At 63.5% G+C, this 121,896-nt stretch overlaps 9 protein-coding genes across 16 annotated transcripts in view; 5 read left to right on the forward strand and 4 right to left on the reverse strand.

Moving 5' to 3' along the window:
- Window positions 1–15,821, reverse strand: part of SIGLEC1 (sialic acid binding Ig like lectin 1) — a 20,469-nt gene extending 4,648 nt beyond the window's left edge. Inside the window, 15 exon segments of the mRNA XM_049830794.1 lie at window positions 1–172; window positions 1,397–1,651; window positions 2,281–2,583; window positions 3,256–3,510; window positions 4,239–4,538; window positions 5,275–5,529; window positions 6,226–6,528; window positions 7,305–7,559; window positions 8,374–8,673; window positions 9,233–9,487; window positions 10,286–10,549; window positions 11,000–11,293; window positions 11,384–11,740; window positions 12,556–12,715; window positions 15,729–15,821. The exon segment at window positions 1–172 is cut by the window's left edge and continues 134 nt beyond it. Of these exon segments, the coding sequence (XP_049686751.1) occupies window positions 1–172; window positions 1,397–1,651; window positions 2,281–2,583; window positions 3,256–3,510; window positions 4,239–4,538; window positions 5,275–5,529; window positions 6,226–6,528; window positions 7,305–7,559; window positions 8,374–8,673; window positions 9,233–9,487; window positions 10,286–10,549; window positions 11,000–11,293; window positions 11,384–11,740; window positions 12,556–12,715; window positions 15,729–15,776 (3,776 nt within the window). The 5' untranslated portion in view covers window positions 15,777–15,821.
- A 13,258-nt stretch (window positions 15,822–29,079) lies between these two features.
- Window positions 29,080–43,849, forward strand: HSPA12B (heat shock protein family A (Hsp70) member 12B). The gene is made up of 13 exons (XM_049830809.1): window positions 29,080–29,293; window positions 31,972–32,033; window positions 35,163–35,263; window positions 36,542–36,666; window positions 37,111–37,297; window positions 37,768–37,872; window positions 38,055–38,171; window positions 38,710–38,881; window positions 40,487–40,573; window positions 41,172–41,276; window positions 42,063–42,321; window positions 42,504–42,607; window positions 42,812–43,849. The coding sequence occupies exons 2-13, from the start codon at window positions 31,991–31,993 to the stop codon at window positions 43,453–43,455; spliced, it is 2,049 nt and encodes a 682-aa protein (XP_049686766.1). The 5' UTR covers window positions 29,080–29,293; window positions 31,972–31,990; the 3' UTR covers window positions 43,456–43,849.
- A 177-nt stretch (window positions 43,850–44,026) lies between these two features.
- On the reverse strand, window positions 44,027–57,701 carry ADISSP (adipose secreted signaling protein). Its single transcript, XM_049830971.1, has 6 exons — window positions 57,631–57,701; window positions 55,797–55,909; window positions 52,536–52,678; window positions 49,786–49,924; window positions 46,217–46,339; window positions 44,027–45,277 (listed from the first exon to the last, which is right to left on the reverse strand). The coding sequence occupies exons 2-6, from the start codon at window positions 55,813–55,815 to the stop codon at window positions 45,177–45,179; spliced, it is 525 nt and encodes a 174-aa protein (XP_049686928.1). The 5' UTR covers window positions 55,816–55,909; window positions 57,631–57,701; the 3' UTR covers window positions 44,027–45,176.
- Window positions 57,702–59,054: 1,353 nt separating this feature from the next.
- Window positions 59,055–62,930, reverse strand: SPEF1 (sperm flagellar 1). The gene is made up of 7 exons (XM_049830942.1): window positions 62,822–62,930; window positions 62,550–62,661; window positions 62,208–62,364; window positions 61,361–61,418; window positions 61,051–61,114; window positions 60,670–60,781; window positions 59,055–59,465 (listed from the first exon to the last, which is right to left on the reverse strand). Exons 1-7 carry the CDS (start codon window positions 62,928–62,930, stop codon window positions 59,358–59,360), a joined length of 720 nt encoding a protein of 239 aa, XP_049686899.1. The 3' UTR covers window positions 59,055–59,357.
- Window positions 62,931–68,938: 6,008 nt separating this feature from the next.
- On the forward strand, window positions 68,939–76,379 carry CDC25B (cell division cycle 25B). 4 transcript variants are annotated; one of them, XM_049830865.1, is made up of 16 exons: window positions 68,939–69,175; window positions 69,313–69,440; window positions 70,122–70,173; window positions 71,413–71,454; window positions 71,733–71,769; window positions 71,908–72,015; window positions 72,093–72,212; window positions 72,520–72,654; window positions 72,793–72,867; window positions 73,093–73,269; window positions 73,387–73,482; window positions 73,871–73,933; window positions 74,033–74,131; window positions 74,432–74,565; window positions 74,693–74,804; window positions 75,091–76,379. In XM_049830865.1, exons 1-16 carry the CDS (start codon window positions 69,093–69,095, stop codon window positions 75,229–75,231), a joined length of 1,602 nt encoding a protein of 533 aa, XP_049686822.1. In that variant the 5' UTR covers window positions 68,939–69,092; the 3' UTR covers window positions 75,232–76,379. The 4 variants fall into 4 exon arrangements, with proteins under 4 accessions (XP_049686822.1, XP_049686831.1, XP_049686813.1 ...); XM_049830874.1 differs by having other exon boundaries at window positions 75,109–76,379; XM_049830856.1 differs by having other exon boundaries at window positions 74,693–75,196.
- Window positions 76,380–77,228: 849 nt separating this feature from the next.
- Window positions 77,229–78,438, forward strand: AP5S1 (adaptor related protein complex 5 subunit sigma 1). Its single transcript, XM_049796000.1, has 2 exons — window positions 77,229–77,520; window positions 77,880–78,438. Exons 1-2 carry the CDS (start codon window positions 77,336–77,338, stop codon window positions 78,304–78,306), a joined length of 612 nt encoding a protein of 203 aa, XP_049651957.1. The 5' UTR covers window positions 77,229–77,335; the 3' UTR covers window positions 78,307–78,438.
- A 1,196-nt stretch (window positions 78,439–79,634) lies between these two features.
- Window positions 79,635–81,855, reverse strand: LOC126036336 (C-type lectin domain family 4 member F-like). 2 transcript variants are annotated; one of them, XM_049795987.1, is made up of 7 exons: window positions 81,666–81,855; window positions 81,406–81,522; window positions 81,191–81,271; window positions 80,902–80,958; window positions 80,646–80,797; window positions 80,124–80,236; window positions 79,635–80,039 (listed from the first exon to the last, which is right to left on the reverse strand). In XM_049795987.1, the coding sequence occupies exons 1-7, from the start codon at window positions 81,730–81,732 to the stop codon at window positions 79,883–79,885; spliced, it is 744 nt and encodes a 247-aa protein (XP_049651944.1). In that variant the 5' UTR covers window positions 81,733–81,855; the 3' UTR covers window positions 79,635–79,882. The 2 variants fall into 2 exon arrangements, with proteins under 2 accessions (XP_049651944.1, XP_049651934.1); XM_049795977.1 differs by having other exon boundaries at window positions 80,646–80,958.
- A 12,342-nt stretch (window positions 81,856–94,197) lies between these two features.
- Window positions 94,198–99,368, forward strand: LOC126035630 (RING finger protein 145-like). 2 transcript variants are annotated; one of them, XM_049794331.1, is made up of 10 exons: window positions 94,198–94,637; window positions 95,623–95,731; window positions 95,812–95,903; window positions 96,370–96,605; window positions 96,776–96,951; window positions 97,097–97,237; window positions 97,461–97,643; window positions 97,905–98,052; window positions 98,241–98,597; window positions 98,706–99,368. In XM_049794331.1, the coding sequence occupies exons 1-10, from the start codon at window positions 94,469–94,471 to the stop codon at window positions 99,225–99,227; spliced, it is 2,133 nt and encodes a 710-aa protein (XP_049650288.1). In that variant the 5' UTR covers window positions 94,198–94,468; the 3' UTR covers window positions 99,228–99,368. The 2 variants fall into 2 exon arrangements, with proteins under 2 accessions (XP_049650288.1, XP_049650297.1); XM_049794340.1 differs by having other exon boundaries at window positions 97,551–97,643.
- Window positions 99,369–102,214: 2,846 nt separating this feature from the next.
- On the forward strand, window positions 102,215–121,648 carry EBF4 (EBF family member 4). Of its 3 annotated transcripts, XM_049831217.1 has the most exons (18): window positions 102,215–102,488; window positions 103,339–103,454; window positions 108,513–108,669; window positions 108,926–108,989; window positions 109,057–109,112; window positions 109,721–109,794; window positions 110,628–110,696; window positions 115,010–115,091; window positions 116,220–116,337; window positions 117,302–117,435; window positions 117,524–117,650; window positions 118,559–118,647; window positions 119,216–119,281; window positions 119,820–119,997; window positions 120,075–120,257; window positions 120,820–121,023; window positions 121,334–121,409; window positions 121,532–121,648. In XM_049831217.1, exons 1-17 carry the CDS (start codon window positions 102,228–102,230, stop codon window positions 121,402–121,404), a joined length of 2,049 nt encoding a protein of 682 aa, XP_049687174.1. In that variant the 5' UTR covers window positions 102,215–102,227; the 3' UTR covers window positions 121,405–121,409; window positions 121,532–121,648. The 3 variants fall into 3 exon arrangements, with proteins under 3 accessions (XP_049687174.1, XP_049687191.1, XP_049687182.1); XM_049831234.1 differs by lacking the exons at window positions 102,215–102,488; window positions 121,532–121,648 and having other exon boundaries at window positions 103,242–103,454; window positions 117,554–117,650; window positions 121,334–121,523; XM_049831225.1 differs by lacking the exons at window positions 102,215–102,488; window positions 121,532–121,648 and having other exon boundaries at window positions 103,243–103,454; window positions 117,305–117,435; window positions 121,334–121,523.
- Window positions 121,649–121,896: the final 248 nt, after the last annotated feature.

Below are 121,896 nucleotides of genomic sequence, written 5' to 3' on the forward strand. Positions count from 1 at the left end.
CCGCTCTGCCCAGGGTGGTCACCTCCCGCGGGGGGGCTGGAGGCCACCGGCTGCCCCCCCTTGAGCAGGGTGATCTCGGAGAGGGGATTGCTCTCCACGGCACAGAGGAGGATGACTGCCATCCCCTCGCCGCTCTCCACGAAGGCCTTCATCTGCAGGTTCCTGGGGGGGTCTGCGGGAAGGAAAGGCGGGGGGGGGGGGGTGAGGCGAACTGTGGGATAAGCAGCATCTCAGCAAGTCGGAGCATCCCCAGCCTGCGCTGCTCAGGTGGGGCCGGCTGCTCTCACGGTCTGGGCTGTGAGCTGGGGGGGTGATGCTCTGCCGCCAGACACCGCTGCCTGCAACACAGAACCGGTTCAGGCAGCTGCCTGCAATGCAGGACCTGCTCAGGCAGCGCTGCCTCAGCGTCCACGGTCCCCTTGAACCAAACCGACACTCAAAACATGGCGCAGGGTCGTTTGCTGAGCTCTTTTCTAACCTGAAGCTCCAGCCACGCCGGCTGGGTGCGGGAGCGTGGCACAGCACGTGGCACAGCACGTGGCGTGGCACTTGGCCTGGCCCGGCTCGGTGTTCCGCTCACAACCTGGCCTCAATAAAAAAATACCCTTTGCACGTCAGCGCATGGCAAATCCAACAGCGAGGCTTGTGCAAAGGCAGCACAACTGTGGGTGCAGCTCTAGCCCATAGTGCCAAGATAGTTTTAGTAGCATCCATCTAGCATTCGCCGTCCAAAATCAGGAGGAGGAAGAGAAGCAATGGATTTGTTGCTGGGGTGTCAGGCGCTCTGAAGGACCTTTCCAGGAGTGCTTCTCCACACTCACTCCTCACAGCAGATTTATAGGTTAAGGCTGTCTTTTTCTAATAAAAAGGAAAAACCCCTTACATTCTGACTTGCAACTACTTTTTTTTTTTTTTTTTTTGCATGTCTTTTTTTAAACAAAGTCTGGTTTTCATTTTCCAAATCAGGAAAAAAATAATAATCCTGCAGTGTTTCCCGAAAGCCAAAGATTTTTCTGTTTCAGTTCGGTACAAAGCATAAGGACAAACTTGGGGCGCTTGGAGAAGCTTCACTGAAATCTTCTGCAGATGACATGGGGCTGGTTGGCCAGGTCTGCTTGCCGGCGGTCTAACATAGGACTGGGGTATAAAGCTTGGCTTAGTCATCACCTGGGACAAAGGCTAAATTTTACTGAGCCCCCCCCCAAACTAAGCCAGGCCTTGCTACCACCCACCCCCTCCAGACCATGCCTCCAGGAGGGTTCCCAGCCGAGGGGACCGGCCAAGGGACAAGTGACACCCCAAGGGACCACCATGCAGCGCGGCCAGGTCCCCGTCCCGGGTGGGTGCCAGGGACATCCTCCCCCCCCCATGAAGCCCCCTGCCCACAGGGACTCACAGAGGACGTTGAGGGTGGTGGGGTCAGAGCTGCGGGTCCGTGCCGGGGTCTGCACCGCGCAGTGGTAGGAGGCGGCGTCGGTGGCAGCCACGCTGGGGAAGGTGAGGACTGGGGCCGAGCCGCTGCTGAACCAAACCTTGTTCTTGTACCAGGTGTAGCTCAGCGCTTCCCCGCCGCCGCTCTCGACCGCGCAGGTCAGGTTGACGGCGTTGCCTTCTTGGATGTCCGGGGAGGGGGAGATCCAGACCCTGGCAGCTGCGGTGGGAGGGGAAGGAGGTGATGGTCGGGGTGGGCTGGGGGCGGATGGAGGGGCGGCTGGGCAGGAGGGCGGTGGGCTGCTTGGTGGGAGAGCTGGTCCCATCTGGGATTTTTGTCTGAGACTCTTTTCCTGTCACTCCAGACAAGAGGCGATGAAGACGCTGCAGCCCCCTCCCTGCTTCCCAACCCTCCCCACCTCTGCAGCGGTCGTAGGACAGCCCAGGGTGACGCTGGTTCTGCGAGCACAGCCGGGACGGCGTCGTGGATGGATACGGCAGGGCCAGCCCTTTGCATCCCCTCCCAGAGGAGCTGCAGTTCCTTCACTGTGTGCGGGGGGATACACGCAGCTCTCCGGGAACACCTCTGGTGTAGCCCTCCGTCCCCATAAACACGCATCTTCCTCCGCTTCCTCTCGGTTTCTGTGCTGTCTGTCCTATTCCAGCTCCTCTCTGCCTCCCTTCCCCACGAGCATCCTCCAGTAGCGCTTGCCTTCGCCTCTTCACCATAACCCACCATCTCCATCGCTCCCCAGTTCCAGCGCAGCCAGTTTCGGTGGCTCCATCCCACCCCCATCCCCTTGCCCGCATTCTGCCCGTCCCCAGAGGCAACCCCAGCCCCGCGCTCACTGCCTGCTGTGAAGTTCACCGCGGTGCTGGCGTTGCCGTAGGCGTTGCTGGCGGAGCACACGTACTCCCCCTCGTCCTCCAGCAGCACGGGGCCGATGCTGACCCGCAGCGTGTTGAAGGCCAAGGCGACGCTGAGCCGTGGCAGGGCGGCGGGCTGCGGCAGCGCCGTGGAGGCCACCAGCACCTGGTCCTTGAAGAGAGCCAGCTCTGCCTGTGGGATGCTGTCCACCGTGCACTGCAGGACACCCCGCTGCCCCTCGGGAGTCTCCAAGAAGGATGTCAGCACCGGCTCCCGTGGAGGATCTGCCCAGGACAGACGTTAGACGGAGGGTGAGCAAACACTCAGTCTGCACCCAGAGCCCCCCGAGGTCGGGATGCCTGGCTCCAGCTCCAGCCCGGGACGGCTCCCGTACGCCCGCCCCGGTCCTGGGTGGCATCGCCGTCCCCAGGCTCCTCGGACACCCCGAGGTGTTTGCAGTGGCTCCTGGCACCTCTCAGCCAGCGACAGGGCAGCAGCAGCAGCCCACGCTTGCAGAAAAGCTTAAGCCAGACTTTTCCTCTCCATGATTTTTCCCTCCATTCCTCCGGAAAGAGATTTCTCCTAAATTGAAGTCTTGAAAAATTTGGGTAATTTCAGGTCGATTGAAACATGGTGTTTCAACAGAACCCAAATATTTCTTATTGCTTATTCCCCTTTTTATGCCACACGCCAGGCAGGTGACACATGGGGTGGCCACACCGCTTCTCATCGGAAAGTTCTGCTTACAAGGGGACACGCAGCGTTTGGGGACAGTGCCAGCAGCGAGAGCCATGCAAGGTGCCTGCCGTGTGCCAGCCATAGCCCTGTGTGACCAAGTGGCCTTGCTCAGCATCTCACCTCTGGCACCATCCCCGGCACCATCCCATCCCTGGCACCATCCCATCCCCAGCATCCTGCTCCCCCCCTGCCTTGATTCCCAGGAGGGTCCCACTCACAGGAGATGTGCAGGGCGACAGCCGGGGAGATGCTGGTCCCCGAGGGGCTGCGGGCTCGGCAGTGGTAGGAGCCGGCGGCAGCACTGGCAATGCGGGGCAGCGTGAGGAGGTTTTCGGGGCTCTCCTGGAGCCATTTGCTGTTCTTGTACCAGGCATAGACCGTGTCGTCCTGTGGCTCTCCTGCCACTTGGCACGTCAGGGAGACGTCATCTCCTTCCCGCACCTCCGCAGACGGCGAGATGAGGACTCGGGCAGCTGGAGCACGGAGAGATGACTATGCCAGCTCAGAGGGCATCGCAGCGGAGCTTGGCACCACCGGTCCCTGAGCGGCCCCGACACGGCACAGGACGGAAACGAAACCCTCATCACTTCCATAGCGTGCGTCATAGCACTGCAAGTTTCGGTGCTCTTGTTCTGACCGGGGAGGCCGCGGACCCTTGCAGCCCTGGGGCTGGCACTGGACATTTATTTTTAGGAAAACACATTGGTCCCTGTCCCCATCAGCTGACCCCCCTGGACTCCATCAGTTGTGGTGCCCAGGGCCGAGGTGTTTGAATACAGGTGCTTGGTGCGGGGCGGGGGGTGAGCCAGTGCCTCCGGACCGGCAGCCGGAGCCCGGATGGGATCCAGCGGCAGTGGGTGGGAGTGCAGACACCGGCTCCCCTATGGACACCTCCACAGGGACAGATTGGGATGGATCAGTCTAAGGACCAGATCCCAACCCAAGAAATGAATTCAGCCCAGGATTCCTGCTAACCCACCGGGTAACTGGGTATGGATGTGGAGGAGAGATGGTCTGGGTGCTGGTTAGGCACCGATGCCCACCCACAGCCAGAAAACCCCCCAGTGCAGACCACCGGGTCCCAGCTCATCACACCCAAGCCCCTGCACAGGGACCCCCCCCAGCAGGCACCATCCCACCTGCAGGTGCGGGTCTAACCATGATGCCGCACGGCATCAGCCGGCCGGCGCACGGTACTCACTCTGCACGCGGAAATACAGGCGGCGGGCCGCGGTGCCGTGCGCGTTGGTGGCGGTGCAGCGGTAGCCGCCTTCGTCCGCCGGCGTCACCTCCCGGACCTCCACCCTGAGGGAGTTGGGGGCTGCCGAGGTGCTGACCCGCGGGCTGGGGCTGGTCCCCTCGTCGCTGGTGGCCACCAGCTCGTCGCCCCGGTGAAGGGCCAGCCGGGAGGGAGGGTTGCTCGCCACCGAGCACTGGAAGATGGCCAGGCGGCCTCTCTCCGTCTCCAGGAATGCCGTCAGGTGGGGGTCCCGGGGGGGGTCTGTGCGGGGCAGAGAACGGCGGCTGAGCAGCTATCGCTCCCCGACGTGAGATCTCCAGGGGCGTCCCGGAAAGAGAGGGAAAAGCTGCATGGGAAGGGAAGGGAAGGGAAGGGAAGGGAAGGGAAGGGAAGGGAAGGGAAGGGAAGGGAAGGGAAGGGAAGGGAAGGGAAGGGAAGGGAAGGGAAGGGAAGGGAAGGGAAGGGAAGGGAAGGGAAGGGAAGGGAAGGGAAGGGAAGGGAAGGGAAGGGAAGGGAAGGGAAGGGAAGGGAAGGGAAGGGAAGGGAAGGGAAGGGAAGGGAAGGGAAGGGAAGGGAAGGGAAGGGAAGGGAAGGGAAGGTCTCTACCAGACCCGTGGGGACCACACCATCCCCAGGGTGACCACACCATCCCCACCCACAGCAGCCACCCTTTTTGGGTGGCCTATACCACGCAGTGGCCCTCAAATGCATACGAGCTTTACACCCGCAGGATCTCATGCCCGTGCACACATTAAGTGCATGCTTGCTCAATACGAAAGAGAAGACACTGCAGACGGTGGCACGGAGGGACGGACGCCCACGGGAGGAAGCCCCAGGACATACATATGTAGTCTGAGATCCATATGTGCACACCAGCTCTGCCCAGGCCCTGGGCACAGCCACACGTGTGCGATCAGCACTGGGCGTGCTTGCATAGACATAAGCTACAAATCCGATATACCAATAAACGGAGCGTCCCCCAGCAGCCCATACATACACAGCACATCCAGGGAGACGGCGGGGGAGCTCCGGCTGCTGCCGTCGGTGGTGGCTGTGCAGCGGTAGAGACCCGCGTCCGTGCTGGCCACTTGCCGAAACACCAGGGAGGCGGCCGAGCCCTCGGCGAGCCGCTGCCCGTTTCGGTACCAGGTGAAGTTGGGCAGAGCCGGGGAGTCACTGCTCAGGCGGCAGGTCAGGTTGGCGGCGTGGCCTTCCAGCACGTGGGAGGACGGAGCCACGGCGATGCTGGCAGCTACGGGCAGGGGCAGAGGCAGGAGGCAAATAGGCTCCAGCGTGAACTCAGCCAGGACAGCAAGCACCACCTCGGCAGCGTTAGGGTGAACAGCCCCCTCCGAGGCCGGCCAGCTAGCAAGTGACTTTGCGGCTATTCCAGGAGAAGGCAAATGCCGGCTAATCCTGCAACGCTGTGGTGGGGACAGCTCTGAGCTGGAGCAGCACCCTGCCTTACCAGCCCAGGGATGATGTACCAGCAGGAGGGAGTTCGTGGGAACTCCCTCAGCAGCGTTTTGCTCAGCATCCCTGGTGGCACATAGTCAGGGGTCAGCAGTGAATCCCTGCCAGGAGCTGGAGCCCTCGTCGTGGCCATAGGGGAGCCCTCCAAACCCACCAGGAGAGGCTGGAGGGGCTGCCACAGCCCCCTCTTGTAGCAGCCCCCACTTTAATCCCACTGACGCTCCACCCTAGCACCAGATGACTGGTGCACAGCAGCTCTTTCAAGACAGATGCTGTTTGATACCCCGGATTTCATGGGCACGTGGCCTATTTCTGCTTGTTCTGTCCTTCTGCCACCATCACCCTTGATCTCCTGAGCTTGTCTCCTTCCCTGGCATTCCCTTCCCACCCTCCCCTCTCCCAGCATTTTCCCAGAGGCTGCGGGGACGTGTGGCACCCGGCTCTATCCTGCCCATCGCCCCTCCATCACACTCACTCTCAGCCCTGAAGTCCACGGCCGCGCTGGCGTTGCCCTGCGGGTTCCCAGCCCAGCACACGTAGGTCCCCTCGTCCTCCATCACCACCTCCTGGATCTCCACCTTCAGGCTGTTGTAGGACAAGGTGGTGTGGACCCTGGGGTTGGGGGTTGGGGGGCAGCCCCATGTGCAGGCTATCGCTTCTTCTCCTCTCCATAGGGTCAGGTTGGCCTCTGGGTCACTCTCAACGGTGCACTGGATGATGCCCAGGCGCCCGCCCTGGGTCTCCACGAAGGAGCTCATCACCGGTTGCCTTGGTGGGACTGCAGGGTTAAAACACCTCTGGTGAGAATATTATGGATTCCTGAGGTTGGGAGAACCCCAAGAACCCGAGGTATTGCTGCATTCCAGTGCCACCTGAGCAGTTCTTGGGCATCCCATGACCCTCCGGCTGCCAGAACCCAGGATCCCACATCTACCGGCTCTCTGCAAGGGACCTGCATGCCCCAGGCACCTCTGATGGCACCTCTGTTGTCACCTGGCTTGAGCTCAGGGTCCAAGTGCAGGTTCCCAGCCCTAGCCCACACCCTGGGGCAGATCTGCAGAGACCCCAGTGTTTCAGGCATCCGGGGGCCAGTTGTGATCCACATTTCCTACCACAGCTACAGAAAAATGCCATTTTGTCAGGACTGAAACTTCCTAATTGTATTTTTTCTGGTTTGGTGTCAGGGAAGATTTTTATTTTACAGCACAGAAAATATTTGGAAGGCAAAATCCAACTGGAATATATTTTTCACAGGGATCATCTCCTGTTCTGAGAAATCAAATTTAATTTCACAGGACATTTTAAAACTCTTTAGGAATTTTGGGATTATCCAAATTTCTCCTCCCCCAAATTCACAGATTTACCTGCAAAAGGGAAATTTCTGCCTTTCCCCCATTTCTGCTCACAAGCTCCTTGGCTGTGCTTCATGGTGATGAGGGAAACCTCGGAGTGGGAACAGCAGAGGGGCTTCCCAGCAGGACCACCCAGCCTGGACCCAGGACCCCCCTTGCTTTCCCGGACATTAGCTGGGGGAGACCCCCCGGCAGCACTCACAGAGCACACGGAGCGGGACAGCTGCCGACGTGTCGCTGCCGTTGCTGCTGCGGATCCTGCACTGGAAAGCGCCTGCATCCTCGCCGCGGACGGAGGGGAAGCGCAGCGTCGGGGTCGAGCTCTCCCGCAGCCACTTGCTGTTCCTATACCAGGTGTAGAGGGTCTCCTCCGCCGTGCCCCAAGCCCCCAAGCAGGTCAGGGTCACGGCTGCCCCTTCCCGCACCTCCGCTGAGGGCTGGATCAGGACCTCTGTAGCTGGAGGAGGGATGGGAGAGGGATGTCAAGGAGGGAAGGGAAACCTCTGCCGCAAACCTTCACCCTTCCCCTGGCCCTGTCCGGCCAAAGCCCCGCACTCGGTTTCCCTCTAAGGCAGGACCCAAACAGCCCCCTCCCTCGCAAGAACCCGTGGCATCGGTGGCTGCGTCTCTGGTGGGTGATGATCCCTGGGGACACTGGACATCAGCAGGGATGTCTCCACCTGAGCTGTTCACCCTGGATCTCTTCCACCAACAAACGGAGCCTTTCCTGAGCCTTCCCCTGCTCTCGCAGAGCACCAGCCACGTGAACTGGTCCCAGGACAGGTTTGGTCCCCTCTGCCAGGTGGTGGGTGATAGGATGGGCTGGACGCATCTTGGCCAACTTGAAACGGACCGCAGCTAACCACTGTGGCACCCCAGCTCTGGTTTATTTTCTCCGGTATTGGACCTTAAGGTCCGTTTTGGTTTCTTTGGACATCCTAAGGGAGGGTCCTCTTGGACATGGTTTTGGGGGGCTTTCCTCTCCTCCTTTCCCATGGCTGCTGCCTCTGTCACCCCAAACCACCAAGGCTGGGGGACCCTCAGGGTGCGGAGGGTTAGGGGATGGGGCAGGAGGAGCTGGTCCCCGCTGTGTGCCCAGATGCCACGCACCGCTGGGGGCTCACGGGCACAGGGAAGAAACAGTTTGGACAAACTTTGCGATGGATTTTGCTGCATCAGCCCCCCAGAACCAGTCCTGGGACTTTGTTGGCACCCAAGTCCCAGAGCCAGGAGCCTGGCAGCCCCCTCACACCGGGACCAGCGGGACTCACCGCGGGCGACAAATTGCTTGGCGGTGCTGGCTTTGCCATAGGCGTTGCTGGCCGTGCAGCGGTACTCCCCGCTGTCCTGGGGCCCCACGCCACGGATCTCCAGCCGCAGAGCGTTACGGGATGCGGTGACGCCGAACCGCTGCTGCGGGGCCGCCTGCGACCCGCTGGCCGCCAGCAAGGTGCCGTCGCGGTAAAGGGCCACGGCGGCCGGCGGGTGGCTGTCCACGGCGCAGCGGACGATGGCCAGCCTGCCGCCCTGCGTCTCCTGGAAGATCGTGATGGTGGGCGTCCGGGGGGCGTCTGCGGGAGGGGAGAGGATGCTGCAGCTCGGGAGGTCCCAGCAGTGCAGCCGCCACCTGAACGGCTGCACGTGGGGCACGTCCAGCCCCGATCCGCACAGCTGCTCCTCCGAGCTGCTTTCCCCTTACGTAAGCGGGTTATATTTACTCACAGAAATGTCAAAGCCAAACCCAGGGCTATTTTATTTTCCCCCTGACTTGCAAAAGCTCCTGAGCTGTTATTATCATAGCTGGCTCCTCGGTTAGTAACCTCCCAGCAGTTTATGGTGTGTAACAGATTAGTGGAGAAGCGGGAGATGCTGCAGTGAACGGATGGGTCCCTGCTGCAGCAAATACGCTTAATGGTACCTTCAAATGCGGCTCATGACCAGAAACTGTTGCGTTTACAGCAACTTCTACCTAGGAGGGCTGAACCCCCCCTGTCAGCTGGACCCAAGGCATTTGGGGCAGAGACTTTGTTTTGACTCGAGGGGGTTTGCACAGCCCCTGGCACAAAGGGACCCTTGTCTGGTGGGGACCCCCTCTCATCCCGTCCCCTGGCAGGAGCCGTGGGTCCTCACATGTCACGCTCAGGGTGATGGCCTGGGATGTGTCGCTGCCCCGGTCGTTGGTCACCTTGCAGGAGTAATAGCCGGCGTCGCTGGCGGCCACGTGGTGGAAGAGCAGGGTGTGCGCCGTGCCCTCCTTGAGCCAGATGCTGTTCTTGTACCAGGTGTAGTTGAGGTCCTGGCCCTCCCTGCCGGGGACGTCGCAGGACAAGGTGGTGGCCGTCCCCTCCCGCACCTCGGCCGCGGGGCTCACCGAGATCTCTGCAGCTGATGGAGATGGAAGCGCATTCAGGATGGCCACGGCGGCAGGAGAGCAGCCCCCCTCCTCGCCGAGCGCCCTGACCCTGTGGCACAGAACAGAGTCCAAGGACAGGCAGGAGCACCTCTACCCCCCAGGGATGGCGGTGGAGGCGGGAGGTGTTTGGGTTCGTTCCCTGCCACAGGCACTTGAACCCAGCTTGGGTTCAAGTTCAGGCTTTAATGCAAAGCCCCAGGGGCAAAACTCATGGCGGGTGCAGCAGCATCCTTCGCCTCTTGTGGTCTGCACGGGGGGGCTCTGGGGGGAGCCAACTGGCCCCACTTGCTCCAGGCTGGGGGGGTGATGCCCCCCGTGGGACTCTGACATGGGCAGGCTCCTGGGTGATGCGGCGGTCTTGGGCTTGTCTCTACTGCAGGATCCGATGGAGGACCTTGGCTTCCCCTCCCTACAAACCACCCTGGCTCCGAATCCCCGAGAGCTCTGACAACCTCCTTCCCCGCAGTGGCAGTGAAGCCTTGCAGCCAGCTTCACTCCCCGGACTTGGCTGGAAATCCCTCCCTGCCCTGTCTTTGGGATTCGCCACAGCCCTGCGCCGTGAAGGATGAAGGATGCAGGCATGGTGTGATGGAGGCATCACAGTCTTCCACCATGCGCTTCCCAGCTCCTGGACCTCCAGCCGGTACCGGCCACCTCGGTGCCAGCCCCTGCTCACCCCAGTCTGGACTGGGTAAACTCGGTCCCGCTCCCATGGCCCCACTCCTCCTCCAGCAATGCCCCAGCCTCAGGCAAGCTCCCCTGGCACTTACAGAAGATGTAGAGCGTCATGGCAGGCGCCACGCCAGCCCCGACGGCGTTCTCGGCTTCGCAGCGGTACTGCCCGTAATCCTCACGGCGAACCCCCCGGAGGGTCAGCATCTGCTCGCTGCCCACCGCCACCCCATCCTTGTACCAGCGGTACGCTGAGATGGGGGGGTAGCTGCTGCTCAGCTCGCAGGTGAGGGAGACAGTGTCACCCACGCGGATGTTCTGCGTGGAGGGGCTGACCGACACGTGGGTGTCCTTAGGGGCGTCTGCAGGGAGGACAGACAGACACGGCAGGCAGCGGTGAGGCTGGGCAGGACCCGCAGGATGCTGTCGTAGCCCGTCCTGCTGTTTATATGTGAGGGTCTGGTGCGGGGAAAAGGGGAGCTGGGAAGGGGGCAAAGCTCCCACACCAACAGCAGAGAGGGGTGGGCACAGCGATGGGTGCCACGACGTGCCAGGGAGCTGGAGCTGGCGCTTCAGCAGTGTTTATGGGACCAGTGCTGGCTCTGGACATGGAGAGCAGTGGGGGAACAGGAGAAAGGGGGAGAAGCAGGAGGACACTTTGCTCTGGCCTTTTGCAAGGAGCCCTGGGGAGGAGGGAAGGGAGGAGGCACGATGGATGGCAGGAGGGGGACCTGGGTGGTCTGGCCGTGGCAGAGATGCCCCCGTCCCCCCACCCCACTCAGCCAGCCCCCGTGCAGAGCTGTCCCACGTACGTCTCACCCGGAGGACAACCTCCCCGGTCGCCTTCCTCGAGCCATAAGAAACTTCGCAGAGCAACTTTTTGGAGTGGTCCTTCCAGGAGAAGGAGGTGGTGAGGGTCAGGTGGTGGCCGACCCCACTGGTGTCCAGCTGGACCCAACTGGAGACTGTCGAGACCTGGGGGTCGTAGCCCTCCCAGCGCAGGGCGACGTCGCCCAGCGGGCAGGCGTAGGGTGTGGAACACTCCAAGGTGGACGTTTGCCCCTCGGTTTGCTCTTCACTGGTGGCAGTGCTCGGGTGCTCGAGCTCTGGGGATGGAGAGCAGAGGGTGGGATGTCCGCGTGGGGCAGACGGGCAGGGGGCTGGGGGCGGAGGGGGGGGTCTCCCCCCCTACCCACCCGAAATGCTCAGCATCACATCCCGCGCCGCCGACCACCGGTCGCCGTTGATGATCTCGAAGCGGAACCTGTAGGGCCCGCCGTCCTCCGGCGTCACCCCCTGCAGCAGCAGGGTGCAGTTGCGAGCGGCGGGGTCCCCCAGGAGCTGGGCACGGCCCTTGAAGCGAGCATCCACCTCCTGGGCTGCCGAGTGGTACACCACCGTCTTCTGGGAGTCGTAATCCTTGTACCAGATGGCCACGATGCCGTCGCTGGCCGTCACGTCGGTGGGGTAGCTCAGGGTGCAGGGAACCATCACGCAGGACCCCCTGACGCCCCGCACGGATTCGGGGTAGGTGACCCCCCACGAGCCGAGGGCTGTGTCGGAGGAGGGGGGGGGGTCATCAGGGTGCCAGCCATGTGGGGGGCCTGCTGCAAGCTGTCCCAGCCGTATAGTCTGCAGATCCCTGCTCCCCTCCTGGGACCCACCAGGGCTGCATCACATCTCCTGAGCTGCCTGAACAGGCAGGAGGTCGTGGTGGGCAGGGAGGGGTTCGGGGGACAGAGGTGGGAGAGGAGGATGGGGTGGATGGGTAAGACAAAACCCCCCAGGAGAAAATTTCAGGGCGGAGAAGGGGGAGATGAAGGGGAAAAGCTGGATCTGTGGGTGCTGCTTTTGGACAGTGCAAGGCAACAGCCGGATTTGAAAAGCAGAGGCCTAAAAAAACTAGTAAAAAAGGAAAATTTGCCCTCCTGGCCCTCCAAAAGCTTGTTTCCTCACCCCCCTCTCTGGCTCCTTGTCCATTCTGTCATGCCCTGGCTGTCCCTCTACCACCCCATGCCCACCCCATCCCGGAGCCGAGCCGCATCCCTGCCCACGGGCACCACGCGCCTGCCCGTCGGGAGCATGGGCAGAGCTGCCACGTGGAAGCGCGGTGCGATGCGACACGTGCCGGAAAATCTCCCCAGAGCATCTGCTGTGCCATGGTCTGCAGGAGAGCCAGGACTAGCCTCAGGGTCCCCAGAGCCTGTCCTGCCCATCCCTCGGGCATCACGCATGGCTCCTGGCAGGACCAGGGCATCAGAGCTCCCACTCCCACCCATCCTGGTGCAAATCCAGGCAACCAGCCCCTGCAGGGGACCGGACCGTGCCGGCGGGACAGAAGGCAGCAGGTCTTTCTGTGGTACCTTACCTGGTGGGACAAGGCTGGCCAGGAGGATGAGCCACCGGGGCAGGGGCATGGCAGCACCCCAGGCACTTCTGAGGGTCCCTGGGGGCAGAGGCAGGGCAGGTTCACGCCACGAGGGTGGGAGGTGGCCGGTCTTCGGGGTCTGTGTTCGGCAGAGGGGACCCTGACAACAAGAAGAGGTGGCCAAAACCCTTGAAACGCGTCGTACATCAGCGCAGCCCAGATTTTCCCACCGTGTGCTCTCATGCTGGGCTGGCAGAGCTCGCCCTGGCACCGGCACCGGCCAAAGGCAATTCCTTCTGCACTGAATGGCAAAACTTCAATCCCAGCTCCTTCATGTCAATTACCCGCCAGCAAAACACGTTATTCATCCACGCAGGATAAATCCTGCTTGCAGCAACACCGACATCGCTCTGGATGCACGGTGATGCCAGCAGCAGCAGCGCGGTCTCCGACGGGCCGGGGCGGGAGAGGGATGGTGCGGGGTGAGGGGGAGCCCCGGCCCTGCTGAACTCTCATGGGAGTTTAAGGAGCTAGTCCGGGTTTTGCAGTGAGGTGACAGGATTTACGGAGCTTATTCATGTGCTCGGTGCATCCGTGTGGCACGGGGAGCAAATGAAGGCTAATACTGACATGGAAAATGTGTGTACGGCGTGGGATGGGGTCGTGCAAATGCCAGTTATGGGAGTCTGAGTTGAAAATAAAAATGAGGGCAAAGGAAAGCAAGCAGATACCTGAAACTAAGAGGTGAGATACTTCTAAAGAAGCACTCTCAGGGAAATCCCTGGGAAGGCAGAAATCCCCGTGACCCGCTCACAGACGCCAGGCGAGCTCTGGAGGGTCTGAGCATCTGGGGGGGCACAATCATGGGGATGGAGGACAGAGGGATGCAGATGGGCTCACGTTAAAGCTATCCTGATATCGCAGCTCCGCTGGGCACACGGCATCCCAGTTGCCAAAACACTCGAGACACAAAGGTGCCGGTGCCCCGGGCTGCAGAGGGCTGAGGATCAGGTCCTGGAAGTGGGACCGAAGGACACAGATTTTTAGACTCTGAAGTTTTGATTTCAATAAGACCATCTGCGGTGAGGAGGAGCGCGGCCGCAGCTCCGAGCCTGGCGCAGCCGCTGCCCTCCCCAGGCTCTGCCTCTGCTTTTTGGTGTTGTACATTCAGGTGGGATGGTTTTAACTAAGGATTTATCAATTTTTAGTAGGTTTAATGGCTTTTTGACGCTCTAGACCTAAGCAAACTGATGAAATTATTTTTAAATTTAAAGAAATTATTCTGTGATAAACCAGAAAATTTTTTTCTGAATTTTTTTCATTGTCATAGAAATAAATTAATTGATTTATTTCAATTTAGATCTTTATCAAACAACTTAGCAATCTTTCCATATTGAATGCAGCAGTGCTTTACTCCCTGAGCCAACCTTTTCTTCCTTCAATGATTTGCTGCTTTGCTAACACCTTTTCTTCCAACATATGCTTTCAATTTGCTTGCCGCTAATTTGGTTTAGGGAGGTATTTTTGACTCCAAAGCACTCGTGAGAGCTTTAGCTTTGCCTGGGATTTTTCCTGGCCAAACTGAAGCACCAAGACCAAACGAAATGGACCCTGGGTGACCGTGCACCGGTACCACCGCCCCGGCCCCGCCGGCACCACGGGGCTGGAGGGTTGCCCAAGGGCCGGGGGGAGCCGGGGACCGTGCGGGGGCCAGAAATAGCCATGGGATCGGCGGTGGACGGGGCAAAGGAGGAAGGAAGCGCCGGTTCAGCGCCGGGGTCCACTCCCCAGCTCCCCGCTTGCGCTGACACCAAGTTTCATTTCTTCTGCCGTGCTTCTCCCAGTTTCGGTTTCTGGGCGGCGCGGCCTCGAGCGGACCTTTGGTGCGGGATGGGGACCCCCAGCTCCCATCCGCCCACCCACCCTGCGCTGCGGCTGGAGAACACGACAGCCCATGGTGGGGGCCTGCTGCTCGTTAGCTCAGCAAAATTAAAACATTTGTAAAGATTTCTCAACAAAAAAATTTGTAATAGCCTCTGCGTGCGTGTGCACGTGCACAACGCAGTGGCGGTCTGGGCCAGAGACATTGCACGCGCCAGAGCAGAACATGTTTTTCATTATCACCTAATACCAACTAGGCAAGAATATTTAGATGTCATGCACTGGAAAATAGGGAGAAAGAGGTGATTACCCAGTGAAGAACCCTGTAACGGTCTCCTCTGCACCCACAGTCACTCTCAGCCTGAGCTGCCACCAGCCCACGAGACAGCCAGCAAAATCCCCACGGGGGCTCCTGTGCGTGCCAGCAAGTGCAAGGGAGATCTCTAACTTCTTCAAGCTTTAGTAAAAATCTCCTGTTGGCGTAGAAATGCAGCAACCGGGGCTGAGCACAAAGAGGGGAAACTTCTAGTTGTGGTCCCATCAGCCTCCACCGTGTCCCAACGCAGAGAGAGCAATGAAGATGGGGACCACGGAGTGGTCGGGCAGCGTTCCCCCGGGATGAGGGGTGGATGCGAAATCCCTGTGCCTGTCGCCACAGTGCTGCCACCCAACACACCGCTCCTGGGGGCTGGGGGAGCCCACCTCCTCGCTGCCTGTCCAGTCCCTCTGCCTGCGAGACCCAGCGAGGGCAGCTCTGGCAGCAGGGAGGGAAGTGGGGTGCAGCTCCGTACCCCAGCCCTGCTCCATCGCTGCCTGCTCCGCAGCCGCCCGGCACTGATCCTGCCCCAGTCCCAAAGCCTGGGACAGCACAGCACCCTCTGCACGGGGTGGGAAGCTGCTCAGTCCCACACCACACTCTCACCACCGCCGTCGCAGCTTTGCCAATCTCCGCCACTCAGGGACTTGCACCAAGCCCTCGCCGAGGGGTGCGGGTCGGTTGCGTCCCTGGCTCCAAACCCAGCCCCAAGCCTGGACCCGAGACCTGAAGGTATCTGGGCAACTTCCCTGGCCCCAGCAGAAGACAGACGGCTCAACCCCGCAGAGATGCCCTCACCGCTGGCTGCCTTCGCCGCCACAGCCAGCCACCCCACGGCAAGGTGCCGTGCCACCCTGCCAGCCCTGCACAGCATCACACAGGGTGCCTCGTCCCAGCCCCACAGGGTGAACCCCAGGGCCAGTCTCTGCCCCGGCTGTCCCCGTCCCGGCACCTGCCCGGCGAGCAGTGGCATTACCTGGCAGTGCCTGTGCTGCCAGCGGTGCGGGCTCCCACGCCGTGGCATCGGGGATGGTGCTTGCCCCTCACCGCTCAGGGACTGCTATTTATCTGGGCAGGGGGTGAAGAGTCCAAAACCACATCACTTCCCTGTTCAGGGGTTTGTCCTTACCGCCGCTTTTGGGAAGTGGCTGACATCATCAGCTATTTCTGGCCTCGTACTGATTCGGGGCTGTTTTGGGGCAGGGGCCGTGGTGGTCCCCACAGGAGGTTTTTGCAGCATCCCAGTGCCCCAGGCTATAAGGGACATTGGGAGGCTGCATTTTCTTTCCCCCGCTGCAGCCCAAGCAGCATCATTCTCCTGGCACCCCAGAGCCCCTCAGAGCACCCTTGGCCCTGTGCTGCGTCAGAGCCAGAGCAGGGCGATACCCCAGCCTTGGGGGCACCCACCCACCCACCCAGCATGCCCAGAGGGTCTCCAGGTTTAGGGCCCTGCTGGGATCCCCCTGCCCAGGGCTGCTGAGCCCGCAGCGGGGAAAACCTGCGGGGATGGCGATGCTGTGCCACCTGCCCAAGTCCTCCCTGGGGCAACCCATCACCCAGAGACTTTACTCTTGCTGTTAATTTGTGGGTTTTCACCACAGCATGCCCAAAGCGAGGAGAGGACTCTGCCAGCCCTCCCGAAGGAGGTTCCCAGCTTGTCATCAAGGCTGTGCCAAGACACGGGGTGATGTAGAGGCTGCTGGGGCCACCTGGCCAAGCCCAAGGGGTTTGCGCTGAGCCCGGGGCACCATCCGCTTGTGTTTTCAGGAGGAAACCCAGGGGGAATCTACACAAGAAGCAACCAAGAGCAAATCATCTCAGCAGTGTGACTCCCCCAAGCCTGGCCCTGCAGCGTGACCTTCAGGCAGGGGCTGAGCTGATCTTTGGCTGGTTTGGGGCAGGATCCAGATCCAGCCTCTGCCGCAGGTGCCTGTATCTAAAGGTGCTGCGGCACGAGCCCGTCTGTCCACTGGGTAACGCTGGCACTCAAATTTGATGGCTCGGGGTCAATGCTCGACCTTGTGTAAGTGGATGGGGAGTGTGGGAAACCGCCCTCGGGGACCTCGTGCTGCTGTGCAGCACCCCACCGTCCCCTCCCCAGCCGCTCCGTACCCGTGCCAGCCTTGACTCAGCTAGGTCGGGTGCTGAGCCAGCAGGGCAGCACCGGCAGCTGCCTGCAGCCCCGGCGAGACCCTCAGGCTGTGCCGCCCGCCGCCAAGCAGCATCGCCGGAAAACCGGTCCCATCGGTGAGCAGGGAGCTGGGTTGCCGGTAAGGGGAGGCTGTGCCAAGCCCGTACTCCCACCCATGTGGTGGGGGCACCACGCGTTGCCGGCTCCGTTTGGGAAGGAGCTGAGCTGCGTTTCCTGACACAGCACCGAGTGAAGAAACCCTGACTTAGGCAAAAGCGGCCATATGGCATCTGGGCTCAGGCTGGCTGGTGCCAGGGCTTCTGCAAAGACCCAGAGCGGCCATCTGGCTCCGAGGCAGGAAAGCCTGAGGCAGCTTGACCCAGCTCCAGCCCTTGTTCTGCATCAGCTTCCTGACCCTCCGCTTCCCTTTCGGTCCCTCTGCACCGCTTTTGCGGCAGCAGACGCCGTCTCCGCTGTGCCCTTGCACGGCACGGTGCTGGGTGCTGCCGTCCCTGCTCGAGATTTGGGTGCTGCCAGGCCTGGATGTCACCCTTTGCTCTCCAAGGACTCTCTTTGCAGCCCTGGTGCAAATGCATCCCCGTGGTGGGCAGCAGTGTGATCCAGAAGGTGCAAAGTCCGGGCTAGAGAAGCGGGCCCAGCTCCAAAGTATGTCAAGCTCTGCCACCTGCCCAAGTCCAGGTGGCCCCAGCAGCCTCTACATCACCCCGTGTCTTGGCACAGCCTTGATGACAAGCTGGGAACCTCCTTCGGGAGGGCTGGCAGAGTCCTCTCCTCGCTTTGGGCATGCTGTGGTGAAAACCCACAAATTAACAGCAAGAGTAAAGTCTCTGGGTGATGGGTTGCCCCAGGGAGGGCTTGGGCAGGTGGCAGAGCTTGACGTGTTGTGGAGCTGGGCCTGCTCCTGCCAGGATGGAATGAGCTTCTCCCCCGGGGTCTTGGGAAAGATGGAGTCAGGTCGGGCTTGGGCTGGGGAGCTCTCCTCAAGCACGGTGGACGGACCCCGCCGAGGCTTGCCAGTGCCTGAGACGATGGGTCCTACCGAGTCGCTTTCAAAGAGCCATTGGAAACCTGCACCCATCTCCAGAACAGCCAGGCTGGGTTAGACCCTGCGGACCCTCATCCCACCCTCCGGGCACGTCCTCAGGGTCAACAGCCCACCTCTCCCCCAGCTTCCCAAGCCCTGCAGAAGCTCAGGAGCTGGGCAGACGTGTCTGAAGCGAGGTGTTGGCTGGCAGCTCCCGTGCCCGCTCAGCATCCCCACCCGCTCACAGCTTGTACCCTCGCTGCCCTCAGCCAGCCAAGCCGCAGGGACCTGCGGGCTTCCCCAAATTGGTGACAGGGGCAGCAGCAGAGCTTGCTGTCCCCGCTGGGTCAGCCGCTCGCGGGGTGCCAGGCACGCAGGGGCTGCCTGCCTCCGTAGCCCTCTGCCCCCAGCCTTCGTGTGGGCAGTGGGCTGCATCCAGGGCAGAGCCCCATCCAGTTCCTCTTTCCAGGTCCCAAGACACATTACCCCAGGGTGGTGGCCATCTGCAAAGGGGAACCTTCTGGGGAAGCCGAAACAAATGAAGAAAATCAGGGAAATCAGTGAAAGTGTGCAATGTGCCAACGAAACCCGTGCCCTGCGCCCGGGGAGGGAGCTGTGGCCATCGCTGCAGCCTGGCACAAGCGTTTTCTGGGGAGAAAAGCTCTCCCCACCTTGCCCCGTGGGGTTCCCCCCCAGCCCATGACGTCCGCTGGCACGGCTCTGGGCACACCATGAGCCTGGCTGCGCTTTCCAGAGCTGGTGGAGGGACAGGGGCCAGGACTCGGCAAAAACCAAGGGAGAAAGGTGGGAGGCAGCTTGCTCCCTGGTCAGGAGGAATGTGGGCTGGCCGGCATACCAGAGTGATAAGGGGCTGCCTGGGGGCATCCCAGGAATTTGAGGTGTGGGCTGTCAGGAGGAAGAGGAGAGGAAAACATCGATGGGAAGAGTGAGCATAAATCAGCCATCCCATCCTGGCTGGTAGGGATGTGCCAGGCACCCACCCCAGGGACCCCCCCCCAACTTGCCGCAGTCCCCGCTGGCTGAGGGGACCCCAAAGCCAGCTCCGCAGCGGGAACAGGGGCAAAACCCCGTTTCCCCCTCCAAAATTTGCCTTTTGGCTTTCTGTCGGCGCTGGAAGCTGGAAGAAGCAGGCAGGAGAGGAGGCAGCGCTGGAGGATGGGGCCAAATCTCCCTGCAGCCCCCCTCCCTCCAAGCCTCACCTTAACCTTTCTGGGGTGAAAGGCTGAAAGAAAAGGACAAATAAAATAAATAGCCGCTCCACTGGGAGACAGGCTATAAAACTGCGGCCAAGCCCCGGCGTCACCGTGCTCAGTGCTGGCACCTGAGTCAACAGAGACTATTTTTCTTTGAGAGGGGAGACTGGGAAGTGCTATCCCGGCCGGGGGCTGCCAGGGGGGCCGAGTACTGACCAGGGCTGCCAGCCTGAAGGGAGAGGGGCTGCTCTGGGGGTTGCTGGGCAGCCCCCGGGCCCCTGTCCACCCCGCTCAGAGTCAGACAGATGTTGGGGACCTCCTGCACGGTGGTCCGGGCTCACCCCCCCACCTCTCCAAGCCCCCCGACATCGCCCCGAGCACAGGCACCCCCAGCAGCGGCACACCCCAGGCATCCGCAGAGCCAGGCACATATGGATCCCCTCTATCTGGAATGCGCTGGGGGATGCCGAGAGGGCTGGCAGGTATTGAACTCTTCCCCTCCATTCCCACGGAGCCAGTTCAGGCTTCCAGCGCGAGCCGGCTTCCCGACGTCCCCCCCACTCCGAGTCCCCAGCGCCGGCGGGCCGCCAAGGGTCACCCAGCCCTGGGAACCCAGCCCGGCTCATTTCAGCGCTGGGTAAATATTTTCTTTGGCAGCGGGGTAGGTGCGAGGCCCCCGGGCTCCCCCCGGGCTCCCCCCGGGCTCTGGCTGCGGGCTGGGCTCTGCAGAGGGAGGGGGGAGACTGCGGCGGGAGGGGGGTGAGCCGGTGAGGGGGTCTGCAGCGTGGCGTCGTTCCCCCCATAGCTGGGGTGTTTTTTCCTCACCCCAACAGTGCGGGAAGAGAGCAGGGAACACGAGGGGGGGTGATGAGCCTTCACCCAGGGGGCTGGTTTAGGGGTCCCTGGGATGGGATGGGATGAGATGGGATGGGATGGGATGGGATGGGATGGGATGGGATGGGATGGGATGAGCTGGGATGGCATGGCATAGGATGAGGTGGCATAGGATAGGATGGCATGGCATGGCATGAGATGGCATGGCATGGGATCAGGTGAGATGGCATGGGATGGGGGCTGCTGGCGGGGGGCAGAGCTGGGGACGAGGGGCTGCGGGGCTCAGGCAGAGGCAGGGGCCAGCAGCCGGAGGGGCAGTGCGGGAAGGGCAGGGGAGACCTGCCGGGGTGAGGGGATGTTGTGGGGCTGAGGACCAGGGTTATGCCACAGGTTCAAACCTTTGCTCATGCCTACGGGCAGAGCATCTCCCGCCCGGTCTCTGTGAAGTTCGGGTGTGCACAAGCATGCAGCTAAAATAAAAAGCCCTGGCTTGGGATGGCCCTGGAAGGTACTGCTGGTTTCTGTGCTTGTGAGAGCAGAAGTTTCAGGCTGAGCTGTTGCTTGACTTGAAGGAAATGTTTTGGGCTGGGTTCAACATCTCCAGGAGATTTTAACATTCACATATGTAGAAGCAAAGTAAGCTTTCAAGTGAAAAATCAATTTCAAATGCACAAATCTGACTTTTAAATTTAGGAAATGCTGGACTGAAGTGTTTTAAGCATTTCGAGTCACTGATCCCAGACGCTTCATTAGTTCAAGAGCCAGACAGGTTTTTCTGCAGTCCCAGATGAGAAAAGCGACTTAAATTATTCCTGTGACACAATGAGCAATAAAGTACAATGTAATGTGATATGACATGGCAATGCTCGTGCTGTGCTGCCAGGGAGCCGCACCGCAGCCGTCGCTTGTCCCCGCTGGTGCCGGGCAGCGGTGGAGCCAGCCCAGGCTTTGCCGGTGAGATGGGCCACGAGCCCTGAGGCCAGGTGAGGGACGCCCTTGGGAATTGCAGGTTATCTCCAGCATTGCTCCCACCCCAGCCACTGCTGCAGCCCACCCGAGTGGGTCCTGACAAGACCGGACCCTAAGCCTAGCTCAGCCTAAACCCGAGGGTTTGCTTTTCCTAAGCACAGTGCTTACCTGCTCCCCTCTCCCTGAGGGACCAAAGACCCCAGACCTGAAGCCGTGACAACCCCGTCCTGGCTGAGGGCGATGCTCCATCCCTGCCGACAGCACGTGTAGCACGGGCAGAGACCGGCTCGGCAGCACTGTCCCACAGGCAGCCGGGCGGATCCGAGGGCATCCTGGCCCAGGAACCTTCCCGGGATGATGCTGGGTCCCACCAGCCCCAGGCAGTGCAGCAGCAGAGCAGCTTCTAAATATCCCACTGGTCCTGTGCTGACCGGCAAAGGGACCTGTGAGCTTCATGCCCTGAGGTGTGGGGTCAGTTGTGGCCTCGCTGTGTCCCCAAGGGCAGGACCTGCCTCCTCTGAGCTTGGGGGGGGCTGGATGGGATGCAGGGGGTGCTGCCTGCGGGCAAAGGAAACACCTCCACCCTCGCCCAGCTCCAGCATGCCAAGGTCCCGACTAGCCCAGAGCCTCCCCATGGCACAGGATTTGTGCACACGTGTGCACACAGGGCTGGTGACAGGGAGAGGACATCCCCCCCCCCCCCCCCAGCAGCCCTTTGCTGAAGCACCAGGCAAAGGGCAGGCTGCAGAGCTCCTCCACGGAGGCAGAAGCCTTCAAGCCCCTGCGGATGCTACTGGGAGACCATCAGCTCCGCAGGGAACAAACCACATTGTGCCGATGCTGCTGCAGCCTCCCACGGCGGCTCAGGTCTCACCTCCCCTCCCTCTCCCCAACCACTCGAGCATCCCCCGTGGCCTGGGGGATGCTCGAGCACGGTGAGATGAGATGAGAGCACATGGATGCTCGAGCATCCCCCAGGACAGTGCAAAGCCTCGGAGGTGCCTGGCCACCCTCACCCCATCCCAACCAGGATCCTGAGGTGGCTTTTACCTTCCTGAGCATGGATGGAGCCAGGCCAGCTCGGTGTCTTGCTGGCAGCCCTGCAAAAGACACAGAGAGAAGCACCGGGCAGAGCCAGCCGTGAGGACAGGGATCAAACCATCGGTCCCCAGCTCCTCCAGCCGCAGGCAGCGGTTCCCACACCCTGGAGCCACCTTCTCATGCCCAGAGGATGCCTGGCACCCCGGCACGAAAAAAATGCCCTCCTCGCTCCCATCTATGGCAATGCTGGGATGTGCTGAAAGCATTTTCCCGGTGGCAGACCCAGGGAGGGTTTCACTGCTGTGAGCCAAAGCCTCGCCTCCCCCCCGCTCAGGGTGGGGACAGTCCCACTAACATGCCTGCGGTCCCCATGTCCTGGGCTAAAATCTTTCTTGTCCACAGCAGACATGGAGACCTGCTCGCTGTCAGCACAGGAGCTGCTGCTCTCCTGAAGGGCTGTAATGCAGTGGGGGACAGACGGCACCGGTCCTGGGGGGGCACAAGGCTGAGGAGGGGGGACACAAATAGGCAGCAGCTGGGAAGGATCAGAAATGACGGAGGGAGGATCAACTCTGCTCCTGCCCTCCTCTCCCAGAGCAGGGAGCAATCCCCGATGGCCGAGGCCACAACTCTCCTTCCTTACATGTCCCTGCACACCTCATCCTACATTACACCCCTTTTTAAGAAGAAAAATACTCTTGCCTCTCCATCTTAGCATTGAGCATCGCTTTTCAGGAGCCATCCCACAACAAGCCGGCCCCGCCACAGCTGTCTGGGGAGCAAGTGGGACCCATCTCCCCCGGGGCTGTGGCCATGTCCCTCCCTCCTGTCCCCTCACCGCCCACCTGGACCCCCAGGAGCTGCTCGGGCTCTGCGGGATGAGCCCCTCGGCACCAGGAGATGCCGGCGTCCGAGGGACAGAGGGGTGCCTGCTGGGAGAGCTGCTGCAGGGCAAGGAGCAGCTTGCCCATTCACGAGAGGTTTTGTGAAGAACAACAGCTTTGGATGGAAATACTCTGATTTTGGGTTTTTCTTCAGTTTTCTGGCAGGGAGAAAGCAGTTTCTGCCAAAACTGCTGGCAGTAAAACATCGGCTTGAAAATCCAAATGTTTGCAGGGAAAGTTAAGAGAAAGCAGCTTCACGAGAAATTTTTAAGGCATCATCCCACGACATGGTTTTCCTGCGCAGGATACTCTCACCCCAATGCTGCCCATCCCCAGGGCTGTCACCACCTGGGAGATGGGGACCCTTCATCCAGGCACCTTCCCCCCAGAAAAGCCCCCTCCAGCCCCAGTGCTTGAAGCTGAACCGGCAGGGCCACGCTCAGCTGCTGTGGGGGTAGGAGATGCTTTCGCCCCGCTCCTGCCACGCACGGGGCAGGACGCAGAGCCCAAAGTGAAGGACATGTTTAAAAGCTCTCAGGGACGGCTGCTGTCAAGGCGATGTCCCCGACACGGCTCTCGCCTGCATCGCATTACTAACAGCGGCCGAGATTGCGGGGAAGAGGCTAAAGATCCTTCCTACACCGCTCAGCTCCCTTGTTCCTGGCTGCAGCCACTTTGCTACATCATTTTGCATTTTGCTCATCTTTTCTTCACCGCTCACGGTTATCAGGACCTGGAACATCAGTCTCGGGAGCTGTAGCTGGAGGCCTGCAGGAGCCCCCCCTTCCCACCGCGCTGCCAGGGATGTGCTGAACAGGGCAGGGTCGCGGGGTCCCCAGGACAAGGGAGGGTAGAAAGATCCATTTTTGTTTCAAATCCTCCATTTCCCTTCCCAGGGAATAGCCAGGGCCGGCCAGCAGGGATATCCCGGGGAAGCTGAGGATGCCGGTTGGGGGGAAGCAGCTGTGCAGGGGCTTCTCCACCCCCGGTCCCAGGCAGCCGGCCGGGAGCTGGGTGTGAGGTCCTGGGGGAATTCGGAGCAGCCCAAATCCCTCTGGCCTCACCCAGCCACGAGTGCGGGGTGCCTGTGGTCTGCCCCAGGCAGAGGGTGGGAAAGGCAGGTGACCACCCTGGGCAGCCTCAGCAGCACCCACGGGTGCTCCAGGATAAGGCCAGGGGTGGGCTGAGCAGCGGCAATAGGAGCAGCCCCTCCGGCCACCGGTCTGCCGGCCCCAGCCGTCAGCTCTGCCCAGGTTTCCAGCCCTGCAGGGTGGGTTAGTGGAGGACAGGGTGTCCCATCGGAGAGCTGGGAAACCCAGGCAGCGGCCAGACGGGCTCTCGGAACGGGTGATGCCGTAGCGGGGTGATGCCGTGGTGGGGTGATCCCATGGCGAGGTGATGCTGCAGTGGGGCGATGCCGTAGCGGGGTGATGCCGTGGCAGGGCTCTGCGTAGGTCCCAGAGACGGGGAGGGAGAAATGTCACACAGACAACTGCGTGACAGGATTTTTCTGGGTTTAAGCCCGCAGTGGCCTGAGGGGTGGCAAAAATCCCAGGGAAACAGCAGCTCCCTGCTGCTGCCCCCCCATCCTGCCTCCTTCACCCCCACATGCCTGCGGCCACCGGCTCTTGGTGCCCACAGAGGAAAAGGGGTCTCGGATGGGGGTCCCTGGGGGCCCAGCACAGAGACCAGGGGACAGGCAGTCCAAACACGCAGTCCGTGATGGTTTTACCAGCAAATTAGGGCCACCTAGATGGGGACTGTCAATAGAGAGCGATGGAGGTGGAGGCAAGGGCACAGCTGGGCACAGCTGGGCACCAGGAGGGGACCCGGGAGTCCTGACCCCCCCAGCTGGGACAGTGCAGAGGTCCCCAAGGGAGAGCTGCTGCACAGGTCCTCCCCCATCCCTGTGCCCCCCATTCAGGCCCTCTCGCTGGGTTTATTTTCCTTTCCCGGAGAACTCCAGCTGACCCAGTTCAGGAAATATTCGCTGACTGGTGGCAGGAGCCATGGGGAGCTGGGGAGGGGAATGCAGCATGCCTGCCTCCGCACCCAGACCAGCACTCACGTCCTCTCTTCGTTAGTGGCTAACGCACCAGCCCGGCTGGCTAATGCTTTCCAGACACCCAGCCGGCACGGGCTCGGGGCTGGGACAGGCGGCGTGCGGGTGTAACGTGCATCCTCATCCTCCTTCTCCTCCATCACGGCAGGGACCCCAGGGCTGCGATGAGTACTCAGGGGTCCGGCCGGGTCGGCAGGACTCCACTGGGCATTTGACCTCAGCCATGCCGGCAGCCCCCCATCATGTCCTTCAGACCAAACACCCGGGGCCTGTGGGGCTCCCGGTGTCCTTGGGGGGGGCAGACAGGACGTCCCCACATTGGGACGAGACCCAGCGGGCAGGGATGGTGACGGCACACTGGCTGACGGCTGTCTGGGCACCCGGGAAAATGCCGGAGCTACAAGCCGGCTCATCCTCACCTGCACCCCAAGCCCCTCTCAGCGGCCCCTACGGCCCCCGGAGGGCACGGAGGGGTGTTTGGGGAGCAGCCGCAGGCAGCTTTGTGGGGCTCAGCTGCTGGGAGCTTGGTCTCTGCACCTCCTGCCCGGCACAGCCCTCCCCGACACCTCTGGCAATGGGGACAGTGGGGAAACCGAGGCACGGGCTGTTTGCTGACAGCTGTTTGCTGACAGCCTGTCCCAAACCGTGTGTAAAACAACCGCAGATGGCCCCGGCGCTTCGGTGCTTTCCATCTACCCGTGGTTTCCGTGGGAATCTGGAGCGGGTGCCACCAACCCGAAAATCCCCCCCCAGGGCAGCACTTGGCCATCTCAGCACAGTACAAGAGTACGGTGAGATGGGGCATGGGCTAGGGCAGAACCTCGGAGGGACCCAGAACAGCCCGAAGGGGGCTGCAGTTCTGCAAGGAACAGTGGGGACGGGTGGGATGGCCAACAATGGGAAAATTCGTAAATTGGCTGGTACCCACCCAGCCATGGCCGTCGTCACCGCGGCCCCTGCAAACACCGGCCCCACCGGCTGCTCTGCCCTTGGCCGGAGCCCTTCGCGCTGGCTGCAAGCGGGGGCTGTGCTGTGAGAAGGAAGCGAGCTGGCCCTTCCCAGGCTGGGTGTGCTCCGTCCTTGCTCCCGGTGTGCCGGCACAGGGAAGGGGTGGAGGGGGGCCGCGGGCGACAGCACCCCCTTCCCCCTGGGATCCCCTTGGCATCAAGGTTGTGCTGATCTTGGTCTGGTTCGTGGCACCTCCCTTCACCACCGTTTGCACCGGCCCCACCGCCCGCCTCTCCATCCCACTCCCCCAGCCCCACGCCAGGATGCCTGGTGATGGGAGGTGATGGTGATGATGATGAAGGTTGACCTCCTCGCGCTGCAGGTCTTGGCACAGCAAGGACCAGCTCTCTGCTTTGCTCGCCCTGGGAGATGCTGCCTGCCTTTGGAGGAGCAAACTGGGTGAACCGGGCAGGAGGGGACAAGGCTGCCTGCGTGCCCGTAGGGCTCTGCCTGGCTGGCGCCTGCCCCAGCTCCCGGGGAAGGGGGCACAGGTGCCGGACCCTGGAGCAGCACGGGATGCCGGCATGGGGGACACACCAGCCTGGCATCCCTTTGTTTTCCCCCCCTGGCAGAGCACAGGCTTTGCGTCCTGGCCAGGGCCTGGTGCTCGCTTCCCAGCTCCGGTTCTCCGTTCTCCTCCCGGGCTTCCTGTCTCACCGAGGCATTTCCATGGGCCTTGCCTCAATTACCGGAAAGCGCTACCTCATCTCTTGACGAGGAGCCAGGGAAGAAAACACAGGCGTAGCCCCCTCCGCCCCTCTCTTCCCCTCCTCTTCCCCTCCCTCCAGAAGCTTCCCCGGCTCCAGCGCAGCGATGCAGGGCAGGGCTCCCGGGGGTCGACTGAGACCTCCCTGCTCCGGCCACCCAGCCCATTGCCTCGACCCCCGCCAGCCCCAGTACAGCCCCAGTATGGCCCCAGTACAGCCCCAGTACAGCTGGGCACCTGCTGCCTTGCATGACCTGGAAAGTGGCTTTTTCTGTCCAGCCGGCGCAGGAAGGAGGATGCAACATGTGCACGCACATATGCGCGTGCCTGTACATGCCCACGCGTGTGTATGTGCACCCATGCATATGTGCACACAGCCTGCTCAGGATCCCACAGCGCCTGGCCCTAGCGCCGTACTTCGCCCAGCTCCTGCCTGACCTGCCTGCAGGAGCTGCCTGCTCAACCCCCTCCCAGCCCACCGCACATCCAGGCACCATCAGGCTCTTCCCAGTTCCCAAACTGGGGTCGGTGACTCAGGCACTGCTACAGAAAGAGGAGGAGGGGAGGGAGCAGGCAGGTAGACAAATGTGTGTGTGTGCGGGCAGGAGGGATGCACAGGTATAGTGAGATGGGAGACGGACAGATGCGCAAGTGCAGTGATAGGTGGGGGGGACGACGGACAGACAACCAGTACATCACAGGCACCCCCGGCACCCCAGCCCTTTTCCACGTCCGTGAGGGGGAGTCCCCTAACACCCTCCCAGGGGATGGTCCAGGGAGGCAAACTTGGAGCCTGGCCCTCAGGCTGCACTCACCCTGCAGAGCCCATCACCGGCGTGTCTGGGCTGCCCAGCCCAAGGAGAAGAGCAAAAGCCCAGCAACTTCACCTCCGCTTCAGAGACCTGACCCCCGGCAGGGACTCGGGCTCCACGTAGAGAGCTCAGCTCCTCGTTGCCACTTCAGCATTCACCCTCCTGCCCCCTTTGGTGTTTCGATGTCCCCGCTGCAGAGCCGGCGCTGGCACAGGACGGTGCTGCCGCGGTGGCCCCTCTGCTCCCACCCGTGCATCCCCTGTCAGTGTCAGCCTGTCACTTGCAGCTGACCATCCGTCCCATCCTGCTCCAGGCCACCGCATCCCTAGCCAATGCCCATTCCCAGCCATGGGGCTTTCCATGCTCGTCCTTTGATCAAATCCTGCTCGCAGGCAGTCCTGCCCGTGGTCCTGTCCCTCAGCTGGGCTCCCGCAGCTTCATGCCCCCGGGGACTGTCCCAGCAACAATACCGAGGTTTCCCCCAGTACAACTCCAGCAGCACGGAGCCTCCACTCCCCATGACAGTTTAGGACTTGCTAGATAATCCCTTTGGGATCCAATTTACATGTACTGTGTTAATTTGGTATACCTCAATTTTATATACCTTTGCAGGTTTTTAGTAAGACCACCCCCCCAGCCTGCAGCGATCCACAGGTTAGGGGCTTCTTGAGCTTGATGCATGATCCCAGTGATCCCAATGATCTCCCTGATAGCAATGATCCTAATGATCTCAGTGATCACAATGATCTCAATGATCTCCATTATCTCAGTGATCCCAATGATCTCAATGATGCCAATGATCTCAATTATCTCAATGATCCCAATGATCTCAATGATCTCAACGATCCCAATGATCCCAATGTCCCCAGTGATCCCAATGATCTCAATGATCTCAACGATCCCAATGATCCCAATGTCCCCAGTGATCCCAATGATCTGCCCATGCTTTTGAGTCCTCCACAGATGGTTTCTTCTTGGCATGGAGACCTTTGGGAGCCGCAGGATGGAGCCCTCGCCTGCCTCCTGCTCTCGGGACACCCCGGCACCGCTTCCCTGGCACAGCCCAAGCCAGGAGCCCCGTCTGGAGAACAGCACGGCTTGGGGGGGCTGCAGGGCTGGGAGAAATGGGGCTCTGAAGTCAGGAGGTGGCTGGATGTCTGGACAGATAGGCAGGACAGACCGATGGGCAGAGAGCCAGTGGTAGGGAAAGACGGGCGCAGAGAGCCATGGGGCTACGTCTGATGTGTCAGCCAGGATGAAGGGAGTGACAAAAACTGGGAGAGAAACATGTGTGGGGACAGAAAAAAGACAAGTTAAGGGGGTGACAGTGCCAGCAGAGGTGGAGGATTGTCGGTGTCTCTCCCTTTTCCCCCCAGCATCCCCATTCCCGGCTGTTTTGGGAGCCTCGTTCCTCTCAGGGGTCCATCCCCCCTCGGCAGCCCACGGTCCCCCGATTTGGGGAGTCTGCGGCGAGCCCGGGGCCGAGCGGGGAGTTTAGGTTTCATTCCCGGCGGCGCTGGCCCTGCCTCCTCCTCCCGCTCCCACATCTGCAGCTGGAATTGCAATTTGAGGCGCTGGCTGGGCTGGGCGCCGGCCGGGAGTGGGAGTGGGAGGAAGGCGCTCGGGGAAGCCAGAGGAAGCCGGAGAGCAAGGGGGGCTACGCGGCGGGGCCGGCTGCGCAGACGGGCCACTGCCGGAGCTGCTGGGCATCGCCGGCCGCCGCGGGCGGGAGGGCATCGCCGGTGGCGGTGGGAGCCGGCACCCGGCCGGCACAGCTGGAGCGAGAAGGTGGTGGCTGGACTGAGGGGTCCCCAGCCTGTCCCCCCCTCCCAGAGGTAAGCGGCCGTGGGGCTTCGTGGGAGCTGGGGACCAGCAGACGCTCCGCCTGAGGTGTGGGGACCCAGCATCGCCCGGCTTTTCCCTTGGCCGGGGCGAGGGTGTCACCATCCTGGCCAGTCGGGATGCCTGGGGTGTCTCCCCAGTTTGGGGGCACTGGTGAGCGAGCACACCGGCACTGGGGCGGGTGAGGGGTGTCAGGATTCCTGAGGCCTCTTCCCAGCAAGGATGCGGGCTGCAGGCACGGGTGGGAGTGGGGATTGCTGCGTTGAGCCCCTCCTGAGTTTTCGTGGGTCCTGTCCCCCACGCACCCTGTCCTGGGGGGGATACTGCTGTGACCGGCGGGGATACCACCGCAAACCACAGAGACAGTGCCGTGACGTGCCAGCACCGTGCAGGGGCTGCAAGTGATGTGTCAGCCCATCCCGGGGCAAGCCGTGCCAGTGACATCCCACCGGCTCCCGTGCCCCAGCCGCGGCCAAGCGATGGCAGTGGGAAGGGGAGGACGCCCACAAACAGTCATGGAAACCCGACAGCTTTGCCCGGAGGATTTGGGGGCTCCCCAGCCCCGCAGATGTGCTCGCTCCCAGCACAAGAGGCTTGTGGGGATGAATGCCTCCTCCCACTCCCCACACATCTGGACCCCAGCCCTACAGCTGCCCCAAGAACCCTCCACCCCGAGCTGGGGCAGCCCCAGCCACAGGGGCACCGTGCCCAGCGAAGCCGGCGTCCCCGCGCCACGCTCGGCGATGCGGTGCCGAGGCCCCGGTGCCCAGCCTGTCCGCCTGCCCTGAAGCCGTCCCAAACTTGTTTCCTTTCCCCGTTTCCGTGAGCCCTTGCAGAGGCGGAAATGGTGGAAAGTCCTCAAAAAAACACTGCTCCTGCACAAGCTGCCAGAGCGAGCACCGGGAACCGCCAGGACCCTCTCCCTGGCAGCATGGCGTGGCCCCCCAGAGCTGGGGGCTTCAGCCCATGTCCCTGGGAGGGGGCACGGGTGCAGGCAGCTTCACACACAGGCAGATTCACATGCAGGCAGAGCAATCACCGCCCGGGATCTGCATGGGGACGATGCTGGAGGACACAAGGGCTCTGCACGGGTGCCCTGCTCACACGCGTGTGCGTGGGAAGGAAGGGATCCATTTGTGTCCACCGGCCAGGATTGTGGGGGTGCTGGGCTCACTGGGTACCCCAAAGCCTCACCAGTGCCCTGCCAGCACGGGGTGCAGAAGCTGGGTCTCCAGCGCTGTACGAGGAGAGGCACGGCCGGACAAAACCCCTCGGGGGGCTGGAGGAGACCTCAGCCCCTCTGTGTGCTGCCACCGGCTGCCAGGGTGGGCTGAGCCCACTCATCTTCCTCGCCAGGACCCCAGGCAGAGGCTTGGCAGCTTGGGGACGAAGGCAGCCATCAGCCACCCCCCTGGTGAGATCTACTGTCAGAGTTTGGTTTGCTGAGATGGAGGATTTCAGCCACCCGGAGCCTGAGGGTCTGCGCAGGCTCCGGACCGACTGCCCGGACCCGGGGAAGAGTTTCTGCCATTGAAGGGGCGATCCCCTGAGCACATCCTTGCAGGGCACTCTCAGAACCTCATGGAAAGCCCAGTTTTGTTGGAGAAGACCCTCTGCCAGCCTCAGCCTGCCAGATACCCCCTCGTGCCCTCCCAGGACCACCAGCACCACATTCCCCACTGCGGTTTGACCCACAGCCTGCATCAGCCACAGCTCCTTCTCGCTCAGCCCCTCACCGCACCCTCCGCCGGGGTGGCCGGAGCAGAAGTCCCCCCACCTGCCATTTTTAGCACAAGGCTTTTTTTTCGGGAGGCTGCCGAGAGCAGGATCAGGCCGCCGGGCCGGCAGCGCGTGGGTGGGTTTGGCTCGGAGCAAAGCCTCTCCCCGATGAGCTAAGCCTTGTCCTGAGCCCACAGCTCCGCAGGATGAAAGCGGTCGGCGTGGGGCAGGCAGCCTCGGAGGTGATGGGACCAGGCAGAGAGCCAAGAGCCAGTTTGTTATGCTGGGAAAGCAGTTTTGAAGCTGGTCAACGCTGGGTCACAGCCCTTAGGACGGGCAGCGACGCCTTCGGCCATTCCTGCTCCTGCTGGTGCGGCCACCATGCTGCAGGGAGCCTGGTCCTGGGCAGTGACCGCTTCAATTAAGAAAATAACTTTAAAGGATTGCCTGCCCTCAGTTTCTTTCTGTGATCAAGCCTAAAAATCTGCAGCATAGACCCCACGCTGGCGGAACAGCATTTTGCGCACAACATCTGTATCACGCACGTGTCTTGACCCGCTTAATGAAAGGAATGGGGTTCCCCCGCTCCCGCAGAGGCTGGGCCGGCGGCCGTGCCGGCACCTGGCCGGTGCCGATCGGGCGCATGCTGAACTGGGACAGCCCCCCCCGGCACAGCCCCCCACCCTCCTGCACCCTATTGCAACCGGAGTCCCTGGGCTTTGGGGGTCTCCTGTAGGGTCTCAGGGGATGCAGGGTCACAGCCAGCCCTGTCCCTGCTGGGTCTTCGAGGGGGGGGCTTGAGCCTGGGCTCACCCAGTAACACTCAGGGGGGTGAGGGGTCCTCATGGACACCCCAGCCCGTGGCACGCTGTGCACCCCACTGCTGAGAGGGTAGCCAGCACCTCCGGGCTCATGGACGCTCATCCCATCGTCCATCCTCCTTCTCTTGCAGCCGGGAAGGCGAGGCCGCCATGGCGATGCTCCTGGAGCCCGGGATGCAGAGTCTCCGGATGGGTAAGGCTGTTCCCCCCACATGGAAGGTGCCCAGCGGGCATGGCAGTGGGGGGGGTCCCCTGCCCACAGCCCCTCGCCCCCAGCAGAGACGAGCTCTCTGCAAGCGTGACACTCCTGGCCCCTCTCCCTTCGCTCCCCCGCGCACCCGGGCATCCCCCCCACCGCTCCCCCAGCAGTCTGTCTGTCGTCCCCCCCGCAATCGTCCTCCCGTCTGCGGTGCGGAGGAGCCCCCCACGCTGCTCCTGCGCTGGGGTAACCAGAACCAGCTGCTGCGGCCGAGGAAACCTGACCCTGCAAACACAAAGCCAGGGAACAGCCTGAGCAAAGAGGCCACTGCAAGAATTAAACCCCTGCGGGTCGTCCCCCCCCAGCTCCCCCAGACCACTGGGAGCCCAGTGCCCACACGCTGGAGGGTACCAGCTCCAGCTCTGGACCTGCAGAAATGATGTTTCATGGGCACAGCCCCAGCCTGGGGTCCGGACCCCCAGGCTCGAAGCCCGGCCGAGCTACCGTCTCCCTGCCTAACCCAGGCAGCGTTTCCCCCCCCCCCTGCAGCTGGGGGACACCGGTCTCCCCCCGCTGCAGGGCTCTGCCGGCACACGGAGATGCCCGCAGGGACGTTCCTGTTTGTCGGGGATCAAATATTCATGGCACAGACACGGGATACAGCGAAAGGCACTTACAGAGCAAGAGTGAAGGGACCGGAGCCATGTCGCGGCGAGGGGCGACCGAGCCCGCTGGCACATCTCCCGGGAGGGCACATGGCACAGCACCGTCCCTGACACCGCGGCACCGAGGCCGGTGCGAATGATGTGCCGGCGGCTCGGCTCTCAGCCGGCCAAGGAGACAAAGCAGTGAGGAGCAGCCGGGACCCCCGCTGCCAGGATGGGGGATGCCTGCGCGGCTGAACCTGGCTCCCACCCCATGGCTGCTGCTGGGGGGGGTCCAGACCACCCCTGCTGCAGGCTCTGGGGCTCCCAACTGCCAGAGGGATTTAAAGAGTTGCCCCTTGGGCATCCTGGTGCAAACTGGTCGCAGTGGGAGCTGGACACAGACACCAGCTGCCAGCACCCTCTGGCAAAGAAGAGCTAGAGCTTTACGCTTCCCTGAGGAAAGATTGAGGAGCCTCCTCCAGCCCCAAACCTCTCCAGAGTCCAGCTGGGAGTAGGTGCTGCTTGTCCCTGCTCCTGTGGTCCAGATCCCGGCAGGCTCCTGGCATGGAGCCGCAAGCCCAAAGCGTGGGTCTCGGCAAAGCCCGTGGGGCGACCGGTCCCTCCGCCTCACCGGTGTCACCGCCTGGACCCCACATCCCATTCCCAGCATGGCCATACCCTCGCCAGAGCCAGAGCCGGCCAAGCCCCTTGGGAAAGGCGGCCCCGCTCCATCAGCTGCACCAGCCCCTTCCCGGCTGCCCCCCGCCAACAGCTGGAGCCTGTCCATCGGCTCGTGCTTTCGCAGGGCGGATGATTAATCCCCTCTGCTAATTGGAGCCATGTGGCAAGAGGAGTGCAGGCAACAGGCAGCCCCGCGCCGTCGGCATGCAGGACAGCCCCAGGGCTCGCACCGTCCCGGCGCTGGCTGGGCTGGGGGCCAGGCGTCCCACCGGGGCTTCTGCAGCGGCTCCAGCCTGGGCTGACACACCAGGATTAATGGGGATTCCCAGCACGAGGCTTCTGCTGGTGGAGGAGCTGGTGGGGGGGTCACCCGAGGAGACACAGAGCTGGCTGGTGTTTCGAGGAGGAGGCACCGCAGAGCAAGGGCAACTGCACAAGCCACCGCAGCACGGTGCCTGGCCCCATGCACATCCACCGCTCGCTGTAGTGCAAGACAGCATAAGCCTCCCTGAGCTCCCTGCGCAGGCTAAACCTCAATGTCGCGGAGTTATCACGGGCTCACACAGGATTTACTGGGTCTCCACCAAACTGGGTTGTTCTGCACCGTGGCCGTGGGTCTGAGCCGAGCACGCCTCCCCTTGCCAAGGGCCAGGCAGCCAGGTCTCCATAGCCTCACGCTGCAGACGCTTGCTCTGCCTCAGTAGCTCACTGGCAGCTCTTTCCCAAGTTTTTCTCCCATTCCTGCTGGATACAAGCATTTCAGCTGCTTGCCCGGAGCAGCCTCTGGCATCCTTTGCAGTCGTCCCCACCAGGCGCTGCCAAGCTAAACTAGCGTGTATTTATGTGATGATGGCTGTCTTGATTTAAAAATAGGCAGCTCTGGAGAACCACTGCGTCCCTTTCTGCTACAAACACGTCATGGGTTTTTAGTCCTGACTCTGCTACCATCAGCTGCAAGGAATTAGATCCAGCTGCTCCTTTGCCAGTCAAAGACCACTGCACTTCCACTTCTTTGGTCCCCTTCAGATGTGCAAGGCAGGATCCATCCCACCTCGGCTGGCTCATCTACAGGAGAACATCTCCACCTGCAGCCACCACCAAGGGTCTCTATAGAATCAACAGGGAGAAACTGGGCTTGCAGGTTCACCTGACTTTGGATACTACGTTCAAGATGAGATGACTTTTCCTCCGTGTGCCAGTTCATCTCTGGCGATGGAGAAGACATTGAGCCCGTGTCTCATCACCAAAGCCTGCCCACACCAGCGATCTGACCTTCTCCCTGAAACACCACGACCAACGCACCCTCACCCATCTTCTTGCTGAGCAAGAGCTGACATCCCCCAGCCCCAGAGGAGAAGGTCCCTTAGTCCTGTGGCTCTTCTCTGGCCACTGTCCCCATCCTCTGTACAGCTGTGAGCCCCATCCCCAGTGGGAGGGATCCCTGTGAGCTCACCAGTGCTAACACCAGGTGCAGCCAGTTCCTGCACCTCCTTATGACACCTCCAAGGGGTTCCTCGTTTGCTAATTTAATCAGCGCTGATTGGATCCTCATTTGCTAATTTAATCAGTGCTGATTGGATCTTTCCTTAAGCATGGTTGAAAAAAAGCGTGGGAAGCCCCTCAAGCCCAGACTTGCCCTATACGGAGCCCACTGGGAGCAGCCCCTGCAGAAGCTCTGAGCCTGCACTGGCTGCATCTTCGTGGGGATGTCACGCGTTGCCCTCATCTTGGGGAAGGGTCCTCAGAAGGGACCAGGACCCGTCCCCATCCCAGCCTCACCCTGCTGTGTCCCCAGGTGCCAACGGTGAGCGGTGCCCCACGCCGTCCCCTCCCGGCTCCCCAGGGACACCCCATGACAGTTGCAGCATCGCCCCGCTGACGCCCTCCCAGTCGCCGGTAAGGCAGTTGTGGGGGGTCCAGTGGGGCTGCCGGGTTCTGTCTCCCTGGCATTGCCCCCTCTGATCCTTCCCTGGTCAGTGGTCACCTCCTACTACCTCCCCTCCCAGGCTGGTTGCCATCCCCACTGCACACCCCGATACCAGCTGAAGGATGGGTCACTCTATCACGGGGGCCCAAATCCCCCCTGTTAGCTGTGGGATTGATGGGATGGAGGTTTTTTCCAGTGCAGGAGAGGAGCCAGAGAAAACACCAGCATAAGTTTAACTCCTTGCAAAGCTCCTGGCCTCAGCTTGCTCCTACCTGCATGTCCCCCGGGACTGCCCGGTGTGGAAGGACGCAGGCAGGGAGCATGCCGGAGTCAGTTCCTCCCCAGCACTCCCTGTCCTTGCAGCTCCCTGAACATGCACATTTCTGAGACAACCACTTCACCCATGCTAATCGCTGGCTTTTTTCACGGCTAGCTAATGTCTGCGCTTATCAAATCTGGATACGTTAAAAGTTAATGAGGGCTTTTAGCTTTTTGTGTCTGCCCCGCGCGCCTGGGAGGCTGCGGCGGACGAGGGCGGCACCCCGGGCTGGTGACATGGGTACGGGGCTTGCCGCATCTTCGTGGCTCCTCCGGCACCGCTGCTCCCTGCCATGGCCGGGAGGTGAGGAATGGGGGCCCAAAGGCAGGACCAGAAAAGCAGCAGCGGGAACCCCCTGAAGCATCTGGGCCAGGAAGGTTTTCGGTTGGGTGACCTGTGGGGACACCTGGGATGAGGTCCCTTGGACCAAGATCAGGAGCAGGGAAGGTTTTGGGGAATCTCAGCTAAAAATTGCCAGGGTTCAAGTGTGGAGGGCTCAGCACCACCCCAGCCCAGGAAGAAACAGAGACCCGACTGCAGCCCCAGGCAGCTCTCGGGGACAGAGCATCCCTCCATCCATCCCTCTCTGGGGCTGCCCAAATCCCCTTGTCCCACGAGCCTGCCTTTGGGAACCACCGCAGGACCCTGCAGAGCCCAGTGCAGGCAGTCCCTTTTCTCGGTGATTTGGAGCCACGTAAGAGGAGGAATTGCCCCATGTTTTTGGCATCATTGCAGAGAAAACCACAGCATTGCTGCGTCCCTTCCCTGGGCAGAAATCACAGTGCCTGTGGGCCTGATTCAGGAAAAATTAACCCTTTCGCGGGTTGTTTGGGGGTTTTTTTAACCCCTTTTCTGGAAGCAGCCAGCCCTGTTTTGATGCTCACCCCCAGGACAGAGCCCATCCCTAACGGCTGCCCTTGCGTTTCAGAGAAGCGAGGCTCGCTCCCAGCAAACCGCCTCCTTTGCCGTGGTGGTGGCCATCGACTTCGGCACCACATCCAGCGGCTACGCCTTCAGCTTCTCCAGCGACCCCGAGGCCATCCACATGATGAGGTGAGGAGTGGCCGGAGCCCCGAGCGCTGCTCCCAGGGCTGTTAAAGGACTTTTTGCCCAAAGGGGCTGGAAGTCGGCTTGCTGGGAGGCAGGGATGGAGCCGGGCTGGGCAGCGAACACCCACACCATCACAGGTGAGGGATGCTGCCTGGCAGCGGTGGGTGGAAGGAGCCCGTGAAATGGGTCTCGCGCTGAGCGGGAGGATGGGGTGAGAGCACCTCTTCGTTAGCGCTCTAGTCTAACGACCTGCGTGGCTGCAGAGGAGCCCTGCAGGGGTTGCACAGGGAGCAAAGCACTCTTCGCAATGGTCTTCCCAGGGACGTTGGTCCCTTCTTTGTCCCTCTTTAAGGTGCTTGAGGTTGTGCTCATATAAATAAATGAAATGGGCCAGGATCCCTTCCCTGGCCTTAACGTTCATGGGCTGCTGCTGGCTTCTGTTTGCAGGAAATGGGAAGGAGGGGACCCGGGGGTGGCCAACCAGAAGACCCCCACCAGCCTCCTGCTGACACCGGAGGGCATCTTCCACAGCTTTGGCTACACTGCCAGGGACTACTACCACGACCTGGACCCCGAGGAAGCCCGCGACTGGCTGTACTTTGAGAAATTTAAGATGAAGATTCACAGCACCAGCGTGAGTCCCTGCTCCTGCCCCGACCTCCCCAGGGGACCCACAGGGACCCTGGCCAGGCTGGGTGCGAGCTGAGCTGGCCCCAGGGATTTATCCTACTTTGCAGAAAGCAAAGAGAGGGCTCACTGGGGGGAGCAGAAATCCAGGAGGGTTGGAGACGGTCTACAAGAAAAACCTCTGATCACCAGCATCCCGACCGAGCACACCCAGCTCCCTGTTTGCTTTACGCACATTTTGCAATGTTTTAGCCCTTTGCAGGGGGGTGAATTTTTGGTTCCCCCCATCCAAGCCTCTTCAGGGCAGATGGATGTGGCCGCAGAGTGGTGCTTCCAGTGCCCGCGCCCCAGCTGGTCCGTTTGGCACGACAGGGGACGAGCACCCTGCCCAAGGCTCACCGACAGAGCCGGGATGGGATGCCGGCCACGTCCCAGCACCCTGCGTGATCTGTTTGGTGTTACTGCTCTTCCTGGCAGGACCTCACCATGAAAACTGAACTAGAAGCTGTCAACGGGAAGAAAATGCAAGCACTGGAGGTGTTTGCCCACGCACTCCGCTTCTTCAAGCAGCACGCCGTGCAGGTAGGGCACCCTGGCACCCGATCCGGGTCTCCCTGCACCGTCGCATGAGCACAGCCCTTCTCTCCCTCCCTAAACGGAGTACAAGTCACGCGTGTCGTCCTCTCCACGTGTTGCTTCCTCACCCTTCACGAGAGCTCCAATGACCCAACCAGGGGGGTCACCTGCTGCTTCTTTCCCGGCAGGAGCTGAAGGACCAGTGCCCGTCCCTGCCCGAGAGAGATGCCATCCGCTGGGTGATCACCGTGCCCGCCATCTGGAAGCAGCCGGCCAAGCAGTTCATGCGAGAAGCTGCCTACAAGGTGAGGGGGACGCTTGGGGGAGGCTGTTCTGCATGGTAACCCTCGCAGGAGGCCGTGCTTTTGGCGGGGGGGGGGGGTATCTCTTTCCCCCGCTCCCCTGTGGGTGCTGCCTCCATAATGAAGGGTCTCTGGCATGTCCTGGCAGCCTAAAGAACAAAAGCTGGACTCTGGCTGTTGGGCTTTGAAACCCAGCGTTGGTGGGGTGGGAGGATTTCAGAGCTGGGCGTGCAGCAAGGTGGGGGGGCTGAGGATGGGGACGTGTGCTCCCCCAGGGATGGAGGGTCCCCCTTGGGTGCTTGGTGCCACCGCTGGGTCCCTGGGATGGGCAGGAGCTAACCCACCCCTACCAAACGGGTGATGCCTGGCGCACAGCCCTAACACATAGGATTGCTGTGCAACGTATATATACAGGCAAAAGCGATGCACGAAGGCGAGGGCCGGGAAAGCCCTGCCCGAGCACAGCTGTAAGGCTGCGGCGTGCAGGGATGTGCCGGTGCACCGGCACCTTCTCTGCCCTGACACCCCGTCCTCTCCGCAGGCCGGTCTGGTGTCCCCAGAGAATCCGGAGCAGCTGCTGATCGCGCTGGAGCCCGAAGCTGCTTCCATTTATTGCAGGAAACTTCGCCTCCACCAGCTGATCGACCTGAGCTGCAAACCCCCGGCCAACGGGCTGGCGCCGGACCATTCCATCGACTCCAGTTTTCGGCAGGGTGAGCAGGACCGGGAGCTGGCAGAGGGTCCTGGCAGGGTGGGAGGCTGGAATAGCAGGAGATGGAGCAGGCAGGGATCTGGCCCCGTGTGCCAGGTCTTGAGGGTCCGTCGGCAGCCGTGGCTGGGGAGGGGGTTTGAGGCAAACCTGGGGCACAGCTCAGTGCGGGCTGCAGCACTGGGGTCCCTGGGCTGAGCACCACGGATCACCCTGGAGTTCCCGGCTCTTTTCCACTTTCCCATCCCCTTCCCTATAATTTTCCCTTCTCCGGTACTTTAGCAAACGAGACCAAATCTGGCAAAAGGCGTTTGGGTTTCTGCGCAGCACTGGCGTGTTCCGGAGCAAGTCCTCGGCGGGTGCTCCGCAGCGGGAAAGGGAGCGCAGCAATCCTGCACCCCCATGCGAGTGCAGGGCTGGTTCCACCGCCATGGGGACCCCCAGCTTGCGGCATCTTCTGGTGATGGGGGAAACTGAGGCAGAGATGAGCGCGGCACTGTGCCAAGCAAGTGAGGGGAAGGCTGTGGCTGCTCCCCTCGCTGGCAGCACTGGGGACCCCTGCTCCCCCCTTTGCCCCCCTCCCCAAGCCCACATGGCCGGGGCAGGCGATGGCTGGTTTCCCAGGTGTGTCCCTCGTGGTCGTGGCCCCTTTCATCTGCCCAACCTGCCCTTGACCTCCACCCGCACCACCCCAGCTCCTCGGGCCGCCTCTTTCCTTCCCTCTCCCCACATTTCCATCCGGAGCCGTTTCTGCTGGCTCAGCCGGAGCCGCCCTGGATTCCTCCCAGCAGCTCGCTCTGCTCAGCCTCCACCACCCCGGCTCCTTTCTTCCCTCCTCCTCCATACGGGCCAAGCCCTCGGGATTCCTAATCCCATGCCGACCTCCCCTGTCCATGCCATAACCCTGGGACAGGGAAAAGGATCTACCCGCTGCTCCGGGGCTGTCCAAAACCCTCTGCTGAGCTGCCTGCCAGGATGCTCCCCCCGTGCATGGGGAGCCTGGGGGTCCCCTCCGCTCCAGCCACAGAGCCGAGGCTTTACTGGGACAGAGCTGGTTTGCCCAGCCGGGACCAAGCCCCGGAGCTGGGACCTGCCAGTGGCCACAGCCCTTGTCTTGTGTTTGGCCGGAGAACCGGGGTTGCATCTGGATTTACGGAGGGGCTTGAGCTGCATCCCAGGGCTGAAGCTAATTAAATTATGTGCCATGTCCATCTCGGCATGCCGAAAATAGGCCAGGATAACCCCACCTTCTCCAAACAGCTCCCTGCCCTTCCGGGCTGCTTTGATGTCCCCCATCCCGGGATGGGGAGAGCAGAGGAAACCCCACCCGAGCTGGGGAGAAAGGGGAAGAGGCGGCATTGCCCAGGGACACCTCTGGCGAGGTGGGATCGCGTGGGATCCTGCAGGATCCCAGGCAGAACAGTGGGATGCCTGGACCAGCTCCTCCGCGGTGCGGCCAGGGCCATGTCAGGTGTCCCGGCTGGAGGGGAGTGGGCAACCAGTGCTCCCAGTGCAGCCACCCACTGCGGGGGGTGGGATCACAGGGATGCTCCTGGCCCCAGTGCCCCCCCCCCCAGTCTGACACCAGCCCCTCTGCTCTGTCCCTCAGCCCGAGAGCAGCTCCGGCGGTCCCGGCACAGCCGTACCTTCCTGGTGGAGTCGGGAGTGGGGGAGCTCTGGTCGGAAATGCAGGCAGGTAGGAGGGGTGACGGGCAGTGCACCCCCCCGCAGCAGACCCCATCCCGAAGAAGATTCACTGGTGGGGGGGACAGGACAAGCAGGAGTCCCCACCGGTGCTGCCTGGCCCCCAGGGTCACCCTGGGCGAGAGGATGGGGGGCTGGATGTACCCCCCCGTGGCAGAGCCCCCCAGGGACACCCAGCGTGGCCCTGCCAGCACCAGGGGAGGGTCCTGCCGTGGGGGTGACACGGCTCCGGTCTGTCACTCGGTCCCAGCGCCCCGGAGGGTGCTGGTGAGGGCGGGGGGGGCTGTCTGCCACCTTCCCGTCCCACTGTTCCAAGCAAACACCGCAACGTCCCCCTCCTGCCCTCCAAAACTTCTTCGGCTTTTTTTCTGGGGGGGGGCCAAACCCCCATATTTTGGTTAAATCGGGGGGGGGGGGGGGATCCCCTGGGGAAAGCGTAGCCCTGCAGCCCACAGCCGTGTCCCAGCGGCTCCTCCCAACCCACGGGATGGGTGTCCCAGGGGGTCAGCCCTGCTGCGGTGCTGGGGGACACCCCACAGCGGCTGGGGGGGGACCCGGGACCCCCACTCGGCCCTTGTCCGTGCCCGCAGGTGACCGCTACATCGTGGCGGACTGCGGCGGCGGGACGGTGGACCTCACCGTGCACCAGATCGAGAAGCCGCAGGGGACGCTGAAGGAGCTGTACAAAGCCTCAGGTGGGCTGTGGCCCCCAGACCCATGCTGTCCCCCCCACCAGCGACCCCCTCCTGGGCCGGGGTCCCCTCTCAGTCCCCGGCAGGGTCGTGGCTGGGTCTGTGGCACCACCTGGTGTCAAAAGGGAGAAAGGCAGGAGAAGGGGGGGGGCAAAGTGGGGTGGGGGTGATGGGCTGGGGGTGTCTCGGTGGGACAGGGTTGCTGGGCTGGGGGGGGTCAGGTGGGACAGGGGCTCAGGTGGGACGGGGGTGCCGGGTTGTGGGGTGACAGAGGGACAGGGGTGCTGGGCTGCGGGGGGGTGGGGGGGTGGGACAGTGACAGGTTGCTGGGTTGGGGGTGCTGGTAGGACAGGGGTGTGGGGTTAGAGGGGGACAAGGTGGGACTGGGGTGCTGGGCTGGGGGGGCTCAGCTGGGACAGCGATGGGTTGCTGGATTGGGAGTGCTGGTGGGACAGGGGACCGCTGTCCCCTCAGCCATGCTGCCTGCTTTCTCCCTGCTCCTGGGGGATGTTTCCATGTCCCCCTGCCAATGCAGGTACCTGTCCCCTGGTTCAGCCCTGGGTGGGGGCTCCCCTCCACGTCCCCCCCCACCCTCATCCCCCTGCAGAAGAGCCGCAGTGGGGCTGGGGGCCATGGTCTTGCACTGAAAGTGTCCCAGGCTTTGCTAGGTGATGCTGGGGCGGGGGGGTCTGGGGACATGGTGATGGGGGACACTGGGATGTATGTGCAATGGGGACCTTGCCTGACCTAGCCCTCCCCCCCATGCCCTCCCCCCCATGCCCTCCCCAGGGGGTCCCTACGGGGCCGTGGGGGTAGATCTGGCCTTCGAGAAGCTGCTGTGCCACATTTTCGGGGAGGATTTCATCGCCACCTTCAAGGCCAAGCGTCCCGCTGCCTGGGTGGACCTGACCATCGCCTTCGAGGCCCGCAAGCGGGCGGCAGCCCCCTCCCGCGCCAGCCCCCTCAACATCTCCCTGCCCTTCTCCTTCATCGACTTCTACCGCAAGCACCGGGGCCAGAACGTGGAGACGGCGCTCAAGAAGAGCAAGTGAGAGCCCAGCTGGGGGGGGGGGGGGGGGTAATAACAGGGCTTGGGGACCCCTGGGGGGGAGCATGTGGCCCCAGAGGGACCTAAATTTGGGGGGGGAACAATGGTAGGTGGGGTGGTCTGCTCCTGGGTCTGGGGAACCTTTGGCGGGGGGCAACCCCAGACCTTCTCTCCCTCCCCAGCGTCAACTTTGTGAAGTGGTCATCCCAAGGGATGCTGCGGATGTCCTCAGAGGCCATGAGTGAGCTCTTCCAGCCCACCATCAGCCAGATCATCAAACACATCGGTAGGTCCTGGGGGTGGGAGCAGCCTGGTTGCCAGACCCCCTGTGATCCTGCAAGGGGGGGGGGGGTGTCCCCTCTCCCCAGACCCCCTGGCACCCTGCAGTGCCACCCCCAGCCATGCCTGGTGCCTGTTCTCACCGGGGCAGGGGTAGAGGACCACGGGCAGCCCCCAGCCCTGCCCAACGGCCCCCTCTCTCCCCCCCTAGACGACCTCCTGAAGAAGCCAGAGGTCCAAGGCATCAAGTTCCTCTTCCTGGTGGGGGGCTTCGCGGAGTCAGCCATGCTGCAGCACGCCGTCCAGGCAGCCTTCGGCCCCACCTGCCGCGTCATCATCCCCCAAGACGTGGGGCTGACCATCCTCAAAGGGGCTGTGCTCTTCGGCCTCGACCCCACCATCGTCCGTGTCCGCCGCTCCCCCCTGACCTATGGCGTGGGGGTGCTCAACAAGTTCGTGGAGGGGAAGCACCCGCGGGAGAAGCTGTTGGTGAAGGAGGGCAAGAACTGGTGCACCGATATCTTTGAGAAGTTTGTCTCCGTCGACCAGTCCGTGGCACTGGGGGAGGTGGTCCAGCGCAGCTACTGCCCAGCCCGGCCGGGCCAGCGCAAGACCATCATCAACATCTACTGCTGTGCCACCGACGACGTGGTCTACATCACCGACCCCGGCGTGCGTAAGTGTGGTACCATCAGCCTGGAGCTGGAGGCACTGGGCGACGCCGGCAGCCCAGCCCGTGGCCGACGCGAGATCCGTGCCAGCATGCAGTTCGGGGACACGGAGATCAAGGTCACCGCCATGGACATCCGCACCTCCAAGACGGTCCGAGCCACCATTGATTTCCTCTCCAACTGAGCCCCTCCTGCCCACGGGGACGGACGGGGACCCCGGGAACCTGCCACCCGCTCTGGACCCCCACCAGCACCTCCTTTGGGCTCTGGCCCCACGGGATCCCCACGTGCACGAGTGGCTCACGGCCCTGGTTTTGAGCCGTAAGGCTGCCACTGGCCCCCACTGCACCCATGCTGGTGGTCCCCCCCTGTGCATGGGGCACCCCAAAGATGCTCCCCACGTGCTGCCAGGCAGTGCTGCACCAGGGCCCGCACCTCCCATGGAAATGGGTGGGGGTCCGACTCTCAGAAAGGGTGACTGCACCCCTGGCGTGGTCAAGTGGGGCAGGGGCAGTGCTGCTGCCCGGCCAAGCCAGGGCTGGGGCCTCAGGCTGCCCCCCAAGGGTGGGTAGGGGCTACTGCTGGCTCCTGAATACCAGCGCACACACTTTCTGTAACCCCACATTTCTCTTTTTTTTTTTAATATATATAAAAAAAATATATAAGTATATATATTTTTTTATATATATCATGTTGCCCTCACAGCTGCCACCCCCCCAAGTGGCAGAGCTTGATGGGGCCAGCACAGCCCAGCGAGAACAGGGACAGCGGCAAAGGAGGAGGGGGACAGTGCCAGTAGTAGTGGCACACATTCACCCTCTCCTGGCCCCCCTTTTAACTGGAAGCCCGGACACTTTGCAGCATGAAGCCCCTTACTCTATTTAGGGCCACTCGGGATGATCTGTGTTCACCCCACACACACCCCCCCCAACACCCATCCCCACGCGGGGATGGGCTTATGCAGCCCCTCACACCCTGGGGTGCACAAATGGATGTGACACCCCAGCCTTGGGGGTGTCCCCTGTCCCCCACTCTCCTCTGGGGGTTTTAGTCAGGTTGCAGCCACCAGCTCCAGTGCTCCTGGGGGGTTCAATGGAGGCAAACTGAGCTCCAGCCTCTTCTCAGCTGAAGTTTATTATTTACCTCTATAGATTTTTGTACTTAAAAAAATCCCACACATACACATAGATGTGTATATATATATCTATATATTTATATATATATATAGGCACATAAAGCCTCCTGTTGCTTTCAAAACTGAGCCACTTCTCCTGGTCCTTATACCATGGGTCTTACCGGGGGGGGGCAGAAAAAAAAAAGAGAAGAAGAGAGAAAAAAGCAAAATGGAAGGAGACCAAGGCAATGGCTGCAACGCGAGGACAGGGACGGGCTCTGCCACAGGGACACAGGCACCAGCCCCAGAGCTGCCGGGGACCCAGCTTCCTTCCTGCTACCAGATTCTGCCTTGGCCCATCTCAGCTCCACACCCCAAGAGGCAAAATTCCACACTGGGGGGCTCAGCTGAGGCTCCGCCACGCCCCCCACCATCCCCTCTCCTGGGGATAAAAACAAGGGGAAAACGGCAAGAGCAGCTGGAGGCAGCAAGCAGGATCCCTCCCCAAGGCTCCAGCAAGAGATGCTCCAGCATGCGGGGAGTCCCTCCTGCGCTTCAGGGACCCCCCAACCCTACAGCGGGGAGGGTGGGCATGCTGCGTCCATGGCAGCAGTGGTGGCCGCAGCTGGGGAAGCAGCAGCTTGCCCCCCAGCTCCATGGTGTCCACGGAGCTGCAGCCCCCAGGACCTGCTGACATGGGGTGAGAGGGTTTGGGGTTTGTTTTTTTCTTTTTTAAATTTGAGCTTCGTCCTCAGGAGCCACACAGGCGGCGGGAGGGGCGGCGGGGGGGGCTAGTCGAAGCCGTGCCAGTCACTCTGCTCCGAGTCGTACTCCAGCTCCGCGCCGATGCAACGCACCCCGTCCAGGAGCATTGGCGTGCCATGGTGCCGGTCTGTGGGACAGGAGGGGACAGTGGGGATGGGGCCAGAGCTGGGGGGCAGCCATGTATGGCCTCAGTCTGGCTGTGGGGGAGCTCGTTTCACCTTTTTGAAAGCCCTCTTGGGGAGTTTTCAGACTCGCAGGTGCTTATCCTCCCTCCCGCGGTCCCCATGCAAGGGATGCTGGCACCCATGGGGCTGGGAGATGCAGGGATGCTGCACCAGGACAGTGCTCAGCCCCCGGTGTGCCAAGGCTCGGGTGCTGCAGTGCCAGGGGTGCTGGGGGCCAGGCTGGGGACACAGTGAGATATAGCAGGGGGCTGCTGGGGAGCAAACTGCCAGCCCTGCCAGGCCCAGGGACCCTGGGACCAGCTGCGTGGAAGATGCTGGTGAAAGCAGTCGCATGTCACACAAAGCAGAGGAAGCCGAGCTACAAAACGCTGCTCTAATTAACAAACCCAAATTAGGCAGCAAGATGGGGGAGGAAAAAGAATAAAGACAAGCAGCTGCAGCTGGAGGAGATGGGGACCCCAGTGGGCTTGGGCACAGCCCCCCGGCTGGGCTGGGGATGAGGATGGGGGGCGAGGAGGTGCCCCCCAACCCACTCGCTGCAGCCCCATTCCAGGCACCCCTTCACTGGGGAGGTCCCACAGCTTCATCCCCCAGGCTGGGGATTTTTGGGGTGGAAGTCGGCTGGTTTAGACAATTTCCCAGAAACGTCCACCAGGTGGGGAAAGCCCACAGTGGTGGAATTGGGCGAGCTGGAAGGAGATGGGTTGGGGATGCAGGGAGCATCCCTGGCTCCCCAGACACAGCAGAAAGCAGGGGGTCTCCAGCCAGACCTGCCAGCGCTCCCTGTTACCGGCTGTGCCAGGAAGGAATCGCGGCTCCAAAACCCAAAGAACCGCGCCAGGTCCCCGCACCGCTGCCTGCCGGTGCTGCCAGACCCTTACCCATGACACGGGCTTGGACCACCACCTTGATGCAGGCGCCTTCGCCGGCCTCGCTGGCCAGGACCATCTCTTCCTTCAGGACCCCCTCCTTGTGCGCCGTGTACTCGCACTTCACGCTGTAGCCTGGGGACAGAGACACCCTGGGAGCTGGGGTCCAGCTGCGAGAGCGGCCTGCACCTTTCCTACCCCATCCCAAAGTCCCTCCTCACCACAGGCACCCAGAGGCAGCACAGCCTGGGGCACGGCTGATTTAGTCCCATGCCCACCATCGAAGTGCTGAGCAACACAGCACAAATCTTGCTGGGCTCCCTCCCCACCCCGTGCCTCGGTTTCCCTGCCTGTGAGGCAGAGACAAGGATGCTGAGCCTTGGTGAAATGCAAAAAGCTCTGCAGAGATGCAGGCGAGGTGTCGGGGGAAGCTGCTCTTCCCAGCACCAGGCTCGGGGCACGGCTGTGACAGTGTTGAGCACCCTGAGCCGATGGCACCTCTGAGACCCACTTGTCCCATCACCCTGCCCCAGGGTGCAGAGCCCCACAGGGAGGGAGCAGCAGAGCAGGACACCAGCAGACAGCCGCTCTGCACCCCCAGTTGCAGCCAGGGGAGAGGGGGTCCCACCAGTCAGGAACACCTGTGCCAAAATTGCTATGTCTTCCTCCTTGCAGAGCAGAGGGAACATGGAAACACCCCTTGGAGCCCCCAGCTTGGATGGGGCAAAGGCTGGCCCCTGGCCACATGCCCCCCCAGCACAGGGACAGAGCTGGCAGGGCCGAAGGAGGCAGTTGTTTTTGAATCGGAGGAAAAAAAGCACAATATAGAAATAAAAGAAGAGGCAGAAAATTAAACCAGCTGCAGAAAGGCATTAGTCAAACCCCAGTGTGGGGAGCACAAGCAAGCTGTGAGCACGCGGCTGGGCAGCCCCCGCAGAACTCACAGGGAGGCACCCCGACATGGCTGGCACAGGGCGATGCTGCAACGGCACAATAAGAGAAATAAAAACATGCTGAGCATCCCCCAGGCTCCAGAGCACACGCAGCAGTCGGCTCCATGAGCTCAGCCCCAGAGCTCAGAAACACCAGCCCTGCATGGGAAGCGCAGCGGGACAGAGGAGAGCAAAACACCTATGGGCACAAGGAATTTTCCCTGCCTGCTCCTCTGAGTCCCCAGCCCAGCACGGGAGCCAGAAGGGGAGCTCGGAGTAGGGAAGCGCTTTCTCTGCTTGGATCAGGCAGCTTCCACCTTAAATGGGGATGAAAGGTTGTACCTGGAGGCAGGAAGGAGAAGTGGTGGCAAAACCTCTTTCTTCCCAACTTCAGGAGCCCTCGTCTCCAGCCCATGCTCACCTGGGGCCTCTTTGTGTCTGTGCCAGATCACAGCCCTGCTCGCCAGCCCCGCCATGGCTGTCACTGCAGCCAAGAGCCAAGCACCACGTTCTGCCCAGGCTGAGCAGCCTCAGGACCGCCGGCAGCACAGGGATTAGGTTGGGCTGATGGCTGGACAAATCTGGCAAGCTCCATCCCTGCCCACAGCCAAGGACATGGGAAGCAGAGACTCGAGGGGAGCCCTGGCTGTCACCAGGACCCTGAGGACCTCAGGGACAGATGCCACTGAACCGCTGCGAGGCACCGGACTCCTCCGGGTCCCACAGGAGCTGCTTGTGGTCCCTGAAGGGCTCCTTTCCCCAAAGCCTTGGGAGCCCTGGCCCTGAGCCCAGGCCGGGTGTGCCAGCCCGAGGTGGGAAGCTTTAAGCAAACAAAGCTTAAGTGCTTTGCTGGGCCAGAGCCAGCAGCCGCACGGGAAGAGCCACAGCTCGTCCCTGCCAGCCACAGCCCCACTTCCCAACCCTCGGCTGCCGGGAGGCGGCACAGGGAGAGGTGGCAAACTGCAGCCCCAGGGAGCCGGAGGGGATGGGGATGCGGGAAAGAGCATCCACCGGCTGCTTGTCAACTGCAGCAGCTGGCACAAGGACCAGCCAAGGTGCCCCAAGGCACTTTGCAGCCTGCTGTGTCCTCAGAGCAGTTCCTGTGTCCCCAGGACGGCTGTCACCGAGCCCAGGGTGATGCTCAGCTGTCTCAGCCGCTGCACTGAGGCCACTGTGCACAGCCCTGCTCCCTTCTCCCATGGACATGCCAGCAGCAAACTGACTCCAGACCAGAGCCGGGCTGGTGCCTGAGCCTGGTCCATCTTGGAGTAAGCCCCGTCTCTGTCCTCGTCCCCGTTCCCACCAGCCTGTGGGCTCTGCTCCACAAACCCATGGCCAGTTTTCACCTCCCGCCTCCCAGACCGATCTGAACCCACAAGAAACAGCAGCTGATTGATGCACATTTGGGATAAAAGAGTATTTAACCACCCAACTGCAGATGGTAAGTTATGGAGAGATGCAGTTCTGCAGAGGACGGAGCAACAGCTGCGGGGCCGGGTGCCTGCTGTGGCCGAACCTGCACTGCTGGAGGGGATGGGGCAGACCAAGCAGGACCGAGGGCTGGGGAAGCCAGGAAGGGGACGGGATAGGATGGGGCAGAGCAGCCAGCAGGACCCCCAGCCCTGCAACTGGGATCCTGGGGGGCTGCCACGTGCCCGGCCCCCAGCATGGACTCAGACAGCGCTGAGCTGCCGCAGACACGGCACAAAGCAAAGCCCAGGTATCTCATCCGCACAGACCTGTGCCAAGCGCTTACGTTTCAGGACATTATTCTCCTTTCCTCTACAACAAGAGAATTAGCAAGAAGCCTGGAGACAGACAGAGAGACGACCCCCCCCTTGGCTCCAGCCTGTTCTTTAGGCAGACCCTTGGTGCAGGCAAAGAGCAGACAGAGCAAGTGCTAAAAATACCAGCACGTCTGGACTCTGTTCAGCAGGTTTCTGGATTAAAATGCCACAAAAGCCGCTCTTCAAGCACGCAGGTCGGGGTCGGGCATCTCCCGGGAGGCACAGTGGAAACACGGATTCCTTCTCCATGGGGTAAAGCTCTCCAGTGCAGCGCTGCAGGGATGCCGCCCCGGCAGAGGTACGACCACCCTGGGCAAAGCCAGGACCAACCAGCTGCCACCTTTATTGCTAGCAGCTGCAGTGGGACTTGTCCCCAAAGCCACACAGGTCAGGGACAGCCCGATCAGCCTGCCACCCCCGCACCGTGCTCAGGGGAAGGACGAGGCTCAGGGTTTGGAAAATGCTTTGGAGGACGCTCACCCATCGAGTTCCCACAAGGCAGGAAACCCCACGGCAATAGAAGCCGCCCCACAGGCTCCCAGGGGGGCCTCTGGACTCCCCAGGCGAGAGGAATCATCCCCCATGCCTGGCGAGGGCTCAGTCTGGACAGCCACGGGTGCACCCTCCTGCCCCACGGGAGCGCTTGGTTCGTGCTCCCCATGGGGCTCCAGCATGAGGCAGACACCCCTGCCACGCTCACAGGCACTATAGGGGTACATCTGGGTCTGGCAGCCCCCCCCGGCCCAGGCAGTGCCCCCCTCGCTGCTCACCCCTCGATGGCTGCGTTGAAGCAAGGGCAGGATCCGGGAGCCGGCACAGCAGCTGCTGTGGGGACAAAGTGGGGACAAAGCGGGGACCTTACCTTCTGGCAGGGAGGTGATGCTGATGACTCGGAGGTTGATATTGGGGAGGGGAACAGCACAGACATCCTTCCCCAGCCTCTGCACCAGGGGCAGGAGGAACGTGATCTCATACTTGTGGAGGATCTTCAGGAATCCCACCTGCAAGGAGAGGGGGGACAGGGTGGGGGTCACACCATGCCTTGGGCAGGCACTGAGTTGCATGGGAGGTGGTCCCACGCTGCTATCATCCTGCTTCATCCCGTCCTCCTCTGCAGCCCACCCTGGGGACAGGGACGCACCAGGCACCCAAAAGCCCACGGGAAGGTGGAGGGCAGCAGCTGGAGGGGCTATTTCCTAAACAATTGGGAAAAATGTAACAAACACATCTATTTTGGCAGCACAAAGCAAGCAGCAAAAATAACCAGATCTGAGCAAAGCCCTGGGAACAACCACCCTTTGGTGTCATGGGAGCAGCGACCAATTTTCCCAGCGTAAGCCAAACGTGTTCAGCTGCCGTTTCTTGTCTCTAAAAGCCAAGACGTTTCCAAGAGCACGCCTTCAAATGTCATTTATCCACTGCCACGATGAAAACCAGAGCACTTTCAGAGCCGGCCGCCTCCAGAGCGGGCTCCGTCTCCATTGCGCTCAGAAAAAGCCATTTTGGGAAGGGAGCAGTGGACTCCCCGCCTGCTGCAAAGCTCCGGACGCGCCTGCAAACCCTCCTTGCAGCAGAGCCCGGAGCACAGCCAGGATCCAACCCGGCCAAGGGGGCAATCCCTTCCCAGGGACACAGGGTGCCCATTGCTCACCGACTGCCGCAAACCCTGCCGGCAGCAGCAGGCAAGCCCTGCTGTGGGCACAACTCAGCCGGGCACCCTCAGTCTTCCACACAGACATGTATAGCCTGCTCCAAGCTGCAACTCAACCGCCACATAAATACATATTAATACACACACACACATCTATCTATACACACACAGATATAAAATGCACACCATATGCTTGCACATTCCTGGCCACGAGCAGCTCCGAAGCATCACTGCAACACAGAAACCAACAGAAACAACGACATGCAGCTTCAGGGATTTAAGGCCATAGAAAGACATTTGGTCACCAGCCCTAAAGAGCCTTTTCTCAATAGGGGAGAGGATGAGGGTGGTCTCCTGCCTCCGAGACACATGGCGGGTTGCAGGGTGCACCCCAAACCTGCTCAGAAGGAAGAGCTGTGTGGTTAAACGTGGCCCCGGCATGCTGAGCTGGGCACAGTGGCTGCCAGCTTTGCCGCCAGGGCTGGCAGCACCGAGGGCAGCAGGCAGCTTGCCCCCCTTCCCTGGAGAGGCACGTGCAGTGCCAGTGCGCCCACGGCACGCTGCACGGCACGGGTGGGAAAAAATAATAACAACCACCTACAGATTGGCAATTGCTAAGCAATTCACTGCCATTTTTAGGGCAATAACCCATCATCCGCCCGATACAAATAACTGACTCAGAGCTGAAAGGGAGTTTCAGATTGCTCTGCTGCACGCAACGCTGGAGCAACCCCAATGCTCTTCGAGGGGTTTATTTCTTGGGAGAAAAAGGCTTCCAAAGGAGAGGCTGGGAAGGAGGGGCCAGCTTTGCGCCAGGTGAAAGAGGCCACAATAAAGCAGCTCTGGGCAGAGGACTGGTGACCTGCACCTCCAAGTCACTGCCAAGGTGCCCACCTCACACCCAGACCCCACTGCCACCAAAGCCCACGGCGTGCCAGCACCAAAGCCTCCGCTCCTGGCACTCAGCCCTGCTGTGCGGGGTGAGGAGCTGTGGGACGGGGCAGGTAGCAAATGCTCAGGTCTGCAAACCTGCCAGGATGAAATACAAGGTGTCATTAAAGATGGCTTGCTGTCCCCACTGCCATGACTGGCCCCCAGTATGGTTTGGGAGCCACTGTCAAACCTAAACCGACGCTAACACCCACCCACGGCCACAGCCACATGGCCAGAGGGAAGTGAGAAGCCACAGCACTGCTGGCACACAGGGCGAGACCCAGCTCAGCCCCGTCCCCCCCAAACAGGGGCAGAGGAGACGGTGCCAGGTCTGTCCCGTGTCCCACCCCAACACCAATGTCCAGGGCGCAGCAGGGTCCCCCAGCCCACCCTGCCAGGACTGGGCTCCGCTGCTTGTGATGCCACCAGACCCTGATTTCCAGAGGGGGCCTGCATCCCACCCCCAGCCTGTCAGATCTGGCCTGACAACCCCACAAACACTGCCCAGATCAGGCAGCAGCAACACAGGCCAGGGGCCGTCCCCAGCCAGCCCCGAACCTGCCCCCCGTCACTGCCAGAGGCTGGTGTGGAATTGGGTGCTAAATGGGTGAATACGGAGCAAAGCACCCACAGCACCCACGTCTATACCTGTGCCCTCAGGAGCATCACAGCCCCCCCATGGGGAAGCACCTGGGTTCTCAGGGTGCTCCCAGGCCCCCCCAGGTACACCAGGGAGCTAACGGGGCGAGAAACACCCTCAAATCTGAGAACTGTAACAGAGATGGAGCAATGTCCAGAGGTGCAGCGATAGAAACCTCCCCGGAGCAGGCAGAGCTGCAGGCAGCAGAAGCCACAGGTCCCCTGAGCCCCACAGTTCAGACGGCTACAACAGGCAGCACTGGGGGGTACACCCACCCCACAGGGCCCCCAGGATGGACGCAGCCCTGCTGCCACGTGAAGGGACAGGCCAGGGTGGTACTGGGACACCCCCCCCCTGCCACCACCATCCCCTGGGTCACAGCTCCCACCTTGACAAGGAAGCTGCCATCCTTCTCCTGCGTCACCATCACCGCCGAGTCGTGGAGCTTCTCGTCGAAGTGGACGTGGCCGTGGGCCCCCTCGGTGACCTGGCTGGGGGCGAAGCGCACACCCCCCCCCTTCACCTTGCTGCCTGCATAGGGAGGAGAGGACAGAGCCCAGGCGTCACTCCCTGCCCGCCTGGGATGCACCCACTCCATCCCCAGTCCCCAGCTCCCTGTCCCCCCGCAGCCCCTGGGGACAGACCGAGGCTGGAGCATCATCAGACATGGAGGGGCTTCCCCAGTGTCCCCGCTCTCCCATTTCAGAAATGCCCTGTGCCACAGGCTAGGGAGGTGGCATACGGACACCAGTGACCAGCGGCCACAGAGAGCTCACCCTCTGAGCAGGGGGGAGCACATGGACCTGCCACCAGCCAATGTCCAGAGGCTGTGAGGGTCCCATCTGTCCCCTGGGCTCAGCAGCATTTGCTCACTCCCGTGATTTTCTCAGCGCAGAGGAACGTGATGAGCAGAGACACGTGCTGTGCCGGGAAGGGGACACAGGTGGGACAAGGACAGGAAGGAAGGACAGTTTCCCTGGGGAAGGGCTCCCACACATCCCAGGGGGTTGGGCAGGGCTCTCCAAGGCTGCAAAGCTGGCCAGCATGTTGGGGAGCAAACCCCATGGTGCCCTGGGGAAACCCAAAAATGCACCTGCCCTGTGAAGACAGGCACCTGCCTGGGGACACCGAGGTCCCCACAGCGGGCAGGAGCCCGCACAGGCACAGACACCGCAGCCCTTTCACTTGCACCTTTGCAATAGGCTCTCTGCGAGCTTCCAAGAAAAAACACTCTCTCCTCTTCCTCCTCCTCCCCGGTACACCCCAAGAAACCCCCAGTCCAGCCGCCGATTGCATCCATCTGGCAGCAGCCGGGAGCAGATTGCCGCCTCCTTAAAGAAAAGGCTCTTTGTGCCTCAGCAGGCTGGAAACGCCGGAGATTTAATAACTCAGCATTGTTCAGCCGGAACAGCTCGGCAGAAATCCCTTCCCCGCACGCAGGGGAAAACAAGAGACTCAGCCGCTTGCAGAGCGATGCAGCTGCACGTGGCTGTGGTGGGGAAGGGGACACAGATGGGACCCTCCCTGCCGAAATGCAGGCAGCCCCTGGCCCACCGTGACAGGGCACAGCAACCCTCTGCCCCACAGAGCCCTTATGGGTGCCATCCTCTGGGTGCCATAGGGCAGGACGAGCCCTGGGACCTGCATGGAACCCACGCACCAGCCAGAAGCTGTGGTGACAGGCAAGGTCTCAGCCCGTGGTTGCCATTAGGAATCCCGATACTAGCTCCAGGCTCAGAGGAGCTGAACTCTGATGCCTGGCAGGAGACTGGCAGGGAAAATCCCAAATATGCATCTCCGTCACACGGCACTTGGAGGCAGCAAAGCCGATGCCCGGCACAGAGCCCGGGAAGCCAAGCGGCCCCCAGGGACGAGCGTGTCCAGAGGGCACTTAGCCATCATTGGCCTGGGCAGCCATGGTGCTCAGCTAGCCCCCTGACACGGTGTGTCTGAAGACCCTCTGGAGAGAGGGAGGTCGGAGGAAGGCGAAGATGGCAGCTGGGCACCATGGGCAGCTGTCCCAGGAACTGGCTGTCCCGGGAACCAGGTCACCCTCCGGCATGCACCCCAGTGACCTTGAGAGGCTGCACCGCACGGTGTCCCTCTCCCAGCTCAGGAGGGGCTGACAGGGACTGTCCTCGCCCTGGCAGGAGAGGACAGCCCCTGGCAGAGCCTGGATGGGTGACAGTGGCACCTCGACAGCCCCAGGCACGTGGGGCAGGGTGGAAGGGTCAGGGGCACCCACCCACACAGGACCTGCCATGAGTAAGCCAGCACGGAAATCTCAGCAGGGGCAAAATGCAGTTGTGCGTCCTGCACCCACCTGGCAGCAAGGGGAAGTAGAGGCAGAGGTACAGGCAGAGCCTCCATCAGGCAGGGGCTGGGCAGAAAAATCATCTGGAGCTGGTGTGTTTTATCTCGAGTCCCTGAGTCCCACCGCAGTCACAGCAGGAGGGTCACCGGGACCTGCCGGACCCTGCACGGTCGGTGTGCCAGCAGCCAGTCTGGTGCCACGGTCCCCAGGCACCCAAGGGGTGGGTTTGGGGGTCCGACACACACCCTGTGGTGGGGGGGTGGCCCATGGTGGGGGACGCCTGCCTCACACGTGTCGGCAGCAATCGTAAGCTCTGGAAGCAGATGCCAGCTTCGGAGTCGCTGCATCCCTCCCAAAACAAGGGTGTCCAGGCCCCAGCGTCCCTGGGGAGGCAGGGCTGGGAGCGGGGAAGCACAGGGGGTTCAGGGCTCCCCCAGCACACTGTTTGCCACACAGGGACCCCCAGCCCCCATGCTGCCAGGAACAAGACAGCCCAGAGCAGGCAACCTGCCTGTCCTTTGGCATCACCACCAACAGACCGCTCGCCTGGCCCTTGTCCTGCCAGGAAGCCAAAGGAGGCTTCACCGCCGGCGAGAGGAAAGCCCCCGGGATGGAGCCGTCCCACGGCCCCGCTCACCAGCAGTGGGGAAGGAGCCACAGAGGCCAGAGCCGTGACCAGGCACACAAAGGAAGACGAAATCACGCCCAGCAGCAGCACAAAGAGCCTCTTCGGTCTTTGTCTCTGCACGGCAGAGAGCCGGGTGCTGCCGCCATAGGGCGCCTCATGCCAGCGACCTTTTGGGGTCCCCTCCTGGCACTGACAAAGCGCCCAGCTTCCCAAGCCCAGCACTGCCAGAGCTTTTCAGGGAGGCAGCCAGGGTCTGGGAGAGGCTGGGAGCACCCATCGCCTCCTGCACCAGCCCTGCCTGGGGCAGGGGGTGCCGAGGGTTGTGCCGATCACTAGAGGCGGACTGCAGCTGAGTGGTGCCAGCAGCATGCCACCGGAGCCCCCACCCTGTTGCAAGCCCCCTCAGTGGGTGCTCGCTCGCAACTCATGGCAGAAAAACAGCAATAATGTTCCCCCAGTCCCCCGTAGCCTCTGACTTGCTCAGCTGCTCCCAGGGCATGGAGAGGGCACCTCCAGGCAGCCCTTGCATCCCTGGCTGCAGGCAGAGGGACCCCCCCCAGCAGGGTTGTGGGCAGAGAGACCCCCCAGCAGGGCTGCAGGCAGAGGGGCTTCGCTGGGAAGGCGCATCAAACTTGGAGACTGGCCCCGTATCAGGGCAAGGAGCCCGGGAAGGGGCAACGGGCAGGAGGGGGATGCCGGGGACTCACCCTTGCTAGCCGTAGCCATGTGTCCCCACAGCAGTCGTCCTTGCGCAAAACTTCAAAGGCACGGGCAGGAGGCCATCCTCTGGGGCCACTGCCGCTGCTCCCGAGCACCGGAGCTGGGGAAGGAACGGGCAGGGTTAGGCAGGGACAGGCAGAGCCAGGGAGGGCATCTGCTGCCTCCGTCCGGGTGCCAGAGCCAGCCGAGCACCACAGACACGACGGCAACGCACGGCTGCGACTCCGGCACCGTTCCGGCACAGACCTGCCGGGGAGGAGTCTGCCTGCAGCTCAGGGGCGTCAGGCAGCCCGGCTTTGGGCAGCAGCAGGCAGCGTGCCAGGGCCTGCACCCAGCCCTACCCCAAGGCGTGATGGGCACAGGCAGGGCAGGAGCAGCGGCAGGACGGGCAGGTCCTTTGCCCTGCTCCACCATGAGTCTGCGGCGTGACCTGGCCAGCCCAGGCTCCTGCTCTGCCGGCTCTCAGGGATGACGCCCCCAGCACCCCCAGCCCCAGAGTGGGCACTGTCCCTGCATTAAGGCAGAAAGAGCCACCAGAGACAGTCTGGGGGTGACAGGACTCATGCCCCCCACCTCCCACCCAGGGGTTCAGGATCTCACACCCCAAAGACCCCTTTGATGGAAGCTCAGGCTCAAACCTCCTCCCTGGGGCTCACCCAGCCCCGCTGCCCCACGGAAGGCTGTGGGAGCCCAAACACGGGCTGGTAACGTCACCGGGCACCCGATCCCACCACTGGTAACCTGGTCCCCACACTGGGTACCCGAGGAATCCAGCAGCAGGAGGCAGGTGCCTGAAACAGTGCTGTCAGCAGCCCGGCCTGCCGAGCACAAGGAAATTCATGGAAAAAGCATTAACAGCATCAGCCCTGGAGGAAAATAAGATTAAAAAAAAAAGCAGAGCTGAAAGGGCAGGAAGCCTCTCCAGGGGCCGAGGGGGGGTGGCAGACCCTCACCGTAGCCCCGGCACCCTGCGGTACTGCTGCCCAAAGACGAGATGATCCAGCCTGGAAAAGAGCTGGGAGGGAAAAGCCCAGCATTTGGGGATGCCTAGAGAGATGCACAAGGGGACACCGAAAGGCATCCACGGGCAGCACAGGGTGGGAGGAGACCCCAGGACTGGACACAGGGAGGGGGACACACAGGACAAGCAGCCCTTGAGCAGGGGCAAAGCGTGGGGCTGGCGGCTGGGGGCTCGGCGACCAGGGTGGGCACCACACCTGGGCTCATAGCGGGGGCAAACACGGGGCTCACGGGCTCCCTGTGCCCTTGAGGGGGTCAAGACTCGCCCCTACGGGGCTGCAGTCCCGGGGTAGTCGGCACTCCACAGACCCCACAGACAGTCCCACGCCGTTGCCCCCCCAGCAACCCGGGCAGCGGGTCCCCAGCGCTCAGCCCCTTTCCGGGGCTCCCCGGCCCCCCAGGCCGGGGGTGAGCGGCGGTAAGGAGGCGGCGGAGCTGACGCACGCCTCCCCGCCCGAGCCACGTCGGGTGGCCCCAATCTGCCTCCGCCATCACCGGCGCGGCCCCGGTCCCCGTCACGCGTGGGTGTGTGTATCCACACACCACCCCCCCCCGTGCTTTCACCCTCCGCCGGCTCAGCCCCAGTGCTGCAAAGGGAGTCCCGGGGATGCGCCCCTGGCCTCGGTGCTCCCCTCTGCAGCATGACGGGCCAGCGACCGGCCCGGGCGAGCATCCTACTCCAGCCCACCGGGACCGGGAGAACGAGGACCCCACCGGAGCAGCCATGCCCAGAGGGAAAAATATGGGGAGAGGGAAGCTCGGGGGTCCCTCCCCGTCCCCGCCGTCCCCGTCCTCACTCACCCCCGGCCGGTGCGTCCCGGACGCCGCCGTGCTCCCCGCTCCCCGCTTCCCACTACCGGGACACGCCCCCCTCCCTCCCATTGGCCCTGACACACCCTGCGCCGCCCCTATTGGTCCACCCCCTCGGCGGTCACGCCTCCCCACCACGCCCATCGGCTGCCGTTCCGACGGCGCCGCTTCCCGAGGGGCGGTCCGGCGGGGGTAGGGTCGTCTCCAAGGGGCGGGACTGTCGCTAAGGGGGCGTGGCGAAGGGGCTGGGGCAGCCAATGGGGGGGGGGGAGCGCACGGCTGTAGGGCGCCACATGTGGGCGGCGGGGTGCGCGGCGGCGCGGAGGGGAGGGGGGGCACCCCGCCGGTGTCCCCCCCCCATCCCCGGGCGATACGGTTGCCATGGCAACCTATCATCGCCTGGCAATTTTTATTGCTCAGACCCCAATGTCCGAACCCGGGCCCTTTCGGTGGTGAGAGGCAGCACGGGGGAAAAGGGCCACGGCTCGGCTCACCGGCGGGAGCCGGCCGTCAGGGGCGTCGAGGGTGGGAACGGCAACCGGGACACGTCCCTGGCCGGGAAAAGGCAGCCGGTTCCCTTCCAAAAAGCACGTCCGCCCTCCTGGGAATGAGGGGTGGGGGAGGCAGCGGCCCCCCCGCCACACACACACACACCGTGCAAGGCAAGAGCCGTCCCCCCGGGGCGGGGGGCAGCAGGGTCAGGGCTCGCAGGCAGGGCTGGATCTCACAGGCAGGGACAGGGGACACGGCACACCCCAGGGGTTAATCTGTGTGTCCCCCCCAAAAAAAACCTCTTCCTGCAGCCTCCAGATGCCAGAACGCTTAAAAAGCTGGGGGCTTCGTTCCCAGGGAGCTGCTGGAGTCCCAGCCGCGTCCTCGCCTCCAGCACGCGTGACACTGTGCACAGCTTGGCCCCGTGTTGGAAAAAACAACTGTGTTTGACCCTAAAAAAGGCCGCAGGTGACTCCGGTGCCGTGAAGGTTGTGGCCAGAGCCACCCCCAGGCATCTCCCCACCAGTGGGGACGGCCCCAGGACCAGCCAAGGGCAGGCAGAGGAGCGGGGGGTACTACCGGGTACCCCCACCCCACAGCTGGGTTGCCCACACAGTCAGTGCCAGACCCACAAGCAGGTCTGTGTGCTGAAGCACGGATTTTCTCAGAGATTACAAAAACAAACAGCTTTGGGTAAGGGATTAAATCTCAGCCTCCGCCAGCGCACGTCTCCCCAGCCCGGGGCAGCCCAGTGGCGTCCCCACGCTGCTGACAGCCCCTCGATGCTGGATCAGCTGGGAAATAAATACCCCCCAGGCTGGGGCAGGCGGGACCCCCGCAGCGACTAAGCCTCGAAGGGAGGTCTCCAAGTGATGACCAGGCTTTTTAATTACCAACGTGCAAGACAAAGGAAGGAGGAACCGCTGCTGTCTGCAGGCGATGGCTGGAAGGCTGAGTGAAACCCATGTGGTAGCGATGCCGCTGCCTCGCTGCCCACCAGCAGGCATGGTGGGGGGACCCGGAGGTGGGCACAGAGTTCCCTGCTTCTGCATCTACCTTTGCCACCTCAGGCTTTTGCCCTTGAGAGTCTGTCCTGGGAACTGGGGCAACTGGGAGGCACTGGGATGGCTCTTCCAGGTCAGCAGGAGATCCCACCGGTGGGAGAGGTGGGCAGGCAGCGGGGGGACAGCCCCAGGCAAGGGTCTGCCAGGCAGGCGAGGGTCTGCTCACCGCTGTTGGCACTGGGCTTCCTGCAGACGCCGGCTGAGGTCATCTATCCGCACGTTCTTGAGGTGCAGCAGCTGCTCCAGCCTCCCCACCTTCAGCTGCAGGATCTGAGCAGAGACCCCGACACCCCCTCAGCTTGGTTTTGGGGAGCAGGAGGCACATCCATCCACCCCAGACAGGCTTCGGGGGGGGGCTGGGGCTTGCCTGACAGCCAGCAGCGAGGACGAGGGGGACAGGGAACTCAGGGCTCAGCTGATGTGGCTGCTGGTGTCACTGAGCGGCATCAGCCATCTTTAACCACAAGGGAAGCTGAGGCAGGTGAGCACCACTGCCAGATTTGAGGTCCCAATTCCAGCTCCTACAACAACCCACCTCAAGTTCACACTCCTGCAAAACATGACCCAGGAGTCCCAGCTCCCCACCAGGACCTGGTGACAGCTCTTCCCATCCAAGATGCCCCACAGCATTCCTTCCCCTCTTTCAAAATTTTACATCTTAGGAGATGTTTTCCAGCAGAAAAGCCCCGGTTTTAGACAAGACAGAGCCACTGCCCTGGCTCGGTGCTGAATGAAGCTCCGTTTCAAAAATCACCCACTGCCCAGGGGCGAATAAGGGATGTTCAGTAGCCTGGTCTGCAGCCCCAACGGTGGTCCAGGGGCCACAGCAAGCCACGAGCAGAGGGGTCTGTGCAGCTGCCATGCCTGTTCTGCATCACCCTCATTACTGCAGGCCAGAAGACAGACCAGAAAGGATGAGGATCAGGAACATTTTGGGAATCACAGATTGATGTGACTGATGTGGGTGTGTGCCACAGAGATTGAGGGCACGCCCAGGCAGGAAGGATTGAAAGAGAAAGCTGTTCACCCCGGGGGGAGATCTGCAGGCTGAGGCTTTACAAGGCCTTTTACCCTATAAATGCCAGAAAAGTACCTGCTGCAGGAGACGGCTGCAGGGACAGAACCACATCTCCAGGCCAGGCTGAGGCATTGCTGCCTTTCTAGCCTGGTTTGACCAGACCTTTTGGAAGCCCAGCCCTGCCCGGGAGCAGCCAGAGGAGTGTCTGAGCCAGACTGTTGGCCAGCTGGACCACGGCAAAGCCAGTGCCAGGCTGGCCCATGCCTGAGGGTGCCACCAGAGCCTGGGTACAGAGACAGGAGCAGCCCAGGAGGTTGATGGCACCGAGCAAATGCCTGTTTGGGCTGTCATGTACACCACTGTCGCAGGACAGTTGGGAAGGCAAAGGGAGGCTGTCCCTGCCTCAGTGCCACCACGGGGACAGCACTTGGCTGGGCTGATGGAGTGTGGGCTCACCTGGATGGTCTCCTGCGCCAGGAGCAGGGCCTGCTCCCTCTCTGCCAGCTGCAGGCGGATGGCAGAATCCCCTGGGGGAGCCTGGGCACAGCCATGGCAGCTCTTCTTCACCCTGGACCATGAAAAGAAATGCTGGGACAATAACTGACCCCTCCTGGAGCAATGCTCACAGCCCATGGAGCCATACATGCCACGGGGCTCAGGCACATGCCCAGCTCCTCCACATCCTGCCCCACACACCAGTGCCTCTGTGGCACTGGGCTCATCTGACCCCTGCGGAGACCCCCAAAGCCTCTTCCCTCAAGAAGACCCCAGGAGGGGCACCTCACAAGCACCCAGCACATGCCTGCGGTGTCCCTGCACAGCACCAGCAGCCCTTACCCAGCAGCTCTGGGAGACTCCTGGGCATAGCCTCCTCCCACGCTGCTCTTTGCCTTTGAGTAGCCTGCAAAACACAGCAGTTAGCACATGATCTGCCTAAACAGCTCTGTTGCCCCACCACCACCATCACCACGATGACGCACCCTTCCAGCAGTATCTCCTATCCCCCCCAGGGCTGGCCAGGCTCCTTATTTGGGTGCCCCAGCACAAGGCAAGGCTGTGTATGCCCCCCCTCCAAGGTCATGGTTTGGGACCCAGGGAGCCCATAGTACGGCCAGGATGGGACCTTCTTTCCCGATGTGCCACGCACCGGCCCTACCCGTCTCCAGGTAGCTGATATCTTCTAGCGTTGTCCGTACGCCCAGCTCCTGCAGGGAGAGGCAGGAAAACACCCATCACGCCTGGCCATGAGCAGTGGGTTGCCCTGTGGGTGAGAGCCCACAAACAGCCCCTGTGCAGGCAGGGGGCCTGGCCAGGCCCCAGTGTCAGGAGAAGGGGGGACAGGTACCCCAGCCTGCCCGGCTGCTCGTGCCACCCCTCTCTGAGTGGTGCTGGGGCTCGAGGCCCTGGGGAACACTGGGGTGGGGGGTTTTCTCCCACAGCAGTGGGAGAGGCCAGTTCAGAGCAGGGTGTTCCCAGCGTGGCTGCGGTGCCTGCTGTGCCGGCGTTACAGCCCGAAGGCAGGGCTGGAATCCATCTGCCTGAATTCCTGTCTGCTTCGGGGCCACAGCCCTTCCCCTAGCGAATTCCTCCTCTGACCTGAGCACCAGAGTCACTGGCAGAGACAGCCCAGGCCAAGTCAAGGCTGCAGAGCAAGCGGGACCACAGCACTTCCCACAACAGCGCACGGCTGCCATCTGCGGCCGTGCCGCCTGCATCACTCCCAGTGAGGGGCTCCCCTACCTCTGAACACACCACTGCACTTCCCCATGGAGCTGCTGACAGGGAGATGGCAGCGGGATCCTTGTGATGAGATGGGATAGTGACACCCACAAGGATGTCTAGAGCTCAGCCCGTCTCCCCTGGCCCTGCCCTGATTACACTGACCTCTCTGTGAGGTGGCCACTCACCCTCATTGCCCTCCAGCCCGTGGCACATGGCACCTACAAGCAAGACATGGCACACCGGGTGCCCCCCTTCCCCCAGGCCCTGCTGACCTGGCCTGGGCCAGACACGGCCTTGCTCTGTTGCTGCTTCTCCTCAATCTTTTGCTGCAGCACAAGCAGCACCTGCTCCACCGTGCCCGGCTGGCACTGCACAACCTGCCGGATCATGTCACCCGGAATGGAGAAGTTCAGCTTACTCAGCACTTTCCTAAAAGAGGAGTCAAATGAGCACCCAGGAGGGCAGGGAGGCAGGCACCCCCGCTGCCTGCAGCACCCTTAGCTGTGTCCCAGCTGGCCAGGTCACCAGCCAGGACAAACAGGGACTCTCTGTACAGCAGGAAGGGGTGGGGGGGAACAGGAGGGAGGGAACAGGGGGGCTGCTCGCCCCGCTACCTATTGAGATGGCCCCAGTTGGCGAGCTTCTGCGGCGTGGAGCTGGCGGGCACGTAGCTGTGCAGCTGCACCATGGCGGGGAAGAAGAACTTCACCACCTCGGCTGCCAGCACTGGGGGAGGAGATGAGGAGAGGGGCTGGGGGCGGCGGGCACACCGGGACCCCCTGACCCGGGCCCGCAAGGCCCGGTGGCCACTCTGGCCTAGGCCCAGCCGCAGGCCCGGCCCCCCCTCTCCGCTCCGTCCCCGTCCCCCCGGGCCCCCCCGTCCCACCCCCGTCGCTGAAATCCCGGGCGATGTTCCTGCGTGGCCGGGAGAGCGGCACGGCGTCCAACCAGCGGTAAAGACCCCGCAGATCGCCCACCGCTCCGCCGCCCGCCATGCGGCCTCCCGCCCTCCCCGGGCCGCGCCGCGTCCCGCCGCCATGGCAACGGCCCCGCGGGGCATGCTGGGAGCGCGCGGCCGTCGCCTAGCAACGGGCGGCCCGGCCCGGGGTGGGGGGGCTCTGAGCAATGGCGGAGGACTGGGGGTCCTGGGCAGGGGGGGACGGGGGTCTGGGGGGGCTCTGAAGAAGGGAGAGGGCTGGGGGCTCTAGGCAAGGGGGATCTGGGGGGGTCTGAGCTGGAGGGGAGGGGGTCTAGGGGGTGCAGGATCAGGTTGAGGGATCCTGTGAGCAATGAGGGGGCCAGCACCACAGTGAGGGGGGGCCCTGAGCAAGGGGGGAGGCTCTAGGGGGGGTAGGACCAGGTCAAGAGGGGGCAACAAGCAGTGGGGGAGGCTGGGGGGGGCACCTGGCACCCAGCTGCAAGGAGGACCCCCGGCAAGGGGGGATCCCCGCTCTGGGAAGGTGCAGGGACAAGGAGCCCAAGATGGGCCCATGGTGGACCCCGATGTGGCGGGCAGCTCCGGCTCCCAGTGATCCCGGGCTAAAACCAGCTCGGGATGTTGCTCTTGGCAATGGGCACCCCGAGCCTGTGCCCGAGGCCTGCCACCCCTACCTGGGGGGCAGCCGCTGGGGAGGCAGTTCCCAGGGGTGGACACCATAGCTGGGATGGACACCATGGCTGGGATGGACACCATGGCTGGGACGGGCATCTTAGCTGGGATGGACACCATGGCTAGGTTGGACATCTTGGCTGGGATGGACACCATGGCTGGGATGGGCATCTTAGCTGGGATGGAAACCATAGCTGGGATGGACACCATAGCTGGGATGGACACCATAGCTGGGACGGACATCTTGGCTGGGATGGACACCTTAGCTGGAATGGACACCATAGCTGGGATGGACACCATAGCTGGAATGGACACCATAGCTGGGATGGACACCATGGCAGGGACAGACATCTTACTGGGATGGACACCATAGCTGGGATGGACACCATAGCTGGGATGGACACCATGGCTGGGATGGACACCATGGCTGGGACAGGCATCTTAGCTGGGATGGACACCATAGCTGGGATGGACACCATAGCTGGGATGGACATCTTGGCTGGGATGGACACCTTAGCTGGGATGGACACCTTAGCTGGAATGGACACCATAGCTGGGATGGACACCATAGCTGGAATGGACACCATAGCTGGGATGGACACCATGGCAGGGACAGACATCTTACTGGGATGGACACCTTAGCTGGGATGGAGACCATAGCTGGGATGGACACCATGGCTGGGATGGATACCATGGCTGGGACGGAGACCATAGCTGGGATGGACACCATGGCTGGGATGGACACCATGGCTGGGACGGGCATCTTAGCTGGGATGGAAACCATAGCTGGATGGACACCATAGCTGGGATGGACACCATGGCTGGGACGGGCATCTTAGCTGGAATGGAAACCATAGCTGGGATGGACACCATAGCTGGGATGGACACCATGGCTGGGACGGGCATCTTAGCTGGGATGGAAACCATAGCTGGGATGGACACCTTAGCTGGGATGGAGACCATAGCTGGGATGGACATCTTAGCTGGAATAGACATCATAGCTGGGATGGACACCATGGCAGGGACAGACATCTTACTGGGATGGGCACCACAGCTGAGATGGACACCATAGCTGGGATGGACACCATGGCTGGGACAGATATCTTAGCTGGGATGGACACCACAGCTGGGACAGACACCACAGCTGGGATGGACACCATAGCTGACACAGACACGTCCTGGGGTTGGACACCCTCCCTGGGATGGACACAATGGCTAGGATGGACCCTTTCCTGGGATGGACACCATAGCTGGGACGGACATCTTAGTGGAGAAGAACATCTTAGCTGGGACAGACAGCTGGGATGGACATATTAGCTGGGACGGACATCTTAGTGGAGAAGGACATCTTAGCTGGGACAGACACTTCCCCCAAATACCGTTGGCACAGCCCTGTCTCCCTGACTGGCACAGGGGTACCAGTAGAACCAGCCACGTTTGTGGGTGGACAGCGAGGACTCCCCAGGACACCAGCATCACAGTCGCCCCGGCAGTAGCCCATGAGCCTGGCTGCCTCCCAGGCAACCATGCTGCGGGCTCCCGCCTGACGAAGCCAAGCAGCGTTGCTGGCTGAAAGTGCGGCACGAACCAAGCCAGGAGGTGCAGGGTCGGTGCCACGGCTCGGGCACCCCATGGGGTGGCTCTGCCACCCGGGCACACAGGCAGGAATGGGCAGATTATGGCACTGTGGGCAACGATACTGGGGCTGAGCGAGACGCTGGGGTTGTCGATAAGCCCCATCTGTGACTTGGTCCCCAGTGAGGTGGGATGAGGACAGCATGGGGACGGTTCTCATCGGTGGGGTGGTTTATCTGCCGCTGCCGCCTGCTTGGTCCCTGCTGCTCCCTCATCATGGCAGGGCCTGGACCCAGAGCTCCGGCTCTGCCGCCAGCAGTCTTGCAGGATGCGTGCCTCAGTTTCCCCACCCTGTCCCTCTTCTGGCCACAGCAGCTGCAAAAGGGGTGGCCAACAGGGTTTCACTCCTGGTTTGCTTCTCGCTGCAGACAAAAGCAGCCTAAAAGGGTTTATTTTTGGCCAAATCAGAACCAAATTCAGCATGTTGAACCAGAAACCCCCTCAACATGGCAGGGCAGGGCTCATCACAGCAGCCGCTGTCCCCGGGGCCCTGAGTTGCAGGAGTGGGTGGCAGCCGCAGCCTCCCCTGAGTGCACAGAGGAAAAAGCAGCAAAACAGGAAGGGGGGGACGGAGACGCCCTTTTGCTGTCCCCCCACCGCAACTTCCTCCCCGCCACCGCCAAGGATGCTTCGAGGTGGGGAGGTTTTGCTCCAGGAGCCCCCAGAACCTCTGGCCACAGCTCCCAAAATTGCAGCCTCGCCCAGAGCCTCCACCACGGCCAAGGGTCCCGGCTGTGCAGGCAGAGCCATGTCGAGTGTCACCATCACTGCCGGCCCCTCTGCATCTCGCTGCCACCCTCCTCCTCCTGTGTTCCTCCAGCTCGCCAACATCTGCAGTCTTTAAAAATCTCTCAAATCCTGTATTTTGGTGCTAAAGTGCTCCGGAGCCCCACACACTCCGTGGCTTGGGAGGAGGGTGACCACCCCCCCCCCCCCCGCTCACCAGCTGCACCGTTGTGTGGTCGCGGTCCCCACCCAGAGATGCCACATTTCTAAGCCGGTGGCTTCGCAGAGCCCGTGGTGACGACAGCCATGTCGGTGTGTGCGCTGCCCATGAGCTGGACCCTGGGGACCCCTCCTCCATCCCTCAACCGCCAGGCACCGGCAGGGATGGAGCCAGATACTGGTCCCCTCCTGCATTCCCTGCCACCACGCCACGCCATGCCACGCCACGTGTGAGCCTGCCACGCGTGAGCCTGAGGCCAGCCCTGCCCCACAGATCCCCTGGGGCCAGTGCCAAGGACCCAGCACCCATAAAAGGCTCCTGCTTCCCGCTTCCCTGCATCATCCCATTCCCGGTGCCAGCACCAAGAGCACCAGGGTCCTGCTGCAGCCACCCCGTGCACAGCAGTAAGCCCCCTGCCGCGAATAACCAGCCACGGCTATAAGGAATTTGGAAAAAAACAGCTGGATGGGCATGCTTTGCCATGAAAGCCTCTTGGAGCAGAAAACAGGTTTTCCATGGCCAGGCGAAAGCTCTCGTGGAAGATGTCAGCATTTTTGGTGCAAATCCCTGCCCAGAACACCCAGGCTGGGAGGGAAACCAGAAGGAAAAGGGGATGCTGAGGGATTATTTCCTGAACGGTGCGGGGGAGCTCATCCCCCAGGTGAGGGTCCCCTCCTGGGGCAGCCCAGACTGGGTGAGGGGCTCGGCGAGGTGGTGGGACACCCGCAGCTCTCCAGTGGGGTGGGACATCGTGGGGCTGTGGGGCAGGGGACCACCCCCCCCCACCAACAACCCAGGCCTGGCACTGCAAACAGCCCCCCACCCTGTCCTTGTTAATTAGAGTAATCTTTATGGCAGCTCTTGCTGTGCGGCCATTAAAGTGAGCCAGCCTCCTCCAGCCCCTGAAGCCCCCCCACACTGAGCCCCGGCTCCAGCCCGGAGCCCCTGCACTGGGGCAGGCAGCAGCACCCTGGGGAGGTGGGGGTTCTGGGGGGGCCTGCATCCCACCACGGAGAGGAGCAGACAGGGCTTGTGGGGGTCCTGCTGCAGGCAAGGGGCTCTGCAGCCCCCCTGGGAGGCCCCCATTCCCCTCTCCTGCTTGCAGCCCCGCTCCCCAAAACCCCCTGTTTTGGGGCAGGGGGGGGGTAGAGCTAAGCATGTGGCCCCTTCCCTGACAGCGCAGCTGCTTGCAGAGCCCCATGAGCTGGCCGGAGACCCCCCCCCTTCCCTCCCCGAGGCCCCCAGCGCAGGCTCGGGGCAGCCACCGGAGCTGGGTCCCCCCTCGGCCCCCCCGGCTCAGCCACGTGTGGCTGGAAGCAATTAAAGCCCTTGGTGGCCAGGGAGAATGTCCCGCAGCCACCCAGGAGTGCTGGGGGGCCAGGGAACCCCCCACCACCACCCCAGGGCCACCTCTCCTCCTCCCTGGGGCACCCTGGGGTGCTGCAGCCCAGCTCCCCACACCCCGGGGACCCCCAACCCCGCTGCTGCGCTGGGACCTGCCTGGCGTCCCTGTGGAGGGGGGGGGATGCGGGACCCCCATGCCTCGCATGGGCTCCGGGAGAGCAGGATCTGGCCATTACGGGGGTGTCAGTTGGGCTGAACAGCCCCCAGCTGGGAGAGCTGCCCCCTCGCCTGCCCCTGCCCCGGCTGGAGAGGGGGTCTCCACCCTGGCCACCCCCTCCCCTTTTCTTTTCCCCTCTGAAAGGAAAGAATGGGGCCGGGGACAATGGATGACAGACCGGGACGGCCACCCAGGCTGCAGCCGTCCGGCGCATTCCTGCCCGGTTTGCCATCAGAAAGCCCCCGGCCGCTGCGCTGGAGACCCCCTCCCCGGGCAGGGGTCTGGCCGGCCGCCCTCCCCAGACAGATAGGCGGACAGACGGACAGGGTGGGCGAGCGGGCTGGGGGTACAGGGCAGCAGGTTTGGGTTTTGGGCAGCACCGTGGCCCAGTGGCACGTGGCTTTGGCACCGGTGGATGTCTAAGCCGGGAGGAGCTGGGGGGGGGGCACCCGGCTGGGAGCCCCAGGGGGACAGCAGGGCGAGGGGCAGCCATGCGGTGGGGGGGCAGAGGTGGTCCCTGCGCGCTGGGGAGCCAGTCTGGGTGGGATGGGGTGTCTTGACTTTCCAGCTTGTTCCGTGGGGCTGGGGGGGGGGGGGGGGGAAGAGTGGCTCCCTTCCCAACGTGGGGCTGGCCCCCAGTCTGAGCCCAGCTCGCACTGGGGCTGAGCCCAGCACCCGCTCCAGGCCTGGGAGCTGGCCTGCGGCTGGGGGCTGGGGGGTCAGGAGGGGCCCGTGTCCGAACACTGGGGCCCCCCCAGGGCTGCACCATCGCTCACAGACACCCATCCGTGTCTGCCCTCGCACACCCACTGTTCACCCGCCCCAGCTGTGTGCCCCCCCAGGACATGCCCCTCTCCATGTCGCTCGCAGCTATGTCCCCCCCAGCCATGTCCCCTCCAGCCATGCACCCTTCTGTGTGCCGCCCCCCCCCCCCCCCGCCCCGGCCATGTCCTCTCCAGCCATGCACCCTTCTGTGTGCCCCCCCCGGCCATGTCCCCTCCAGCCATGCACCTCTCCATGTGCCCCCCCAGCCATATGCCCCCCCCCGTGCCCTGCCCCCACTTTACCCCATGACACCCCCCGTGCCCCCCCCCAGCCATGCCCCCCCGGCTCCGCCCCGCCGTGGCCCCGCCCCTCCGGCGCCGTGGCCCCGCCCCCCGGCCCGGCCCCGCCCCGCCCCTCCCCGCCCCATTGGCTGCCGCCCCGCCGCTCCCCTGTTATTTTTCGAATATAAATAGGGTGGCGGCAGGCGCGCGCCCGGCCGGTTCCCTTCAAACGGACTGCGGAGCGGGCGCGGCGCGGTCGAGCTCCCCTCCGCGGAGGAGAACCGGGCCGAGCGGGGGAGAGGATCCCCGCAAGGATTTACTATTTTAATACTGCTCTCTGGTTTGCTTTCCTCTACCCGCATGGCGGCGCGGGGCCGTGGGCTGCCCGGGTCCCCGGTCACCACCCTGGCGCTGGATATGAACAACCTGGCGGGGCTGGGCAGGTGAGAGGGGCCGGGGGTGTGGGGTGGGACCCTGCCTGGGGGAAGGGGGGCTTAGACGGATTTGGGCCCCCCCCATTAACCACCCCTCCTGGGGGAGGGGGCGGGCTGACCCCCCCCCACTTTCACCCTGCCTGCAGGCACTGGGACACCCCGAAGCGGAGGGCGGCGGGGCTGTCCTTCCAGAGCCAGCGGTCCAGCCTCTCCCGGGAGTCGGTGGCCTCGGTCTCCTCCCGGGACTCCATCTCTTCCGAGTCCTCGGACATGGGTGAGTGATGGGTGCTGCTGCTGCGGGCCCCCCCACCCCTCCCCATCCCGGACTGGGGCTGTGCAGAGGGAGCTGTGGCATGGGGGGGCTGGACGAGCAGCTGGGGAGGCAAGGAAGGGAGGTGGTGGGGGCTTCTTGGGGTACATGTGGGTGCCGGGGCTCTGCTCCCAGCTCCTGGCCCCACTCTGAGTCAGTCCTGCCGGGTGCTCAGCCCGCGCCTGCTTCAAACTGGGACTTCCTCCCTGGTGCTTCCGACTGCGGCCCCTTCCCTGTGAGGGGGATGATGGGTGAGAGCCCCCAGCCCTGCTCCCCAGGGACTTGGCCATGGACCACCTCAGTGGGGTCCCTGGTTGGGGTGATGTGGGGTGACATCCTGGCTGGGATGGGTGCTCCAGGGTCAGTGCCATCCCCCTTGGCACGCTGGGGGGGGCTGGGTGACGGCCCCCCCATGAGCACCCAGCAGGTACCACCAGCCATGGCTTCCTCCTCGGTGCTGGCTGGAGCAGTGGGGAAGCACAGCTGGGATGTGGGGGGCTCCTTGGCCTGGCCACATCCTGCAAAGGACCCTGCAGGAGCAGTGCCAGTGTTGTGCCGGAGCGGGTCCCAAAGCAGAACATGGCTATGTTCCCAGTGGGCCCTGATTCCCCCCACACTGTGCTACCCTGCCCCTTGTTTCCCCAGGAGTGGGGCTGGACTCCCCCATGCAGGAGGACCCCGCAGCGCTGGAGGAAGTGTGAGTGCCCCTTGCCCCATCGTCCCCCCTCCAGGGGCTCCCCCACTTGCCCTCCCCTGCCTCCCGCAGGCAGTATGGGCCCTGCTTGCCCTGGTCTGCCTGCAGTGCCTGGCTCAGCCCCTTGCTGAGAAGCTGTGCCTCATGCCCCCCAAATCTGCTTCTGGGGAGGTGAGAAACCACCCTGCACCGGGGAGAGCGGGGATGTCAGCACTGGGGATCATCACAGCCCTGCTGCAGGCAGGGGTCTGGCAGCGGGTGCAGGCAGGAAGCCTTCACGGTGCTGCCTTGCCGCGGCTGGGCCAAATCTTCTTCCGGGCTTTGCTGGCAGGGACGGCTGACTGCCGGCTCGCCGCCTCGCCACGCAGTGAGGCAAGGGTGCCGAGCACCTCTGTGGGCTCTCAACACCTCTGGCATCCCCGGAGAGCCTTGGGGTGCTGCTGCATGGGCCCCATGGGGTGGGAGGGGGTGCAGGGTGCAGGGTGGGTGTGTAGGCTTCAGCTGAGAGCAAAGCTCTGTGGTGCTGCCTTGTGCAGGGGTGAGGGGCTCTGCCCCCCCTGTGCCCACTGCCTGCCCCCCCCCCCCCCCCCCCCCCCACTGGAGAGCTGCAGTTGAGGCCCCCCACGCCAGTGCTGTGCCGGTGGCTTCGCCGGCCCCCCTCCTCTGCTGCTTGCTTGGCCGTTGGCAGAGCCTGGCCCCAGCAGATGTGCCGGGTGAATGAGTAACTAACTGGGGGCAGATGGTGGGGCTGGGGTAGCTGTGGGGCTGGGTGTGCTTGGCTGCGGGGGACATGTTGGTCCCCGTCCTGCCGCGGCATGCCGCCGGCATGGCCATATGGCTGCCGGCCAACATCCCCCGCATCCCCGCCGCGGATGGATTTACATACAGGTGGAGAGCGGGTGCTGCTGCCGCCCCGTGCGGGGCCCTGCCGCTGGCTTTGTCTGGGCATGGAGCGAGGTCAGCGGGGTGCCCTGGACCACCCTGGCGTGCCGGTCCCCCACCCCAGCCAGGGATTGGGGTCCCCCAGCCTGAAACCAGTGGTGTCCAGATGGGGTTTTAACCCTTTGTGGGGCTGAAAGCCCTGGCTGCTCGGCTGCTTTCCCCTCACTGGGGGGCTGCCAGCCTCTGTGTGGGGTGGGACCACTGTAAGGGCTGGGGCTGCCCATCCCTGGGGCTCCTGGGCTGCCTGGGCTGGGGTGTGGGGTGCCATCTCCCCTAACCCTGGCTGTCCTCTCCCCACAGCTTCGAGAAAGCGATCCCGGAGTCCGGGAGGGTTCTCAAGGAGTAAGTGAAGGGCCTCTGTCCCTGTGGTGAGACCTGACAAGCCTGGCTGTCCCTGTGTCCTTCCCAGGGTCCAAATCAGGCCATTGGTGTTGCTCAGTGCCCGGAGGAGTTGCTGCCCTGGGGTCCTTTGGGAGCTGTGACAGCTCTGGGGAGGCCTTACCCTGCTGCTTTCCCCTCACTGGGGGGCCATGCCAGCCTCTGGGGGGGGGTGTTGTGGGACACTGCCAGTCCAGGGCACCTTCTCTCATTCAATTCTTTTCTTTCCCTGCTTCTTGTAGCAATAAGTTCCTTATCCGGAGGATCCACTCGCTGCCGGTAAGTCCCAGGGGCTCTGCAGGTCTGAGCCAGGGGGGAGGCCGGATCCTGCTGAGCCCCTGGCTGAGCTGGGAGGAAGATGGAGCTGGGGAGAGCAGGGGCTGGGCAGCACCTCTGACCCCTCTGCCTGCTCCACAGCCGCGGCTCCTGGGGGCCAGCCCAGTCCTGAAGAACATCTCCCACTCCTGGGAGTTCAATGACTGCAGGGCCAGTGAGCAGAGGGACCAGAGGGAGCCCGAGGACAAGGTGAGGGGGGCAGGCCAGGGAGGGGGCTGGGAAAGGGGCAGGGGGATGCTAATGCTGTGCATCCCCCCCTGCCACAGGAGGGGTTTGTCTTCAAGAAGCCGCAGAGGCCGGGTCAGCGCAGCCAGCTGCCCACTGGTGATGGAGCTGTGGGAAAGGACCCCTTCGCCCGGAGACCCGGCTCTGCGCCTGACCTGCTGGTGAGAGGGGCTGGGGGGGTCCGGGGAGGGGGGTGGCACCAGGGATGAATGGTCCCGCTGCAGGGGTTGCTGAGCTGGGACCTGCTGCTCTAACCTCCACGTTTGCCCTGGAGACCTGTGGATGTGGGAGCTGAAGGGGCTGTGGGGTCACAGCCTGGGGGTTGCAGGGATGCCCTGGAGACCTGTGGATGTGGGAGCTGAAGGGGCTGTGGGGTCACAGCCTGCGGGTTGCAGGGACACCCTGTCTCCAAACAGGCCTGGCGTGGGGCTGGCCTCACTCCTGAGCTGTGGGCTGTGTCCTCCCCAGTTTGACACCCCCGAGAAGGAAAATGTCCCTGAAGGCCAGAGCCCCATCATACTGCGCCAGGGCTCCTTGACCTCTTCCATGTCTGAGGAGGAAGATGATGGCTTTGTGGACATCCTGCATGAGGAGGAGATGAAGGTAGGGAGGGCTCCTCCACCTGTGGAGTCCATGGGGTCCATCCCTGCCTGGGGGGGTGGGAAGCAACTGGTGGGACTTGTCATGTTCACGTTCTCCTCTGCCTCTCCCCTATGGCCCTCTGGGCTGCTGCCCTGGCAGAGCGATGCCGATGTGCCGCAGGGGATGGAGAACCTGCTGACCGCGCCGCTGGTGAGGAAGGAGGAGGCAGAGCTGGTATGTGGGAGCCTTGAGGGGTGGAGGGGTCTTGAAGTGGGGGTCTGGGGGTGAGGGTGAAAGGGCTGGTTGGTGAGCAGCACCAGCCCCAGGGGCTGTGGGCTCATCCTGGGTGGTGTGTGGCTACCAGAATGGGACCGTTGTCTCCCCACCCTCATGATGCTGGGGGGGATGCAGGGGGATGCCAGACCCCCCCAGGCAGCAGCACACGCTCTCCCTGCACAGCGTCTTGTGAAGCGCAGCAAATGCCGGCAGCTTTTCCGCTCGCCCTCGATGCCCACCAGTGTCATCAGACCCATCCTGAAACGGATAGAGCGGCCCCAGGACAGGGACATGCCTGTCGAAACCAAGCGGCGGAGGAGTGTGGCTGGTACCCCCAGCAAGGAGGCGGTGGCAGAGCCGGTGGGTGATGGGTTAATGTCTGGGTGAGATGTCCTTGCTGGGGTCCAGCCTGTCCCTGGTGGGACTGACCTGGCTCTGCTGGAGCCCTTGCTAACACTGGGGGAGTTGTCTCTGCAGAAACCGTGGCTGTTGCGCTCCAGGTCGTTCTGCCATGAGGAGATTGAGAACCTGCTGGCCAATGACCACCGGGAACTCATCGGGGACTTCTCCAAGGTAGGGCCACGGGGATGCTGCAGGCCTGTGGGTGCTGCCAGCCCCCCCCAACACTTCCCCTGAAACAGAGGGACCATCAGCAGAGCTTGGAACTGGAACAAGAGCCCAAACCCAGCTGGTGGCCCTTGCTTGGGGATGAGGGGACTTGGGGCTATGACTTTCCAGCCTGCAGCCCCCATAGGACACGAATAGCCTGACCGCAGCTCCTCCAGTGCCAGCACCGTGCAGCAGCCATATCCCTCCTGGGCAGACTGCCCACCCACCCCCCCAGGGAGCAGACGTTGCAGGGCAGGGGGCCTCTTCTGGGCTGGGGGAGCGGGGTGACAGCCCCTGCTCCAGGAGGTCTCCCCGGGATGGATCCTGAGCCAGCACCTTGTCTCTTCTCCAGGCTTACCTCCTGCAGACAGTAGAGGGGAAGCACCAGGACCTGAAGTACATTTCCCCTGAAATGGTAAGGGAGCAGCAGCCTCTCCCCAAAAAGCCCCTGTGGGGCTGCCTGCCTGGCCCCCCCTATGTCTTGCCCCGCCTTGGTGACAGGCTCCCCCTGCAGATGGCAGCAGTGCTGACGGGGCAGTTCAGCAGCCTCATCGAGAGCTGCGTGATTGTGGACTGCAGGTACCCCTACGAGTACGAGGGAGGCCACATCAAGGTCAGAACCCCCACTGTGCCCCTCGGGGCTGGGGCTTGGAGGGTCCTGTGAGGTGGGGGAGTCTCAAACCCATCAAACTTCAGAGGGGCTGAGCCCCCCCCCCCCTCACCTGAGGAGTTGAGCAGCCTCCCCAAAGGTGCTGAGCCCCAACTGGAAGGAGGAAAGGTGATGGTGCCCCAGTAGATGGGGTGATGCTGGGGGGGGGGGGGGGGGAGGCTGGGGGCAGCATACTGACACCCCCACCCTGGATGAAACAGGAGACAGCAGTGGGGATGAAAGCTGCCTCTTCTTCCTCCCCAGGGTGCCATCAACCTGCCAATGGAGCAGGATATGGAGGAGTTCCTGCTGAAGAAGCCCATTGTGCCCTTTGACGCCAGCAAGAGGGTGATAGTCATCTTCCACTGCGAGTTCTCCTCTGAGAGGGGGCCCAGGATGTGAGTTGGGGGGGGGGGGGGGGGAGATGGATGCTGGGTTCTGCTGGACCCCCCAGGCATGGCTGGATCCTGACTTGGTGACAAACCTTGCCACAGCCCCTTCCCATCACCTGCCCCTATTCTGCAGGTGCCGGTTCCTCAGGGAGAAGGACCGAGCCTGTAATGAGTACCCCCACCTCCACTACCCTGAGCTCTACATCTTGAAGGGGGGGTACAGAGAGTTCTTCCCCCAGTACCAGGTGAGCTCCCCCCACCCTTGCCCCCTGTGTGGGATTTGCCCCCTGTGTGGGAGGGGGATCCCTGGCAGGAGGGCAAGGGCTGGGAGGGGGGGCAGGAAATACCCTCTCCCCTCCCCAAACCTGGCTCTGCGGGGTGGAGGGGAAGGGTCAGGCTCTGAGCATCCTCCATGAGGATGGTACCTCCAGGGGTAGGGGGCTGCGCTGGGGGGCCCTGGGGTGCTGGGTTTGCCAGTGGGTGGGGGCTGGGAGCAGTGCTGTGGGTGCTGACGGGGCCGTGGGTGCCCAGTCACACTGTGAGCCCCAGGACTATCGCCCCATGCACCACGAGGACTTCAAGGAGGACCTGCGCAAGTTCCGCCTGAAGAGCCGTACCTGGGCAGGCGAGCGCAGCAAGCGGGAGCTCTACAGCCGCCTCAAGAACTTCTGATGGCACTGGGGGACCCCCACAGCCCCCCACCCACCCCGGGTCTGCCATCAGACAACATCTCCCAAAAAGAGCTCAAAACCTGCTCCCCCCACCACCCAGCCCTGCTCTGCTGGGTGCCCTGCACAGCATCACTGACTGTCAGCAGCATGGTGGCGGGGGGGGGTATGGTTGTGGTTTTACACCTTTTTACCCTCAAAAGGGTTTAGGGTAAAACCTAAAGGGTGGTTGGGTGCTGTAGTGTGGTGGTGGGGGGAATGCCTGGGCCTGTTCCCTCCACCCCAGGCTATAAGTCACTGCCAGATTCAACCTTCCTTGGGGGATGGGGGAGGGGGGGGGCAGAACTGTGGTAAGTACAGGCTGTGTGTCCATCCCCCCCCAGCTCTGTGGGGCAGCCCCCCAAGCCCTTGTTCCAGCCCCTTCCCCTTGCACCCTGGGCTTGGAGGGTGCCAACCCTGGGAAAGCCACTGGGCTGCAGGAGATGCCCCCTGAGCCCTGGGGGGGGGGGGGCATGGAGCTGAGCAGCCTCTCTCTGTGGCTGGGTGCCCCTAGGGAGGGTGGGGAGTCCCCCAGGAGGGCTGGAAGGCCCTGGCAGAGCTTAATTGGCAGAACTGTTGCAGAAAAGCACTTAAACCCCCTTTGCAGCTGGTGGGTGCTTCAGGGCTCCAGCCCTGGCCCTTCTCCACAGGTGGGGGCAGATGCCTGGGGCTGGGCACCCTGTGGGTGCCAGGGTGCCCCCTGTAACAGTCACCAACTGCATCAGCCCAGGTTTGTTCAGTGTTTTGGGTTTTTTTTGTCTGTCTGTTGGGGTTTTTTACCCACCCACCCCCATTTTGTCTGTTTGTCTGTTTGTTGTTGGGGTTTTGCCCCCTCCCCCCCATTTAAAGTTTGTTCTCCACTTCTAAGCCAGCTGTGGTGAACTTCAGGGGATTAGGAGGGGCTTCACCCCCACCCTGGATCGGGGCAGTGGTTTGGGCTGCAGCACCTGTGGGGATGCCGTGGGGCCCAGCACTTGCCTATGAACCAGCTGCTGAAGCACCATGAATGGTGGAGGACAAGAAGCGTTTCCTCACCTGGGAGCTGCTGCTGTTGGGCTGTACCCTTGTGTTTTGTTTTGTTTGGTTGTTTTTAATGAATTTTTTTTTAACAATTCATTCACGAGGGAGAACAAACCCTGGCTGTGTGTCTGTGGATGTGCCGCAAAGCAAAGGGGGGGGGGGCTGTATGGGGTGGGTGCTCCCCAATCCTGGGGTGGCTGGGCTATAGAGGGGCTTGGGGAGAGCTGTTTGGGGGGGGGGGGGGTGACAGCATCTCCGTGGGGCTGGGGGCTTCCCCAGGGGCTAGGGATAAATATCCCATTTAATGCTGTTCCTGCGGGGGCGGGGGGAGCAGCTGGGGCAGGGGACCCTAAAACCTCTGTCCCACTCCTGTCTGCCCCCCTATCATGCCGGTGGAGGCCCTGTGCCCGTGTGGGGCAGCCTGGCCCCACTCCCAGGACCACCACGGGGGGGACGACGACACGGACATGGGGCAGGGGCTGCGGGTCACGGATGGAAGCCCCCCAGCCTCCCACTCCCCAGAGCTGTGCAGGGGGCGGGAGGAGGGATGGGGCCAGAGGGGTGACTGGGGGGGGTCCCAGGGCCAGGACACGGCTGCCTGGGGGGGGGCACCCCCACTCTGGCCCTGTCTCACACACACGCACCCTGGGTGATCCTGTGTCCCCCAGGCCCTGTCACCCTCCCCGGTGATCCTATCCGCCGGCCGGCCATGCCATACCCCTCAGGGCCGTACTTCCTATCCCGCCCACTAGCCCCTCTCCGCCAATCGGCGCGCCGCCCGCCTAGCCTTGGCCAATCGCGACCCGGCAGAAGGGTAGGGGCTAAGTTCCCCGCGCCCCCCGCCCCACACTTCCAGGTTTTCACCAATCCCCGCCGCCGTTCCTTTCCTCATCGGCCAACCGCTTGCCCTTTCCCGCGCTACGCCAATCCGAACAACGTTCCCGCCGGCCAATAGCAACCGGAGGAGTGGAGGAAGAGGGATCGACTCCGCCTTTCCCCCCCCTCCACGTGACCTGGGCGGTGGGCCGGGGGTCGCGAGCGGCGTTGCCATGGTGCGGGCGTTCATCCTGCTGACGCTGGGCGGGGCGGACCCCCCCGCCACGCCCGGCCACGCCCCGCCTAGCCCCGCCCCTTGCCGCCTCCTCTACGCCCGGACTTTCGGGAACCCCCCCCGACCCGGTGGACCCCCCCGGCAGCGCCTCCGCCGCAAGGAGGAGTTGCTGGCCGTGGCCAGGTATCCGGGACCCCCACAACCCCCCCCTCACCCTACCCCGCGGGGGGGCTTGGGTTCGGTGGGACCCCTGGGGTTGGTGACCCCCCCTCTATGGGACCCCCCCGCCCTCTCCTTTTAAGGGGTCTGGGCTCAACGGGACCCCTGGGGCTGTGACACCCCCTCTCTGCGGGTGTCTGTGTGTCGTCCCCCCTCCTTCTTGGGGGGGGGCGTCTGGGCTCAGTGGGCTCCCCAGAATTGTGACAGCCCCCCTTTTTGGGGGGACAGGGCTTGGCGGGACCCCCAAAAGAGGGGGTCACGCTATCCCTGGATTGGGGGGGGGGGTCTTAACACGAGGGTGTCCCCCCCTTCTTCTCTCCCAGGCAAGTGGCCTCCCAGTGCCGGCTGCTTCAGTCGTCTTTGGGGCGTCTGTCTTCCCCCCAGCTCCCCCAGCTCCCCGACGAACCGATCTCACTTCAAGATGCCCCAGGGGGACTTTTCCAGCTGCCCCCTGGGGACCCCTTCCCCGAACGAACGACGGTAGCCTGGCTGTCGTTTTTGGCCCTCGCCTTCGCCTTGGTTTGTGACCCTCAAGAGAATCTATCGTTGGCCGAAATCACCCTACGCCGCCTGGCCCCCCGCCTGCTCGTCTCCCTCCGACTCCTCGGCCCCGGTGCCGATGTCCTGCTCCGACCCGAGACCGCAGACCTCCTCCTCGATCGTCTCCTGCCCCACGGGCAGATGCTTTTCCTCAATGAACGTTTCCTTCAGGCGACAGACCGGGAGATGGGCATCAAAGCATCCCGCTGAGCTACGGGTGGCACCCCCTCTGATATTTCGGAGGTGAGGGGAGAGAGAAGGGAGGGATCCGAGGTAGTTGCTAAGCCCCAGCGGGATGGATAGGAGAAACAGCTCAGGAATAAAGAGCAAGGAGCCAGCAAAGAGCAGGTTTTCAATCCGTTTATCCCCCCCCCAATGCTGTTGTGGGAGGGTTGGGTAGCTCTAATAGCCGTCCCCATAAAAATCCATCCAGAGCTGCGATGGCACCACGTTCCTGAACCGCTTCATCCACGCAGGACAGCAGGGTGGTGGCTCTGCGGGGCCGTAAATGGACGTTAAAAAAGAGGTGGTTCTCCCATGGGAGCTTCTGCAAACCTCTCACCCGCCAGCCCAAAGGATGGATAGGTGCTGGGCATCTCCATCCCCTCTGCACAAGGGACCCCAGGTTGGGGTTTCCCCATCTGGGTGCTACAGGGAAGGTGGTGGGTCCCCAGTGGGGGAGCAGTGACCAAGGCAGCGCAGGTCCCCTCTGCTGTGGGACAGGATGGCCAGAGATGGGGATCCATCACCTCAGGACAGGAGGGAAGCCGGGGGGGGGCAGGACAGCCAGGGTGGGTACAACCAGCCCTGCTGCATCGGGGTCACCGGGATGGAGGATTAAATAAACAGGTAGCAGAGCAGGACGTGGCCGTGTGCCTGGCACAGGGGGTTGGTTGTCCCCAAATGATGCCGCTTGGGGCCAGGGGACACGCGTGACACCCTGGGAGGTGGCAGGAGCTGGCACCCACCTGCCCAGCTCTGCAGGGCACAGTGGTGAGCAGGATCCTGCCCTGGCAGTTTCTGGGTGCCGGAAAAGCCAGGAAGCCAGGAGACAACATGCCCGGTTCTCCTGCCACCGCCAGCATGCCAGCATGCCAGGGATGTGCCTGACCCTGTGGAGGGGCTGCTGGGGGGGACAGATCCCAAAACATTTCCCCCCATAACCACACCGGTAAAGCTGAAGTGCCCAGGGAGCGGTGCTGGGCATCGGCTTTGCCAGGCTTCAGCTCTGGTGGGTCTCTCTGTCTGTGATGCCAAGTGGGATCTGGCCAGGCACACCGGTGGGGGCTACAGATGCAGAGGGGTCCCGGTACCCCCTCCCACCGCACTCGCAGGGCAAGGGGATGGATCTGTCCCTCCCACGGCACTTGTGGGACCCCCACAACGTGAGAGCTGTGGCACCATGGCTGATGCCAGCAAAGGTCCCCAAGGTGAGCAGGGCGGAGGGGCTGGGAGGGACCTCACTGTGTGCTGGGGGCTGTAGGGGCGATGGAGCCAACCCCGCCTCAATGGGGAAGGCGAGAGGCAGCCAGAGGAGGTGCAGCAGGAGCAGTTTAATCAGAGCTGAGCAAAGTGCTCTCGGTGCGGGGCTGGGGGGGGGCAGCACCAGGATGGCACCGGCATCCGGAGCACCCATCGTGGCACAGGCGTTTGCTTGGGAGCTGCCCTGCTTCAGAGAGGAGCGGAGGTCCCTGGGGGGCTCATCCCGGCACGCGTGCCATGGGACTGGCAGCACGCTGGCAGCATGGCCGGCAGTGGATCCGGCAGCGTAGCCGGCAGTGTGGCATCAGGGCCCACTCAGGTCCCTCTTGCAGATCCAGGGGAAGCTGAAGTTGCAGTTATGGTCGTTCCAGAGGCCATTGCCCACGGGGTGGATCTGGGCACAGTTCTCCCCGCCCCAGCGCCCATAATCGGTGCTGTCCGGCTGCCCCGGTGCCCAGAAACTGCCGGGGCAGAGTGAGGTCAGCGGATGGGGGGGGTGCTGGGGCTGCTGGTCTTCCCCCCCCCCCCCACGCCCCCAAGCTCACCTCTGGGCCTGGGAATAGGGAGCCCCATCCACCCAGTGCCAGGAGCCCCCGGGGCCTGTGGCTGCCAGTCCGATCCAGTAAGATTTTCCCCTCGTCTCCTGCGCCAGGTAGTCCTGCGGGACAGGGCAGGGGTGTGGGCAGAGGGGGCATGGGCGGGGGGGGGGGGACATGGGCAGGGGGCACAGGCGGGGGGGGGCACAGGTAGGAGAGGGGGTGGGCAGGAGGGTGCATGTGCAGGAGGGGGTGCAGGCAGGAGGGAATGTAGGCAGGAGGATGCACGGGCAGGAGGGAATGCAGGCAGGAGGGATTGTGGGCAGGAGGATGCACCGGCAGGAGGATGCAGGGGCAGGAGGAAATGCAGGCAGGAGGATGCACAGGCAGGAGGGATTGTGGGCTGGAGGGGGCACAGGCAGGAGGGAGTGTTGGCCAAAAAGGTGCACGGGCAGGAGGGAGCACAGGAGCAGGCAGCGGCGGGGCAGGCAGGAGAAGGCGGCGATGGGTGCTGCAGCCCCAAGCACCCACCTGCTCCTCAGGGCTGGTGACAGAGGTGAGGTGGGAGTTCGTGGAGCGGCAGGCGGTCTCCGCGTCGCCCCAGGGCTTCCGCTCCCCCGAGAAGTAGTAGATCTTCCCCTGGTGGTACCGCCAGCCCAGGGACAGTCCCTGCAGCCACCGCCCTGGGGATTGGGCAGCCGTGGGGACGGGGTGACAGCTGCTGGGGCGAGGGTGGCCCAGGGATGGGTGTCCCAGACATGATCCCCCCCCAGACCAGGGACATTACCGAGCTGCTCCTTCCGCCTCTGCACCGCTGCTGGGCTCTCACGGGGGCTCCGAGGACCTGCCATGGGGTCAGGGAGAGGAGCCAGCAGTGGCCTGCCCACCACCCCAGGCAGGGGATGCGGGCAGGGGATGTGGGCAAGGGCTGGGGACAGGGGCTGGGGACAGGGACTGCGGGTAGGGGCTGGGGACAGGGGCTGTGGTAGCAGGCAGGGGCTGGAAGGTGGGGGCTGCGGGCAGGGGGCTGTGGGTAGGGGCTGGGGTACTGAGGGCAGCCACAGGGTCCCACTCACCATTGGGGTCAGGCAGCAGAGGGGCCCTGACTGCCGCCAGCTCTGCCCGTGCTGCCCACAGCTCTGCCTGGCCCTGAACATCTGGGAAGGGAAGGGCAGTGGGTCAGTGCCCTGCCAGGGCTGCCTGCGGGCCCCTGCCTGCTCCCAGCCCCTGCCTGCTCCTGGCCCCTGCCAGGCATCACCGCCCGCCCCCCCCCAGCCCTGGTGGCACTTACACAGGGTGATGAGGACTGCCAGAGCAGCCCCCAGCACCAGGACCACCCCCGTGCCCACGGCCAGGGTGGTGCCCAGCGTCCAGCGGGATGCGGCCAGAGGGGACCCAAGCGCCCGCGCTGCGGGAGAGAAGCCGGAGATGCCCTGAGCCGGGGCCGAGCCACACCGGGGACCCCAGCGCTGCTGGCAGAGGGCTGGGGAAGGAAGGGGATCAGCCAGCTGCCTGCTCCTGCCCACAGCATCCCAGCGAGGCTGGGCTTACTTCGAGCGGGGCTGGGTGGGTAGCGGATCTGCAGGCTCTCGTACAGGTCCGGTCCTGCCGTGGCCATCCCCAGTGGCCGGCACGGCACGGGAAGCCGCTTCCTGACGAAGCCTTGGCGCACGCCGGCGAGGACAACCCAAAGTGCCAGGAAAGGGAAACTGGCAGCCAGGCACCCGCAGCAGCTTGTGGGTGCTGGTTCCTGCCACTGGCTGGAGCGTCACATGTGTCGCCCCACCCCGAGTGGAATCGTCTGCTGACGAGTGGCACTCGACCCTGACCCTGTGGTTTTTGTCCCAAAGCACATCTCAATTGCAGTTTGTGTTTCCCACCCTCAGGCACAGAAACGTTGGGGGAACACTGAATCCCGGCAGGGAACTGGCTCCCTGGTCCCGGTGAGCGGTGGCAGAGAAGGGGGGGATGCACCCAGCCCGGCATGCCCAGCGTGGTGCCGGACTTTGAGCCATCGTCCTTATCTGCCAGGAGAGCAGGCAGGCTTCAAACAGGGCTGGCAGCGCGCTATCAACAAGGAGAAGGGCTGGTGGTGGTAGTATTATTATCATCATCATCATCATATTCATCACTGTTACACTGTCGATGTGTGCGGGCAGTGCTCTGCCCGGCTGGGAAGCCACGCAGAGAGCACGGGGAGGGATGCCCAGGACAGGCGCTATCCTGGCATGAACCGTGCCATGTCAGGAGTGGGGAGCTACCGTCTGGCACCGGGGGAAGCCGCCTGTCACAGGACCGTGCTGGGGCCTGTGTCGGGCACTTGCCGGCAGCACCGTGCAGGCTGGAGATCCCTGCTGGCAGTGAACCCCAAAGCAAGGGTCTGTGCCTGCTGCCACAGGGTCTGCTTGGGGACACCCAGCTCCTCCCAGCACTGACCCTGCATGCTGTGGCAGGACACCTGGCACCACCACCAATGGCACAGACCTCGCCGGTGCCGACACCACACTCTCCCCAGGCCCCCAGCTGCCCATGCTCTGCTCTGGTAAGACCAGGATGTGGTATTTCAGGACTTCTGTTTTTTGGTTTTTTTACCCATTTCGTCCCAAACCACCATCATGTTTGACACAGGCACTGGAAATACCTTCAAACGTGCAGAAACTGCTTTTCTGACAAATGGACAAATAGCTAAAAAGCCTGGAGGCACGTTTCCCCCCAGCCCCCTCTGCACCCCTCAGCATGGGCCAGTGGCCCTGCGGTGGGCAGACCTTCATCCTCCTCCTCCCCTGCTCTTCTCCTTTCCTGGTCCCCCTTCCCAGGGCATGGACCCCCCCATCTTGGCCACCACCTGCTGTGGTGACAGTGCTGTCCATATCCCCAGCACCCCCTGACCTCCAGGCGAGTTGCCGGCCAGCTCGGAGCCAGCTGCCAGCACCAAATTGGAGGCAGCCCTGGGTGCACTGGGACAGTGAGGGGCCACCACCGAGGGTCCCTGCAGGCCCACACAGCACTTCTCCAAGTTCTCTACTTCACCTGCAAGCCCTCCCCTTTTAGCTGCTCCATTTAACTTCCTTTTAACGTGGGTGGGTTTTTTTCCCATTTAAGACCTTTTTCTCTAGTTAAGCGTTAGCATAATGGACATTTTTTGTGGGGCTTTTGTGTTCAGAAGTCTCTTGGTTTTGTCTGCAGGGTGGGCTCTACAGCAGAGCTGGGTTTTGCTGGTTATCTCTTGAGCCACATCATAGAATCATAGAATCATTTAGGTTGGAAAAGACCTTCAAGATCATCGAGTCCAACCATCAACCATGCCCACCAAACCATGTCCTGAAGTACCCCATCCACTCACTTTTTTAATACCTCCAGTGATGGTGACTCAACCACTTCCCTGGGCAGCCCATTCCAACGTTTGACAACCCTCGCAGTAAAGAAATTTTTCCTAATATCTAACCTAAATCTCCCTTGCCTCAACTTGAGGCCATTTCCTCTTGTCCTATCTCCAGCCACCTGACAGAAGAGACCAACACCCACCTCACTAGAACCCCCTTTCAGGTGGTTGTAGAGAGTGATAAGGTCTCCCCTCAGCCTCCTTTTCTCCAGGCTAAACAACCCCAGTTCCCTCAGCCGCTCCTCATAAGACTTGTGCTCCAGGCCCCTCACGAACTTGGTTGCCCTTCTCTGGACACGCTCCAGCACCTCAATGTCTTTCTTGTCGTGAGGGGCTCAAAACTGAACACAGGACTTGAGGTGCGGCCTCGCCAGTGCCGAGTACAGGGGAACAACCACCTCCCTGCTCCTGCTGGCCACACTGTTTCTGATACAGGCCAAGATGGCGTCGGCCTTCTTGGCCACCTGGGCACACTGCTGGCTCATATTCAGCCGGCTGTCAACCAGCACACGCAGGTCTTTCTCTGCCGGGCAGCTTTCCAGCTGCTCTTCCCCAAGCCTGCAGCGCTGCATGGGGTTGCCGAGACTGAAGACCAGGACCCAGCACTCGGCCTTGTTGAACTTCATACGATTGGCCTCAGCCCATCGATTCAGCCTGTCTAGATCTCTCTGTAGAGCCTTCCTACCCTCAGGCAGGTCAACCCTCCCTCCCAACTTGGTGTCATCTGCAAACGTGCTGAGGGTGCACTCAATGCCCTCATCCAAATCACCAATAAAGATATTAAACAGAACAGGGCCCAACACCGAGCCCTGGGGAACACCACTTGTCACCTGCTGCCAACTGGGTTTCACCCCATTCACCACAACCCTCTGGGCTCGGCCATCCAGCCAGTTTTTCACCCAGTGAAGGGTGCACTTATCCAGGCCACGAGACGCCAGTTTCTCGAGGAGTATGCCATGAGAGACAGTGTCAAAGGCCTTGCTGAAGTTGAGGTAGATAACATCCACAGCCTTTCCCTCATCCACTAGGTGGGTCACCTGGTCATAGAAGGAGATCAGGTTGGTCAAGCAGGACCTGCCTTTCGTAAACCCATGCTGACTGGGCCTGATCCCCTTCTTATCCTGGACTTGCCATGTGAGCGCTCTCAAGACAAACCGTTCCATAATCTTCCCCAGTACCGAGGTCAGGCTGACAGGCCTGTGGTTCCCCAGATCCTCCCTCCGACCCTTCTTATAAATGGGAGTCACATTGGCAAGCCTCCAGTCCTCTGGGACCTCCCCTGTTGACCAGGATCGCTGATAGATGATAGAGAGCGGCTTGGCAAGGACCTCTGCCAGTTCCCTCAGTACTCTTGGATGGATCCCATCAGGTCCCATAGATTTCTGAGCATCCAGGTGGCATAGTAGGTCCCTAACTATTTCCTCCTGGATTAAGGAGGGGTATGTTTTGCTCTTCATCCTCGCCTTCCAGCTCAGGGAGTAGAGTACCCTGAGGATAACTGGTGTTCCTATTAAAGACTGAGGCAAAGAAGGCATCAAGCACCTCGGCCTTTTCCTCATCTCTGGTTGCTACGTTCCCTTCTGTATCCATTAAAGGAAAGATATTCTCCTTGGGATTCTTTTTACTGTTAACATATTTGTAAAAACATTTTTTGTTGTCCCTTACAATAGTGACCAGATTTAGTTCTAGCTGAGCTTTTGCCTTTCTAATTTTCTCTCTGTATGATCTAACAAGATCCCTGTACTCCTCCCAAGTTGCCCGCCCTTTCCTCCAGAGATGATAAACTCTCCTTTTTTTCTTGACTTCTAGCAAAAGCTCCCCATTCAAGCAGGCCAGACGTTTTCCTCAGCGGTTTGACTTGTGGCACAGGGGAATAGCCTGGTCCTGAGCCATTAAGATTTCCTTCTTAAAGAATGTCCATCCCTCCTGGACGCCTTTGCCCTTCAGGACCATCTCCCAAGGGACTCTCTCAACCAGTGCCTTGAAGAGGCCAAAGTTTGCCCTCTGGAAGTCCATAGTGGTGGTTTTGCTGACCACCTTCCTTGCCTCACCAAGAATTGAGAATTCTGTCATTTCATGCTCGCTAAGCCCAAGATGGCCTCCGACCATCACACCTCCCACCAATCCTTCCCTGTTCCTAAACAACAGATCTAGCAAGGCTCCTCCCCTGGTTGGCTCACCCACCAGCTGTGTCAAGAAGTTATCTTCCACACACTCCAGGAACCTCCCAGATTGTTTACTCAGTGCTGTGTTGTATTTCCAGCAGATGTCTGGAAAGTTAAAGTCCCTCACGAGGACAAGGGAACACGATACTGAGACTACTGCCAGCCGCTTGTAGAATGATTCATCCATCTCTTCAGCCTGGTCGGGTGGTCTATAACAGACTCCCAGCACAATATCTGCCTTATTGGCTTTCCCTCTCATCCTCACACATAAGCACTCCACCTTGTCATCAGAATCGTGTAGCTCTGTACAGACAAAACATTCCCTAACAGAGAGAGCCACCCCACCACCTCTTCTACCTTGTCTATCCCTTCTGAAGAGCTTGTAGCCATCCATTGCAGCACTCCAGTCATGGGAGTCATCCCACCATGTTTCCGTGATGGCAACTAAGTCATATCTATCCTGCTGCATGATGGCTTCCAGCTCCTCCTGTTTATTGCCCATGCTGCATGCGTTGACATAGATGCATTTGAGCTGGGTTATCGAATCCACCCCTAACATGGGCATGCTGCCCCCAGGCTCATCTCTGGTGCACCCAGTTTTATCCCTTACCCTCTTCGAACCTAGTTTAAAGCCCTTTCTATGAGCCCTGCCATCTCATGAGCGAGGATTCTCTTACCCCTTTGAGATAGCTGGACACCATCTGTCACTAGCAAGCCCGGTGCTATGTAAACCTCCCCACGATCAAAAAAACCAAAATTCCACCAATGGCACCAGCATCTGAGCCATGTATTAACCAGGTGTGTTTTCCTGTTCCTTTCAGTGTATTTCCCTGCCACTGAAGGGATTGAGGAAAACACTACCTGTGCTCCCGATCTTTCTACTAATCGTCCCACTGCCCTGAAATCCCTTTTGATTGCCTTTGGATTTCTCTCTGCAATCTCATCACTGCCAACCTGCACACATCTACATGGCCAGCCCCAGAAGGGAGAGGAACAGCAGGGCTGAGCGCGGTTGAGGGTCTCCGCAGAGCCCAGACCCCCATCCCCGGCAATTCCTGGTTTCCTCCTGCTTGTGCTGAGGCTCGTTGTCCAGGAATGGTGGAGCAGGACTCATGGATAGCCGCATTTCCTGGCTGAGGACATGGCACAGGGAGAGGTCCTACGTGGGACCTCGAGCATCATTTCTGCATCAAACCTGGTTTCACATTGGCGAGTGTCTGGGGGATTGACTGAATTCTCCTGTTACTGTGATTGTATTTGCTGCCCTGGCAGAGACCTGCGGCCTCTTGGGTTTTCCTTAGCATTTTGTAGATGCTGTCAGCATCCTTCTCCGCTCACCGGTGCTGTACCTCCACTCTGCCTTTCTCAGTTGGGCTTCCCATCCATAAACGTTCTCTGCTTAGATTGAACATTAGGAAAAGACTGTTCACTGAGAGGGTGGTCGGACACTGGAACAGGCTCCCCCCGGAAGTGGTCACGGCACCAAACCAGTCAGCGTTCAAGGAGCATCTGGAGGACGCTCTGAGTCATATGGTTTAGTTTTTATGTAGTCCTGTGAGGAGCAGGGAGTTGGACTCGATGATCCTGATGGGTCCCTTCCAACTCACGATATTCTATGATTCTACATATTGGCATAATAATAACATTTAATTTATTGGGCTGCGCTTTGCTTTCCTGTCAACACAACTCCATCATTCCTACGTAATGTGGATATGGACTATAATGCCTGGAGTCTTTTGTTTCCTACCTAAATTTTTATAAAGTTTTCCAGGGGTACAGCGCCACTAAATCTGTGAGCGGCATTGGACAGAGGCGCTTGCCCATTTGGAGCTGCCAGAACTTCGAGGGGTGAGAGGATGCTGCCGGGGTTTTCCGCATTGTGAAACGGGGTGAGTCAGGGCTGACGTTCCCCAACATCCGTCAACAAGAGGATGGATGATGCTGGAGGAAGACAAAACAGCCGAGGAGGAGGAAGGAAGTTGGCTTGGCTGCAAGTTGCACAAGTGGTGAATCATAGAGTCATAGAATATCTCAGGTTGGAAGGGACCCCTCTGGAACATCAAGTCCATCACACTGCAAGGAGCAGGGAGTTGGACTCGATGATCCTGATGGGTCCCTTCCAACTTGAGATATTCTATGATCGACTACCTAAAACTAAACCAGATGACTAAGAGCATCATCCAGATGCTCCTTGAAATCCGTCAGGCTTGGTGTCATGACCACTTCCCTGGGGAGCCTGTTCAACTCTAACATTTTGATGTCCTTCTTCTATTGTGGTGCTCCAAACTGCACCCAGTACTTGAGGTGGGGCCGCACCACTGCGGTGTAGAGTGGGACAATCACCCCCCTAATGGGCTAGCCATGCTGTGCTGGATGCACCCCAGGACCCAGTTGGTCCTTTGGGCTGCCAGAGCACACTGTTGACTCCTATTCAACTTGCCATGAACCCAAACCCCCAGATCTCTTTCCGCGGGGCTGCTCTCCAGCCTCTCGTCCCTCAGTTTGTATGTATAACCAGGATTGCCCTGTCCCAGGTGGAGAATCTGGCAATTGCTCTTGATAAATCATTTAGATCATTTAGAAAAACATTAAAGAGCACTGGCCCTAAAATTGAGCCCTGGGGAAGCCCACTGGTGACTGGCCACCAGCCTGATGTCACCCCATTTACTATAACCCTTTGGGCCCGACCCATCAGCCAGTTGCTCACCCAACGTATTATGGACTTGTCTAGCTGTGTGCTGGACATTCTGTCCAGAAGGATACTGTGAGAGATGTATCAAAACCTTTGCTAAAATCCAAAACCCCCACATCTACTGCCTTCCTTTGGTCAACTCGATAGGTGACCTTGTCGTAAAAGGAAATTAAGTTGGTTAAGCAGGACTTGGCTCTTGTGAAGCAGTGCTGGCTATGACCAGTGACTGCATTGTCTCTCAAGTGGTTTTCAAGCACTCCCAGAATAACTTTCTCCATCATTTTACCAGGCACTGAAGTGAGACTGACAGGCTGTAATTACCAGGGTCTTCCTTCTTACTCTTCTTGAAAACTGGGACAACATTTGCCAGCTTCCAGCCAACCAGGACCTCTCCAGACTCCCAAGACTGTTGAAAAATAATGGGGGAGAGGTCCTGCAATAACACCAAGAGATGTCATCATGATATCATGACATTATTATATGATATCAGGGAGTGGGGATTGTCGCACTGGAGTCTGTCCCCATCCCTTATCCATCGGTGACAGCAGCGGGCAGCTCCAGGCAGGCTTGAAGGCAGGGAGAAGCTTTGGGTTGATAACCGAGGGGCAGCCTCTCCCTCCAAGGTCCCTGGCAGAGTCACGGCATTTCACCGTCAGGAAGAGGATGAGGCCGGCACGAGGACCTGCATGTGCATCCCCACCAAACACTCTGGCTCTGCTGGCAGATGTGGGAGTTACGGCCAGAGACGGCTCCTGTCAGCAGGAGATCCCCAGGGCTTTTCCCAGACTGGGCACAGTTCCTGTTTGGGCAAGTGTCCGTCTGCCCGTCGAGGAGCCGAAAACCCCCAAGTCATTCAAGATCAGCTTTGCAGCAGCAGGCAGGAGCCCAGGCTCCAGGCAGGAGCTCTCGCTCCAGGCTACAGACCCAAACCAGGGCACAAAACAGAGAACAAATGATGTCAAATAGTGGAAAATTCCTTCAAAACCAGGTGGTGCCACATGAGAGGATGCTCCAGGGACACCGATCACCCCGTGCTTCTCTCTGCATGTGGGCTTTGCCTAAACCTTCCCTGCACCCACCTCTGGCCCAGCCAGTCCAGCTTGACTCAGCCCGCTCTCTGACGAGGAGCTGGAGGGGAAAACCTTGTTCTGGGGCTCTGCCAGGAAGATCACCTGCACCCCACTGCACCCCTGCACTCAGCCATCCATCCGTCTGTCTGTCCATCCATCCATCCACCCACCACCCACACATCTGTCCATCCTTTCCTTCCTTCCACCAGGTATGTTTCCAGTTCCAATCTAATCTAACCCAGACTAGCCTCGGGCAGGTGTCTCACCCTGCTCCCCAAGGCCAAAGCCAAGCAGCAGCACCTTCTTGCCCAGGGGACCCTGCACCCCAATGCAGGGTGCCTTGGCCTGGGGTGCCTCCGTGCCACCCCATTTGTTGTAAGGTGGGGCTGGTTTGGGGCTGGGGAGGCGATTTCATGCTGCTCACTCCACCAGTGCTGACAGCCCCAGCTCCTCCCTGGAGCTCCAGCACCAAAAGCTGGTCCTTCCTGCCTGCGGGATGCAGGAGCCGTGCACTCCCTGCTGCCCCATGGGGAAACTGAGGCACAGGCCGAGTATCTGCGGATCACCAAGGGAGGGTACAAGAGTGACAGGGACTGAGGGCAACTCTTGCTGGTCCCCTCTGTCACCCACCGCTCTGGTCCCCAGGAGGTTTCCCACTAAATCTCTCTGCCCACCCTTTCTGGGACCTTTCTCCCCATCCCTATGTGGTCACGGGTGCCTGGGGGGAAAGCCCGGGACCACGTGTGCTGTCCCAGGGTCTGTGCTGCATGGGGTCCGGCGATGGCGATGCTGCTGTCCCTGTGCGTTTGTGTCCCCCCTGCCACTGATGAGGTGTGTCCCAGACCAGCAGTGGGGTGTCCCCAGCCTGGCTCACCACATCCCTGGGAGCCCCCCCCGTCCCCTGCCCTGACTGGCAGCAGGAATTGGTGCTCAGCCGGGGCTCAGTCAGGAACCATCCTCAGCGATGAACTGACACAGAACGAGGCTTTGCAGACCATTCAGGCTGTTTTGGCCATGGGTGCTGTGACAGGAGCACGAACATTAAACACTCCCAGATGCGCGGGCGGTAACAATGCTCAGGAATTCGGCACCAGCCTCTCCTCTCGGCATCTCGGAGGAGAGTGAGTGCCGCCAGCCATGCCAACAGCAGCAGGTTTGGGGCTGGGAGGCAGGGATATCCCCACCATTGGTACTGGGGCTTTGCAGCTGTGCCAGCTGCGTGTCCCCCTCTCGCTTTGGCATCTCTCCAGCGAGGGATTTGGCTGGATCCTCTCCCGGAGTCTCCTGGGTTCCTCGCTCTGCTCCTGCCAATGCACCGTGGCAAGTCCCACATTGAGGACGTGCAGGCCCCACAGACGCGCTGCCTGCAGGCAGAGGGGGGGGCAGAGGGAACAGGCAGGAGCTGGATGCGGAGCAGACGGATGCCTACAGCAGGGGGGCAACTGGTCTTCCAGCCCCCCTGTGCCACCCAGCCAGGGGGAGGGCAAAATGGGTCTGTCCCCTGTCACCCCAGCAGGATGGCTGGGACCCCTATGGAGCCGTGGGGGCTCTTGGAGGTCCCTCTGCAAACCTCCCCCTGGGCTACGGCAGGACTGGCATATCTGCAGCCATCCGGCTGCATCCAACTCCCTCCTCTTGCCCCCCAGCCGGGGGTGCTGCCAGCCCAGCTCCACAGACACAGGGATGGGGATCTGAGAGCCCATTCCGTCCCCATCCCCAGCCCAGTGCCCAGTTTTGGGGTGCCTGCACTCTCTTTTTCAGCAAGACTGGAAACCTCAGCCCCCATGATGCTGGCGGAGCAGAGCGTCCCACCGGAGGCTGCTTTCCGACCAGCTCCCAGGGGGACCAGGCTGTCTCACAAGCACCGTCTGCGGGATCCACCGTATCGGCAAACTCAGCCCCAAGTCAAACCAGGGGAGAAGTCCCTCTCCTCCAGAGCCACCAGCCCCATTAAAGGAGCAATTAGCGCCGCTCAGGATGTCACCACGCGGGTGACAGGCAATTCCCAGAGACAAGCAGGCTCCGCCAACTGTCCCCGAGGAGCTGTACAGATGTATATGCAGGGGAAGAAGTAATTTAGGAAACGGCCTTGTGATTATTACTCGAGCTGATTTATTAACTCCGAGGTCTGACTTCTTGCTCAGGTCCCCTGGGGACACACAGTGCACAGAGAAGCCCAGGCTGCGTGCCTGCCGAGCGGCTCCCTTCACCCCAGGCCGGGGTAAAACAAAACCCAGGAGAAACGGGACAGGTTTGAGGTGGAAACCCAGCAGGAAGTGGGACTTGGGGTGCTGCTTCTGGGAAGGTCTGTCCCAGTCCCATCCTTTTCCCCAGGGAGAAAAGGAAGGAGGGGGAAGAGATGAAGCCGAAGTGGGGGGGTGCCCTGTTGCTGCCTCTAACGGCAAAATTCAAGCTAGAAAAGGCCCAGCCTGACCTAGCAGAGAAGTGCCAAACTGGGTGTTACACCTCAAACCATCCTGCACTGAACTGGGAGGAGAAAAGCCCTGTGACAGGGCACACACCACCTCCGGCAGCACGGGCTGTGCCCACAGCTCTGCTTCCCAGTATAGCAGGGGGAAAAATCAGCTTCACGCGTAGGAGATGTACTGATAAATGGGTTTGGGGGGGACGGGCTGCAGGGTTTGGAGGGTGTCCTCCCTGGGATACCAGACGCCCGCAGCAACATTGGCAAGGGGAAGCCAGGAGAGGATGATGGCAGGCCCGGCCCGGCTCATGCCTGGTATGTCCCCGTGCCATGGCAGCAGCTCCACGCTGGGACCCTGTGCGCCTTCAGCTCCCTCCCTGCTTTCTAAATTTATGATTAAAGATCAGCTCTGAGTTTTCAAAGCACTCACAGTACCCACCCATGGGCACCCACATGCAAAAGCAGTCTGGGGTCTCTGGGGTCTCCCTGTGGCAGTCTGAGGTCTCTGGGGTCCCCTGTGCATGGGGACAGCCAAGGACAGCCTGCCCACCCCTTCCCAGCTGCATCCTGCTGCTCAACCCAGGGCCTGGGGGAACCTTTCCCCCCAGGAACAGCCGGGATGCCCCCGGCAGCGGGGCTTTGCCATCCCTGACCTCTCCGGTGCACCCCAAGGCCAGAGGAACATCCATCCCCCATAATTTGGCAGCCCTGACCCCACACTGCCCCGGGGAGGGGGAGGAGGCGGCTGTGCCAAACCAGCCACAACCTCTCTGTGCGGATGGGACCTGCCATGGGACCCCCCCAGTTCATCCCCCCCACAACGGCAACGGCCCCTGAGACCCTGGAGGGATGCAGCTCACAGGCACCCCATCCTCAAGGTCCCCACTGATCCTGTTGCAAATATTCTGGTAAAGAAATAAAAATTTAATCACATAAAAGAGTTTGTTTTGATTAAGAAGTAGAAAATTGTGAAGCATAGGTATGGGAGAGTTAAGTTTGAAATGTAGTCATAGGAACTTAGGAACTTTAGAAAGTATACTATGTGTAACCATAAGAATTCAAGTATTGTCTAAAATCAGTTAACCACAGAAACTTTGACAAAGATTTGTTGATTTGTAGTGTTTTGTTTTAGGAAACTAAAGGAAACCATTATGGACACCAGTTTGCTGCTTGGAAACCCCTTACCCTTCCCACCTCGATCTAATTATCAAGGATTCTAACCAGTAGAGTTAAGTGAGATTAAACAATGATTGTTTTAACATAAGAATGTTAATAAGATGGTATGACTGAAGGACCAATTATTAGAAAGGTTACATTTAAGAATAGACATAGTATGCATCTTTATGTAAATTAATATAGATGATGGTGAGAATCGTACTGCGCAGAATCACCTAAGAGAGGTCAAGAAGCGGACAAGTGAGGAAGACTATGGAAGACCACCAGAGGACTTCTGAAGACCAGCAGAGACCTTCATTGTGCCTGCGTGAAGAGATATTTACATAGGCTAATGATATTGGAAAGTTAATGATTACGTATAACATTTTCTAGAAATTTAGTGAATATGTATAACAGGTGTGTATTTAACCTGCACAGTTAGACTAGACAGGTGCACACGATAGGTGGAGCGATCCCCCGTGTGCCCAGCGCTGCAATAAAGGAGTGCCTGCTTCTTAACTTCTCATTGCTGTTAAGGAGTTTTATTCCAGATTTCAGTAACAATCCCAGACGATGCTGGGGGATCGCCCCCAGCCCCAGATATTCCAGGCCCCCAGAACTCCAGATATTCCCATGGGGTCCCCCCATTCCCAGAGACCCCCGCTTGAGCCCACATTACTTCAGCCAACCCCAAAGGACCCCACCTCACCCCAGAGGGCCCCATCTGGTCCCAGCTGACCCTGGAGGACCCCAACTGATCCCAAGAGATCTCAGGCGACCCCCTGAGGGTCCCGGACAATCCTTGAGGCCCCTATTTGACACCTCTGGGGGCGGGGGACCCCATCCTTCCCCGGGGATCCCAGGCCCCCCCTCCTCCCCGATTCCCCTATCAAAATGGCGGCCAGAGCCTGCCCTCACGGTCTGCCCTCACCCAAGATGGCTGACGCGGGGCTGGGCGGGGCTGCGGGAGCGACGTCACCGCAGAGCACCGCCCCCCCTCCCCAAGATGGCCGCGCGCACTCCCCGCCGCCGGCGCGTTGCCCTTATCCAAGATGGCGGAAGGCCCAGTGGAGGAAACGGCGCCGCGCCCTCTTCTAAGATGGCGGGCGCAGCGTCAGCGCACCGCCCCGGCGCAAGGCCTCACCGCTGCGCGCTGGGCATAGGGGCGGGGCGGGAGAAAGCGAAAGTGGCGGAGGGACCGGATCGGCCGCGGCGGCGGGAGCGGGAGAAGCGGGAGAGGGTAGAAGCGGGAGAGGGAGCTCCCGGCGGGAGGCGGCCGGGCCCCGGCGAGAGGCTAGACGGGCCCCTGCCGGGCGCGGGACGCGCGCCCCCTGCCGGGCCGGAGGAGCCGGCCGGGGCAGCACCGGGGGGTCCCCCCTGTCCCCCCGGGCGGGGCTGCGGGACGCGGGGACCCCCCACCCCCCACCCCCCAACCCCGGACCCCCTTCCCCGACCCTCCCCGGCCATGGCGCGGCTGGAGGCGGTGGCCAACGTGGCGCTGCGGGTGCCGGGGCTGGCGCTGCTGGACCTGCTGTACCGCTGGGACGCGGCGGCCCTCGGCGACCTGCTGCGGCCCCGCCGCGGGGACCCCCCCCTGCTCCGGCCGCCCGCCCTACGGGGCGCCTACTGCCTGGGTGAGGGCTGCGGCGGGACTGGGGGGAGAGGGGGGACGGCCACCCTGGGGACACGGCGGGGGGGCAGCCCGAGGATGGACAGGCTGGGGACACGGGGGGCACCCCGAGGATGGACAGGTTGGGGACACGGGGGGGACATCGTGGGGACACCCCAAGGGGTGGACAGTCTGGGGACACGGGGGGACACCCCAGGGATGGACATGTTGGGGGAAATGGGGACACCCCAAGGATGACCAGGCTGGGGACGTGGTGGGGACACCCCAGGGATGGACGGGTTAGGGACACAAGGGGACACCCCAGGGGACAGACAGGCTGGGGACACGGGGGCCACCCCAGGGGTGGACAGGCTGGGGACACAAGGGGACACCCCAAGGGATGACCAGGCTGGAGACAGGGGGGGACACGGGGGCCACCCCAGGGGTGGACAGGCTGGGGACACAAGGGGACACCCCAAGGGATGACCAGGCTGGAGACAGGGGGGGACACCCCAGGGGACAGACAGGCTGGGGACACGGGGGACACCCCAAGGAATGACCAAGCTGGGGACATGCAGAGGCTGGACAGGTTGGGGACATGGTGGAGACACCCTGAGGGATGGAGAGATTGGGGACACCCAGGCCCTGGCCAGGCTGGGGACATGAGGAGACATCCCAGGGGATGGCCATGTTTGGGGACAACCCAAGGGCTGGCCGTGCCTGGGATCTCACTACACCAGCCCCTGCAGACACCCGCTGGGTGGGGGGCTGTCCCCAGGCCCGGCAGACGCTGTGTCCCCAATGTTGTGCCCCCCCTGGCACCGTGTGTCCCCTGGCAGCAGGGACAGCTGTGGACCCCAGAGGTGTCCCTCTCGCAGCCCCATCCTGCCCACGCCACCCCTGTGCTGTGCTTGGTGACCAGTGGGGGCTGCCTGGCTGGAGGGGGGGCTCAGCTGGGCAGGGGGGCTCGGTGGGTCCATCTCACCCCCCTGTCCCCCCCATCTCCGCAGGCCACTTGCTGTGCCTGGTGGTGCTGATGCTGCCGGTGCGGTCCCTGGTGAAGCTCTACCTCCACCTCCTCACTGCGCTGCTGCTCGGCGCGGGGCACACGGTGGCCAGGTGAGTCCGGGGGGCTCAGGGGGTGACCGTGCCGGGGCACAGCAGAGGGGGGGCTGGGGGCTGAGCCTCTCTCCCTGCAGGGACTACGTCCGCCGTGAGCTGGAGTATGGCTTCCAGGGCGCCGTGTACAGCGACCCCGCGGCACTCGGCCGCTTCGCCACCGCCCTTGCAGGTGAGCTGGGGGGCGGTCCCAGCCCCCCAAGACGTCCCCTGTCAGGGGACGGGAGGTGGCACTGGGCAGGGTGAGGGTCTCCTGCGCTGACCCAGCTGCGGGAGCTGTCACCCGTTGGATGGCGTGGTGGGCGACGATGGCACGGCTGAGCCAGATGGTCCGCACCGTGTGGCATGGAGCAGGGGAGATAAACATGAGCCCTGGGGGGTTTCTGCTGCCCCCACCACCCCCAGGGCTCACAGGGGAAGGGGCTGGGTGGTCTCGGGGTGCTGCTTGTGGCAGGGCGAGGGCAGCAGCAGGGTTTGCCATGGGGCAGGGCTGCCTGCAAGGTGTGTCCCCCCGGCCAGCGCCTACCCCCAGCCCCCATCTCCTGCAGCGGGTGCTGGTGCAAAGTGGCTGTGCCGGGGGCGGGGCACGGGGGTCCCGCATCCTCCCGCATGCCCAGGCATCCCCGTCCCTTCTGCAGGCCAGCTCTGCCTGTGCGTCCTCTGCTCCCTCCTGATGAGGAGCAGGCAGCCCTGGCTGTTCGGTGCCCCACTGCTGCCGGTACTGGCTCGCCTCTGCGGCCTCCCCCTCCACGCCCTGCCTGTCCTCGACACCTTTGCCACCATCCTCACCGCCCTGGAGGTGCTTTACGTCCTCGGCTCCCACGTCCTCGTCCCCTTCCAGCTGGCCGCTGCCGCCTGCCGGGAGGTTGTGCAGGTGAGCGGGGTGAGGGGCTGTGGGATGGAGGGTCCCATGCTGAGCCCGGCTTGATGCTGGGTCAGCTGCAGGGCTGTCCCCTTGCACAGCTGGGCCCCCCCGTACCCTCCTTGCCCCCAACATGTGGGGTGGGATGGGGGGCAGCTCTGCTGAGCATCCTGTCACCGCAGGCGCTGGAGGTATACCGGCTGGTCGCGCTGGGGGTGTCCCTCTGGAGCCAGCTGGCCATCCCGCTCCTCTTCCTCGTCTTCTGGCTGGTGCTCTTCTCCCTCCGGCTCTCCTCCTTCCTCACCTCCTCCAGCAGTCCCCTGGCCCAGCAGGGCCTCCTCTTCCTCCTCCTCAGCAGGTAGGGACCGGGGCAGGCAGGAGCTGGGGGAGAGGTCCGCCTTCCTCCGGTGCAGCTGCAGGAGGAGGATGAGGAGGGGCTGGGGCTCCGTTTTGTGCTGCCTGGCCCCTGCCAGCATCCGCACTCACGCTGGGCTCTGTTGCAGCGCAGCTGAGTGCTGCAGCACTCCGTACTCCCTCATCGGCCTCACCTTCACCGTCTCCTACCTCGCCCTGGGCGTCCTCAACCTCTGCAAGTTTTACCTGCTGGGCTTCGGCGCCTTCCAGAACGGCAACGTCATGCACAGGTGAGGCCGCGGCGGCGGGGAGCACAGTCAGGCGGGGGGCACCGGCAGGCATCCCTCCTCCCAGCCCAGTTTGCATGCAGGAGCCCAGCACAGGGTGGGGAGGACGGGGGTGTCACAAGGGATTCGGGGACTGGGGTCCTCCGAGGGGTGACCGGGGCACGGCACACGCGGTGCCACGTGGCACGTGCCTGCGGCTGCCGGCCTCACGCCCCGCTCCTGGCAGGGGGGTGACGGAGGGTGTGACGCTGCTGCTGCTGGCGCTGCAGACGGGGCTGCTTGACCTGCAGATCCTCCAGCGGACCTTCCTCCTCAGCATCATCCTCTTCATCGTGGTGACCTCCACGCTGCAGTCCATGATTGAGATAGCTGATCCCATCGTGCTGGCGTTGGGGGCCTCCCGCAACAGGTACTGGGGGAAGGAAGAGCAGCAGGATCTGGTCCTCTGTGCTGGGGGGCAGCGGGGAGGAGCGGCGGGGTTCCTCCTGCCCTGCGTCGGGGAAGAGCCAGGCTGGGTCCCGTGCTGCCACGTGCTCCCTCCGCCTCGGGTCCTCACTGCCTGTTTTTGGGCAGAATCGGTGCTGGAGGAGGAGGCTGGACCGTGGGGTCCCAGGGAGGTGGTTGTTGCTCCCAGGGTGGGCATGGCCCCGCTGAGCTGTGCCTCCCCTAGGAGCCCCTGGAAGCATTTTCGCGGCGTCAGCATGTGCCTCTTCTTGCTGGTTTTCCCTTGCTTCATGGCCTACAAGATCGCCCACTTCTTCCACCTGGATTTCTGGCTGCTGATCCTGGTCTCCAGCTGCATGCTCACCTCTCTGCAGGTACAGCAGCTCCCGCTCCCCCCAACGGGGGTCTCGCTGGGCCCCGCAGGGAGGGCATCCCTGCCCATCCCATGCCCACAACCCTGCCCCAGTCACCCTCCCCCAGCCCCATCTGGGAACATTGGGTGGGGATGTGCGATCTGGCATCCGGCCACCATCAACAAGGTGCTGTCCCGCCACCCCCCCAGGTGATGGGCACCCTCTTCATCTACGCCCTCTTCATGGTGGAGCTGCTCCAGGACACGCCGCTGGAGCGGATGGATGAGATCATCTACTGCGTGAACGCGGTGAGCCGGGTGCTGGAGTTCCTGGTGGCTGTCTGCGTGGTGGGCTACGGCACCTGGGAGTCCCTCTTCGGGGAGTGGAGCTGGATGGGCGCCTCCGTCATCATCATCCACTCCTACTTCAATGTCTGGCTGCGCGCTCAGTCGGGCTGGAGGAGCTTCCTGCTGCGCCGTGAGGCTGCCAAGAAGATCAACTCCCTGCCCCGGGCGACCGGCGGGCAGCTGCGGGACCACAACGATGTCTGTGCCATCTGCTTCCAGGTCAGCCCCCTCCCCTTGCCAGCAGCCCTGCGGTGCCAGGGGGACCCCGCTCTGGGCAGCCCAGGGGGGTCTCCTGCCCACTGGGTGACGTCTTCTCCCTGCCCGCAGGACATGCAGGTGGCCGTCATCACCCCCTGCAGTCACTTCTTCCACGCCGCCTGCCTCCGCAAGTGGCTCTACGTGCAGGACACATGCCCCATGTGCCACCAGCAAGTCACACCAGTGGCTGCCGAGGAGGATCATGGCATTGGGAGGGCGGCTCGCCCGGCACCGGCCAGCGGGGACGAGGTGCCAGAGGATGGAGGAGCCGCCGCAAACCCAGCCCCAGCTCGGCCCCGGGAGGACAGGCTGCCTGGCGTAGACAGTGTGGTCTCAGGCCAGGGGGACAGTGGGGCTTCCCAGGACCATGGGGCTGGGGACCGCAGCCCCCACCACCCTGCTCATCCCGACACCTCTGCCCCACAGGAACGAGAAGCGGGTACCGTCCTGCAGGCCCCCGGGGACCCTCACCCTGGTGTCCAGGACACACAGCATCTGTCGCCCTCACCCACCAGCCCGGATGCTTTTGCCAGCCCTGAGCTTGGCGCAAAGGACAGCGGGGATTCCCACAGCGGTGACCGTACCTCCTAGTACCGCAGGCTGCCGCCCCCGATGCCGAGGTCCCTCTGCGGGGCCATGCCAGCAGCAAGCGGGGCCGGGACCCCGCATGGCACCAGCGTCCCCGAGTTCCCGCATCCCCATGGACTCTTTTTGCAATAAAACCGGAGCTGAAGCGGCTGCGCCCGAGGGCCAGGGCTGCTCATCTCGCCCACCCTGTGCTGGGACGGTGCCCTGTGCCAGGATAGTGTCTCATGCACAGCGTGTCCCGGGGCAGGGGGGGACAGGGCTCTGCTTTGGGTGTGGGAAGGGTGGGCACCCAATGGGTGCCCGGTGGGTGCCCAGCTGCCTTCTGGCCTTACCCCACTAGATGGCACGGGTGGCATGCACCAGGGGGCTTGGCATGGGCAGTGGGGGGCTTGGGGGGGGCTTTGGGGTGGTCCTGGCTGGGGGAGGGGGGGTGGCCTGCACTCAGCATGGATCTGGTGTGGGGTGGCATGGGTCTGGCATGGGCTTGGTGTGGGTCGCCTTTCCCAGCTCTGCTGCCAAACCCCTTTCCCTGTGCCCATCCCCGTGCCAGGACAGGACTGGGCGGCCCCTCGCCAGCCCAGCTGAGACTGGGGCCAAGGGCTGAGGCCAAGCCCTGCCCAGGGTCCCCATCCTCCCCCTGCTCATCCCTGGCTCCCCCGGGAGGGGTGGTTTGGGGGCAGGATCCTGATTGTGTGGAGGTCCCCATCTGCCTGCTGCGGGAGGGACACGGCCCTCCTGGCAGCACCGGTGCTGCCTGCAGGGGAAGGGGGGGGGTCTCAGTGCCGGGGGTCCCTGGGGAGGCAATAAATGGGCTCCCCCCTTCCAGCTCAGCCCCACCCTGCACTTACCCTAACACAGCGGCTCCCATGGGCCCCGCAGCCCATTAGCTGGAAGGAGGGAGAAGCTTGTCCTTAAAAACCATCTGGGAGGAGGCAAGCAGGGGTGAGACACTCTGGACCCCCCCCTGGACCTCCCCTGGAGCCTGACTGCCCTGGGGTCCCGGTCCCCTCCCCAGTGTCTCTCTACCCACAGCAAGCAGGTGTGGGGGGGTGCGGGGGTCCCTGCGGGTGCCCCTGGGCAGTGGGTGCAGCAGCCCCCCACCCCACTGCTTGGCCCCATGGGGGTTTACTGTGGGGGTGCCTGGAGCAAGGGGCCCCGAACATCCCCCCCTCACCCCCAGCCATGAGTGGGGGCAGCCCCCACAGTGCTGCCGCCCCCCCCTCCCAGTGCTTGGCCGTGCTGCTTCCATTAGGGCCCATTACCAGAGCCCGTGCCAGGGAACACGTCTCCCCAGGGGGCCAGTCCCAGCGGAGGGACCCACATTCCCCGGCACGGCTCAGCCCAGCACTACCTGGAATTGGGAGATTGGGGGGGGCAGAGATCAGGTCCTCCACTGCCCCCCTGCTCCACCCGCAGCGGGAGCTGGGGTCCCTTTGGTGATGCCCATCCCTGGGGTATCTGGGCAGGATGGGGGCATGAAGGAATGGATGCTGGGATGGATGTGGGCATGGACAGATGGAGGCTGGGATGGAGAGGGGCATGGACGGGTGGATGCTGGGATGGACGGGCACATGGATAAATGCACACCAGTTTCTGCAGGACCCATCGCGGCCCTGCCAGCCCTCAGGAGGCTCCGGGTGACAGCTGGGGCTGCTGGGGGGGGCTCGGCCCCTGCTGCTGAGCCCCGTGGAGGGGGGGGTCTGTCTGCAGAGCCCCTTGCAGGTGCTGCGGCAGCCCCAGGGCTGCGTGGCTGGAGGGAAAAGGGCGCAGCGTGGAGCTGCATCGGGGGACAGGCTGCAGAGCCCCTGCACGGCGTGCGAGCGAGAGGGCAGCGCACGGGGGACACTGCCCGTGGTGAGGGGCTGGCCGGGGGTCCCTGCGTGCCACCCTTGCCAGCTCTGCCCGCAGCCTGGCTGCCTGGGCACAAACGTGCCCTCTCCTACAGCAAGGGAGAGCCGGAGCCGATCAGGGTTTGGGATTCCCAGCCCCTTCGGCTGCCGGAGGCCTCTGCTCCCCCAGGACCCCCCCCTTGCCTCCCCCGGGCTGGCAGCGCTGGCTCCCCAGTGGAGGATCAAGCAAAGCCCCGACTCCTCAGCATCCTTTGGGGCCTTTCCCCACGGGCGAGGGACCGCTGGGGAATGTCCACACACCCCCCCGGGGCACCCAGCCAGCACCACTGGGTCCTGGGGACACCCAGGAGGAGCTGGGATGGGTGCTGCCCGCTGCCCCCCCAGCCCAGCAGCGATGCAGGGACTGGAGGCAGCCGTACAGGGCTGGCAGCCCCTTCCCTGCCTGTCCCCTGCCTGTCCCCTGCCTGGCAGGGCTGCACAGAAGGGAGGCGATGGGGACGTGTCCCCTTCGTCGTGACGCTGCTGTGGGGACGGTGATGTGGGGGGCTGAGACCCCACTGGCCGTGCCCCAGAGAGGGTCAGTGGGGTTTAAGTGGGGCGCTGGGGGCGATTTTGGGGGTCACCCTGGGGCGTCTCCGGAGCGCAGGGGGTCCCGTGTGGGGCGTCTCAAGGGGCCTGGTTAGTCACGCTGGGGCTTGGGGGGGGCGCTTGGTGGCTCTTTGGGGTCACTCCGAGATTTCTGAGGGGCTCGGCAGGGGTCAGTGCGGGGGACCCTGGCGCTGCGGGAGCCCCCGGCCCCCCCCGGCGCCCGCCTGGGGGTCTCTCCCGAGCATCTCGGGGGACGCGGCGGGGTCTCCTCCGGGGTCCCCCCCCGGGGTCTCTCGGGTCGGGAGGCGCGCCGGTCGCCCCGGGGGGGGGGACGGGACGGACCGCAGGGGCTCTCCGCTCCGGCCCCGTGCGGGGTGTCCCTGTCCCCGCCGCCCCCCCCCCATCCCTCCCTCCCCCGGCGCGGCCGGTGCGGCGCTGGCCGCGGAGCCCCTCCGCCGGCGCGGGGAGGGACCGCTCCTCCCCGGAATGATGTCAGCCTGCCCGGCCACGGCCCCCGCCTCCCCCGGCGGCTCCGGCCCTGCCTCCCCGGGGAGGCGGCGGCGGCATGGCCCGGGCCGGCGGGGCGGCGGCGGGGCCGCGGCGGCGGGTGCTGGTGCTGATGGTGCTGGTGGCCGCGGCGGGGCGGCGGGGCCGGGGAACGGGGAGGCGGCGGGGAGGCGGCCCCCCCGGACCCCCGACGCCCCCCGGCCCCCCCGCCCGCCCGCTCCTGCTGCTGCTGCCGCTGCCGCCGCTGCCGCCGCCGCCGCCGCCGCCGCCGCCCCCCCGCGCCGCGCCCGCCGCCGCCGCCGCCGCTGCCGCCCGCCCGGTAACGAGCCGCCGCCGCCGCCCGCCCGCCCCCGCCCCATCCCGGGCCGAGCCTGCCCCCTCCCGCGCCCCTCTCCGGCCTCCTCCCCCCTCCATCCCTCCACTCCTCCTCCCAGCCTTCCTCCATCCCTCCCTCCACTCCTCCTCTGCCTCCCTCCACCCCTCCCTCCGGTCCTCTCAGCCTTCCTCCATCCCTCCCTCCAGGGCTCCTCTGCCTCCCTCCATCCCTCCCTCCAGTCCTCTGAGCCTTCCTCCACCCCTCCCTCCACTCCTCCTCTGCCTCCATCCCTCCCTCCAGTCCTCTGAGCCTTCCTCCACCCCTCCCTCCACTCCTCCTCTGCCTCCCTCTATCCCTCCCTCCTCCCACTCCTCCTCTGCCTTCCCCATCCCTCCCTCCGCTCCTCTAAGCCTTCCCCATCCCTCCCTCCGCTCCCCTAAGCCTCCCTCCATCCCTCCCTCCACTCCTCCTCTGCCTCCCTCCATCCCTCCCTCCGCTCCCCTAAGCCTTCCTCCATCCCTCCCTCCACTCCTCCCCTGCCTTCCCCATCCCTCCCCGCTCCCCCCCCCGCCGCCCCCCGCCCCTTCCCCTCCCGGTCCCCGCACTTGCCTGCTGGCCGCCTCCGTCTCCAACTTCTCCGGCCCTGCCTCCGCCTGCCTCCGCCTCCCGCCTCCCCCCGAGCCTCCCCCCGAGCCTCCCCCCCGCTCCCGCCCGGCCACCCGCCGCAGATGCCGCTTCCCCGGCGGCCGGGACGGCGGCCCCCGGCACCTGCCCGGCTCTGAGCTCCGCTGCCGGGCCCGGGGCAGGAAAGTTGGGGGGCTGCCGTTGAGCCCCTGCCATGTTCTCCATGCAGGAGGCTCTGCCCCGGGGGGGGCTGCCCATGAAGGAAGAGCCGCTGACCGCCGGGCTGCCCTCCGTCCGCTGGCTGCAGGGCACCGGCATCCTGGACGCCAGCACGGCGGCACAGAGGTAAGGGGCTCCGCGGGTATCCCGGGCTCCACGGGCATCCCGGGTGCAGTGGGCATCTCGGGTGCTGTGGGTATGCTGGGCTCCGTGGGTATCTCGGGCTCTAGGAGCATCCCAGGTGCTGCGGGCATCCCGGGCACTGCAGGCATCCCGGGCACTGCAGGCATCCCAGGCTGCATGGGCATCCCGGGCTCCGCAGGCATGCCAGGTGCTGCAGGCATCCCGGGTGCTGCAGGCATCCCAGGCTCCATGGGCACCCCGCACTCCGTGGGCATCCCAGGTGCTGCAGGCATCCTGGGCACCACAGGCGTCCCAGGCACTGTGGGCATCCCAGGCATCCTGGGCGCCACAAGCATCCCAGGTACCACAGGCTCCACAGGCATCCTGGGTGCTGTGACCGTCCCGCGTGCTGTGACCATCCCAGGTGCTGTGGGCATCCTGGGCACGATGGGCGTCCTGGGTGTCGTGGGCATCCCAGGCGCCCTGCACACCCTGGGCACGCTGGGGACCCCACATCCTCAGCACCCTGGGATCCCTGGGCAGCCTGGATGCCTTGGGCATCCCAGGTGCCTCGTGCCCACCGGGTACTTCAGGCGCTCCAGGTGCCTCACATGCCCTGGGCTCCTTGGGCCTCAGGGTAACCCCTACGCCTGGGTACCTTGGGTGTCCTGGGGGCCCCCACGGACTTCGGCACCCCCGGGTTCCTGGGGCATCCCAAGCCCCCTGGCATTCCGTGCATGCCAGGCCTGTTGCCCTGTGTTGGGAGGGCCAGTGGGTGCTGGCAGCAGGGCAGGAGCAACTGCCGGAGCTGCAAGGGGCTTGTGCCGTGCCGTGCCATGCCGTGCATCCACCGGGGCCGGGACCTGCACCCCGAGCCGCGGCTCTGCTGGGAAAAGCTGTGAGAGCGAGGGCAGGGCTGGCAGTGGTGCCATCCCTGTCTCCCGGGCAGGGCTGGCAGCATCAGCTGGGGCGAGGAACCACTGCAGCCGCTCAGGCAGCCTGCATCGCCGGGCGCGCTGTGCCACAGCCCGATGCCCTCCCGTGTCCTGGCTGGCCCCATCCCCTGCCCTCGCCGGGGGGCTCAGGGCTCTGCGTACCCCATCCGCTGCCCTCCTGGGAGACTCTGTGCACCCTGGTCCCCTGCTCTCTCTCCACCTTGTGCCCAGAGGGGTCCCAGCGGCAGCTGGGGGACACCTTCACCCCTGCCCCCAGCACCCCAGCTCCTGCTGTACCCCCTGTGTGTGCCATGGGGTTCGGGGGGTCGGTAAGGGGGGGCTGTGCTTGGAGCGTGCTGCGGCTTTGTCCAGGGGTGACAGGAGATGCCCCACGGCACGGAGGAGCGAGGGCACCCTGGCCAGCTTGCCCACTGCCTCCCTGGGGTGCCCCACGCCCTCGGCCAGGGACAAGGGGCTTGAGAGTCTGGGGAGGGGGGGGGGGCGTCTCCCCTTTGCATGGGGCCCCAGCAAAGCGGGACATCCCCAGGACTTCCAGCACCGACCCGCTCCGTGGACGACATCACCCGGTTGTGTGCACCGTCCCCGAGCTCGGGGTCCCCAGCTGCGGTGTCAGCCCTGCTGCTGGCTCTCTGCCGGGGACCATGATTGCGCCGGAGGCTGCACCCTGCGGCTGAAGCCCTGGGGGCTCCCCGGGGTCCCCCCCAAAGCCACTGCGTTTGCAGATACTCTGAGGATGCTTGAAAACTGCAGCAATCCCCCCGGCAAAGCCACCCCAGCCCCATCCCAGTGCAGCCACCGGCGGGGGGTGACAGCTACCACCGCGGCCCAGCCTGGAGCCCCCAGAGAGCAGCTGGACCAAGGGTCCCACCCGGCCCCAGGGAGCTGGGGGGGGGGCAGTGCCAGGGCAGGGGGCTGCGGTGTCCGAGCCGGGGCGCAGGGAGGTGCTGGCCTTGCTGCTGCGCACCCAGAAACTTCCCTGTGTCCCAGAGAGGGGCTGCGAGAAAGAGGGGTGAAATCCGTCCCACTCACCCCCGGCCCCAGCTCTGGCAGTGCAGGGGGGCGCACACAGGGCTGGGACCACCGCTGCAGCTCCGGCAGTGATGCTGCCCGGTGGCAGGGACGTGGCTGGCCGTGTGCCGATGGGGTCCTGCGTGCCATGTGCCCGGTGCACGAGGATGGGGTTCACAGACCCCCTGCCCACCCCTGCCCCTGCCGAGCCGGGTGCTGGGCAGCCTGTGGTGCCCTCCAGGTCCCCCTCCTCCCTGTCCCACCGTGGTGCCTGGCAGCTGAGCAAGTGCCACACATGCCGACAGTGTCACGCGTGTGGACATGCTCCTAGGGTGCTCATCACCTCCAGACCCAGCCTGCCTCCACCCCGCGTCCCTCTCAGACCCCTGGCAGGGGGGCACACGCAGGCACCCACAAAGACCCCCCACTCCCGTGGGACTCCGTGGCCACCGCGGGGTCCCCGGGCGATGCCAGCTGCACCCACGGCTGCAGCCCCTGCGGGCAGAGGGGCTGCCCCAGGCGTGCCGAGGGGAGGGCAGGGGGGCTGGAGCCCCCGGGGCAAGGCAGAGAGGGGCTGTGGGCCATGGGGTGAGCCCACCCGGGGTCTCGGCTTCCCGGGTGGGGTCTGGCACTCCCCCCTCTGCCCCCCATTTGGCGGAGCCGCCCGGGGAGCCGTGACTGCGTAATTGCGTGGTGCCCCGGGTGCCTGGCGGCTCCGCCAAGGGAAGATGCTGCTTTACTGTAAGAGACGTTCGCTGGGCTCTGCTAGGAAATGCTCTGATTGCCTTTAATAATTAATGGCAACCAGGCTCGGCTCTCAGAACGCCGGGGTCTCGGCAGAGCTGGGAGCGGAGATGCAGCCATTACCTGCCCGGGCTGGCGGCTCCATCACCCCCCCACCCCCCCAGCACTTTAGGGCCAAAGCTTTGGGGGAGCGGAGGGGAATGGGGGAGCCGGGCGGGCGCTGGCTCGCTGCGGCCGCCCTGCCGGCACCGTGCCACCTTCCCATCAGCTGGCAGCCCCGTGGCCAGGTTCCAGCGCGGCAGGGCCGGGGATGCTACTGGGGGACAGAGGGGTCCCCGCAGCACCGGGGGTCCCCGTCCCTCGGGGAGCTGAGTGGCGTGCCGACTGGGCGCACTGGGTTGGGGTCCCGGTGGGGTCAGCACCCCACGCTGCAGGGCCAGATGCCATGGGGATGGGCCCTGTGGGCAAACCCATCGGCACTGGTTGCAGCCTTGGGTAGGGGACGAGGGCCACCCACTGGGTGTGCCAGGACACGGCCACCAGCAGTGCCCAGGGACACAGGTGTGCACATGTTTGTCCGCACATGTGTGCCCAGACACGTGTGTTGGCCATGCACACAGGCACCCGTGTGCCAGCCAGGCGTTGCCAGGCACATGCCCCGGCGTTTGCCGACTGGGGACGTTTTGGCTCCCCGGCGATCAGCTTAACGAGCTTTCTCCTCCGTCACGGAGACTTGTCTCCAGAGAAGCGTCCCTGAGGTTTTCAGGATCTGGGCTTCACACTTGGCCTCAGCTGTTGCCCACAGCTGGGGTCGGGGCTGGGGCTGAAGGCGATGCCAGGGGTTAATTAAAGCCCAAGGACCATGATTAAAGGAGGCAAGGGTGCCTGGGGGGCCTCCCCCCACCCTGTGCTGGTTCTGCCCCAGGCTCCTGGGACCGGCCACAGAAGCAGGTCGCTGGTAAAAGAGCTGAACCCCATTTTCTTCTCTTGTTTGGAGAGGATGCTGGTGGCTGTGGCTTGTGTGGGACCCTGGGAGATGTCCCTGTGTCCCCACATCCCTGAGCATCCAGCGATGCCCCTGGGAGCAGAGATTGGCCCTGGGCAGTGCCAGCCCATGGGAGCAGCACTGGGGGGAGCGGAATGGGGGGGCTTGGCTGTGCAGGAGCAAAGGACCCCCACAGCTGGGACAGCCCCCCTGGCGGGGTGTAAGCAAGGGGTCCCGTGGGGCTGGGGGCTCTGCAGGGACAGGGCTCAGGGACCCGCTCCATCCTCCAGCTGTGGGTGGAGGGGTGGCCCCCCCTCCACGTGCCCTGTCCCCGGCTAAATTAGGGCCCAGTGGGGGTCAGGGTTCTGGGGGTCCTGCTCCTCACCCATGCATTGTGTCTCTGCACCCCAGGGCTCCTCTCCTCGACAGCCCCCCTGGCGGGGTGCTGCGGGCAGGGGGCTGGGTGTGACCCCCCATTCCTGCGGTGGCCGTGTCCTTCCATGGCCGGGGGTGGTGGTGGAGGGACCCCTGCAGTGGGCACCCCCTCGGGCTGGCAGTGGGGGGAAGTTGCACCCAGCCCATCACCCCCCCCAAACTGTGTCCCCAGGTGGGCTCCTGGGAGCAGGGCTGGGGGTGCTGGGTCACGCCCCTGCGTGTTTGTGCATGTGTGTCCCCCCCTTATTTCCACCCCAGTGCTGACCCCTGCCCAGGCTCTGGCCAGTGGGGTCCGCAGGGTGCTGCCGGGCACGGTGGGGGTGGATCTGGGGGCTGTGGGGTCCTGCTCCATGCTGGGGGGGACTGGAAGGTCCATGGGATCCTGCCCCACACGGGGTGGGGGGTGCTGCAAGGTCCCTGCGGTCCCTGTGGGGTGCAAGGGCTGTCCCCAGCACAGCGTGGGAACTGGCTCCGGCAGCTGAAGCCCCCCCCGCAAGGTTGGCGCGGGGGGGAGCCAAACCCACCCCCCCCGCCTCCCTCGTCGCCCGATGTGTTTTTAATCACGAAAGAGGGGAACTTTTTACATCCGCATGTTTATCTTGGCCCCCTCGCCTCGCTGGCTGCCGCGCTGGGGGCTGGTCCGGCTCCCGCGGCCCCCCACGCCGCCGCCGCCACCGCGCTGGCTCCTGCAGCACCGACGGTGACACCGGTTGGGGACAGGGACGGCACGGGCTTGTCGTGGCCACGGGGCAGCGTGGGGGTCCTGGCTGCTCCCCCCATCCACCCTGGGGGAGTTTGGCAGCTCCCACCGAGCCTGTCCCCTGGCAATGGGGACCCCTGAGGAGGGGGTGCTGGAGGTCCCGGGGAGGGGGTGCTGAGGGTCCCGGCAGCCACCCCCTGCTCACCGCACCCCCCTGCTCCTTCTGCCGACAGTGGGGTGGGCCTGGCCCGAGCCCACTTTGAGAAGCAGCCCCCCTCCAACCTGCGGAAATCCAATTTCTTCCACTTCGTCCTGGCCATGTATGACCGGCAGGGCCAGCCTGTGGAGATCGAGCGCACCTCCTTCATCGACTTCGTGGAGAAGGAGCGGGTGAGACCCCCCGGCGCTGGGGTTTTGGTGGGGATGGGGTTGTGGTGGGGATGTGGGTCACTCCACCGGGCAATCCCCCTGCTCTTGGAGGGGTGCAGGAGCCTGCGCTGCAGAGGCTGAGACCTCTCTCAAACTCATCGCACATGTGAGGAGTTACCAGAGCGGCTCCACAGCCCTGGGCCCGGCCGGGGCTGCCGGAGGGCTGCACCGAGGGGGGACCATGATGTCCCCCCCCCATCCAACCGCCTTCCCCCAGGAGCAGAACGGCGAGAAAACCAACAATGGGATCCACTACCGGCTCCAGCTGCTGTACAGCAACGGTGGGTGCCGGGGCGGGGGGGCTGGCGGGGGTGCGGGCAGGGCTGACCCCCTCCCCTTTCGCCGCAGGGCTCCGGACTGAGCAGGACCTCTACGTCCGCCTCATCGACTCCATGTCCAAGCAGGTAACGGCGTGGGGCTGGCGGCTTGGCCGGGCCGGCAGTCCCCGACCCCATCGGCCACTGAGCTCCCAGGGCCACCTGCACACGCGTGTGCACACGTGGGCGTGCCTGGCGGGCACGTCTGTGCGTGTGCATGCAGCTGTGCAGAGCAGGCACATCTGTACGCATGTGCGCACACATGGGCGTGCAAGGCAGGCACGTCTGTAAGTGCACACGCATGCGGGGGGTTGTAAGGCCAGGCAGCCGTATGCGCACACCCAGGTGCGCAGAGTGGGCACACGTGTGCTTGCACACCCCTCCACGTGCACAAACACGCGTCTGTGCACCGGCACGAAGGCAGGCGTGCCGTGCGGTGTGGGCACATACAGCTGTGCACATGCAGCCATGCACGCGCGCGTGCGTGGGCACAAACTCGGAGGTGTGCACGGCTCCCCGCCCGGTCCCTCTCCCACCCACTGCTCCCACCCCGGCTGCCATCGGGGTCCCCCAGCCTGGCTGGGGTCACCCAGGGAGGGTCCGTGTTTCGGGGACAGGCTGGAGCGGTGGCAGGGGACGGGCAGGGTGCCAGGCGGCGGTGGCACCCCCCCTGCGCGCTCTCTTCCTCCCCCCAGGCCATCATCTACGAAGGTCAGGACAAGAACCCAGAGATGTGCCGGGTCCTCCTCACCCACGAGATCATGTGCAGGTAGGCGGGGGTCCCGTGGGTGTCCTGGTGGTGGGGGTCCAGCGGGGGTCCCACGGGTATCCGGCAGCACCAGGGGTGCCGTGTTGGGCAGGCGGGCAGCTGCCTGCCCCAGCTGCCTGCTGCCAGCGCGGGGTCCCCCGTGCCCCATTAGCGCCGCTCTTGTTTACCACCCTCGCGCTCGGTGTTTGTGCAAATTAACACTCCGTGCCAGCGCGGCTAATTGATCTCCAGGAGCCACGCTAACGATGCCAGGGCCGGGGGGCCCCCCCTCCCCGCTGCACTCCCCAGGGCCGGCACCGCCACGTTTGTTGGCCAGCAGCGGCACGAGCCTGGCGCTGCCGTGTCCCCCGTGGGTGAGGTGGAGCCCCCGAGGGATGGTGTGGGGCTGGGGCACCCCTGGTTCAGAGCCCCCCCTTGGCTCACCAAGCATTTCCCAGGGCTGGGGTGCACCCTGAGCCCCAGAGAACCCCAAATCGGAGCCCAGCCCCATGATGCAGGGTGGTGGGGTGGATAAGGGGGGGTACCCCAGGTGTGCCCTCTCTGCCACGGCCCCCCGTGCCCTGGCATCACATGGCCGATGTCCCTGTCCTGGGGTCCGTCCAACCCCCCAGCCCAGCACCCTGGGCCCTTGTGCGGCACCCGCCTGTCCCCCTGGCACCGCTGTGGGGCAGGACCCCCGTACTCCACAGTGCAGGGCTGGGCAATGCTGGGGGGGTACATGGGTGGGAAATGGGGCTTTGGCGGGTTTTCCCCTGGGGGTTGGGGGGTGTGGGGCTGGCCTCGGCCTCCCCCCGGCTCCCCTCACACCGGCTCCTCTCCCCGGCCGTGCCCAGCCGCTGCTGCGACAAGAAGAGCTGCGGAAACCGCAACGAGACCCCCTCTGACCCCGTCATCATCGACAGGTACCGGGGACCCCGGGCGCGGGGCCCCCCCCCGCGCCTCGCTGGGGCTGGGGGGCGGGTGGCAGCGGTGGGGGGGTCCCCTGAGGCGCTGGGCTGGGGAGTCTCCTGGGCTGGGGACCGGGTGCGAGCACTGGCCTCGTTAGAGCTAATGAGCTGGGGGACCAGCATGTGGGGGCTGGGAGGGCCCACGGTTCCCCCCACCCCGGGTCTGGCTTGCTGCGGTGGCTGCCGGCCCCGTGCCGGGCTGCGGTGACAGCCAGCCGTGACAGATGGGGAAAGTGCCGTTTGCCATCAGCGCGGCACTTCCGATGTGCATCAAACAAATAAATAATACAGGCGGCATCCAGCCACTTCGGCGAGCGACGGGGAACGCGTGGCGGCCCCTCTCCCGCGCCGGGGCCACGTGCTCCAGGGACACCCCAGTGCCGCACGGTGTTCCCAGCCGTGTGCCCCCCGGCACGGGCCGGCCACGTGCCCCACGGTGAGGGGTGCACCCATCCTCCCCGCCGGGATGGGACAGAGCAGGAGCAGAAAGGCCAGCCTGGCACAGGCAGCACTTGCTGGTGTGTGCACGGACACCGCGTCCTCCTGGCTCTGGGGCAGGCGTCTGTCTGTCTGTCTGTCTGTCTGCAGCCCTGTCCCTCTGCCCTCCCTGGACAGATTGTATGCACCCCACCTCCCTCCATCCACACAGCCTTCTCTCCGTGCCTCCCTCTGTCCATTACCCATCCCTCTGTCCCTCCATCCGTCTCTCCTTCCATCCGTCCCCCATTCTTCTCCGTCCATCCATCCATCCACCCGTTCCTTCCTCCCTCCTTTCTCCTCTCCCTCCCTCTCACCAGCCCTTGAGCTGTTCCTCCCTCCATCCCACAGCATCCCCATCGTGTCCCCATCCCTCTGTCCCCGTGCGGCTCCGGGCACGGTGGCACCACCCTGGTGACACCAAGCGAAGCCCAGGCTCTTCAAGGTTGCTGAGGGGTTTTAGGGACCCCCAGCTCGCTCTGCAGGGCTCGGTCACCTCGTCACTGGGGCCGGGGGGGGGCAAAGCACCTCACCCTGCTTGCAAGCACGGTCCCTTGATCCCGGGGGGGAGGGTGTCCCCGTGAGCAGCTTCCCCCTGCGCTGAGTCCCCACGGCACCCGAGGGTGCCTGGGTCCCTGGGGGACAAGGGCTGGCACAGATCCTGCTCCCGCACACCCTGGCCCTGGCCCCCGCACCCTGGAGTGACGCCGGCCCCGCTGCGGCAGGTCCCCCGACCCTCAGCCTCCCTCCCACCCCGCCAGCGCCAGCCAGCTGTGCCCCCCCCCCCGCCCCCGGCCAGCTGTGCCCCGGCCAGCTGTGGGGATCGCGGCCCCCGGAACTCCAGCACGGCCGTGGGATGCAGCTGCCGCGGCTCAGCCAAGACAAACCTCCTGGTAATGACGTCCCCGTGTCCCACCGTCCCCTCAGCCGCCTCGTCCCGCAGGCGTCCCGGGTGCTGCACCCACGCTGGTGCTTTTGGGGTGCGTGGGGGGTGCCCTGTGACCCCCCCCGTGCTGGAGGCTGGGGCTGATCCCAGCCCCGGGTGCCTGCGGGATGGGGGTGTTCCCCCCCAAGGCAAGTCTCCCCCGAGGCCACCCCAGCCCCCTGCTCCCCAGGGACCCCTCGGGGCCGTGCCCCAAGGAGGTGACATCCCCGGGCCGGTGGCATCCCCATCCCCTTCCCTCGTCTGTGCTGAGGGGAGCCGGGGGGGGGGGGGGCTTCCCCAGTGCCCCCGCGTCCTCCTCCTTTGTCCCCAGGGCCCTCGGGGGTCACCCGGGGCCAGGCGGGTCCCCAGCCCGCCGCCCGCTCCCCCCCGCCCCCCCCAGCCCCGCTCCCCAGCCCGACGCCCAGCCCCACTGGTTTAGAGAGCCAGATAAGTGCCCTATCAACATGTTAATCAAATTACTTAGGAGCTAAAATTGACGCTTTTCATTAATTATACAAGATTATTCTAATTGCAAATTCAAATTTATGCGCTCGGAACAGAAGGTGTTCGGCAGCAGCGCCGGGAATTTGCATATTAAATGGGGAGCGCTGTGCATTAGGGATGCTAATGCATGCACAGCGCCTGTATTTTTAACTCCCGGGCCCATATGCGCGGCTGCCGCTCAGGGGGGACGAGGCCGACCTGGGGTTCAGCATTATCCCCCCCCTCAGCAGCGCAGAGCCGGGGCCGGGGGGCTGGGGGGGGCGGGGGGGTCACCCCCCAGCCCCATGCCGCCCTTGTCAATCTCCTGGCGGGGGGGGGGGGGAGGTGTTTTCCTGCCGTTTTCCAGCTCCTTCCTTCCCCTGATTACCACCTGCCAGGCGGCGGGTGATGGGGGGACACGGGGGGGTCCCCCTCTTCCTGCCCTTGCCCAGGAAAACCGTCCCCCGTGGGCAGCATCCCGGCAGCGGCGGTGTGGGAGCCCCTCTCTGCCTGCCCCGGCGCTGGCCGATGGCAGGAGCCTCTGGGCAGGGGGCACGGTCTTGGGGTGCCCTCTCTGCTCAGGGTGCCCAGAGTCCCCTGGGGGGGCCGCAATGGCCCCAGGGGCTGATGTCCCCCTGGCCTGTGCCCACCCGGGATGGGGCTGAAGGGAGTTTGGGGCCAGGGAGGCTGTGCCCGCTGCCGTGTCCCTGTCCCTGCATCACAGGGGGTCCAGGGGTCTCGGGTGCTGCACCGTGTCCCGGGGCACCCGTGTGTCCCCCCCCACAGCCTCCACCAGCAGCTAATGGGGCCGTGGGAACCTTCTAGCTGGGCACCTGCGTCCCCTGCCGACCCTCCTGTCCCCTATGTCCCCCTCGCCAGCCCCACTGCAGTGCTTGGGGAGGTGGCTGGGGGGCCATAGCGGGGGGCTGAGGTGGGGTCCTGGGGTGGGATACCAAGGCAGGGTGCTGGAGCGGGATGTCGGGGTAAGGTGCCAGAGTTGGATGCGCTGATGAGATGCCAGGACAGGCTGCTGAGATGGGATTGGCACTCTGGGATGGGGACAGGATGGCACACCAGGATAGGGACAGGAGGGCATGCTAGGATGGGGCAGGATGGCACACTGGGGTGGGGGCCAGATGACACACTGAGAAAGGGACAGGATGGCATTCTGGGATGGCGCAGGATGCCACGCTTGGATGGGGACAGGATGGCAAATTGGGATGGGGCAGGATGGCACAGTGGGGTGGGATAGGATGGCATGCTGGGAAGGGGATAAGGTGGCACATTGGGATGGGGATAGGATGGCACACTGGGATGGGACAGGATGGCACACTGGGATGGGACTTGATGGCACACTGGGGTGGAGCAGGAATGCACAGTGGCATGGGTCATGATGGCACACTGGGATGGGGACAGGATGCCATGCTGGGATGGGGACAGGATGCCATGCTGGGATTGGGACAGGATGGCACGCCGGGATGGGGACAGGATGGCATACCGGGATGCACCAGCCCCATGCAATGCCCAGGCCCTGCCGATGTGCTGCCTGCACGGGCAGGGCAGAGCCCAGGCACATTGGCAAGAGGGCCGGGAAATGCGCTGCCCCGTGTCAGGCCAATGGAGGGAGACGGCACAGAGGGACACGGTGGCTTGGCATGGCACACTGACCTGGTATAGCACAGTGCCCTGGCACGGTGCAGTGAGCTGGCACAGTGCGGTGAGCTGGCATGGTGCAGTAGCCTGGCATGGTGGGGTGACCTGGCACAGCTCAGGGACTTACTGTGTTGTGCTGAGTTGGCTCGGCAGTGACGCGGCACTGTGCGGTCACCGGGGCCGGGGCAGGGAGCTGGCACAGCGCGGTGAGCTGCCATGGCAAAGCCAGCTGGCACAGCGTGATGGCCGGGTGCGGTGCAAAGCCAATATATGTGTGTGTGCGCGCGCGTGTGCCGCGTGCAGGTTGCCCGTGCGCCCATGTGTGGCCACGTAGGGTGCCGGCGGCTGTGCCTGCCTTTGGCCGTGCACCGTGGGGTGGCCCACGGCTGGGACGGGACAGCAAGTTTGTCACCTCGGTGCCCAAAAGCACATGTGTGTGCAGGGGGACCCTGCGGTGGGGGTCCCGGGGAGCACGTCTGGCTGTGCCCCCAGGCGTGGGTCCGTGCATCCATGCACGCAGGATTGGGCACCGTGATCCCCATGCATGTGCAGCCGTGATACCGTGCGTGGGCAACTGTGATCCCTCACGCTCTCCTCCCGTCCCAGCCCCTAGGAACCAAGGGATGGCGTGGGGGGGAGTCATCAGGGAGTCCCTGGCACCGGGCCACCCCCCCCCCCCCCCCCCCGGTTTTGCCAGCACTGACCGCTGGGTTCTTTCCTTCCATCCCAGGTTTTTCCTCAAGTTTTTCCTCAAATGCAACCAAAACTGCCTGAAGAATGCGGGGAACCCCCGGGATATGCGGCGCTTCCAGGTAAGTACCAGGACCCCCTCCTCCTCCAAACCCTGCCCCGCACACTGGGACTGCAGGAGGGGACGGAGTTGGAGACCTCATATATTTTCCCAAAGGGGCCAAGGGGAATTAGGGACTCGATTCCCCATTCAGGGAGCCCATTCAGGGAATCGAGTCCCTAATTCCCCTCTCCCCCTTTGCAAATCCCAATTCCCCTCGATCCCTTTGCAAACCCCGATTCTCTTTGAACCCCTTTGCAAAACCCAATTCCCCTCGACCCCCTTTGCAAACCCCGATTCCCCTCGACCCCTTTGCAAACCCTAACTTGCAAACCCTAACTGCCCTTGAGCCCCTCTGCAGCCCCCGTGTCCCCTCACCCCCCGCACACTCCCCCCGTGTCCCCTGACTGCAGCCCAGCTCTCCCCGCAGCAGCTGGAGGTTCGGGAGCGGAGCAGAGGGGGGGTCCGGCCCGTCCCCCACCCAGCACGGGCGCCTTCATTAGGGCCTCTCGTAAAGATATGATAATTGTGACATTTTTACATGATTAACGACCTATCCAATTTGCATAGCGCCAAGCAGCTCCGGGAGAGCAGCCAAGTCCAGGCTGGAGGGGGGGAGCGGGGTGCAGGGGGGGGCACAGGGGATGGGCTGGGGTGTCCCCTGGGGTCCGGGGTCCCCCAGGCTGGTGACACGGTGACAGGCTGGTGCTGATGCCAGGGCAGTACCAGGGCCGGGGCCGGGGTCCTGTGGCGCTGCGTGTTGCACGGTTATGGGAGCACATGCATGCGGGCACATGTAGGTATGCATGCACACGCATGCACATGTATGCATGCATGTGTGCACACAAGTGCTCCTGCACGCACATACGTGTGGCACATGTACACATATGTGCACACAGGCGTGCACGACCATGCAGGTGCAGGTTTGCACATACGTGTCACCACCAAGGCACAGAGGGGCCAGAGGGCACCTGGGACAGTCCCAGGATGCTCAGGGGTGTAGGGGGACACTAGAGATGAGCAGCGGGGTGAGGATCCCACCGTGGGGTGACGTACCCATGGGGGGGGGGGAGGACCCTGTGGGGTCCCCGCAGGGAAGGGCATGCCAGCCCCCGTCCTCCGCGGTGGCCCTGAGCCGGCTGTCCCACAGGTGGTCGTGTCGACGACGGTGAACGTGGACGGCCACGTCCTGGCTGTGTCTGACAACATGTTTGTCCACAACAACTCCAAGCACGGGCGGCGGGCACGGCGCCTCGACCCCTCCGAAGGTGAGTCCCTGCCGAGGGCCCGGCGTGCCCACGCACACAGAGCACGTGCTCACGCACACGCGTGTGCCCTGCCCCGGCACGTGTGCACGGCCCTGTGGAGGGGCAGACAAGTGTCCCTGCCGGTGGGTGCTGCTCCTACCGTGGCATCCCCTGGCCCGGCTGTGCCAGAGCCCAGCCCCAGAGCCGTGTGTGCCCCACAGCGCCAGGGCAGCCCCATGGCCACGTGCACCCCACGATGCCAGGGCAGCCCCGTGGCCGTGCCTGCCCCACGGTGCTGGAGCAGCCCCAGAGGTTGTGTCCCCATGCCAGGACCCCCGAGGAGGGGATGCCTGTGCCCCAGCTCTGCCCCACACCGCTCAGAGGCTGCAGGTCCCCCAGCCCTGGCACAGCCCTGGGCAGCCCTGAAGGTGGGCACCCAGCGCCGTATTTATGCCTTGTACATCTGTCCGTCCGCCCAGCACACACACACGGCCTCTCCATCCGCCTGCCGTGCACCTGCGTTTTCTGTCTGTCCCTTCCTCCCTCTGTCCGTCCCGCACGTGCAGGCTGTCCTGCCCTCCTGGGTGCTCTGTCCATCCACTGTTCTGTCCATCCGTGCATCCGCCACGTCTGTCCGTGTCCCTCTGTCCACTGCATACGTGCCCCGTCCACCCGTCTGACCTATTTGCTCTCCGTCTGTCTGTCCTGTGCGTGCTCTTTCCACCGATCCACTCTCCATCCCCCCGTCCGTCCCCTGCATGTGCTCTCCCTCACCATCCCCATCCGTGTCCGTGCATCCGTGGCCACCCGTGTCTGTCGTCCCCCCGCCCTCGCCGCTGCCTGGTTCTCACTTTCTGCCTCTGCTCTCCCTCTCTGCCTTCTCTCCCCCAGCCTCGCACCCCCGGCCCCGACCCCGGCGTCCCCCGCTCCCGCCCCGCGTGCCCCCACACTCACTGCTGCCCTGTCTCTCCCCTCCCGCCCGAAGCAGCCACCCCCTGCATCAAAGCCATCAGCCCCAGCGAGGGCTGGACCACCGGAGGTGCCACCGTCATCGTCATCGGCGACAACTTCTTCGATGGGCTGCAGGTCGTCTTCGGCACCATGCTGGTGTGGAGTGAGGTAGGGGAGGGTGAAGGGGGGGTGGCGGGGGGGCTGGTGTGACACCCCCCCCCCCCCGCCATGGGTTGAGCCCCGTCTCGCCCCGCAGCTCATCACACCTCACGCCATCCGGGTGCAGACCCCTCCGCGGCACATCCCCGGCGTGGTGGAGGTGACGCTCTCCTACAAGTCCAAGCAGTTCTGCAAGGGTGCCCCGGGACGCTTCGTCTACACTGGTGAGGGGTGCAGAGCCCTGGGAAAGGCACACAGACCCCCAGGATGGTACCCAAGGGATCTCTGTGCCCGCTGCCCAGCCCTGGGGCTGCTGTCAGCCCCTGGGGACAGCCCTGCCCTGCCCCGGGACCCCCCCCATGGGTGGCTCTGCTGCAGGGTTAGAGTGAGGGGATGGGCAGGGTGCGAGGGGACGGGCGTAGGGCAAGGGTTTGGGGCAGGACAGGGTTGGGTTATGGGGCAGGGGGTAGAGTTAGGGGCAGGGTAGTGTTGTGACTGTGGGAGGACCTGCTGGTGGGGACAGGGTTGGGGGTAGGATTGGGGTGATGGAGTGAGGGTTATTGCAAACCACTACTGAAAACCCCAGGCAGCAAGCCCAGGGGCCCTGCGCACATGTACGGCATGAGTAGGGCCACGCACACGTGTGCGGCGTGAGCGGGGCCATGCACACGTGGGGTGTGGGTAGGGGATGATGCACATGTGGGGCGTGAGCAGGGCAGCGTGCACGGTGCGGTGGAGAATCGGTCCCACTGTGGTGGCCGTGTGCCGTGGCCTGTTGCCGCTGGCTCGGGCAGTCTGTCCTCACACCAGCTCCGTGCCGTGCTGCAGGTTGCCCTGGCTCCTGCCCTGCTCCAGCACTGTCCCGTCCCCCCGGGACCCCCGGCAGTGGGGCTGGCAGCTGGGGCTGTCGGACAGGGGTTTGGGAGAGGAAAGGGTGCAGGGGCTGTTGGCTCGGGTAGGGGACAGGGTGGACAGCTGGGGTGTCCCTGCCGGAGGTGGGGTTCCCCCCCCGCTACAACCCAGCTCGGCCCTTCGTCTCACGGTCTGTGCCTCAGTTTCCCCATGGGGCTGGGACAGGGGGAGACAGGGGGGCCCCGTGCACAGCAGCCGCTGAGCCCCTCTCTCTCGGCAGCGCTGAACGAGCCCACCATCGACTACGGGTTCCAGCGGCTGCAGAAGGTCATCCCCCGGCACCCCGGGGACCCCGAGCGCCTGCCCAAGGTAGGGACCCCCCCGCCTGGGGTTTGGCGGGGATGTCGTGCTCTGCCATGCTCGGTGACACCCACGGGTGCAGGGAAGGACACGCCATCACCCATGGGTGCTGGGCACCGCCTCACCCCAACCCAGGGGTCTTCCCTGGCAGTGCCAGAGGACCAAGGGACAGGGAGGGGGATGCAGAGCCCCTGTGCCCCCCCCCCCGCGCCGGCGCTGGGTGCAGCCTGCGGGCTGGCCAGGGTCCCTATCCCCCAGCTCCCGCTGTGTGTGGGGGTCCCTGTGTGCGGGGGTCCGTGCTGTTTGCCCCCCAACCCTGGCAGAGCCTGGGGAAGGGTGGGCCATGGGGGAGCCATGGGGGGACAAAATGGGCCCCCGCCCTGTGGGTCCGCTGTGGCAGCGCTGGGCTGGGGCTTTGGGCGTTGCACGGCAGGTCGGGGACATGCCAACGTGGGGACGTCACCAGTGTGGGGACGTGGTGAGGTGGCGGGACAGGGTGCCTGCATGTCCCCCATGTGCAAATGGGGCTGGGGCGGGGGTGCGGCCCCCCCTGAGCCCCATCCCGCTCCCTGCCCAGGAGGTCCTGCTGAAGCGGGCAGCCGACCTGGTGGAGGCTCTCTATGGGATGCCGCACAGCAACCAGGTACCGCGGCCCTCCCGCCCCTGTCCTGCCAAGCCCCCCCCCCCAGCTCATCCCCCCCTCCTGCCCCCAGCCCCCCACCCTGCCCTCTCGGCACGGTGTGCACCCCGAGCCCGCGACTCTGGAGCGGGGACGCAGGAGCTGGCCCCGGGCTCCCAGCCCCACATCTGGTTCACATCAGGATTCCTTGGGCGCTGAGTCAGCGCTGTGGGCCCCCCCCGAGCCCCCCACCTGCAGGGGAAGGGGAGCAGCCGGGTCAGGCTGCGGGGCTGGCGCCTCCAAAGCCGCCTTTGTTCCCACATCCTTCCCGGCCGGCGGCACGAGCTGGGGGATCGCGGTCCTCCCTGCCCCATCGCTGCCCGGCACAGCCCGGCTGGCGCCCTGGGGATGCTCGGGGCTGCGGGTGCCCCGGGAGGTGACACGAGCTTGGGCGGTCTCAGCTGCTCCACCACATTGCTGCCCAGCACAGCCCTGGGGTCACCCCAGGCTCTGCGTGCCATGGGGTGATGCCATCCCCGTGTCCCATCCATCCCCCCCCCAGGACATCATCCTGAAGCGAGCGGCGGACATTGCCGAGGCTCTCTACAGCGTCCCCCGCAACCCCAGCCAGCTCTCCTCGCTGGCCGGCACCCACGGCCCCGCCGGCATGATGGGGGTGAACTCCTTCGGCAGCCAGCTGGCCGTCAACATCGGCGACTCGCCACAGGGCACCGAGCAAGGTGGGCCGGGGGCCACGCCAGGCAGCGGGAGGGGGTCCCTGCCCGCCCCGTGCCACCCCAGCCCCTCTCGCCCGCAGGCTACTCCCGAAACACAGGCAGCGTCTCGCCGCGGGGCTACGTGCCCAGCTCCACGCCGCAGCAGAGCAGCTACAGCAGCACCGCCGGCATCAACGGCTATGGCAGCGGCACCATGGCCGGCCTGGGGGTGCCCGGCTCCCCCAGCTTCCTCAACGGCTCCACCGCCAACTCCCCCTACGCCAGTAAGTCAGTGCCCCTGGGTGTCTCTAAAGCCACGTGCCAGCCCCGGGGTGTCCCCAACACTCTGCACCAGCCTGGGGTGTCCTCAAAGCCATGCACCAACCTCAGGTATCCCCAAAACCATGCACCAGCAGCCCTGGGGCATCCCCAACGCCATGCACCAGCCCTGGAGTGTCCCCAATGCTGTGTACCAGCCTTGGGGTGTCCCCAACGCCATGCACCAGCCCCAGGGTGTCCCCAGTGCTATGCACCAGCCTTGGGGCATCCCCAATGCCATACACCAGCCCTGGAGTGTCCCCAACACCGTGCACCAGCCTTGGGGTGTCCCCAATGCCATGCACCAGCCCCGGGGTGTCCCCAATGCCGTGCACCAGCCCCGGGATGTCCCCAAAGCCAGTGGCGAAGCCAAGGGGGAGCGGGGACACAGCCGAGACAGCCTCAGTCCTAGCCCTGGCCCTTGCAAGCCGGGTCCCACGTGGCGTCACCGGGATGTGCTGGTATCCCGCCTGGGGAGCGATGCCCCGTCCCCAGCTCTGCCCGGCCTGAGTGGGTCTCTCCCCGCAGTCATGCCCGCCAGCCCCCCGCTCGGCGCCTCCTCCATCACCCTCCCGTCGGGCACCAACGCCTCCACCCCCACCGGGGTCTTCTCCTTCTCCCCCGTCAACATGATCTCGGCGGTGAAGCAGAAAAGCGCCTTCGCCCCCGTGGTGCGGCCGCAGACCTCCCCGCCGCCCGCCTGTGCCAGCACCAGCGGCAGCAGCCTGCAAGGTGAGCCCAGTGCGGGCAGGGCTGGCCTCGCCTGCCTGGGGGCTCCAAGCCCACCCCCAGGTCCCCCTTGCCCCACGGAGGGGGTCGGGGGTCCCGGTGGCACCGTGCCGAAGCAGGCTGCTTGCCTGCACCCCTGCCTGACTCCATGCCTCCTCCCTGCAGCCCGGGCATGGCTGAGGTTGCACCGCAGGGATGGGGGCACCGTGCCACCCTCGTCCCTGTCCCCCCCTCCCCGTGCCCACCGCTCACCCACCCCCCCGCCTCGGCTCACCCTCTCTGTCTGCCTCCCTCCCGCTCTCCCGCTGCCCAGACCCGGCTTTCGAGGACTCGGACAAGTTCCACACGCCTGCGCGGCCGCTCCAGGGACTGGCCTATTCCTAAGCACAGTAGGTCCTGGGATGCACGGGCTCCGGAACCCCCCATCCCGCTGGGACGGGCAGGGAGAGCAGGGCCAAGGAGGCCAGGGATCCCCCGCCCCGGCGTGCCCACCCCTCACCTTCCCTTGCAGCCGTGCCCGGCCACCTCGTGCCACCCACGGGAGCCGGGACGGTGCCGGAGCCGCGACATGGAGCAGGACTGAGTGTGGCCTCGCAGCCTGGTGGTACCGGCCCCTCCAACCCTCTCCCAGGGGCTCCCGTGGGGATCGGGGCGCACGGGGCTGTGGGACCCACCACCCCGCTGCCCTGCAGCCTCCCCAGCCCAGCCCCACGGAGCTCAGCCCCCTCGCAGGGGGGTGACCCTGGCCAGGACCGGCATCGGCGTGGCGTGGCGTGGCTAGGCTTGGCACGGTTCGGCTCGGCGGGCAGCCCCTCCTGGGGCCAGAGCCTTGGGGGGAGCCCCGGGAATGACCCAAACGCTGTGGGTTTAGCCTCA

Source organism: Accipiter gentilis, chromosome 3 (assembly GCF_929443795.1).
Source record: "Accipiter gentilis chromosome 3, bAccGen1.1, whole genome shotgun sequence".
Lineage (NCBI taxonomy): Eukaryota > Metazoa > Chordata > Aves > Accipitriformes > Accipitridae > Astur > Astur gentilis.

Excerpts from the sequence above, each read along its gene's own strand:
- LOC126035630 (XM_049794331.1), top strand. The coding sequence starts at position 94,469 with ATGGCGCGGCTGGAGGCGGTGGCCAACGTGGCGCTGCGGGTGCCGGGG. Across the intron at positions 95,732-95,811 it reads GCGGGGCACACGGTGGCCAG|GGACTACGTCCGCCGTGAGC; the intron begins GTGAGTCCGGGG and ends CTCTCCCTGCAG. Across the intron at positions 95,904-96,369 it reads CTTCGCCACCGCCCTTGCAG|GCCAGCTCTGCCTGTGCGTC; the intron begins GTGAGCTGGGGG and ends TCCCTTCTGCAG.
- AP5S1 (XM_049796000.1), top strand. The coding sequence starts at position 77,336 with ATGGTGCGGGCGTTCATCCTGCTGACGCTGGGCGGGGCGGACCCCCCC. Across the intron at positions 77,521-77,879 it reads GAGTTGCTGGCCGTGGCCAG|GCAAGTGGCCTCCCAGTGCC; the intron begins GTATCCGGGACC and ends CTTCTCTCCCAG.
- ADISSP (XM_049830971.1), bottom strand. Across the intron at positions 46,340-49,785 it reads CATCACCTCCCTGCCAGAAG|GCTACAGCGTGAAGTGCGAG; the intron begins GTAAGGTCCCCG and ends CTCTGTCCCCAG. Across the intron at positions 45,278-46,216 it reads GGTCCAAGCCCGTGTCATGG|ACCGGCACCATGGCACGCCA; the intron begins GTAAGGGTCTGG and ends CCTGTCCCACAG.
- LOC126036336 (XM_049795977.1), bottom strand. The coding sequence starts at position 81,732 with ATGGCCACGGCAGGACCGGACCTGTACGAGAGCCTGCAGATCCGCTAC. Across the intron at positions 81,523-81,665 it reads CCCACCCAGCCCCGCTCGAA|CGCGGGCGCTTGGGTCCCCT; the intron begins GTAAGCCCAGCC and ends TCTCTCCCGCAG. Across the intron at positions 80,237-80,645 it reads TCACCAGCCCTGAGGAGCAG|GACTACCTGGCGCAGGAGAC; the intron begins GTGGGTGCTTGG and ends CCTGTCCCGCAG.
- SPEF1 (XM_049830942.1), bottom strand. The coding sequence starts at position 62,930 with ATGGCGGGCGGCGGAGCGGTGGGCGATCTGCGGGGTCTTTACCGCTGG. Across the intron at positions 62,662-62,821 it reads CCGGGATTTCAGCGACGGGG|TGCTGGCAGCCGAGGTGGTG; the intron begins GTGGGACGGGGG and ends CTCCTCCCCCAG. Across the intron at positions 62,365-62,549 it reads AACTGGGGCCATCTCAATAG|GAAAGTGCTGAGTAAGCTGA; the intron begins GTAGCGGGGCGA and ends CTCCTCTTTTAG.
- CDC25B (XM_049830856.1), top strand. The coding sequence starts at position 69,093 with ATGGCGGCGCGGGGCCGTGGGCTGCCCGGGTCCCCGGTCACCACCCTG. Across the intron at positions 69,176-69,312 it reads AACCTGGCGGGGCTGGGCAG|GCACTGGGACACCCCGAAGC; the intron begins GTGAGAGGGGCC and ends CCCTGCCTGCAG. Across the intron at positions 72,868-73,092 it reads GGAAGGAGGAGGCAGAGCTG|CGTCTTGTGAAGCGCAGCAA; the intron begins GTATGTGGGAGC and ends CTCCCTGCACAG.
- HSPA12B (XM_049830809.1), top strand. The coding sequence starts at position 31,991 with ATGGCGATGCTCCTGGAGCCCGGGATGCAGAGTCTCCGGATGG. Across the intron at positions 37,873-38,054 it reads TCAAGCAGCACGCCGTGCAG|GAGCTGAAGGACCAGTGCCC; the intron begins GTAGGGCACCCT and ends CTTTCCCGGCAG. Across the intron at positions 38,172-38,709 it reads TGCGAGAAGCTGCCTACAAG|GCCGGTCTGGTGTCCCCAGA; the intron begins GTGAGGGGGACG and ends TCCTCTCCGCAG.
- EBF4 (XM_049831217.1), top strand. The coding sequence starts at position 102,228 with ATGGCCCGGGCCGGCGGGGCGGCGGCGGGGCCGCGGCGGCGGGTGCTG. Across the intron at positions 109,113-109,720 it reads TCGACTCCATGTCCAAGCAG|GCCATCATCTACGAAGGTCA; the intron begins GTAACGGCGTGG and ends TCCTCCCCCCAG. Across the intron at positions 117,436-117,523 it reads CCATGCTGGTGTGGAGTGAG|CTCATCACACCTCACGCCAT; the intron begins GTAGGGGAGGGT and ends CTCGCCCCGCAG.